A 144179-nucleotide genomic window follows, 5' to 3' on the forward strand; every position below is an offset into this window, starting at 1 on the left:
TCAATTAAAGCTTGTTAAAAGTGCGGATGCAAATCCAAGAAAATTATACTATTTTTGTGCTTTACAGGTCATGATACAGAACATATTGCCTGCTTTGGATTTTTTCAATACAGTCTTTTAAAATGGCCATCTGTCAACAGCAGCCATCCAGCCTTGCACAAGAGATGGGTGAGGGGAGAAATGAAAGGCCTAATTGTACAAGGGACACAGCAAAGGACACTGGAACTGTAGAGAGGCCTTTCCAATACCTCTGCAGTGACTTGGGATGATGGAGTGTAAGGCTCACCTTGGTATTGTTGTTTGGCTTAACTGTATACTTTGCAAGGTCTGGGATGCTTCATTCATCTAGTGCAACTTGACTACAAGCAGAAGAACTACACCTGAAGATGTCAAGTCACTGTGAAACAGTTTATGTGCTAGAAAATAAAACTTTTAGAGCTTATTGTTTTTTTTTTATGTTTTTTTAGGGTCTATATCACGAAATCGAATGTTGTGAACGCCAAATACCGGAAGGCCGAACTTGGTAGTTCGAAAGTTGAGAATGTCGAAGCCGCAGAAACCGAAATTATTTCCCAGGGAAAGAATTCAGTTGGCTGTTTCTACAGCTTCGGCATTTTCGGACAGGGTCAAGTTAAGTGTATGAATAGGTAGTGATGGACTTTAGGGCTAGGGCGCGGGTCTGGTAAGTGTGCAATAGTGACGGACTTTAGGGTAAGGGTGCGGGTGAGGTAAGTGTGCAGTAGTGATGGACTTTAGGGTTAGGGTGCGGGTCAGGTAAGTGTGCGGTAGTGACGGACTTTAGGGTTAGGGCTGGGTTAATGATAGTGCATAGATAGTGGTGTATGTTAGGTTTAGTGTAGGTTTGAAGGTGTTTGGTGTGATTGTGTTATGTGTGTGTTTTTCAGAACAGCAAATTTTTTCCCTGGGAAAAAATTCGCTGTTTTGAAGTGTCAATGTTATCCGAATTTGATCTTCCAAATTTAAACTTATGGTGTTCAACATTTTGGAAGTTCAATTTCGTGATATAGACCGTTACCTTTTTTATATATAGTAGAGTATCAATGGTGTAAAGATAATAATACTTTGTTTGCATGGAATGTTATAAAAGTCACAGACTTTTTAGTAGACAAACAGCTTGCCAATAGAATGTACATTGATTTGTTTAAAACATCTAAAGGCATATTTTCTTTAGAACTGCCACAACTGTATAAGGCAGATGTAGGTTTGTATTCATGCAAGGCAGTGACATTACAATATCAAGTTTTACAAGCTGAGTTTTGGGTTCAGGTTATATCTCCAGAGCATCAACGGTCAAAGAGGGAAGTGCTAAAATGGGAAGAATGGTATCCACCTTAGAATACGTTTACTAAGCTTCAGTTGACCTATGCACATGCTTTCAATTTATCCCAGTGTTGTATTTGTGTGCATGTGCCAGTGGTAGGGAAAGGTATCCCTCTAGTACCAGTTTCAATTACTCTTCAGGAAATAGCCATAATGCATGATAGGCTATATAATAAAGAAGGAAATGAACTGAAAGGTACAGTATTTGAGGAAATCAGTGTTAATAGTACCCAATATTTAACTCTGTGGCCAGCAGGAAAAAGGTTCAATTACTGTAAGAGAGAGAAATCATGGTACAATGATGTACCATCTCCTAAGGTAGAGGACATAGGCAACAGTCAGTGTAATTTTACTATTACAGCATTTAGAGATTGTGAAGAAAAATATGCAGAATTAACAGTTCATACTTTGTCCAACTTGACTGAAGACTCACAGAAACAAGTTGAAACAGTATATGGCATTTTTTCCATGCTACTTCTGGAACAACAGGGTTGGCATTCTAACTATGCATTAAGGCACATGTATTATGTGCGTGGGAACAGAGCTTATAAAAGGCTACCACCAAGTTGGTATAGCTCATGTTATATAGGTTATGTAATACCAGCCATAAGACATTTTAAAGACCTACCTGGTTCAATATGTTTCAGAAACCACAGAGTCAAAAGAGACCTGGAAACTGACTTTCATAATAAGGGGCAGGTTTTAGATACATCACATATTCATTAGAATGTGGATTTAAAGACTCTGAAAGCTATGGATCTAGGTGAAGGGGTAATAGCTGGAGGTGGTATATTTCCTGCGCATGGAGCTGTTAAAGCCATTTGGAAACTGCACAAGTTAGCCAAGTTACTGGGGGTTTTGGCCAATAGTACCTTTAAAAGCAGAACCGTATGGCCCTTGATTTCCTGCTGGTGTCGCATCATGGGACCTGTGGGTTAATCAGGAAGGAATGCTGCAGTTATATACCTGATAAATGTAAATCTATTCAGATGCATTCGCAGATTATGAGTGAGGTAATGACTAAGGTGCAAAGTATTGGTGACACCTCATGGACAGATTGGTTTGCAAGGCTATTCCAGGGTTGGGGTAGGACAGTTTTAAAATATCTTCTAGTAGTCATATTAATTTTAATAGCATTAAGCATTATAATATCACTCTGTAGATTTTGTCTTACCAAGTTTCGAGTGGAAGTTAGCATGAAGCTCATATGTTCAAACCAGATTATGGTGGTTGGTCATACAAACATGATACATTTGTGAGGTAACTACAGTAGTAGGTCCCTGTAGACTTTTGTCAGGGACCTCAGGGCCAACTGTTAGACCAGGGATTTCCATTTTAAAGTAGTTATTAGACATTAGACAGGCTAAAGAATAAAATAGGCCTAGAAATGATGGTTCATTTATGCATACATTTTAGAAAAGCCGAAAGGAAAACTTTTTATTGAATGTTGACCTTCCTGGCTAAGCATGAGATAACAGTTCTCAAAGGAAAGTTACAGATAGTTCTTGTTCTGTTCTTTTTCTCAAGGGAAGAATTAAGAGATAATAAAATGGACAGGCACCTGTGAGGCTACCAAACAAGATGTAGCCTGAAAACCAAGGTTAGAGGTGTGGATATAGTCCAAAGAGGAAAATTACTGGAAAAAAGGATATAATATGTGCTGTACAGGATAGCAGAGCAATCAAGTCTGATGCAAGACTTGTTCAGAAAAAGTTATTCTATTCATGCTTACATTTATGCTATATGCGTATTTCTAGTTATGTTGATTTAAATATGCTGCTATAACATTTATACTTGCTGCTCTTACTGAATGTTACACACTAAAATAAACTTTAGAAAAAAATGAAAACTCTGATTTTTTATAGTCAGCATAATGCTTAAGGTGTTTACCTAACAGAAACAAAGTACAGGCTTTGATTGTTACCTTTGAAGGGAAATTGGTTATGACCCACAAGGGAAGACAGACTAGTACTTACCTATTAACCCATGTGTGTTGCCCGTGCGCTGGCCCAGCAATCAAGGGGCCTCAATCCTCACCACAAACACCAGTGAGGGGGTCCATATAGGGAAATGATAATAAACACACACACAGTAAAGTACAATTTCCCTTAAGAGCACACAGAGATCACAGTCAGTCTGGGGCTGGTTTCTCCCTTTCTCTCCAGGTCCCCAGAAAGACTGGCACAGCTACAGGGTCCAGATCTCAGCCTAGTGGGCAAGCTAAAATCACCAGCATCCTGTATGTCCAATCAGTGCTTCATGTCCCTGCCCAAGTAGCTGACACACACACACACACACACACACACACACACACACACACACACACACACACACACACACACACACACACACACACACACACACACTTTGAGATGAGTTTATACAACCACACAGACACTCCTGGAGAAGGCTGGCATAAGTTCTCCAGCTGTACCCCATTTCCCAGACTATATGGTAGAAATCACTGCCACCACTCAGCTAATATTTATCAGCTTCTCAAAGGCCCTTATGAAAGGGTGTCCAGTTATACTGTGCAATATTATTATCCAAATGGTAAGTGCAACCAGTCAAGACTTATTTGGAGTGACTTGGTACAGTATCACTATATACATGCAATGTACTCTTAGAGCTTAAATTATCTCTTTTCAGATTACATCATTTCTCTTCGGTTCCCAGCCTAACAGATTCTCGGAGGTTAATAGCCCTTGATCTTCCAGCTGGTCAGGAAGCCAGAACAATAAAAGAAATTATACATGCAAATTCTAGCAGTTAACTCTGGCCTGAAAACAATAGGCAGAATGCCTTTACCTAGACATCCCAGCTCCAAGTTTTGAAATCAAAGAATTGACTTATCAGCTTTGTTACAGCAGAGTGCACTATTGTTACATTATTGCAGTTTCACATTTAACAACATCATTTTTTCCCATTTAAGAGAACACACCTGTGGCTTATATTAATATTTACAAATGACAAAATTATCTACAAACTTCTATCTGGCTAGGCTAGCAGCCTTCACCTATCTTCACACATCCACCCCCGGGAAATTCAAGCTAGTTTTTCAAGTGACCCTTGAGAAACATTGCTTGAGAGGGTTAGGTCTATCTGAGTATACCTTACCCCATTCCCTGTCTTGAGAGCCCACCTGCATTAGCATTGCTAATCCCACTGCGGTACTGCACTAACATATATGCTTGCAACCCTAGGCTTCATCTTAGCAACGTCGCATTTTGCTGGCTGGCTCTGAGTAACCATGTTAGGGGGTTGTGATCTGTCACTACAGTGAATTTTCTTCCATACAGATAAGGCTGAAGTTTCTGCAGTGCCTACATTATAACTAGATATTCATTTTCTACAGCTGCATAGCATTCCTCCCTGGGTTGCAAACTACAATTGAGATAAACCACTGGGTGTTCTTCTCCCTCTGAAGAAATCTGGCTAAGTACAGCCCCCACCCCATGGTTTGAAGCATCCATCTGCACAACAAGCTCTTGGCTCTAATCTGGACTGGCTAACACAGGGGGTCCTCCCAAAGCTTCTTTAAGCTCATGGAATGCCTGCTCACATGCTGGGGTCCACACTACCTTATCTGGCCTGTTCTTCCTTGTCAGGTCTGTGAGAGGAGCAGCTATGGTACTATAACTGGGGATGAACTTTCTGTAATACACTGCTGTTTCTAAGAATGCTCTCATCTGCTTTTTAGTCACAGGTGCAGGCCATGCCTGAATAGCTTCCACTTTGGCAGATTCTGGCCTGATCTTACCACACCCCACTCTATGTCCCAGATAAGAGACCTCTGCCATACCCACCTGACATTTGCTGCATTAATGGTCAACCATGCCCTCTGTAGTCTGCCCAGCACCTCTCTGACATGTTGGAGGTGCTCTTGCCTGGAGTGGCTGTAGATGGCAATATCATCTAGGTAAGCAAGGGCAAACCCTCCTGCTCCTGCTAGGATATGATCTACCAGCCTCTGGAAAGTCACCGGGGCATTTTTCATCCCAAAGGGCATCTTTGTGAACTCATACAAGCCAAAAAGTGTCACAAAGGCTGATTTCTCTTTAGCACTGGGAGTCAGGGGCACCTGCCAGTAACCCTTGGTAAGATCAATGGTTGTAAGATACTTAGCCCCACCCAGCTGCTCTAGGGCCTCATATGTAGTCCACACAGAACCTGGTGCTGCCATCCTTCTTTGGCACCAGCACCACTGGGGAGGCCCAAGAACTGTTGGACTCTTGAATCACCCCTATTTCCAACATCTTCTGTATCTCCTCCCTTGGAGTCTGTTTGACTCTCTCAGGCACCCTATAAGGGGCCTGTCTAATGGGCCTTTGGGGTTCTGTATCCATCTGGTGCTCCAGCAGGTGGGTGCACCCTGGTTCCCCACAGAACATGTCCCCAAACTCCTGCAACACTGCTCGGATTTCTCAAACGTGGGTAGGAGATAGCTGCTTGGACATTGCTACCCCTTCCACTGAGGTGTCTGCCCGAGCTTCACTGAGGAGATCAGTCACCAGATCTCCCTCAGACTCCTCCTGCAATCCACTGCAAATGCTCAGCACAAGGGCCTCCCTATCATGGCAAGGTTTCATCATGTTAACATGGTACAATTTGTGCCCCTGCCTTCTGCCAAGCAGTTCCACCATGTAGTTAACATCATTTACCTATCTTACTGCCTTGTAGGGTCCCTCCCAAGCTGCTTGCAGCTTGTTATGTCTGACAGGAATGAGAACTATTACCTGCTGCCCCACAGCATACTCTCTAGCTCGAGCATTCCTGTCATACCACACCTTTTTCTGTTTTTGGGCTATTGCCAGGTTCTCCTGGGCCAAACCATGAGTTCCCTGAGCCTTGTCCTGAGGTTTAGGACATATGCCACAACGGACTCATTGTGAGATTCACACTCACCTTCCCACTCATCTTGAATTAAATCTAGAGGTCCCCTTACCATATGCCCATACAGCATCTCAAAGGGCTGAAAACCTGTGGATTGCTGGGAAACCTCTCTTTAAGCAAATAACAGATGGTGCAGATATTTCTCCCACTCCCTCTTAAACTGGTCTGCAAATGCCCATAGCATGGACTTGATTGTAGAGTTTAACCTCTCAACCAGACCATTAGTCTGGGGATGGTAGGGGGTGGTCTTCATGTGCTTCACTCTACAGTACTTCCACAGACAAGCCAGCAGGTCTGACATGAAACTGGCACTTCTGTCAGTCAGTATTTCTTTTGGGAAACCTACCCTGCTGAAAATCTCATTTGCCACCTTTTCTGCCTCAGAGGAGGACAGAGCCACTGCCTCAGGGTATCTTGTAGCATAATCTACAACCACTAGGATATAGTTTTTCTCTGTGGAACTTGGGGTACTCAGAGACCCTACAATATCCACAGCTACCCTCTGCAATGGCTCTTCAATCACAGGCAAAGGCATCAAAGGAGCTCTCACCTTGTCTCCTGCCTTGCCTACATTTTGGCACTGCCCACAGGTCCTGCAGTACCCTGTGACTTTTCTGGAAATTCCAGGCCAATAGAAGTTCTGCATAATACATCTCTTTGTACATTTTATGCCCATATGACCTACAAAGGGAATATCATGGGCTATGACTAGAAGTGCCAGATGGTAGACTCTAAGCACTACCAACTGCTGCATTTTCTCACCTTCTAGCCCTCCCTCAGGGGTCCACTCTCTATACAGTAACTCTCTGTCCCAGTATACAGATTCCCCTTTCCCTTGAGATTCAGGTGCCTCACTAGCTACCTGCCTCAGGCCTTGCAATGTAGGGTCTGATAGCTGAGCCTGTCTCAACTCTCTCTTTGTAACCCTTCCCAGCTCCCCTTCCACAGGAAGTCTGGCATCCTCTGACAGTGGTGCCACACTGTCAGCCTGGGAACTACTCATCACCTCTACCTTTGCAGTCACTCTGTCCAAGGGAACATCAGTACCCATAAGCAGCTGTGGCTCACCATCAGACTCACTGCTACAGATTAGCTCCCTACCCGAAATAACCACCTCACTAGTTATCATTATAATAATCTAGAAATAATGATGATTCATCACAGATTTCCTTGTATCAAATGAATAGTTTACTGTTTTACATGGCATCTGTCTGGATAATTCATACTCAACAAATTCTCAGTCAAGAATGATAATGTGCCATTAAATAATCAACCGGCACTAAACTGTGCCTACATTCCTATCCTACTGGTATACAATAGGACATTACTTGTTTACTTGTTTTCATTTGTTAAGTGAGTGACTGCACTGACTGACAGACCACTGTCTGTCATGAACCCAACCATTAGGTGTACACATTTACAACAGTATACACAACAATATCTCAGAATGATAGAATAAAAAAATTCCACTGAAGAAATCATGAATGAAGAACCTGACCGGCAAAAACAATGTACGGGTTACATCAATTATATATGAATGAAGCCACTTTTTAACAGTAAAATACAAATTGCTAATAGCCACTCATTATTGGAAATATAATTAATTAAATAACATTAGTATAGTACCACAAGACAGCATGGAAATACATTGTTAGCACAACATAAGAAGACAGTCTCTACATTATATAGGGCCACATTCAATAACGCCTACACTAAGTGTACACTAAGGGTACACAATCCGTATTCAAGAACATCCCTACCACATGTTTTGTGCTTTCTAGTCTCTCTGAAAGATTTTTACTAAGTGCACATGTAGCAAAGAATTTGTGGTAAACTTCATGAATCCCCCTCCGTATTTATAGCTGCAAGAAAATCATCAGGAAAACTAAAATTAGAAGGAAGAAGATATGAATTATGTTTGCTTTGTCTGTTCACTGAGAACGGTGTACACTTAGTCTAGGCATTAACGAATAATAATCCCTTGAACCACCGGTATCAACTAATATAAGCTGTAAGAGGGATAAAGGTTATGTTGAAAACATTGCAGTTTAAACGTGTAATAATTGAGCATACTGTTTCTGTAGATATTTTTGAGATGTTTTCTGAATAATGAAAGTATGTTAATATTTCCTGTTTTGGGGAAATATTATCCACAAAGCAGTGGAATTCCTTAGAATGCTCCTTCACTAGTTTGATGGAAGTGGGAGTGCTGAGGGGTACGCTGTTGTAAATTATCCTTAATGAGTGTTGTTTCAGGGAGATGCAAAGTTGACTTCTGAAAGGAAAACAAAATTTGCCATATAATATTTTGTAGGTGAGTATGTGTAAAATGAATTGTGCCCTTGCTGTTACAGGCAACCTTTTAGGGTTTGATATGATAAATCAGTAGTGTTGATGTAGATTCGACAAGGTGATATATCTTAATATATTATTATTTTTTTGTAAGAACTCTTGAATTGTAATGGTAGTTAAGGGCAACTATTAGCAGTCCATTTTGAAATCTTGATACATTTACTGCTATGGCCCATCTTTAATCTAGATTCAAAAGGTTTGACTTCATGTTTATTTAAAGCCTTTTTTGCATTACTTTCAGTGCTGATCAAGAGAAAGTGTTTGATTTAAAACTGCGCCTATATATTTTTGATTTGTAACTGTAGGGAGAGGAGTACTGTTTCAATCTATTATTTTTAGTGTGTGTGTGTGTGTGTCTGTGTGTGTGTGTGTGTGTGTGTGGGGGGGTAATATATCATTTTGGTTGTTTCAAATAGCATAACTGTAATCTATTTGTATTTATAGTTAATATATCTGAAGACAGCCAGTTCCATAGTAACTCTGTTGAAGTACTTTTAAGTATAGCATGTTGTTTGTGGGTTCTAATTATTACTATATCCTGTGCATATAGATGTATATGTAAATTAGGCAAATCTGTGGGTAGACCATATATAAAGAGGGAGAAAAATGATGCAGTCTAATACAGGACCTTGGGGTAACATATTTAGTAAGTAATTTGGTTTCACACTGCAGTGCTTCACATAATGGAAAATGCTCCGCCACTTCACTACTTTCTGACCAACTGACAAAACTCATTTGAGAAACCACTAAGTTTAAGCTTTTAGGTAAGATGCTCAAGAGCTACATTTTCAAAGGCGTTTTGTAGGTCCAAAATGCAATTCTTATAAGTGATCCTTGTTTAGTGTTGGAGGATATCTGGTTTGCAACAGAATAAACCGCTGAAATTGTACTGCATTTTAGTTGAAATATGTACTAGTTTTCAGTAAAAATATTGTATGTTTGAATGTAGTCGAACATCTGATTATAGATTATCCTTCAGTAATTTGATGAATGGCACATGTTTGAGATTGGTTGATAGTCAATAGGATTTAATAGAATTTTTTTTACTTCAGATAGGAAGAGGATGAAAGCATGTCTGAAGTTATGTTGATTAGAATTTGTGGCTTTAAAAAGCTGAGTATGCATGCTAGAGATTTGTAGAAAATGTCATCACCTAACTGTGAATGTTTAGGATGACGTATGTCTTATGAGCTTTAAACCGATATGCAGAATCATTGTGATATTCTTTCAAAGCAGGAGGTGATATTTTTTGTTAAACAGAATGGTGGTCACTTAGTGACATGAGCATATATCTCACTATAGACATGAGAATATATTTCACTGTAAGTGACATATAGTGCTTTTGTAGGTTCACAGGTTTGTAGGTATGTACTAGGCTAGTTGCCCTTGCAGGGCATTTTAAGCCTAGCCAAGCTCCCTTTTTGTGCTTGGAATAACCTATCCCATTTGGTTACAGCTTGTCCTTACCCATCCCATGGTAAATAATTATATATTAGCCCTAATGAGAATAAGTGGGATTATACCATAGTTAATTTGTGGGTAGTCATGCCTGGGATAAGGTATTTAGGAACTGACTCTTTCCACTAGTAGTAAAGTGGGGAGTTGTGGGGTAAATGTTCTATTTCCCATCCATAGGTGTAAGCTGCACTTGAGAATGGAGAGGGATGAACTTTGTTTTATGTGGATGGGAAGATTGTTCCACAACAGCGGCCTCCTCTGCAAGATATGCCTATCTCTCCAAACTATTCTGCTGATGCTGCAGAAGAGGTTTACATCCATAGAATGAGTATTTCTGATGCCATTTGACTTGCAGGTGTGCAGTAAATCCATCAGTATGGGGTCATATACACCAGAAATATATCAAATATGAAATATGAAACTATCAGTATCTTCTTCTCATTGTTACAAGAAGAAGAGAATGCCATTTAGTATATAAACGCATGAAATGTAAAAAAATTGCATGTTGTAACACCCCCCAAATAACCAGAATTAATAAATGGACACAAAACATCTGTGCGTATTTATTACAACATGAAATCAACACAGCGTTGAACTTAACTGAAATAAGCAAGGTCAAGGAAAATTAGTGTCACTGGGAATGTTTTTTATATAGAACCTGAACTTGAGGTATTCAAGCCGGTTATTAACAGATGTATTGAACAGCTCTTATTCCATCATACTTAATATCAAGAAAGCAGTGGAAGCTTTGTAATTGATAAATATTTATGATCTAAAATATTGCTTTGCATATAGTTGATCAATAATCCATTTGCCATAATGATAGAACCAAGCAATCAAGCTGAGAAACAATAAAGAAAGACAAATCAAAGACAGGATCATCAAGCACATGGTTCAAATAAACACAAACACAATCTGTGAGTTAAAGATTTTAAACCATTAAATTAAAAGCGTATAGATGCTAAACCACAGTAAATAATGAAGAAGAATATTTGCGCATAGTGAATATGCACACTAGGCTGCTCTGCTACCTCTACATAAATATTAAATAAAGAATAAAAAACAAACAAACGAATAAAAAACTACTGTATTTGTGTGAAGGATGACAAAGCCAGTTCCCAGTTCTAAGTTGTGAATAAACATAAATACATACTGAAAAAAGATATAGAAGAATTGTCTCTAACCGCCACTGCAAGGTAGAAACATGTAAACCATTAAAATAGTTACTAAAACTGTAAAACCATGTATGAAGATTAACAAATCAAATACAGCTTTCATGTTTTAAAAGGAATATAATAAAGAACTATTTTGTTAGTAAATTTAGTATTTTTTTTCAGCATAAGTTATATATGTTATTTTGTTTCTTAGAAAAAAATAGATTTCCAGGAGTCTGTTACAGACTGCCTTTTTAATTATGTGTAAACCCTGCCGAGTGGGTCTAAATAAAGGATTATGTTATTATTTTTGATGCAAGATAAGTTATTATCCACTGTGTTAAACAGTCTTGTACTTTTATGTTTCTTTTTAAGACATTTTATTTAGAGATCAGTATTCTTTTCTTTAAGAGTGTTCATGCTATAATTACTGTCCTGTCTTATTATGCTGGAACCAATTTTAACTGAAGCATATCTCAAGAAATATAGTATTTTCTAAAAAAATACAAATGCCACAATGGGGCAATGAAATTAATAAAACAAAAAAAGTGTTTTTTTCCAATAGTCTTACAGCACTTCAAATAAATGTTCATATCTCAACAACAATAAGTGTCATTAGAAATCTGTAAATGGAAAACAATTCAGCACACAGCAGTCTTTACAGTGGGTATATATATTTGATTCTAGATCTTAAAATGGATATTAAAAGCTACAATAAATACAGTAAATATTATTTAATGCTATTTAAGCAGTTTATGATATATCAGTAAGTATTCAAGCAACACACATACTGCATTCTTCATACAGTTCTGAGCTGTGATCTTTCATCTGAGCAAAGCAGTTCTGTATGTGTCACTTGACTGTTGAGATATTTAGTGAAATATGCTAGTCATTACAGCACAGTTTAATAGCATACCAATAATATTCAATATTGCTTTAGCTGCACCAGACCAAGGTCAAATATCAATACAGTTGTGTTTATCATCATGTAAGCTTTATGATGTGGCATGTTTTGCAATTATTAATGAAAATATGAACAAGCAATAATTTGATGACTAGAGGCGTCAGTAGGATGTAGCTATAGAAATGCCTAGAGGCATCACTAGTTGGTTATGAGTTAAAATAGTGCACAGTTTCTGGTTGAAATCCTTGAAACAGGTACCCGTTATCTTCTATAGGTGCCAAATCATAAAGCACATTTGTCTCTTGTATTAGGCTCATATATTAGTGCTATAAAAAATACAAATACATTTTTTTTGCTATCACCTGGATGCCATGCAAGTTCCAAAATGGTACTCTTTATATATACATAATCTACTGATCTACTGAAATTATAGTTATTAAACTGAATGCAGTTAAACTACAAATAGTGAAAGTATACATGTCTTCTCTGTGGGGTGAAAGGAATGTGATAATTGAAAGAAGTGTAGGATCACAATATCTGTGTTGTATTAAAGGTATTCTATTGACTTTCCAGGTGAGCTGAAATCTGAAATTCTTCCCAGCAATGAGAGAAGCAAACCGATAATTGCTAATAAATGTATTCTACATCTAATCCTACAAACTCAGTACAGGTCCTCCTAAGATCAAAAAACTCAACTATAATAAAGCAAAAATATATTTATATATTTACTGGAGTACAATAATGTTGGGAAAGAGCTCAATTATGTCAACTGGCAGAGTAAAAGATGCAACTATGAGTCAAATTTTGGATTGGCATATTATAAAAAATACTGCAAAATAATGTGAAATTGACTTCCCTTGGTAAATCTATGCACAGAATAATCAACACACCACTCAGATGAGTATCTTATTATGAAATATCACTACTAGACAGGAATGCTGCTTAATGAGTTTAGACAAGATATTTATAAAACTCCTATTAAACTGTAATAATAATTCTGTTTATATACATCTGAACAACTAAATAAATTAGAAACTGTACAGAAAAAAAAAACTTACCAAAGGAATTTATTCTGTAAATAAATTGAACAACAATGCAAGATTGTTAATAGCTGAAACAATATTTCCTGCATTATAGATATTACAGAGGCAAATTTATATTGGCTTAGAAAGCACTGAAAAGTAAAGACCTTACAATAACACTCAAATTAGAAATTTATCAACCAGTCAAAATCCACCATCATAATAATTTAAAGATGTTTATAAACCGTATTTATAAATGACTTCTCATTAGTATTAAAAAACACGTATGCTGATTGGTTAGCTCAACCAGTGTGCCTCTTGTAAGTCAAGCACATACCAATAGAAAAAGGTTCGGCTGTTGAAGTACCATTGAGCAGTCAGACTTTTCTATTGATAATGCTTCTGAGGGCAGACAAGTTACAATAAAAATCAGGTATGCTCTTTAAAACTAAAGAAACCAAACCAAGAAGAAACTTCTCAGTGTGGAGGATGTGATTTTTACTTCCTAAATTATGTTATGCATTTAGTTCACTTAATAAAAATCGAACTGTAAAATATAACTGTAAAATATGTGCTACAAAATAATCAAATAGAAAATAGTAGGTAGTCCACAGTTAAGTTAAAAATAGAATATCGTTTATTGAAACACACAAACTTTGTTTGTGTGCTTCTGTGGGTTTGTGTGTTTCAGTAAAGGATATTCCATTTTTAACTTAACTGTGGACTACATACTATTTTCTGTTGGATTATTTTGTAGCACATTTTATAGTTATATTTTACAGTTCAGTTTCTATTAAGTGAACTAAGTGCTTATATAATTTAGGAAGCGGACATCACACCCTCCATACTGTGAAGTTTCTTCCCGGTTTGTTTTGGACCCAGTATAGGTTGCATACTGGGTTTTTCTGAGACTTTGAGAGATACCACAGATTTCTATTTTTACAACTAAAGAAGCACATTTGTACCTGATTTTCCCTGTATTTCTGCACTGTCTCTGTTGACTGTTGTACCTATGAACTGTATGAATTTTCAGAGAATGTTCACATTCTTGCTTCGTACTACAAAATAAAATGGAGATTTTTCTCTCCGTTGGTTCTACTGAACAACACTGATGTACTGTGGAAGCACGGTAACATAAGTCCTGAGTGCATGCACAGTACATCAGAAAATGTGGAAGAACAGGGAAACAATGTGAAGGAACACTACAGAACCATTATAAAAAAAACATTATTTAAGAAATGTGAGCATATTTTTCTTAAATAATGTCATTGTATAATAGCAATTCCCCATGACTGGGTGTGGGTAATGCTGGAGTTACCCATTGTTGCCTTTGTTTGATCACTTGGGCTTCTCCCTTGTGATTAAACCACACCAGCCTTGAGTAAATCTAGCATTATCCACACCCAGTCATGAGTTATTGTCTAAACAGCACTTAAGTCAGATAAGAGTATATAACACAACTTAGTCCAGTTATTTGGACTAGGCTATCATTATTTATTTGGTGTTCAAACAGCTTAGAGTTCTTTAAAAGAAATCTAGACTTATGGGTGGGAACAGATGTCTATAATTCCAAATTTAAGGATTCAGTGTTCCTAGAACATGTTTGGGCAGAACTCTATGGTACTAAACTTAAAAACCTATGAACTTGTAAACTCTCAATGAAACTAGATGAGAATGATGAAACAGTACACATCATAGAAATGAAATATTACCCTCCCTAAAGTAACATAAATGGATAGATAAGAATCCTAGATGAGTGGAGAATAAGCATTCTATTGCTAATGTTAAGGATTAAAGGGGATAGTCAAAACTGTGGGCAGTACAAGTGTATCAAGCTTGCATCACACAGCATGTAAGTGCTGAAAAAGTTGACTGATAAATTCATATGAAGAATTGCAAAAAATAAGATGGAAATGAGCGGTTCAGATTCAGATGCAGTACGACTAACCAAATGATTTCAGGTGACAAAGATAGTGGAGAAGAAGCTACAGATGAACAAATAGTCTAACTTGGCATTCCTAGAGTTGGAGAAAACATATGAGAAGGTTCCATGAAAGCTGATTTAGGCAGTCCTTTGATAGTTCAAAGTGTCAGTATAATTTGTAAAATTAGTACATGCTCTATATAATGACTCATCAATGCAAGTGTAAAGAGTATTTGAACTCAGAGAGGAGTTCCCAGTGGGACTGAATGTGGATCATGCTTATGATGGACTACATAAGCAAACAAGCTGGAGTGGTCAGATGAACAAAGCTGTTGTATGTAGATAATGCAGAATTACAAGCAAACTCAGAACAGGAACTTCAGCAAATGGCAGGGAACTGGAAATCAAAATTAATTCACATGGGTAGAAACTGAGAACAGACAAAACAAGGTTATGGCAGCAAAAGTAAGAAATCAAAAGAAGCTTAACATTATGGTATAAGGCAACTAGTGGAACAAATTAACAGCTTCTGGAATCTGTGGGGAGTGGATGAGGAGTCGCAAAGTCTGAAAGAGGAGACCAAAGCAAAAATCAAAGGTGCTACAGCAAGCTGGCATATTGTCAGTGGTAGTGCATGGCAGAAGAAAGCCAAAGTAGCTGAAAAGTAAGGTGCACAAACAGTGGTGTGTTCAGTGCTGCTATGTGAAAGGGAAACTTGAGCAGTGAAGGCAGATCAGCTGCAGAAGCATGAGGTGATGGAAATGAATTGCTTGGGAATCAGGATATACACTGTGAGACAGATGAAGAAAGTAAAAGGGGAAAAAGCATGTTGATGATGATGGTCAAAAAATGGATGCAAAAAGTGCTTAAATAGATGACTAGTATAAATTAGAACTATAATTCATTTATTTCCAGTGTAGGAAGAACACCATATCTATCAAATGTCCAGATTTTCACAGACCATCCAGATTTTTGCCTTATATATTTGGTCTGTTCCTCATAAAAGTTGTGGTTTTCTGGCAAATCACTGAGGATTGAAGGCACTAAATAATGACATACATTTGAGTTTCAGACTTCATATCTTTCAGAAAATTAATGATAATGCAAAACCTGATATTCTAGCAACGTTCTAAGTTTATTACAGCAATATTTAAATTATGTCCCTATGTTTGGGCTTTTGTCTCCCCATTATTTTAAGCTTTTCCAGATTTCTTGTGCTAAGAAGTTGAGAGGCATGAAGAACACTAATGTCATCTCTCTCTCCCTCTCATAAATAGAATATATGCACACAATTTAATAATATTTGACATCCGAAATAAAGATCATAATATTCTTAAGTTATCCTATGACATAGCCATGGTTCCCATAATAAACCCTATAAAGGAGATGGTTTTCTAAATGTAAAACCACCATCACATCATCATATATACATATCTGTGTGTGTGTGTGCGTGTGTGTGTGCGTGTATGTATATATATATATATATATATATATATATATATATATATATATATGTGTGTGTGTGTGTGTGTGTGTGTGTATCTATCTATATATATATATATATATATGTGTGTATATGGGTCTATTTCATTTGCTCTAACTTCCAATTGACTGACACTCATTTGCCCGACCCCATTTGACTGAAATTTCATTTGACCGACATTTCATTTGCCTGACACTTCATTTGACTGACAAGTATTATTGGCAAGTAAATGGAATATGTTCCATACCCCAGTGTAGTGCGACCCTGGAGTTAGAATATATAATTAGGGAGTGGGTGGGGGGCACAACCCCCCACAATGGGGGGTGTTGGGGTGAAGCCCCCCACTTACTTTTGTTTTACTAAGCAATATGAAAGCAAAACCAAACACACCACACACCACTAACTATATATTCTAACTACAGTGGGACATTCCATCCACGTACAACCAAATAATTGTTGTCAGTCAAAAGTCGTGTCGCAAAATGGTGCCGGTCAAATGAAATTTCAGGCATTTGGTCTCGGGTAAATGGGTGTCAGTCAACTGGAAGTTAGGGCAAATGAAGTAGACATATATATATATATATATATATATATATATATATACAAATATATTTATATATATATATATATATATATATATATATATATATACACAAATATATATATATATATATATATATATATATATATATGTGGTTCTCCTTCAAAACATCTAAAACCCATATCATCTAAAATTATAACATTGAAACCATAACATCTAAAACTCAAAACATCTAAAATCCATAACATTTAATTTCAAAACATCTAAAATGTGCATCATAACATCGAACACTAAAAATCACATGAAGATAACACCCCCTCCACATATAACAACACAAACTAACAAACACACTTTTTACTATGTTTCTGCAGGGGGGAAGCCCCCCTGCACCCCCATGTGGGGGGCTCTGCCTGCCCAAATCCTCCGTAAATTAAATATACCAATTCTGAGATCACACTACAGTGGGGAAGAGTTAATTTCCTAACCCCACTATATCATGATCACCATAAAGAATGTACAACAATGTCAATATCACTTACCTGTATGGCCAAAAAAACACATACAGAGTGGCAAAATAAACACTATATAAATAGTATATATTCCTACACTTTATAAATAATAACTATAGAAATAAAAACTACATCTCATAGTGATACCACAAGATTAACAGATTAAACTATAACATTTACACATTTGATTATAAATTCATAGGTAGGTACTAGGCTATTTGCCCGAGGGCATTTATAAGTCTAGCCAGAGTGTGTCGGCTTTTGCCGCCCCATTGATTAATTAACTGACCCTCTGTTAAGCAGAGCCAATGAAGTGATCCCAGAGGTATATTTTCTGTTACTGATGATAAAGTATTACATATTATACATTTTAGATGTTATGAAATTTGATGTTATGGATTTTAGATGTTATCGTCTCGATGTTTTGATTTTTAGATGTTTGACAGGCAATCATACAAAACTGAACACATATAAAACAATCTTGTCCAGGTTGCTGTGTATTTTACACTAGGTCTAGAAATATGACCTGATCATGTAACATAAAAATCAGACTTGGATCTAGCAACGGGGACTGTCTTCAAGGAATGTTCAACTTTGGTGACATTTGGGACATCATCAGGAATGGGAATAGGTAGTGAGACATATTCTTCAGTATGAACATTATCTGGGTTACTATGAGATCTAGAGTCTGTATCACAGGTTTGATGCTGCGATATTGATTCAGACACTGGAAGAAGATGCCTGTGGCATCTTCTGTATTCTATACCCTCAAATTCCACTAAGTAGGATCTCAGCTCTGCATATATATCTCTCACTTTACCAATTTGATCAAATCCTTTTGCCATTTGCAGCGTGACTGTCTCTACTTCTTTTAACAAACGAAGAAATCTGCTCATTTTATCATGACTGGACTTTTAAAAGGAATGCTTCTTAAAGAGTTGGGCTTTGATTCCTCTGGTGTTTTTAGCATTAGACACCAACAAACTAGAACTGATAGGCAAGGTTGTTCTGGTTTGCCTAGATAGAAGTCTCTGAGCAGGCGAGCCAAGTAGGTTGTTACGGGGTATATTTCTGAGATTAAGTTCAAGAAGATATCGGTATTGTCACACTTTGACCTCTCTAGTAATTGATTTTCAGTCTGTACTGCACGTTCAGCCAGGCTGTTTGACTGTGGGTATTCTGGACTACTAGTAATAAGGATAAAGTGCCACTCTTTTGCAAATTTCTGAAATAATTGACTGGTAAACTGGGTACCATTGTCAGAAATAACTTTGTGTGGACTACCATGGACTGAGAAATGATGTTCCAACTTAGTAAAAACAGCATTGGACATTAGGTTAGTTAGCAAACTGATCTCAAACCAGTTCAAATGAGTGTATCAACACTAAGTAATGCTGATTGTTCCACTCAAATATGTCAGTGGCTACTGTTGACCAAGGTAGTTCAGGAATCTGGCTTATCTCAAGTGGTTCATTTTGCAAATGCAGTTTAGTACTATTGCATACTGAACAAAATGAAAGCACTTTATCAATGTGTTTTGACAGAGAAGGCCAAAATATTAGTCATCATGCCCTTCTTTTGGTAGCTTCAGAATCTGGGTGGCCATGATGCAAAATCTGAATGTATTCATATTGTAAGGAAGTAGGAACAATAATTTTAGGCCCTTTGAAAATTATCCCATCTTCCATCAGCATCTCATCTCTGTGTTGAAAAAAAGGTTGTACTTCTGGTGTCACACAAGACTGCTTTGATGGCCATCCAGCATTGATAAAGTGGTTGAGCTTCTACAAAAGTGGATCAGTATTTGTATGATCTCTCAGTTCAAGTCTCATGATAGAGGAATTATGCACTTCTATGACATCAACGTCAAATTCTCTACATCAAGCAGTTCTGTGGTATTTCTGGATAAGGTATCAGCCAGATAATGAAGTTTGCCTTTTGTATAGACCATTTTGAAGATGTATTTTTGTAATCTGAGCATCATTCTTTGTAGTCTTGCTGGAGCTGTATGCTTAAGATTTTTTTAAAATAGTGACTAGAGGATGATGATCAGTTTCAGTTTGGATAGCTTGGCCATAAACATAATCACGGAACTTTGAACATGCAAACACAATTGCCAAAAGTTCCTTCTTAATTTGATCATACTGCACTTCAGTTTGGGTAAGAGTTCTAGATGCATAGGCAACTGGTTTGCCCTCTTGAAGAATAACTGCACTAAGACCAAACTTTGAAGTATCACAGGAAAGAATTACTGGTTTGTGGACATCATAGTATCTCAGTGTAGGTGGATTGGCAGTTTGCTGTTGGAGGTTATCAAATGATCTCTGGTGCTGCTCTAACCATGACCAGGCAAGATTTTTGCTTGTCAGCTCCCTTAAAGGTGCTGATAACTCACTAAAGTCAGGGATAACTTTGCCCAAATAGTTAACCATACCAAGGAAACGCTGTAGGACTTGGACATTGTCTGGAGCTGACATCTCAAGAATGGTTGCCTGTTTGGAAGGGTCTGATCATAAGCCTGTACTAGTAAATAAATGACTTAAAAAAGTAACTTCTGGTAGCTTAAATTTACATTTCAGAGAATTGAGTTTCACGTTCACTTCACGCACTCTGTCCAGAACTTTCCTGAGGTTTCTGTCATGCTCTGCTTCTCCATTACTTCCAACTAGTAAATCATCCACCATTATAGCACATGGATAACGCTGAAAGACTTCACTGGCACAATTTATTCCAAAAGGCATTCTGAGAAATCTATAACTACCAAATGGTGTGCTGAATGTAGTCAGTAGTGAAGATCTGTGATCAAGTATTACTTGCCAAAATGAACTCTTTGCATCCAAGACAGAAAAAACAGTGGCACTTGGCATGAGGGTGGCAACCTCCAGAACTGTACACATAGGATAATGAGGGTTCTTTAATGCCTTGTTCAAGTCTCTTGGGTCAGTGCATTTTCTGATTTCATCTGAGATTTTCTTATGAGCAACTACCATGGAAGACACCTACTCAGTTGGTTCTGTGATTGGACAAATCACACCTTGCTGCACCATTTTATCTAAATGGACCTTGACTTTGTCCTGCATAGCTATTAGAACTCTTCTTACTGGTCTGACCACTGGACTGACCTCTGGGGCTACTTCCATAGAGTACACAACTGGAAGTTTGATTAGCTTGTCATTGAAAACATCAGCATACTCTAAGGAAATGGCATTACTGAAGCTGGAATTGGGACATGTGTTTACATGATGGACTTTTTTGGAAAAAGAAAGTTTTAATCTCAAATTGTCTCTGAGTCCTAATAATGACTGCACTTGTCTTCTGACTACATAGAATTATGAGCTGTAACTGTTCCCAGGTGAATAGCATGAAAGCAGTATTGAGCCTTCGGTATGACTATCTTCACCTCCATAAGCAACAAGCTTTGCACAATTAGCCAAATTAAGTTGTTCACCATCTCTTACTCTAGCAAATGTTTTTGCTGACATAACATTACATTTTGAACCAGTGTCTACTTTGTGTTCTGTGGGTTTACCATTGATCAGGACAGTACAAAACATTTTGTACTTTGCCAACAAATCTACTGCATTAACCTTTTCACCGACCACTGATACCCCATCTACACAGAAAGTAGGGCTGCAGCTTTCTACATGATTAACTTGATTTTTTTGAGTGACCTTTCTTAACAATGGAATGAGGCGTGCTTGATTTACAAAACATTTGAAAGTGGTTCCATTTTTTTACACTTGTGTTATTGCTGACCAAATGATAAGCACTTCTCACTTTTAGACTCATGATTGGCTCCACAATTACAACAGTTAACAATAAGACATGACATGGGTTTTGCTGACTCACCCTTATACAGCACTGAGCATGTCTGTTTTGCTGAGCTAGTCTTAGAACTTGCTGGAAAGTTACAGGTCCTCCCTGGAAGACCTGCAGAAGCTGCAGCTGCTATGTGCTTAGTCCTGCTTCTGATAGCCACATGCTGCATGCTGTCTACACTTGCTCTAGAGGCTGCTGAAACTATGCTCTTATCACTTGCAAGCATACTTGTGTATCTTTCTGCGAGTTCATGGATTTGACAAATCTCTATAGCTTTGCTCAATGTTAAATCACTGTCATGAAGCAAAATCCTTCTCACTGCCGCATTACCAACACCACACACAAGCCTGTCGTTTATTAACTCATCTTTCAAATCACCAAATCTGCATGTTTTAGCTTTATTTCTCAAGTCAGTGATATAAGCTGCAAAAGTTTTTCCTTGCTTTTGGGCTTTTGTATAAAATAGGTGTCTCTCTAATGTAACATTTGTCTGTGGGTTGCACATTTCTCTAAATTTACATTTCAAGCAGTCAGAGGTCTCTCTTGATTCAGACGGTACAACAATATAGCAGTTCCCTCTCTCCTGCATATACTGCTGGTGCATACACAAATGAACGCTCTCTTTCAATGGCTTCAGACCCTGCTAAGTTAAGCAACATAAATGCCCCTGTACATGCATTTTTGTCAGAAAAAGCTGCTTATATGAAAACATCGTATTCCTGCTCAAATACTCTCCAATTGTCTTAGGTTCATAGGTTCATAGGTGTATACTAGGCTAATGACCCTGGAGCCTATATAAGCCTATCCCAAGAAGATTCCCTGGCATCATGCCGCCCAAAGTTAGTTCCCAGTGCCCCTGTCAAGCAAGGGCCACTGAAGTGATCCCCAAGGTGAACTTCCTACTGCCCAGCCACTCATCAAGATTTATCTTAAAGAGGGCCAGTGAAGTGCTCTGCTTGACATGAACGGGAATTTTGTTCCAGAGTATGGGAAGTCTCTGGGTTAGGAACCTGTCCTTCCAGCATGTTCTGTTTATTGTGGTAATGAGGTTAAGGTCCCTGGAGCATGTGACACAGAGGGATTGGGATTTCTTTAGGTGTAGCATATATACCAGCTCTGGGTCGGATATGGCTTTGTAAATCAAGCAGAGATCGCCGCTAAGTAGGTGATAAGAGATGGAGTATAGCTGGAATTTTTTGAGTCGGTCCATATAGGGTATGTGTCTAAGGCCTAAGATCCTCTTAGGGAGGTACTTTTGTGGCCTTTCCAGTTGTTGTAGGTGTCTAGTGAGGTACATACCAAATGGGGCATTGTATTCTATAATAGGTCTGATGAGGGATGAATAGAGAGGGATTATGGCCTCTTTCTTCCTGGATGAGAAACCTTTTGTAATGAGATGTGCCACATAGAAGGCCTTTTTGACTACAGTGGCAATGTGGTTATCAAAGGAGAGGTTGCTTTCAACCTGTGTCCCCAGGTCTCTTATCACACCTTTGGTGTTTAGTGGACTACCGCCTATGTGGTAGTTCATGGGCACTGAATTTTTCCCAAAGGGAATGTCAATGCACTTTTTGGCACTGAGCTTAAGGCCATGGTTCTGGCACCAGTCATTGGTGTCAGTGAGGCCTTTTTTCAGAATGTCTCCATCAGTTGAAGAATCAATAATGGCTCCCAGTTTGCAATAATCTGCAAACATGGCCAGCCAGAGTCCCTTTGTGTTGGCTTGAACTTCATAGAAGTGGATGCCAAACAGGAGAGGAGCTAGGACAGATCCCTGTGGGACACCACTTGTAACTGGTCGGTAGACAAATTTGGAATCCAATACTTTCACAGTGTGGTTTCTATCAATGAGCCAGCTGGCAACACATCTTATTACATAGGGGGTCTATGCCTAATTTAGTGAGCCTGTCTATGATTCCTGAGTGAGGGATGGTGTTGAAGGCCTTGGCAAGATCTAGGTAGGTTGTGTGAACCACCTTACCTTCATCCACAGCTCTGGTGACAGACTAGAAGAAGTCTATCAGGTTGAACAGGCATGATCTACCTTTCACAAACCCATACTCCATGGGGTCCAGAGTTTGGAGATTCCCTATGTCCTTATTTATAAGGTCCATGATGATGCGTTCCATAGCCTTACATATCAGACTCATCAGGCTAATGGGGCAGTAGTTCCCAGGGTCTGTAGTCGCTCCCCCTTTGTGGAGTGGGATGACCATAGCAGTGCACCATTCGATAGAAACAAAGCCTAAAATGAGGCTGTGATTGAACAGGGGATTCAGGTGTGGTGCTAGTTCACTTTGTAATTCATGTAGAACACAGCCAGGGATATTATCAGGTCCCATGGAAACTGTATTCTTGGCTTTGAACAGTGCATTTTTTACCTGTCTAGCCATGATAATAGGGACTTGGCATTCCTCAGGTATTGTGATAGGCCCTTTAGAGGGTGAAAGGAGGGTAAAGTTCACACTAAACCAATCAGCCAATATGTTGGCAATATCAGTTGGTTCTGTATATGTATTGCCATTGTGCTGTAACTCAGAGCAGATCTGAGTATTGCCATGCAGATTCTTGACATAACTATAGAATATCAACAGTCTCCAGGAAATAATGTAACTGCATTCCTTCTATCACCATGAGGAAACAGAAGCACTAATCTCAAGATGACTACTTAGATGCAGAATGTGGGCTCTCCAATAACTGGTGGTCTTGCAATAGATGCTTAAAAGTAAGATGAAAAAAATGGTTTATCCTAAACATTGCAGTGTGCACTAGATGTGTTAGATGTGAAAGTAGGTAACTGAAATTTTACCTGTCTAAAAAGGTAGGTTTTAGCAGAAAGTCACTATTTTTAAAACAGAAAGATAGATTGAAAGGGGGTGGTCACTTTTTTATTCTGGTACTATGGAATACAGCAAGATGGCCAATAAACTGAAATAGTTGAAGGGGAGTGATTTCACAAAATGATAATTTTGTGCTTATTCACACCAGCCAGTAAAAGCAGAGAGGAAATGAGATATATGGTCAAATTAACATAAGGGGCAGGCAACTAGAAAGACAGTGATAATTAAGCACACAACAGTAACCGGGTGGGAAATTTTTCTGTCTGACTCACAAGACACAGAACTGTAGTGTCTTTTCAAGTTTTAATATGCAGATAAAAGCAGAATACAAGTAAAACACAGTGTAAAGAAAACAAATCACACTGAACAAAATAGAAAAAGGTAATAAAGTAATACAGAATACAACGAATAAAAAACAAACTAATCTTTCCCTCACAGCAAACTGTAGCAGAGTCTGGGTGAGCCTTTCCAATAAAGTTGTCTGTAATATTATGATCAAACACAAATGGACTGGGTCTCTGAAATGCTTCTGCCATATCAACACACAGTAGTGAAGGTGCTTAAAATTATGTATGAACATACACACATACACACACACACACACACACACACATATATATATATATATATATATATATATATATATATATATATATATATCTATATCAGAACTTTATGCCAGAACCTGTAATTAAGCCCAATAGCACAACAGACTCTGAAATAACTGCGCTTTGCTAAATAAGTCTCTGTAGCATAAGAACACTTTATAATCACTGTACTTTGCTAAACCACGCTTTATCAGTGTAAGAAATGAATGAAAAGAATTAACTGTATGCAACACAAGAACTTTTCAAAATAGCTGTACTTTGCGAATTAACTCTGTACAGTATAAGAAACATTTTAAAATGGAGGCACTGTGTGAATAAATGTATACAGCACAAGAAACTTTTTTGAAATGGCTGTACTTTGCACACAGTAAACTCTTTTGAAATAATTGCACTGTAATAAAGCACACACTCTGCAAACACTTTGCACACTGAGATACTTCGAACAACTCTAGTTAAGCTTTGAATGGCTTTGGTCAATGTGAAATAGTAGCTCATGCCAAAACATGGCCGTTTACTAAAAAACATGCAGTTGCCTTGCTTTTCTAAGCTTATTTTGCCCTTTTATTGTACTCATTATGCCCATTTGACCTCTTATCATGCTTATTATACTTTTCTTGTGCTTGTTGTACTTTAAACATGCTTGTTATGCAAACCAGAGGTAATTCTGAACTCCATAAAGTATTTCTAATAGTTTTATCAAACATCATGATTTTGAACATTTTGTTTAATTAATAATGCATTTTGTGCCTTTTGTTTGATTAATAATATGTTTTGTGCTACTCATTTGATTAATAATGCGTTTTGTGCCTTACAAATGTTTCGTATAATTTCCTTTGTAAAATAAATCATTTGTGCAAATTTTGGTAACCTGAAGTTTGTTTCTGGCCCTTTTAATCATTTGAGCACTGTATCACTCAATCTGCTCAATATATCTTCACTGTCAACTCTGCACTTCATGGCTTGAAGAAGTTGCACTCGTATTCCCGGTTCTGACACCATGTCATTCATTCAGTCAGGAAAAAACAGACAAACAGTACTGGGTTTGGTTCAAGCAGCTATATTATATACAAACACATCAGGATTAGAGCTTAGTAACTTAAATAAACTTATAAACAGACTGACTACTACATTCATACATGTTCACACTCTGGCTGTTCTCTCAAAATGGCACTGCTGCCTGCATGTGCTCACTATTTATATGCATGTGCCTACACTTGGAAATCCTTCTTAAAGTTACAACACGTGCACTGTTCTACAGTTTATCTTCAAATAACCTACATCTTCATAGATGAAAATGGTGAGACCAAAATGTCTTATTTGCAGAATCACAAACTCCTGGAACATCGTCTTTCCTCTCTGGGAAAGTAACCACTTGGCCATCAACAAAAAAAACACAACGGGTAGGAAATCACACCTATTGAAGTGGGTGGCTTTGCCCCCCACACCCTCACACCCCATACTTAAATATACTAAACCTGAGATTGCATCACAGCGGAGAAAGGGAAAAGTTCACCATGGTGGCCAAGTGGTTACTTTCCCGGAGAGGAAAGACGATGTTCCATATATATAGTATATATGAGAGCACTTGTTATATTCACTTTGTGGTTCATGATTCCAATGATTTTTAGCTACTTCTGCATCATAGTGTTTGCACAATCCTCACTACAACAGTCTTACCACAATATTGTGCCTTCTGGTATATAGGCCTACTGCCATGAGTGTATCATATCCAGCAGCAAGATGTACAACTGTTTCCAATTATTTTTTACAGAACTTACATTTGTCTGTTTCTCCCATCTTTTCAATGGATATTTTGTAAACAAACATGAACATAGTTAATTATTCTGGGCTGCTATTACTAGTCTTACATATTATGGTTTCATTTCACTTTTCCTTGACCACTGCTGTGTCATCCACACAAAGATAATGAGAACTCTTCAAACAAGATTATTTTCTGGAAGCCATATTTGTAATCATAGCCTAATCTGCTAAATAGCTTAATGGGTTATGGGTAACATCCCTGAATTTGAATTTTTAACCCTGGAACAATAAGTTGCCCTTTGTCATGGTTTAACTGCAAAGTAGTTTGCAAATGTTTTATTGTTACTGTGATGTAATTAATGAATGAAGGGTCTGTCTTATCTATCTGTAAACATTCAGTTAGCAATGAATGTGGGATGTTGTCAAATGCATTTTTGTTCACTCTGCAGCAAACAGAAACTGGTGTGTGTGTGTGTGTGTGTGTGGGGGGGCTTTACCGTTCCCTAGCTAGGTTTTGCAGCTGTTTGTATTTAAGTAAAAATTCTGGCTGTTTATTTTGAAGGTAATCTTTCCAGGTTTTGCCTCTTTGTAGCATAATCTTTTTGGTGCCTTTGGTTAGCCATGGTGTGGTCTTTGCTTTAACTCTTTGTTCTTATTGGAGCTAGGGAGTAAAGGACAGTTAAGAATGTTGAATTGAAATACTCAACGGCTGAGTCTAGAGGTAGAGTTTTTAGTGGGTTCCTGTTAGTAAGCTTAAGGGAGTCAGAGAAAGTAGTAGGGTTGAAGTTAGTGAGGTTACGAGTATGGATGAGCTGGTGGGAGTGTGTGAAAGTGGGTGTAGCTCAATGGTTGAAGGCAGGGAGGTGGTCTCCTAATGGGTCAAGAATGACACCAGATTTTATGACTTTGTTAAGGTGAGATACCAGGATCCAGTCTAAAATGGAGCGTGAGGGTCTAGTAATGGAGTTGGTAAGTTGAGTGAAGTTGAAGAGATTGTTCGACATGGTGGGATTAGGGTTAATGATTTTTTGCCAGTCAATATTTACATCCCCTAAGATGTAGGTTTCAAGTTTAATATTAGAGAAGGTCCAGGAGAGGATGTCTTCCAGGGTATTGGTGCTGTTATCAGGAGGAATATAGAGGGAAATGATGCAGATACTTTTATGGTTGTTTATTTTTAGTAGGCCAGTTACAAGTTAAGCGTTATTAAAAGAAGGGATGGGATTAGGGTAAGGAGTAATAGATAAGTGGTTGGAGTAGATTAGAGCCACACCACCACCTCTTTTACTTAGGCAGTCAGATCGGAGAGATTGGAATCCAGGGGGAAGGAATTTGGAGTCAGTTATGTGTGGTTTTAGTCAGGTTTCAGAGATGGCTACAATGTCAGGTAAGCTGTGGTTGAGCCAGGCTTGAAAGAGGGTTAACTTATTTCTTAAGCTTTGGACGTTAATGGTGAGGAATTTGAGGTATTTATTGGTGGATTTGTTGTTGGTGCTGGGGTGGTTTGTTGGAGAGAAGTTTGGTCCTGGGTTGGGATGAATGTCACCGGCTAAACAAAGGTAAGAGAGAAGGGGAATAAGTTTGTTTGGTTTGTGCTTAGATAAGAGTGGTTGGTAGAGAGTGGGTTTAGGTTTGTAGAATTTGGTAGTGAATGGGAAAAGTTTTACTTTTAAGAGAAGGATGGGGTGGGAGGGTACTAAGGAGGCAGAGATATTGTGAAAGTGAGTTGAGAGGTGGGGGTGGGAAGGAAGAGGTGATGGGTGTAAATGGAGGTTGGTATAAGAGGTGGTGTGGTATATGGGGAAGTAGAATGAGGATGAGGATAGATGTAGGGGTAAGGATTTTAGGAGAAAAAGTGAGCTTGGTAGTTGTAGTCTGTTAGAACTGTTAGAGGGGGTGGTAAAGAGATTTAGGTGGGAGGGGGTATAGTAGAGAGAGTCAGATAGGGTAGGAGGGTGGGCTGGAGTAGTGGTGTGTGAGGATTGGTTGGTGGGGGAGGGAATTTAGAAGGAAGGGGTGGAGTAAAGGTGTGTGAGGATTGGTTGGTAAAAGGGGGAGGGATTTTTGGGATGAGACTAAATGTAAGAGTAGTGGGGGTTGGTGGGAATTGGTGGTAGTGTAGGGTAGCGGAGTGAGCCCACAGGGCAAACGGAGCGGGATGGAGCAGCAGGGCGAGAGAGACCAGCTGAAAAACTATCAGCCACTACAGTGCAGAGCAGAGGTAAGTAAGTAAAGTAATGTAAGACTGTATGGAAAATACACAGTTTGTGAGAACACTGGGGAAAAAGAACAGTATAGGGGGAGGTTTGTACCTTAGTATGTTAAGTAAGGAGGGGGAGGTTAACAGGTGTTAGAGAAAGTGGAGTGGGATTTGGGAAATGCTGTACCTTTAGAAGTAATTAGAGATAATGTTGGATTTACAGGGATTTTATATTAAACAAGCGTAATGCAGAAGGGTGCTGCCACCTAGTGGAGAAAGGAAAAATAGCAGGCAGAGAAAATAAGATAAATGGGCAAGCCTCTTATGGGTTACAGTAGATAGTGTCCTAAGACTAGATTTCAGCAAGGACTAGAGGGAGAGGGGCATTTTAGCGTTCAGCGGTAGGCTGCAGAGGCACACACACTGAAGGGCAGGCTAACAAAGTAGTCTTAGATAAATGAGTTTAGTGTAAGGCTACATACATTCACTGAGAAATAGTTAGGGAAGTCCACACTGAGGTTCTCTTCTTATAAGGCCCAGGCTAGTAGGCAGGAAATGTCCAGGTAGAAACCGACGGAGGTTTTGCAGGAGGAAGTCCTTATTTTCAGGAGGCAGGTAGGGACCTTCAGGTGTGGAGTACTGTGAAAAGAGAGGAAAATAATTTACATACAACTGTAAGTATTGAGAGGAAGGAGAATAGGAGAGGTAATTAAACAATAACAGGAAGAGAGGAAGGAGAATAGGAGAGGTAATTAAACAATAACAGGAAGAGAGGAAGGAGAATAGAGGAGGTAAAGAAGGAGCGGAAGTAGGGATAGCTCTAGAAGAAGGGTATATATTGAAGGAGAGTTGAGCTGAAGAGGAAAAAAATGGAGAAAATAGTGGGGTATAGTTGCAGGAGAATGCAGGAGTAGGCAGGGAGGGATGCAGCTTTCAAAGTCTTAAGTCCCTATTATCATATAATACAAGTCCAAGTCAAATGCAGTAACACAGTTCAAATGTTGGTGAGGGGAGAAGAAATTGCAAGTTGGACAACAACAAATCCAGGCAGACAAATACATGTAAAATTATGTAACATATATCTAAGAAATGAGTGAAAGATGTCTAGGCAAGTCTATTTATGAGGTATATCATGAACTGTGTATATTAACAGCATCAATTCAGGCAGAACAGAGATATATCATGCACTGTAAATATGAACAGCATCAATTTAGGCAGAACATATAACAAAAATACATAGCATATAACTATCAGCTGTATAAAAATGACTAAGCACTATGTAAAAGATATAGCAAACTCAGATATATCATGATCTAAAAATATGAACAGTATCAATTCAGGCAGAACATATGAAAGTAAATACATAGCATTAAACTGTCAGCTGTAAAACAAATGACTAGGCACGATATAAAAGATATATCAGTATGACCAAGTAGAGCCAGAGTAGCTGAATGCAGGCATATGATAAGTATCTGTTCACGCCTGTTTGGATGGCATTCTAGTTAAAGAAAAAAATGTAAGTATAGACTTTGGATTAGTTTCTATGAACGCCTGAGAAGGCATTCTAAGTAGAAAAGCAGGCTTTGGTTTAATTATAGACAATGCCTATTAGGGTGGCGTTCTTAATAGAAATAAAACAACAACAGGCTATGGATATGTTTCTATCAATGTCTGAGAAGGCGTTCTTAGTAGCTGAAGAATAAAGCAGGGTCCAGTGTAATTTACAGATAACGCCATTAGGAGGGCGTGATTTGGAAGGCGAGTGTTGAACCTGCTTTATGCGCAGAGATATAAGACTTGTACAACACTCACAAAGCAGAATGATCCCATAAGGCACTTAAGAAAAAAAAATACAGTCGCTGTTTAGGCGCTAAAGGACTGGTATGAGCCCAGAGCAATAGCAAGGTTATACAAGCCAAACGAAAAAAAAAAGAAGAACACCCTTTTGTTACAATGCTGAGCAATGCTGAGTATGGATGGCATATGATTACTATACACATCATGCAACAATAAGGGCTGCACATAGTCCATGGGAACAGAGCAGCACTTGAGCAGAAGGTAGTAGATGGAATGCCAGGACTCTGAATGTAATGTGTGCATGTCTGAGTATGCAGGTACTGATGAATATGTTTAAAAGGCATGAAAATGCTCTTCATGAGTGCAGGTGCATTTTGAAGGGTGATTTGTGTGTAGTGGATGTAGATTGTGGAGGAAAATGTGCCTGTAAAAGTTTGCAGATGGTGAATAAATAATGCGCATGGTGTAGTGAGAGATGCCATGTCCTCGCTTCCTTAATCTCATCAGTCATAGATTTAAAATAAGATTGTGTGGCAGAGGATATGTGAGGATTTTAAGGGCTTTTGCCCTCAACTTAAAGTAGTCTGATACTGTGGGCATTGGGTGATATGAATGTTAAGGGTTTATGGCCACAGTCCACACTTAAGGATGTGGGAAGGCTTTGTCTTCTACAGTTAGTGTGTGCATGTCTGTACATGGATATGCGTGGTTGAGTACCTATGTGTGCATATGTATATCTATGTGCTTGTTTGTATATAATACGTTTGTAAGTACATATGTATGTGTGTGTGTGTGTGTGTGTGTGTGTGTGTGTGTGTATGTGTGTGTGTATGTGTGCATGAGCACGTGCATGCACAAGCATGGGCATGTTGGACACGTGTACATGTACTATATGCTCTTTGGGTGATCATGAAAGAGCTTGCTTTGTGGTGTATATATAAACGTCTATGTATGTTTATGTGGTGTGTGGTATAAGCTGCAGTTGCATTCATACTCAGCTATAGATATTCTATACTTCATTAAGGCTGTCAGTTTTGAATGGAGTACATTCACAAACTTGAGATTTGAACTTTTCTTTCTTAAATAATAAAAAAACAGTTCCAAAAGACTCCATTATCAATAACTCATTGTTATATATCAACCACTGTTGATCAAATCTGGGGCTGGCTAGCTGAATTTTAGAGAACAGATGAAGAGATAGGCCTTCCCATCTCAGACACAACATAATGAATCTTTTTTTTTTTTTTTTGCCCAGCTCAAAAGAGAAATAAATGCAAACAACTAAACTTGATCACGGCATTAGAGTTAAGAAGTAAGCTGGATATTGGATATCGGTCGAGTGGAAAGTGTCACTGATACAGACTCCTACAAAAAGAAGAAGACAATCCTTTTGTCAGGTTTTATTTTGTGTTTCTGTTTTATACATTTCTGACATTTTGTCATGTACCCTAAGAAAATCACAGAAAATACTGAGTCAAGAACATTCTTAAATGCTATAGCCATTCACTTAGAAATGTTCTGCCTTCCCCAGCCCTGATCAACCACCTGAGTCAGTTCCTCCAAATGACACTTTAATTTCCTGCTCTCCTACTTCAGCTCCCCCACTTCCCTACATCCTCACATCACAGGAGTCCTCTTGTTCCTTGCAGATTTTCTTTATCAGATTTATTTTTTTTCTTATCACTAGTGGAGTATGACAAGTGGATATCTGGTGCGTTATCATACCCTGTTTTTTTCAGTTTTAATTTGATGGTCTGTCTCTGCTATTGTTAGCTGTCAAGGGTACTAGAACCTGGAGAATAAAACCAGAAATGAGGATAAGCATTATCTCTTGGTTTTAACCTAAATACATACACTTACTAACAGGTCATACTTCACTTGTTCCTCTACCTCAAGCTCAACCAAGTAACTGTCCTTCAAATGGAAGTCATGCAATGAGAACTTGACTGATCCCTACCTCCAGATTGAGCAAACTTTCTTCACTCAGTCACCTCCTTCCCTGTCTATATTATCCACGGGCCTAGGCTGGACTTGATTATCTTTTCTATAAGCATGGTCTGCTACTCCAACTCTGGTTTACCGGGATACAAATAAGGCTTGATCTCTCTTTTTCTGGATTCTGGTCTGTTTACTTGTTATATTAATTCATTAAGAGGAATTTGTTTTATTTTCAGTTATTTAAAAATGTGGAGTCATTAATTATGGAATCAAACATTATATAATGGATACAACTGCCGCTATTGCATCTAATAATCACTTATTAGTCACAGTTGAGAAATGCAAACTGGCAGCTTTTATTTGAACTCTAACCCCTACATATTACAATATGGCTTTGTAGTTTCCTTATGCAATAATCAATGGTAGAAGTGATCAGCATCTGCTTGCTCTACTACTTGGGAATTGTTACACTTTTTTTTTTTGTTAATACAATTTGATTTATATTTAGTTTTCATTGTTGTTACCATCCCCCCACATACATGCACTCCTGTCATATCTTTATTAGAAATGGGAATAGGAACAAAGACATAATATAAATCAACAGTAGCAGCAGAGCTGCAGCTCATGGATGAGTGTCAGCTTATGTATGTGAGACAGGTATACGGATGAATGGTTTTGTGCTCGCAACATTGGGAGTATATGAGTGACTGTTTTGTTTTAACATGATATTACTTATAAAAATAATTTCAGATATTATTTTCCAGCCTCACTACCAATGGTTTTATTGCCTAACTCCAAATTTCTTTCAGAAAAACTGCTGCTATGAATGAGAGTGTATGCGCAGAGAGGGAAGTACAGAAGTCACTATTTTTGAGGTATATGTTTTAACTATTAGTTTTTTCATTGCATTTTATGTTTGCGGGAGGTGAATTTAACACAATGGTTTAGGTTTATTTCCCACAAAGCACCAGATAGCTACAAGATTGAAGAAGCATTGTACCTAAAAGTTTGCTATGCATTTATTCAGCAGTCAGGCAAAGTCTAGAAGGGCTGCAGGATTACTTGATGCTGAGATATGATGTAATGAATAATGTAATTCACAATATAACTGTAAACATGATATAGTATTTGATTAAAGTATTACGTAGTTTAATTCTCAGTAGAATAGTTATACTGCTGTCATAGCCAAAATTATGTGTAATGAGTGACTAGTGAGTTATTTGTGGCTCGACGTTGTGACATATGCAAGTTTTACTTGAGGTTTGTCTAATATAACTAACAAGTGTTCCTTACCGAGGTTGTAATTATGAAAATGCTCAAGTGTAGACATTAACTTTCATTCTTTGTCAAGGAAAATATTCTCTTTTTATGCACATAAATGTCTCCCCTTGCGTAATGAGCCCTGAAATTCAGTTTGCTTCATAGAATTCTAGTTTACAGTGTATCAAAGTGCTAATAATGTATTCTGAAAAAAAAAAAACTTTAATGAAAGTGACCATTTATTGTATTGCTATATGAGTAACTTAGATCACTGGGTAAGACCTATGTCACAAAGGGTTAAGGTACATCACTGTACGCTGGTTTGTGTTGACTTTTGCAAGTTCTTTTCATGTTTGTCTGAGCTTTCTCCAGGCCCTCTTCCTTCCTTCTATCTTTGATTACTCTAAACTGCTAATTATATTGCATTTACCATTGTGGCCCGGGTCATGGCTGAAACAGACCAGCTTACTTACCTTGTTAAAAAATAAATAAATAAATAGACTAAAACTTCATTTCTCTATACCAGTCTAGTAAAATTGCCAAGAAAATTATATGATAGAGGTGATGAAAATTCATGCCAGGCTAATAGAATCTGCTAAATCTTACCATAAGCACTGAAAAGAGAAAAACAAACGTAGGAAAAAACTGAAGTCCTTTTTGGTGACTTTTTTTCTTCTTTATTACAGCTATGGATTCTTTTGACATTCCAGATAAATATGTGCAAGTTCCAGAAACGAATGCCCTGGCATCATCATTTCCTGTACTTATTCTGCTGGTCCCATAGGCTTCTGCTTATTTATGTCTACTGAATATCATTGGGGAGTAATTCAAAACTGCACTTAAAATATTTTATTTTTCCCACTACACACGTCAGTGATCAACCACCAGTCCAATAGGTCTCTGTTACATTCCTTTCTGCAGGGGCCCAAGCTGCACCCAAATGAGAGGTGACCAGAAAGGACATCATCCAGGAAGCTGCAAAGGACAGATCCTAAATGTCTCCAGGTCAGGGTTCTACACTGTACTCCTTTCCAGTCAACAGCAACAATATCATGTTGGTTAAAGGCTAGGGGCATTTACTTTAAGGCCTAGCCCCTCCACTAGGTGGCAAACATGAGCACTCTATGGCCATGGTGCAGTCACTCTCTTCTCCCTGACATGAAATGCTCAATGAAGGCTACCGTCAGTGAATGGGGATCTCCATGCTCATATTGACTGGTCAAAAATTAACAGCCATGACATGGGTACAGACTTTTTTTTTTCCTATTTTTGACTTATAATTATATTTTTTTAATACAGCCTCTACTTGTGTTATCAGCAACAGCTGACTGGAAACCACCATCCTCTTCTGAGCAAGGGCAAGCCAGCATAAACTGTTCACTTTCACCTTCACTTGCCCAGCTCTTCCAGCACCTAAGCCAGTAACTAAACTCTGGTCATCTGATACGCAGTCAAATCTTCATCTCTGGGTTTTACATTTGTTTCCTTTACATTTCTTTTTTCTTGTTCAGAGTAGTTTATAGTGTATATAAACCTGCAATAAAATGTTTACTTTACAAAGAAAAGAACAGTCCATATGTAGAGTATAATGTTCAATGTATGCATATGAATTTAAGTAGATAGTATCTATATAATTATTAGCATCACAGATCATTAGAGAAATATATGGGAAAAGTTGTTTTAGAAGAGGGAGGCACAGTTAAAAATTAGTCATAGTATGTAAACATGTTAGTTATAATTGTACTTTCTTTTTCCAGTATGCATAGTTAGTATCTACAGTACATGACCAGGCACAGAAATATATGGCAAGATGCAAAAAAGAAAGAGTAGGGACAACTAAAAAAGTGGAAAATCTCATTTTAATCAACACTGCTATGTTATGTCCTATCAGCTCAAGTTCGAATCTTGGTGACTTGATAGACTAAGGAATTAAAAAGGATTCAGTTTTGTGCTAGTCTGATGAGATCCTCCAACATCCGACCTGTCACCTTTGTGATCGTATCAGTCCATGCTCTGCACCTTGTACCCTAAATCTTTCCAAGCATGATGTGATTTTCCAGTGATCTTTCCCTTCGAACCATGTGACAAAAGAACGATAAACGCAGTTTCATCATTTGTGTTTCTAGTCGCATTTCCAGTTTAATTTCCTCTGTGATTGACTTGTTGACCCATCTCGCTGTCCATGCAACACACAGGATTTTTCTCCAGTATCACATTTTGAATGAGTCAACCCTCCTTCGGTCTTGTTTCTGGATTGTCCATCTTTCACAACCGTAGTTGACAACCGAGAATATGAGAGTCTGAACAATTTTTTGCTTGGTCTGCAGTCTGATGTTCTTACTTTTGAATATTTTATCTACAGACTTCATAGCTGTCCTGCCCAGCACCAAACAACATAATATTTCTTGAGTGCTTGTCAAACCAGTGGTCACAAGAGCACCCAAAAGGTTCATATTCAAAACGATCTCAAGTTCTTCTCCATTGACCTCAACAGTGTTATCAGTTGACATAATCTAGGTCTTCTTCATGTTCAGTTTTAGCCCCATCCTTCGACTTTCTTCTCTGACTTTCCTTAGCAGATGTTACATATCTTTCTTTGTTTCAGTCAGCAGTGTTGTGCCGTCGCCACACCTCAGATTGTTTATTAGTTTTCCACCTACATGTATTCTAATGTTAACCTCATCTAGAATAGCCTTTCAGAATATAGCTTCAGCATACAGATTGAACAAATATGGTGTTAAGATGCAGCCCTGTCATACACGTTTATAAACTGAAAACCAACTTATGTTTTCCGTATTCCATTTGAACTGTAGCTTCTTGACCATCATAAAGATCGTGTATTAACTGTTTTGGTATTCCCACTTGCAATAGAGTTGTCCATAGTTTTTTATGACTGACACAGTGAAGGCCTTGTTGCAGTCGATAATGCAAAAATCAATAGGTTTCTAATATTCCTTAGTCTTTTCTAGTATCCATCGAGCGTCAGCAATGATATCTCTTGTTCCACTTCCTTTCCTGAGTCCTGCTTGAGATTCTGGCAATTCCCTATCTACGTATAAATGCAAGCACCACTGGATTACTTTTAGCAAGATTTTGCTTGCTTGAGAAAGTAGAGTGATTGACTGTTAGTTGCTGCATTCCTTGGCATCTCCTTTCTTATAAATCAGTACAAAATAGATCTTTTCCAGTCTGTTGGCCACTTTATTTCTTTCTTTCCAAACTTTCTTTCTTTCTTTCCAAACTCATTGACACAATAAACCCTCTTAAAACATGGGTCATCATATGAAATGTCAGTTTACAAGACACTGAGGAGCCAACATGCCAAAAACAAATGCCTAAAATACAAAAAAAAAATCTCTTACTGTATGTGTTTTCTGCAGGGAGTAAGTCCCCCTGTTGTAATCATATGGAGGGCATGCCTCTCCCATCTTAGATATGTCAAGTCCACTGTCACATGAATATGAATTATAAAGAAATTCTCCAAAAGAAAGGAGTCACTGCCAGTGCATACTTAAAAACTGAAGTGGCAGTGGTCAGCACTATGGTATAGAAGGATAAAGCCCTAACTAGTGCCAAGGTGATCTGGATTCGATTAATGGCTCAGGCATCTTAGGTGCTGGCAGGATGGGATAGAAGTTCCCATCCAAGTGCGGATGGAAATTCATCTAGGTACTCTTTGCAGGGGAGGGATACCACTGCATAGACCATAAATGAAAAAAAAAATTCCCAGTGAAAGCAGTCACTGGCATGATCCCCAGGGCACATTTAGTTTTTGCATTGGCCCCTGCCTTAGAATGCAAATAATTCAGGGGCAGTAGCAGAGGCTGGTAAACCTAATGATGGATGGAGGCACAGGTATAACCAGAAAGAATGAAGAAGAAGGGAAACAAAATATACTGACACTGATTTCCTTTGAAAAATAGTGATCAGCCTTCTGTTCTTCAGTTTTGTGTGATTCTTGTACTTGATAGTCAGGTGACTTAATCTTGACCACATGTAAATAAACCTAAAACGTGTTACCTTGGAGATTTCTTCTCATCTTCAGTAATATAAAAGGACAGTTCGCAACTGCAGTGCTATCAACCAGTTATATCAAGTGTGCATCGAGCATCTGCTTTTGACAGACTCTTGTGTTCTTTTAAATTAACATTATTCTGTCCTCTTTCTATCAAAATCAACAGAGTTTTCAATAAAAAGTGAATAACTGAATGCATGAGGATTGCACTCTTTGTGTTTATTATTTTCATATTATATAACTACAGAATGATTTGTGTGGTTCTGTTTAACACCATAGCATGGTATATGCTTGACAAAATTATTAGGAGAATATAAAAGCATTTCTGTATGAAACAAAAATACAAAAATGTCAATATGCTATTTATTAGGAACAATGACAGGGTACAGAATTTATTTTCCATTTTTGACCTACAGTACTGATATTTTTGGATAAAAATTCCAGGGCTAGCATCTGTAATTAAAACATATTATAAGCACAACTAACTCTGCTTTTAATTAAAACAAATTCTGAAGAATAATAATAAGAAAAAAATAGTTTGCCTCAGCATGGGAATATTTAAAGTGAGCAGATCTAAAATAAAAGCCTGCAGTTTATATAATACTAACATTAATAAATGCAGAAAAGTCCAAACATATTAAGAACAATTAACATGATGAGACATATGGTAAAAATAAATGCAGATGGATTCAAGTACAAACTAAAGGAATATAGTTTTAAAGCTGTATCTCATTCTATTTCCATGTACATACTGCATTCATTTATCAGGCAAAATGATCATATCAATAGACTGATAAACCATATTCTGGTATAGTCCCTAATATGTAGATAGAAAACTGAAGATGAAAACTTATATGTAGCAAGCAGGAAAAATTACTGACATACAGTATCAAATAAACATGACTCAGAAATCTTAATGTTACAATAGCACTCCAACAGTCTAGTAAAACATGAAAAAGAAGAAAAATTATAAATAAGCACAAGGAAACTTTATTGCTGATTAGAAATCCATAAGTAATTAAATGTGACATTAATTCCCAAAGGGATGCAAACAGAAGGAGAGAAACAGAGCAGAAATAATGTGGACATGGGAACTGGTGGTTATACTAAAGTTGTTTGCAGAAAAAAGTGGTGCATAACTGAACTAAACGTATGTAGGCTAAAGAATGAAAAATGCTGCTGAAATATAATTGATTCAATTAATATCAACATACGAAATAAGAAGTTATGGTATCTGTGTGGGATATATTCTAGAAAGACGAAATTGCCATAAAATAATTTTTTCATGTTCTGGTCAGAAGCTGTAGGTCAGAAGGTCAAGATGAGTTTATTTGTTCACTGTAAACACCGAGTTCCGTTATGTATAGTCAGAATTTGCTCCATAACTAGTGAGTTTCACTGATAAGTTTCCATGGTACATGACATTGGAGGAACCTACTGTGAGTCTGCAGGGTTTGTTTATGATAGTCTACATTCAAGAAGTCTTTTGCAGCTCAAATTGTTTGAGTCCCTGGAGCTCATTCTACAACTGTTTGGGCACTACAACCTGAGATGTTCCTTGCTCATATTCTGCTGCTTGCATGGCAGTTGAGAAAAACTTTAAAACTATTAAGAGAATGTTTTATGTATATTCCAATCTCAAGGCTTCATTGAGAAAGAGACAGATGCATGTTTCTGTGTCTGTCACTGAGAACTCTCAGTATGAAGTACATTATCCTCAAAGTGAAAATTATAAAATAAGGGAGCGTGCAGACAAAGTTCCAAACATGGGGGTACAGAGAGTGCTTGACATCCTGAATGAAAGGCTTTTTTTCCATTTTGCTGTTAAGTTCATTTTTTTTTTTTTAATTTGGTATGCTTGAATATTATATTTTACCAGACTCTATATATTATCATTTACAAGCACATATTGATAAGGCATTGTGATACGAGTTCCGGTGCTTTAACGACTTGTAGTTAGTTTATCCACATTGTTTCTTAGTGATACTTAGGGTAACAAGCACACGATAATCAAAAACCGGTAACTGAGCACCCTTTCTATGTTGCTGCATGCCTTAACAAAGAGAAATACATGAAGCTGACATATAGTCCAAAATTAGATATGCTATTTTTTAAATAAATACTTTACTATACCGATATACATATACAGTCAGTGCAGTGGTATGCCAAAACTCACATCACTTTTTCACACTTTATACATATTAAGAAATACTTTGCTTCAAATACCTTTGAAAACTATGTAACATTCAATCACATGTAAACTAAAGTTATACATTGCCAAATATTTTTGCAAATACCTGAAAAAGGTTTTTGATATATAAATCTACATTATCTAAACCAACTGTATTTCTTACGTTGTAATGCATCCTTCTACAGACAATATCATGCATTTTCTGCAGGTAAGTATTGACCATTTTGTCTTTCTACTGACCACCAGTCCATAACTAGTAATGTTAGTTAAATTGTTCTGAACACTAATGACCAGATTCCATAACATTCTGATTAGCATTGTAGAAAGTCACTGCCATCATACAATACTACCTCAACCCTAATTTCCCACTCTATTACTCTATGATATTGTACTGGGGCCAGAGTATTCCACAGACTACTCAATCCTTTGCAAAGGCTACACATTTGTGAAATGCATAATACACTGGTAGTAGGTACTACAATTGTGGAACTTTTCATTTAAATGAATTTCATTAACTATTGTTTGCATAATTTATTATCCATACAACATTAATGCTGAGAATAACTAAAGACTAATATTTATATGTTACCTATAATAGAGCAAGCATGACAAGAAAACTATCATTCATTGACTGTTACAGCTACAGATATATTATTGCAAGCTGTGTGACTGTGCTACATGAACAGTGTGACTTTATTAAATTAATGTGTTTGAGTCATCCCTAGGTACAGAAGGGACAGATCACAAAAAACATTGCCTCAGATACTTGTAGTCTTTGCCATCCTACACATAATATTATGCTTATCTTGGCACAGCTCCATCTAAATGTCAGATTGGGTCCCTATTAAATGAACAAAAGTTACAAATCCCGAATACTCACATGAGCGAAAATGCTGCATCTTGGAAAGGTTATTGTGGGGGGGCTGTGCCCCCACCCCACCCCGCTAAATATATATTCCAACTATACTCATCCTAGGTCACCAGAAAGTGGAAATACCTGCCTATCCCACTAAAGCAGGACAGGTTTGCATGTAGCTTTAATCACAACCTAAAACAGCAAATGGACTACTCCTGGCTCTATTCTTGTTTACACCCTGACTGAGTGTCCCTCTCTTTCAGCTCTCTAGACTATCACCAACCCCTAGCACTCCAGCTCTCTTACTTTATCCTGCAAATGTAAATAAATCCTATCTATATTTATAACTCTCTACTGGTTTTCATTGCTCCTTTGTAAATTAAATTTCCATACTGCTGTCCATGTAAATAAGTTTATTATTGTATAACACTCCTACAGAACTCAAATTGTATTAACTTCTGTATTGATAGTTTCACACACTGAACAATTCTAAAACCCCATTTAAGAAACTGATTCATTTTTCTTTGTAGGTTCTTCGTAATTTTCCTATTTTTGTAACTTTAATAAAGCTTTTCTGTCATGGTCTCCAGTGAAAATGGGCCTGAGTGCCCAGTTGGACCATCCCATTAAACAAAAGGCAATGAATAATTAAAGACGATTGCAAGTTGGGTGCCATTATTAACTCCCCAAGTGATGTTGACATCCTACAGAAAGGCCTCACTGAGACCAACGACTGGTGTCAGAACCTAAGCTGAATGTCAAAAAGTGTGTCGTCATCCCCTTTGGGAAAAACCCATTTCCCATGAACTACCACACTGATGGTAGCCCACTGAACACAGAAGGTGTTATAAGAGATCTGGGAACACAGGTTGATAACAACCCCTCTTTTGACCACCACACTGCCACTGTGGTCAGAAAGTCCTTCTATGTGGCACATCTCACTACTAAGGGTTTTGCATCCAGGAATAAAGAGGTCATTGTCTCCTTCTACTATTCCCTCATTAAGTCAATCATTGAGTACAATGCCCCATTTGGCATGTACCTCACTAGCCACCTGCAACAACTGGAGAGGGTGCAAAAGTACCTCACAAAGATGATCCTAGGCCTTAAACACTTGTCTTATATGGACAGACTCAAAAATCTCCTAACTATTCTCTGTCTCATATTGCCTACTTTGAGGTGATCTCTGCTTGACTTATAAAGCCATGTTGGGACAGGTTCATAACCCAAAGACTGCCCATGCTGTGGAATAGACTTCACATACATGTCAAACAGAACACCTCACTGACCCTCTTCAAGAGAAATCCTGATGAGTGGATGGGAAATAGAAAATTCACCCTGGGGATCACTCCAGTGGCTCTACTCAACAGAGGAACTGGAAACTAAGGTCGAGTGGCGCGAAGGCAGGGTAATCCTATGGGCTAGGCTTTTAAAGGCTTCAGGGCCATTAGCCTAGTCCACACCTATGAACCTATAAAATTCTTTGTAGTACATGGAACTTCAGCTGCTGTAATGCACAGCTACTTAGAGAAAAATGAGTAGAAGAATGAAGTGTTACAAAGCTAAGAACGCCATAAAAGCACTTAACATGTCACACAAATAGCAGCCAAAAGCTAAGTCTATCAGTAATGGGCTAACAGCTTTAAAAGCTATCAACACTTCAGTCTGCTTCTTTGTGAGGCAGTCAGTATTGTTATGTTGCCTTCAACGCTGTTTGTCTTCTTACACATTTTCTGTGGTTGCCCACTTTGTATGCTTATGCACAAGAATACAACATAACAGATTTAAAAAACGAGCACAACAAAGCTTGCTATGCACCCTTCTGATATCGGAGAGATAGAGAGATAGATGATGATGATTTTGTCCTAATTTTGGAGCATAATCAGTGTGATCCTTGTATAACAAAGAGGATTATGATTGGGTCTTAGCATCCATGTTGAGAACCCATAATGGAAGGCTATGACCAGAAACCTGATCATAGTTCTTTGAAATGCATAGAGATTCATCTGCTCCATGTAGTACTAGTTACAGAAATAAAAAAGCTCAGAGTGTTTTGTCAGCTTTCAAAGCTATAAAGAACATAGAGAGTGCTGTCAAAAAGATGGCATTATTACAAAAAAAATGGAAATTGAACTCAGTTCCTATGTTCAAAGAATTTTTAAATTTAACAGCAATACTATGTGAAAATGAAAAAAAATAAGTGATTAGAATAAGATCTATAAATTGTACTAAGACTTTTAGTGGTTGGGATAACCTTGAAATGTTGCTATTGAAATAATAAGATTCTTAATGTGTTAATTGTATGACATTACCTTGATGATCCAATGTATTGCTGTCATTGTATAACAATATCTGAAGATGAATTTCTTCCTTTCTGTGTACATATTGTAAATATGTTAAATTAATAAAACATTTCTTAAACAAAAAGACAGCATGACACATGTTACATTAGGGAATGAAAGCCAGAGACACAATACTGGCACAGACATCAGGCAGAAAGAAAGCTGTTTTTAATTTTGCCACTGTCATTTGCTTGGCCGGTATTGGCAGGTTTTCCTGTCTGGCACAATACTTGATTTTAACAACTTTACCAAGGGTGCTTAACAATTAATATCAGATTTCATGCCAGAGAAGCACTAAGCTGGTTTGTCTTTTTCATAATATTGAACAATAATCTGTGTACTCCATGCGCTGCAAGTTTATTACCAAAGTTTATTGCCTGGTAAATAAAGAGAGAAAATAAAACTCATTTTTCTGACAAGTTTGCAGATTATAACAAATTAAATCAGCGTAATGTTTGAATAAGAGACTAATCTCTTCAATGTGTGGACTGAACTATTTGGAACTTTTATATTTTGGGGTTATTTTGCAATACTTTAAAACAACATGCAAATAGTTATATTAATAATACTAAAAGTCTCATTATATAGCCAGCATAAGTCTCTTCTTTACTGATTGTATTAATGCATTTATATTGTTAGCATTCTTAGTCCGTTAGTGACAAAACCTTTGGCTACTTTTGATGCTTCTTGAAGTGATAAAGAAAAGCAGTTTACATTTGCTTGTTAAATCATGTAAAAGAAGGCAAATGACAAATATGGACAGTCTGCTACACTGAAAAACAAATTTTATACTGACATTCAGAAACCTTTGTTTTGCTCATTAAAAGTAAAGATCACTAATAATTAAAAATTCACTTAAACTAGTAGATAATGTTGCCAATAAAAAGTGTATTGCGCATTTTATAAACCACTTAAGCAAATACATCTAAAAGTGTTTTCTTGTATGCATAATGGATTAGGCACATATGATGTGCTATAATTAGGGAATTTTCAAGTTGTTTGTGAGTGTAGCATGACTGGTGTAGGTCAGACAGCTATTCATGAAACCCAGTACACTTAGAGACAGACAATATTATTCAAGTGAAATACAAATCCAGAGCGTGACTGCATTTATGGAAGAAACAAGGCAGCAAGAATAAAAAGAATGCATACTGCAGTTCATTAGACTTTAACAGAGTAGCACATATTACTTAAAAAAAAAAAAAACATAAATAACAAAAAGTACTACTGCTACATTAAAAAACTGGATTATATATATTCATAAACTGAGAAGTTTAAAGGACAAGTTTAAAACCTAACTATAACTACTTGGGCACTTGTGCTTGTATGCTTTAAGCTTCATGTGATATGTATACAACCAAGGTCAAGATTCCAGCTATGCAACAGATGTTTAAAACTGAGTAAAAGAACAAAGGTAAAAAGCGGTAACTCTGTTGATTAGAATAAAGTTTATTGTAATAGTAACACAAAATGCAATAACACCACAAAATGTTTGGGTCAACAAGTCCTTCTTAAAACTAAACAACAGTGAATGAAAACAGTATTACATAGCATCTAAAAATATAGGAGTTAAGACATGGGGAGTAATTTAATAAAGCCTACATGCACTTTTTTCCATGTAGGCATCTTGGTACACTGCTTACAAGAAGGTAAGCTGATTTGCGATCCAGTAAACAGAGCTGGGTGATGCGCATGCACGCGCCAACATGTAAGTATCCGTGGCATGCAAATCATCTCATAAGCAGGTGAACTGCATGCACATGAGGAAGGTAGAGCGATCCAGCAAATGGATAGACAGACCTGTTGTTGTCTGTAGTGTACATGGAAAAATTCCATGTACAGGAATTTAAACAGAGAACAGGGGCTGCAAAAGTGTAGCTTGATGGACAGAAATAGGGTAGCAGACACAGATATATGCACAATTATCCAGTGTGTGCCCAAAACCATATGGGAAATACTTTAAAATAATAATTTTTTAATGATCTGTGTATGTTTGCATGGTGTGCCACACGGTGAGGTCAATGCTGCTGCTGTGGCTGACAACAGGCCTAGACTGAGAAGGAGAAGAGTGTTCAGGCCCAGAGTAACCTTCCAGGGGCTACATGAGCTGGAGATTGAAGAGCACTACAAGATGGACAGGGACATGCTACAAGAACTCACTGAGCTCTGCCGCTCTCAGCTCAGGGCCAGAGCCAACAGAGTGGAACCCATCCCAGTGGAAACAAAGGTATGTGTAGCTCTTAGGGTACTAGTTACAGGTACTTCCAAAGACCAACTGGGGACATGATGGAGGTCTTGCAGGCATCAGCATCCAGGGTACTCCACCAGTTCGAGGATACTGTGCTACCACATGCAAGTGAGCACATTTATTTTCCTCACACCCTTGTGGGAAGGGCTAGCAGTATGCAACACTTCTACCATGTAGCACACTACCCTGAGGTACTGGGTGCCATAGATTGCACTTATGTACATATCAAGGTACCACCCGGTGAGGAGGGTAGAATCTATGTCAACCGCAAGGGGTATCACTGCATCAACTGCCAGGTCATGTGCAATGCCCAGGGCATTATCATGAATGTGTGTGCTGGCAGTCATGGCAGTCATCATGACTCTCATATCTGGCACACATTACAGCTGTACCATATGTTTGTTAGGGGGCCATCCTGCACGGCCATTTACTGGGAGATGCTGGTTATGCAATGGAAATATGGATTATGACAACCATCAGAAGTGCACACACACACACACACACACACACTCACACACACAAAGAAGAATGCCATAATGAGTGTGTGTTTGGGCTGCTGAAGTCACAGTTCCAGTGCCTTGATATATCTGGTGGAGCCCTGCAGTACTCTCCAACCACATATGCACAGATGTTCACAGTAAGTGCCATGTTACACAATATGATCCTGAAGAAACAGCTGCATCAGGATCAGCAAAGAGAAGGGATATGCAGCCCACAACCAGTGCCTAGGTCCCCACAGCCACACCCACAGGGGGACTCAGAGGAGGAAACCTCTTGAGGATGTGCCAGTAGGCAGATGTAGGCATGCCCAGTATGACCTGGCATTGGCCAAGAGACATTGCATAGCACATGCACTGACATCCTCGGGCCCTAGGAGCTGACACCTTACTCTGACTCGCATATATGTAGTAAAAATTATGCCAGTCAACCCACACAACCTGTACCTAACCATGTATTGGCTGTGTACTTCATGCATCAGACAAAGACAGCCCTGAAATACAGTTCTGTCAACTGCTACATTTGCAAGGTAAGTTACTCACCTACACACCACTTGTAAGGAGTACTGTAATATGCTATTGTATGTATGGACCTGCAGCATGTATGCAAGGGAATATAGTGGTCTATTGGAGAGATGTAACATCCTGGGACTATAGATACAATAATATGTGTTCCATAATATGCACTAGGCCTCATGGTTGGAATATTCACTACAGCAGTCAAGGGAGATGTTAAACAGTCAGATCACATGATATGTGCACTACTGTTTATGCCAGCAGATCATGTGCTGTTCTTCTCCCACCCCCAACACATCAGTGTACCCATACAACTGCTGTAACAGTACATCTGCAATGATATATCAGCAGACCAGCCAATTCCATGACTGTGACATAGAACCTGGCCACACATTGTATCACCTATATAATGCAGGGGTGATGATGTATGTCTGTATACTGTTGATTGTGTGAGGAATTACACCTCTGTCTAGTGGCTGGTGTGGCTCACTGGGCTACGGACGTTAGTATGAGGGATGGTGTTGATGGTTTGAATCTGGCAGCATCCACATCTTTTGCATGTGAGGTACCCATATGGTGGTATTCCCACAGACTGCCATACCCCTCAATCTGCTACTGCAAGAAAGCTGGACAAAGTCAGAGAGAATGGGAGGGCAAAGGGCCAAAACTGCAGACAGACATTACAAATGCTCTGATGAACCTAAAAGGTGACTAGAATAACAGCAGGTTGCAACAGAGCAGAATAGCTGCAGGATCTAAAGACCATCTCTTAAATGTGTCAGTAGTTAGTACTATTTAGTGACTGCATTATATAATATTATACCGGAACACCACAAATGTATGAGGAACAAATCAGACATACGGGGCGAAATGCTGGGCATTTTGTAAAAACATGTACAGTAAGAGGTATGCAGACTGTCACTCTGTGTGTGGTGGTATATTATGTACCCCAGTCACATATTAAGTACAGAATACAGCCATGGAATGCCTTGGACAATTTCAGGGAAGTGCAGTGCTGTGGAAACGGGTACAGCACCAATGTCTGCAGCACACAAAATCCCAGACCAGAGTACAGGTAACTCTGGCCTGGAGTCACATTGTAAGTATTGACAATCCCACTGGGCAAGCTGCTACACTTAGCTAACTTGAGTGCAAGTCTGTTGCCACTTCCTCAGAAAGACAGGCTATGTGGGAATACGGCTGTATATACAGATAGTTATGTATACATATCTGTCCCTATCCCCTCACACATGATTAGTCTATCTATCAGTATGTATCCCATACATACATGATACCAATATATATATATATATATATATATATATATATATATATATATATATATATATATATATGATAGCTATATAAATTACAGTGATACATATACTCTCCACATATATCTACCTAACACGTGCAAAACATACACACACAGCAACATTTACAGAGACATCCCTGTTATACACATTTATATATATATATATATATATATATATATATATATATATATATATATATATATATATATATATATATATATATAGATATAGATATAGATATAGATATATCTGTGCGCATGTGGGGATGTAAGAATGTCCGCACATACCCTTGGAATGTTGAGGTTGTCTACACTTACACATTGCAACAGTTGTCCGAAGGAACCAGACTAAGGCTGCAGCAGTACATAATCCACTCACCCACAGACCCCGTGCCGGTGGAATGTCACCTTGTAGACAGACACAGGTGGGCAGGTGCTGTAATGTACAATGGTATCAATGCATGCCTTGGACAGGCCATATTGTCCCTGGCCACACTGTTGCCTATCTAACTGCAACTGGCCCCACATGGGCATACTGGTAACAGTACACACATAGCAGGGTTATTAACAGGTATCCCATTCCTAGGACATTAGGTACAATCACTCTGCAGGCCAGACATGCTGCCTAACACAAGGCTACTTTGCGTACTCTACAAGTACTGTGCCTGCATTCCCATATACAACAGACTTAACCTGTGGCACATGCAATAAGTCTGCAAGCTATAGTGTAGAATAACGTGTGTTGTACATTTAAGAAACATTTCTAAGACCTGAACGTGCATATAAGTAGCAAGCATGTGCTAGCTTCAGTGCCATTTTGATAGTACAGCCAGAGTGTAAACACCTATGTATGAGACAGCTAGTCTGTATATAAGTTAAAGTTATTTAGCTTAATTTCTAATGTGCTTGTACATAATAAAGCAGCTTGACCAGAACCCACAATGTTCGTCTACTTCATCATGACTATACGAATCACATAGTGTCAAAACTGGGATTCCAGAGATGGCTTTTCAGAGCCATGAGCTATAGAGTTAATGATGAAGGCAATCTAAGTGAACCAAGAGCAAACAAAGGGCCAGAAACAAGCTAAAGGTAATGAAAACTTGCACAATTATTTATTTATTAAAAAAGATAAAACAGGGCATTACAAGAGTACAAAATGCATTACTAAGCAAATGAATAGCACAAAAATATTTATTAAACAAACGAGAAACATAAAAAGCTTATTAATCAGACAAAATGTTTGAAATTAAGATATTTGATAAAACGAGCACCAGAAAAGGGGGTTAGAATTACCTCAAAATTGCAAAACGAGCATGTTAAAAGTAAAACGAGCACAAGGAAATATAATGGGCATGAAAAGAGATTAAATGAGCAAAACAAATATAACAAAGAGCAAAAAGGGTACATTAAGTATAAGTAAAGCAAGACAACTGCATTGCTTTTTGGTGAATTACTGTGTTTTGGCACAATCTACTACATCATATTGATTGGAGCTCTGAATGGTATAGCTAGAGTTATTCAAAGTATCTCAAAGTGTGTAAAAGTGCTTACAGTGTGTGTTTATTACTGTGCATTTATTCCAGAGACCTTGTTGTCTGCAAAGTGCCACTATTTTCTAAAGTGCAGTCAAATACAACCATTTCAAAAATGTTCTTGTGCTGGGCATGTCTATTCCCAGACTGCCACCATTACAGAGTGTTTCTTGCACTATACAGAGTTGTTTGTGCAGCAATTTTGGGGAAATTTCAATGTGCTGTGTACTGTTTATTCACAAAGTGCAGTTACTTTGAAATGTTTCTTGCTCTCAGCTTCTTTCACCCAGTTTATTCGTACAGTGCAGTTATTTGAAATGTTTCTTACACTGATAAGGGATGATTTCAAGAGTATTACAGTGCCTGGCCACTTATTTTACAAAGTTCAGTTATACAGAGGCTTTTTGTGCTATTGAGCATAGTTATAAGTACTGAAGTAAATTTCTGCCATATGTATATGTGTGTGTGTTCATTCATGCATACTAGCAAAAGTCTTCACTGAGATGTATTAAATGGCAGACAGCTTTCGAAAACCACAACCACTTCTATTTGATAAGGATTTTGCAGAGAATTTGAGAATATTTGAGCAAGAGTATGATATATTCATACAAGCAGCTTAATCTGATAAAGATGCATGCACCAGGGCATTCATTTTGCTAAACCTAGCAGTGTCAGAGGCCATTGAAAGGGAGTGTTCATTTGTATATGCACCAGCAGTGTATGAAGGTGAAGGGGAAAATTGTCATATTATTGCACAGGCTGAATCAAGGGAAGACCCTGAGTGTTTGAAGCGCAAATTCAAAGAGATGTGTAACCCCCAGACCAATGTTACATTACAGAGGCATTTGTTTTACATAGGAGATCAAAAGCAAGGAGAAACTTTTGCAGCTTATATTACTGACCTGAGAAACAAAGCTAAAATGCATAAGTTTGGTGTTTTAAAAGATGAGTTAATAAAGGACAGGCTCCTGTGTGGTATTAATAGTGCTGCTGTGAGAAAGATTTTGCTTTGTGACAGTGATTAAATGCTGGGCAAAGCTATTGAAAATTGTCAAATCAATGAAGTTACAGAAAGGCACACGAATATGGTTTCAGCAGGCTCCCGAGCAAATGTAACAGCATGGAACATGTGGCTGGCAGAAACCGGCCTAAGCGCGTGGCAGCTGTAGTCACTATGGGTGTGGTAAGGAAAACCCGCAATTTCTAAGACTTGTTCAGTTAAAGAAGCAGGTTCAGTACAGTACAAGGGTGAATCAGCAAAACCCAAGTCAAGCTTTATTAACTGTCACAGTTGTGGTGCCAACCATGAATATAAAAGAGAAAAGTGCTTAGCATTTGGTTAGCAATGCCATAAATGTAAGTAATGGAACCATCTCCATAAATTTTGTAAATCAAGTAAGCCTCATACTGTTATAAAGAAGGGTCATTTGAAAAAGCAAATTGATCAAGTAGAACTTCAACAGTCAGCTTTCTATGTAGATGGTGTGTCAGTAGTTGGCGAAAGAATTGATGCAGTAGATTTACTGGCAAAGAACGAAGTATTTTGTACTGTCTGAATCAATGGTAAACCCAGTGAGCTCAAAGTAGACACTGGTTCAAAGTGTAATATTATGTCTGCAGGTACCTTTGCTGAAGTGAGAGCTACTGAACAACTAAATGTGGCCAGTTGTGTGAAACTTGTTGCTTATGGAGGTGAAGAAATTCAAACCGAAGGCTCAGTAGTGCTTTCATGTTATGTGTCCAATAACTGTTATAGCTGATTATTTTATGTAGTCTGAAGACCAGTGCAGTCATTATTAGGTCTCAGAGACATTTTGAGAATGAATTTGCTTTATTTTACCAAAGACGTTCATCAAATAAGCACGTTCCAGTTCCCGCTTCAATAACACTATTTTTTTCAGAGTATGCTGATGTTTTCGATGACAAGTTGGGCAAACTTCCACTTGTGTATTCTATGAAGTTAGAGCCAGAGATCAGTCCAGTGGCCAGACCAGTAATAAAAGTTCTGATAGCTATGCAGCATAAAGTCAAAGCCCAGTTAGATGTAATGGTGCAGCAAGGTGTAATTTGTCCAGTTACAGAATCTGCCGAATCAGTGTCATCCATGGTAGCAGCTCACAAAAAAGGCTCAGAATATGCATTGACCCAAGAGATTTGAATAAGGCATTAAAAAGACCTCATCATCCTATGCGTACAGTCAAGGAAGTCACAGTTCTAATACCAAATGCCACTGTTTTTTCTGTCTTAAATGCAAAAAGTTAATTTTAGCAAGTGATGCTTGATCACAGCTCTGTCTCTTGTGAGTCAGACAGAAATTTTTCCACCCTCCCACCCTGTTGTTGTGTTCTTAAACACCACTGTCTTTCTAGTTGCCTGTCCCTTATGTTAATTTGACCATATATCTCATTTCTCTCTGCTTTTACTGGCTGGTGTGAGTTAGTACAAAATTATAATTTTGTGAAATCACTCCCCTTCAACTATTTAAAGTTATTGGCCATCTTAATGTATTCCATAGTAACAGAATACAAAAGTGCCCACCCCTTTCAATCTATCTTGTGCTTTTAAAAATAGTGGCTCTCCATTAAAACGTAACTTTTTAGACCGGTAAAACTTAAGTTACCCACTTTCATATCTAACTGCTTAGTGCACACTGCAGTGTTTAGGATAAAACATTTTTCATCTTAGCTTTAAGTATCTATTGCAAGACCACCAGTTATTGGAGAGCCCACATTCTACCTCTCAATAGCCATCTTGATATTAGTGCTTCTGTTTTCTCCTGGTGAGAGAAGGAGTATAGTGACATTATTTCCTAGAGACTACTGATTACCAGAAAGCTTAATAACTGCTTTATAGGTGACAACTTGGAATCTGTGCTTATGTTCTAATCTTGGTGAGAGCAGGAGCAGAGTACATTGATTCCTGACTCCTGGTAGGAGAGTGAGTGTCTGTGCTTAACATACCTTGTTGGTCTGTTTGCTATTCATGGCATCTACCAGAAAAAGGTTACAAGCCTACAGACCCTTGCATCATCTGGGACAGGACTGTGGATCACCAAACAGGCTGTGGCCTGCTTTTCTTCTTGTGATTGGTGCTAACATTTTGCTTCTAGTGAGAGAAGAAGCAAAAGAGTATTGTAGCCCAACAGAGTGAAGCTGTGGTGAGACCAGCATTAGTAGTAGCCAGGCAGTAACCATTTATGCAACTTCCTTCTTTTCATAATTCTTGGCAAGCTAATTCTTTGTTTTCAGTAAATACTGCTTGATTTATTTATTTATTTATTTAAGTTTGATGACCGGTGAAGTCCACTGGGCCAAGAAGAGCCCATTTTCAGTAGAGGTCCGGAGAGAAAAGCTCCACAATAATTGGAAGTTACATTTCACATGTTACAAAAGGACATAGTTCATACAGCTAATTAAACATTTACAGATAAGCTCCATGACATTTGTAATGTTACAAAAATGAAAAGACATAATTCAATACAGAACTTTCAGCATTTACATAAAGTGAATATTTTTGTTATAAACTCAATTGTAGGTTTAACATTTCAAAATATATAGCTACTAGCCATTAGTAGGTTAGGAAAATATTATGCATGGAGAGGGTAATAGTATATTTGAGATTGGAGAGTATAATACAACAGATATTAGAGAGAAAATAAGTTTTTAGTAGGGGAGTGATTGTTTTGGGTGGGATGAAGTAATAGTAGAAGTAGTTGGATGAGTCAGTGCAAGGTGGAATGGGGGGGTTAAGTTGGAGCATGGCAAGAGCATTCCCATTTGGAAGACAGATGAGAGAGTAGCTGAGCTGTCAACTTTGTATGGTTAGGTAGGTTACGTAGGTGTGTGGGGAGAGTGTTCCACTGTTTAACTAAGGAGTGGGACAGCAGTAGATGGCCAGGAGGTCATGCAGGTTTGTGGACTTGAAGGACATTTTGTTTTTTGGATCTGAGTGAGCGGTTGGGAATGTAAGGTTTTAAGGAAGTAGTGAGAGCTGGGCAGTTGGCAGGTTTAAAGATGAGTTTGTGGGCAATGGTGAGTTTTAGTTAACTGAGGTAGTTGGGTAGTTCAAGCCAGTTGAGGGTGAGGAGGGAGTGGCAGTGGTGGGATGAGTTTTTTGAACTGGTTGCAAATTTGGGAGATCTTGTGGTAGCAGGATTCAAGTTTAGACCAAAGGCCAAGATGGAGATTGGTGAAAAGAGGGGCACCATATGTAAGGGAGGGGAGTAGGAAGGTGGATGCAAGAGTATGATGGGTAGAGGGGCTTAGGAAGTGGTTGTGCCTGTAGAGGAGACCTAACTTTTGGTGGATTTTCTTGATTGTGGAGTGGATGTGGGTGTCAAATTTTAGTTCTTCATCAATAATGATGCCAAAAAGCTTGGTGTTGAGAACAATTTCAAGGAGGGTGTTATTTTGGCTCTGTATGGTGAATGTGTATTTGTCAATGGAGTTTTTGGTATGGGAAAAAACTATTAGTTTAGTTTTATTTGCATTTAGTGCCAGATGGTTAAACTGCATCCAGGTTTCTGTTTTGGAGAAGGCTAGTTGGGTTTTTGCTAGGAGCTTGAAGGGGGAGAAGGCTGGGTAGATGATTGTTGAGTCATCTGCATATTGGATGATAGGTGAGTCTGGAATGGATTGGTGAAAGTTGTTAATGAATAGGTTGAAGAGAAGAGGTCCAAGAGCAGAACCTTGTGGGAGATCTGTGGGTGTGGGAAGGAACGGGGAGGTTGAAGTTTTCCATTGGACAGCTTGTTGGCAGTTGGACAGGTAGCTGGAAAACCAGGTGATGGTGGTGGGAGAGAGATGTAGGGTGGAGAGTTGGGATATAAGTAGGGTGTGTGAGATGGTGTCAAAGGCCTTTGACAGATCTAGGAATAGTGTGGATTTGAACTCGCCTGAGTCACGTTTGAGGTTTATGGTTTCAAGAAAGGAAAGAAGGGCAGCCATGGTGCTGTGGCCAAGGTGGAAGCCGTGTTGGGTAAGGGAGAGGAAATAGTTTAGTGTTAGGTGTTCCATGAGTTGTGCTTGGATTGTTTTCTCTAGTATTTTGGAAAGAGGGGAAAGGATGGCAATAGGCCTGAAGTTCATGGTATCAGTATTTTTGCCATCTTTGTGGAGGGGGATGATGTAAGCATGGCACCAGATATAAGGGATGTATGATTCTTGTATGTCATTATTTATAAGAATAGAGATGGGATAGGCAATGCTGTCTGCAGATTGTTTGAGGAAGGTGGGTGGAAGGTTGTTGGGTGCATTGTGACAGGGTTTGAATTGGAGGAGAAGTCTTTTTATAGAGACTGTGGGGATGGGCTTGAGGCAGAAGGATGTGGAGGAAGGTTTATGTTCGAGGTGGTGGTGGAGGAGGGGGTGGGAAGGAGGCTGATAGTTTAGCTATGCAGTCTATGAAGAATAAGTTGAACTGGCTGGCTGTTTCAAGGTTGGAGAGGTTGGGGTTTGGGCAGGGGTTTTTCTTTGCTGCCAGGATGCATCATGGATGAGATGCAGTCACAGAATATTTTTCGGATTTGTTGAGTGCAAGGACTGGAGTTTGGAGTAGTGGGCTTTGCTGTCTTTAATTATTAGTTTTTTTGTGGAGTTTTGTAGTCACTTATACTCTAGGAGGGTGTTAAGTTTTTTATGTTTTTGATATTGTTTCCATTTTTTGTCCATTTGGTGCAAGCCTAGTTTAGTATCTTTTGATAAAAATGGGCAGGGATTGGTTTTGATGGGTTTGGCTTGAAGGGGTGCTTGCTAATTTAGAAGGGTTAGGAATGAGTGGTTAAAGTAGGGAAAAGCATCATCTAGAGGAAGGGATTTTAGAGGGGACCAGTCAGTATGCTTTAACATTCAGAGAAAGTTAGAGTGTTGAAAGAGGAGAGGTTGCGGGTTTGGATGTAGTGGTGTTGTTTATGCAGTGGAGATGGGATACAGTCGGTGAAGGCTGGTAGGTGATCACTGAGAGCTGTTCCAGCTTTGGTGATAAGGTTTGGGTGAGTTGTTAGGATCCAGTCAATGATGGTAACATCTTTATTTGGTCTAGTTGGAGATTGTATTAGTTGGGAGAAGTTGTACAGATTGATTGTGTGGGATGAGACTTCAGAATTAACAGTATTCCAGTTGATGTAGGTATCACTGAGTATGCAGATTTCATTTTTTATATTGGAGGAGAACCAGGACAGGATGTTTTCACCAGGGGGAATATAGAGGGCAGCGATACATATGGACTTGTGGTTGTTTATTTTTAGTAAACTTATTATAATTTCAGCATTGGCAAAGGTTGGTATTTTATTGTAGTAGGGAGTTATGGTATGGGAGGTGGGGTAGATTAGTTGTACTCCCCCTCCTTTTTTGTGGGTGATGTCATTGTGAATGATTTGGAAACCTGGTGGTAGGATTTCACTATCTTTTATATAGGTTTTTAGCCAGGTTTCAGAAACGGCAGTAATGTCGGGGTTGTTATGGGAGAGCCAGGCATGGAGGTTAGGGATTTTGTTTTTTAGGCTTTGTGCATTAAGTGTTGTAAGGTGAATGGACTTTGAGTTTGTGGGTTGAGTGGACAGTTTGGTGAGATCGATGTTAGAGATGGGTCCGAGGTTGGGGTGGATGTCACCGGCTAGTGAGAGAGAGATGTGGTGGAGTAGAAGAGTGAGGCAGTGTGTTGGGCAAGGGTAGCATGGGTTGTGCGAGAGTAGTGATTTTCTGGTACCACTTTTAAGGTGGGAGTACAGGAGGGGGTTGGGTTGGGAGCAGTTTTGGTTTGAAGAAATAGATTGGGTTAGAGGTAAAGCGTTCATGTGAGACGATGAGTAGTATGGGAAGTGAGGTTGATGGCAAGATGTAGTGGAGTGTGTGTGAGAGTTATCACAAGGATTGGGAAATAGTGTGAGATAGGTAAGAGAAGACAGAGAGATTAGTAGGGCAAATGGGGTTATAGGGAGTGATGTTATGTAGAGTATTGTAGGAGGGGTGGATGTTTGGAGTGATGTAGATCTACAGGTGGGTGGGGTTTGACTTAGGTGTGTTGTGACTGGAGAGGTGTTGGGTGGGGAGGAGTCAGGGGATGTATAAAAGTACTGGTAGTGGGGGCCGGTGGAATTTGGGGCAGAGTAGGGGAGCAGAGTGAGCCCGAAGGATAAACAAAGCAGGTTACACCTTCTGGGAGGAGCAGCAGTCACCAAACAGAAAACAATCAGTGAGAAGGTTAGCAACTACAGAAATAGGGCAGCTATCATTTTGATTTGAATGTTACCTTTTTTTTTTTTTTTATTATTTATGCACCAATGGGGAGCTGCAGTTCACTGAAAAGTAGGAAAATAATGTAGTTATGCCAGGGGTTTTAGAAAGAGGCATGCAGTAAGTGCACACTATTGAGGGATGCCCATGGGACAGACAGAAGCAGAATGTAGTCAGGCAGAGGTTTTTAGTATTTAAAGATGGTGCCGCAGCTCAGGGGCTAGGATCCACCACATTATGCATGCACTCTTTCTAAATTTACAATATCTGCCTAAATACTTCATCCTTAAATTGTTAGGGTCTACATATTAGTTTCCCCTCAAGTATTTGGCAGTGCTCTGTACAGACTCAGACACCTTGAGTAACATTTTTCCTGTAAAAGCATAACTGAAATTTCTCCAATATCATGTTGCACACAGGACATCTAGTTTGCAATGACAAGCACTGTCTACATAGTTGCAAACATGGAAACTCCTGACAGTGACTAATATTTTCACTCCAATTCTGTAATCAATAAGAAAGGGTCTGCTGCCATGGATATGAACTTTCCTACTGTCTCTGTTATCGGCTTGGTGGATATAGGCATCCTGAGGCAATGTAGAAATTGCCTCATGTTTACTGACAGCCAGTTAATTCTCAAACTGACATGGTATGTGAGAGATGTATTTACATAATGTCATTCGAGGCAACGCTCTCACATAAAAGTACTCCTAATGTCAATAAGGTTGTCAGTAGTAGACATGCTGCAACCATCGCGTACAATTCAAAGCAGACATATAGACCCACATATACTGAGGCACTTACATGTAACCTTCCTAAACCACAAAGACCTCCTAAACAAAGTACACATAAGAGATACCCTCACCAGCCCCAAAAGCACTCTTTCAAAACAACACCCACATCAATACATAAAGCTACATCTCATGGAGCCTCTACCTCTAAGCCCATAAGGCAAGTCACCACACAATCCAACAGTCTAGTTATTGGAGACTCCATTGTGAGACACACTGATGTCCCTCTCACTAGGCTGAGTAAGGAGAAAGTTAAGGTCAGTTGCTTATCAGGGGATAGCATCTGCCACATTATGCATGCACTCAGGTCATTGGATCACAATTATCAATATGACTTAGTCATAGTCCATGTGGGAGTAAATTACCTGAGATGTACCTCCCTAGACTATATGAAGAGAGACATCATAGAGCTCTTGGAATATGTGTCTCTGGCTGGTATGAGCCTAGCACTGAGCAGCATTTTACCTTCTCCATGGATGATGCCACAATACGAACAAAAGCTGATTGACTTTAATAATTGGCTTAGTTTCTGGTGTCATTTTAAGGGGGTGCAATATTTGTCAGCATCGAAGGATATGGTCAACGGACCATGTTGCTTTGCCAGGGATGGTCTACACCTCTCCCCTCTAGGCTTTTGAATATTAGCTAAAACATTGTCTTCCCCATAGTGCCTTTATTAGGCGATGCCAAACTGAAAGTACTTCCTACATAGCAAATCAAAACCAAGAAAATCTAAAGGTATTACTGTTCAATGCTAGGAGCCTAAACAAAAAGCTCCACTCTCTGGAAACTCTCTTTACCCTACAGAATGCTGATGTCTGTGCAGTCTCTGAGATGTGATTTAAAACCACGGACAGCACACCAACAGTGCAGGGTTATAATGCCTTCTACACATTTAGACCAGCTACTTCATAGGCAGGGACTAAAGGTGGAGGTGTCTATATTTACATCAAAAATAAATATACTTCAAGGCTGGTCAAACAGGACAATGCACTTGAGCTGTTCCATGTTCAAATCAGCATAGGAAAAATCCAATACCACTTCCTTGCAAGCTATTGGTCCCCCTCTATGACCCAGGAAACACATACCATGTATTTAAACTTATTAGAAACACTAACCATCCAACTCAATACCATATTCATGTGTGACTTCAATTACCCACTATTAACTGGGAATTCTATATAACATCAAATATACATGCACAGAGATTCCTGGATTTTGTAAACACAAACTCCCTGGACCAAACAGTCAATACACTAAACAGGGGTGCAACCATACTGGATCTGGTCCTCACTAATATGGGAGAGTGCTGCACACCCCCTACTGTAATACCTTCCCTGGTAAGGTTGGACCACAAAATGGTCTCCTGTGAAGTAAAAATAAATCCTGGACCCCAGCTAAACTGGGAATATTCAGTGGTTATTCTAAGGCTAACCTCCTGCCATTAAGTGAGAACCTGGCAAAATTTCAAGCACCTATAAACCCTGAGAAAACTTCTGCCTATACAGAACTGTTCACAGAAACCCTGTACAAGCATGTTAATAACTGCATAGAGGCAGCTGTACCAACCAGGAAGAAGTACAAAACTAACTCAAAAAACAAGCCACCCTGGTGGGATCACAAAATCAATTGGATGTGTAACAGGAGGAAGAAAATCATGGCAAAAATTAGGAGGTGCAGCACCCAGAAGGATAAAAGCACACTTATTAAACTAAACAAACAACTCAGAGGACAAATACAGTATACCAAAGCCAAATTTGAGGTAAGTCTGGCCTCCCAGGCTAAGGAAAACCACAATGCATTCTTTAGCTATGTCCGCAGCCTCAAAGGCAATACACAATTGCGTGCACAGCTCATTGTAAATGGAGCAACCTATACTGAGCCAGAAGATATAGCAAACCTCCTGGCTGATAAATTCAGCTCCAACTTTACTCCTCTCTTCCCCTCAACCTTCCCTCAGGCAATATCATCACATATAACTCCCACTACTATCGCTAGGGAACAGGTCCTTAATGCATCTCTAAGACCAACAACACTGCATCAATGGACCCAGACAATATTCTAGGATGCCTTCTAAATAGCTTGAAACATGACCTATCAGAGCCTCTGGAATTACTTTTTAACTGTAGCCTCCAAACAGGCTTCATGCCTCATGAATGGAGAAAGGCAACAGTCATCCCTCTGCACAAAGGTGGGCCATCTACAGACCCTGGAAACTACAGATCCATAAGTCTCACTAGTCTTATATGTGAAGCCATGGAAAGAATTATCATTGAGATGATCAATAGAGATATAGTAAACCTCCAGACACTGGACCCAACCCAGTTTTGTTTCATCAAGGGCAGATCATGCCTATTCAACCTGGTGGACTTCTTTGAGAAGGTCATCAACGCAATGGAGGAGAGTAAAATCATTCACACTGCTTACCTTTACTTGGCCAAGGCATTTGACACAATATCCCACTCAGCCATTTTTAATAAACTCAGGAGGTAAGGTACAAACCCGTATGTCACCCGGTGAATAGCCAACTAGCTCACAGACAGGACCCAGGAAGTTAGAAATGGGAAGTCCACCTCTACAAAGAGACCAGTCACAAGTGGAGTCCCTCAGGGATCAGTCCTTGGACTGCTACTTTTTGGTGTTTACTTCTCAGAAGTCAAGGCTAATGTCAGTGGTCTCTGGCTGACTAAATTTGCAGATGGCTGTAAATTAGGAGCTGTCACTGAATCTCAGACTGACACAAATGTTCTCCAGGAGGGGCTGACACAGACAAACACCTGGTGGCAGAGTCATGGACTAAAACTAAATGCCAAGAAATTCATACCAGTATCTTTTGGGAAGTCATCCATCCCTGGTAACTATCATATTAAAAACACACTCCTTAGAGTTGACCCAGTAGTCAGGGACTTAGGGACACACATAGATAGTAATCTAGCCTTTGATCATCATGTGTCTACAGTGGTGAGGAAATCATTATATGTTGCGCAACTTATAGACAAAGGTATGGGATCTAAGTCCAAGGAAGGCATTGTTCCACTGTAGTCGGCATTCATCAGACCTGTCATTTGAGTATAATGCCCCCATTGGTATGTACCTAATCAGGCATATCCAACAACTGGAATGTCCACAGAGATTCCTCACTAAAAGAATGCAGAGCCTAAGTAATATGTCCTATGAAGACCGACATAAGGCCCTACCCCTATATAATGTCTCCTACAGGCTTTTGAGGGGAGAACTATGCCTGGCATAATGGGCATTGTCAGATCCCATGCTGATGGATCTCCTGCATATCCACAAAACAGACAGTACCAGAATAACCCATTATAAAGACTTAAACCTTTCCTGTGATATAAATAGGACCTGCTGGAGACAGAGGTATGTATCCCAGAAGCTACTCCATCTATGGAACAGGCTCCCTATCCATGAGAAGCAGAGTTCCTCCCTAATCCAATTCAAGTGCAACTTTGACAATTGGATGGGAAACCAGAAATTCACCTCTGGTTTCACATCTATGTATGTAAACAGGTAACCTGTAAATGTCTCATTTCCCAGGCCCATGCTTACACTTATCAAGGGTATCAGAACTTTTCAGAGATTTGGGATGCATGGCTAGGCTTAAAAAGTCCCTTGTGGTTATTAGCCTAGTAAACACCTATGAACAAATCTTCATTACTGACTACATTCAATACCTCATTTGAATGATACAGATTTATCAGAATGCCATTTGGAATAAGTTCTGCAAGTGAAGTCTTTTAGCATGCAATCTAGGATTTTTTCAGGTTACCCTTGTGGCATAATAGTAGATGGTTTGCTAGTTGGAGGCAATGGTGAAGCAGAGCATGACAGAAATCTTAAGAGAGTTCTAGATAGAGCATGTGAAGTTAACTTGAAGCTCAACCCTCTAAAGTGTAAGTTCAGACTACCATAAGCTGCATATATAGGTCATTTATTTACTAGCATTGGCTTGAGACCAGACCCATTCAAGCAACCAGCCTTTCTTGAGATGTCAGTGCCAGATAATGTACAAGATCTACAATGTTTTCTTGGTATGGTCAACTATTTAGGCAAATTTATACCAGTCTTCAGTGAGTTCATAGGTTCATAGGGTCATAGTGTCATAGGTGTGTACTAGGCTAATGGCCCTGGAGCCTTTACAAGCCTAGCCCCAAAAAACTGCCCAGGCACTGTGCCACCAGATGTTAGTTCACAGTGCCCATATCCAGTGGGGCAACTGGAATGACCCCTGTAGTGAACTTTCTGTTACCCATCTACTTGCCAAGATTTCTCTTGAAGTGGGCTAGTCAGGTGCTCTGCTTGACATGAATGGGAAGCTTATTTCACAGTATGGGCAGTCTTTGGGAGATGAACCTGTCCCTCCAGCATGTTCTGTTCATTGTGGTAATGAATTTGCAATCTCTGGAGTGTGTGGTGTGGGGGATTGGGATTTATTTAGGTGTAGCATTTCAAGTAGGGCTGGTTCAGACATGGCTTTGCAAGTCAAGCAGAGATCACCTCTAAGTAGACAATAAGAGATTGAGAACAGCTGACGTTTTTTGAGTATGTCCATGTACGACATGTGTTTAAGGCCTAGGATCCTTTTTGTGAGGTACTTTTGTGGACTCTCCAGCTGTTGTAGGTGTCTAGTCAGGTACATGCCAAATGGGGAGTTATGTTTGATGATTGGTCTAATGAGGGATGAATAGTGAGGAATGATGACCTTTTTTTTCCTGGATGTGAAACATTTGGTTGTAACATGTGCCACATAGAAGGACTTTCTGACCACAGTTGCAATGTGGTGGTCGAAGGTGAGGTGGCTCTTGAACTGGGTGCCCAGATCTCTTATGGCCCCTTCAGTGTTCAGCTGACAGCGCCTTTGAGAGAGCTAACATGTAAGAATGTTACATGGGCATGAAAGCATTTGAATACCTTATGCAGAAAATTGCTCCTCCACCTGCATTAAGATACTATGATGTCAACAAACCAGTAACTCTTTCCTGTGATCCTTCAAGATTTGTTCTATGTGCAGTCATTCTTCAAGAGGGTAGACCAGTAGCCTATGCATCTAGTGCACTTACCCAAACTGAGATGCACTATGCTCAGATTGAAACAGAACTTTTGGCTATAGCAGTTGCATGTTCCAAATTTCATGATTAAATCTATGGTCGAGATATTCAGAATGAAATTGATCATCAACCTCTGGTTACTATTAGAAGCATATGCATTCAGCTGCTAGATTACAGAGAATGATGCTTAAATTGAAAAACTACAACTTCAAAATGGTCTATACAAAAGGCAAACCTCTTTATCTGGCTAACATATCCAGATCACTTAGAGATACAACGGAACAGCTTGACACAGAGAATTTTGACTTTGATGTCATGGAAGTGTGTAATTTTTCTTCCACAAGACTTGATGAGCTAAGTGATCACACAAAGATTGATCTAGTTTTGCAAAAGCTCAATCACTACATCAATGATGGATGGCAGTCAAAGCAATCTAGTGTACCACCAGAAGTACAACTCTACTTTCCTTACAGAGATGAAATGTGGAAGGAAGATGGCATTATTTTCAAAGGTCTTAAAATTGTTTTTCTTGCTTGCTTACAACACGAATACATCCAGATTTTGCATCATGGTCTCCCAGGTTCCAAAGCTACCAAAAGAAGGGTGAGAAGACTAGTATTTTGGACTTCTCTAGCAAAAAACACTGATAAAGTACTTTCTTCTTCTTCAGTATGCAATAGTACTAAACCGTATTTGCAAAAAGAACCACTTCACCTAAGTCAAGTTCCTGAACTACCTTGGTCAACAGTAGCCACTGACATATTTGAGTGGAACAATCAACATTACTTAGTACTGGTAGATTCTTATTCAAACTGGTTTGAGATCGATCTACTACCTAACCTAACTTCCACTGCTGCAATTTCCAGTTTGCAAGAGAATGGGACTTTGTACATGTTACTAGTATTCCAGAAAACCCACAGTCAAATGGAATAGCTGAACATGCAGTACAGTGTGCAAACCAATTACTTGAGAAGTCAAAGTTTGATAATACTGATGTCTTTTTGAATTTACTCAATCTCATAAACATACTCCATGACGATATACTTGGCTCACCTGCTCAGAGACTTCTACCCAGGCAAACCAGAATAACATTGCCTACTTGTTCCAGTTTGTTGAGGCCTTAAGCTAAAAACAACAACGCAATCAAAGTCCAATTATTTAAAAAGTGTTCTTTCCAGAAGTCCAGCTACCACAAATCAAGCAGATTTCTTCCTCCGTTGAAAGAAGAAGAGACAGTGAGGATACAAACAGCAAAAGGTTTTGACCGGATTGCTCAAATAACAAGTATATGTACAGAGCTGAGATCCTATTTTGTGAAATCTGGGAGTGTGGAGTACAGGAGAAATCATTGGCATCTTCTTCCTGTATCAGAAATTATATCACAGCATTGTTCCTGTGATACAGACTCTAATTCTCCGAGCAATTCAGACAATGTTCATGTTCCAGAACGTGTCTTGATTCCCACTACCATTTCTGATGGTGTTCCTGATGTCCCTAATGTTGAACATTCAGAGGAGAAAATCTCAGTTGCTAAACCTAATCTGAATTTCTATATCACATGATTTGGTTGTATTTCCAGACCCAGTGTGAAATGCACAGCAACCTGGACAAAGTTGTATGCTTGTATCTAGTTCTGTATAATTGCATGCTGAAAACTATTTTGTATCAATTGCATGTCAGTCAGTGTCGGCAATATTGCATTACTCATTTCTCAAAGAGGGAGGATGTAGAATAACATGTGTTGTACCTTTAAAAAGCATTTTTTAAGACCTGGACATGCATATAAATAGCAAGCACGTACTAGCTTTAGTGCCATTTTGTGAGCACAGCCAGAGTGTGAACATCTATGTATGAGACAGCTAATTTGTATATAAGTTAAAGTTATTTAGCTTCATTTCTAATGTGTATGTACATAATAAAGCTGCTTGATCAGAGCCCACAATGTTCATCTACTTCATACTGACTAGACGAGCAACATATATTGTGAAATAGTAGATAGGTAGGAGTTCTAATCTCACATCAGCCAACTCTGTGTCTGTATATGTGTGTGTGTGTGTGCGCGCGCACGTGTGTGTGTGTGTGTGTGTGTGTGTGTGTGTCTGTATGTGTGTATAAATATATCCCCTTTCAACACTACAGACATAACCATATGGGCCATCTCTGTACAAAGGTTATGCATTTTGTGGCCTTGTGACTAGCTGCTGGCCTCTACATTGCCCTACTCTAGAAGGCCTGCAGATGTCATCCATCTTAAGAGTGCTGGCAGACAGCCTAATATCAGATAAACTCTGTGACGCATGCGAAAAGTACTCCGAGCTATAGTGTGTAATATTAGACAGGTAGAGGTTCTAATCTCACACCAAGCCAACTGTGTGTGTGTGTGTGTGTGTGTGTGTGTGTGTGTGTGTGTGTGTTTGTGTGTGTGTAAATATTTCCCCTTGCAGCACTACGGACATACCCATATGGGCCATCTCTGTACAATGGTTATACATTTTACAGCCCTGTAACTAGCTGCTGGCCTCTACATTACTTCCCTCTACAAGGCCTGCTGATGTCATCCACTTTAAGAGTGTTGACAGACAGTCTAATATCAGATAAACTCCTTGGCGCATGCGATAAGTACTGTGAGCTATAGTGTGTAATAGTAGACAGCCAGGGGTTCTAATCTGACATCAGCCAAGTGTGTGTGTGTGTGTGTGTGTGTGTGTGTGTGTGTGTGTGTGTGTGTGTATATATGTGTGTGTGTGTAAATATATCCCCTTGCAGCAATACAGACATGCCCATATGGGTCATCTCCATGCAATGGTTATGCATTTTATGGCCCTGTGAATAGCTGCTGGCCTCTACATTGCCCTCCTCTACATAATCATAACTGATGTCCACCACCTGGTTGACCTGGACACAGGATATTTGTAGACATGACAACTCCATCACTACATCTTCTAGATTTGTAAGTTCAGAAAACCCCAGTGACACATAAAAAGGGTAGCAGACATTATCACAAAATATGAATGCATGATTACAATGACTGTCCCCATTGTCCCTATAGACTGTTCTACACATATGCACCTTGGGAGCCATGCATGTATACTTCCATACCTTGCCGGTGTCATATGTCTGTTGTGCTGCCATGCTATCCTGTGCCGATGCATTGCTGCCATGTGTCCATAGTTTCAGACTCCTTGAACAGAAACATAGACAGGTCCGTGGCACACCAGTCGTTCTGCAACACTACTGCCAGTCCAACATCATGCAACAGAGATACACAAAGTGTGATGTGCAGTCATGACACATGCAAGCATGCAGTACCTGTTGTGGTCCACAACAAGTGGCATGGCAAAACAATACTGCACAGCATAAGTACATGTCAAGCAATATATATATATATATATATATATATATATATACCCTGTGCATCAGACTCATAGTAGCATTTCCCTGCATCAATGGCATGGATGTGGTACAGATATCACATGCACAGTGTGTGGTGTGCGGGTGCCAGAGGCCTAGGCTGTGCCAAACAGTTGACAGCTCATATGTGAGTCAGGAAGGGGTGCAGGTTAAATGGGCCATGGATAGGTGCTGTATGTGTTTGTTGGTGACCTGCATGTGACAGTGGTGTTTGAGTTTGTGCATATACACAGTCAAGCCCAGTGCTAGCCCTACACATGTGTATGTTGGACAGCTGTGGACCGTACATGGTAGAGTGGACAGTACACCACCTCCAGCCATGAATACAGGAACTGGTTCAGTGAGGGGTAGCACTGACTCCACCATGTCCAAGGTCAGATGTGATGCTAGTACCTGACAGTGATTGCTGTCTGCTAGGGCTGTGTCCCCATGGGACCACCCAGGGCCACATGCCCCATGGCCTGCCATGTCATGGTGTGGACAGCACACCTCCCTATGTAGCGCAGGAGGTATTGCCACTATGGGATCATGTCTGTGCATGGCCACATGGACACTCAGCAGATGGTGCTGCTGATCTACGTCCATGTGTCCGACAATCAACTCCAATGAGATGTTCCAGCAATCTAAGGCAGACACTGTCTCAGCCCACCATCTCTCCACTGCATCAGTGAACTGATTTAGGGTGTCCCCAGTGCAGTGAACACAGTCATGGATGTCAGACTGCTCTGTGTCCAGAATCCTAACCATCAATCTGGTGTTGCGTTCAGAATGTGTCTGTGCCTGTGCCTCTATGATGGGTAGAAACATTTGCTGAGTGATCTGTGATGTGAAACCTGCAACAGGTGGTGGATGGACAGCAGTCCTTCTACAAGCATCCTTGTCAATCTGCCTGTGTGAAGCCTTGCCAGATCTCTGGCTGTGGACAGTGTCTATGCTCAGTGATGCCATAGTTGCCACACTGCCCTGTTCAATGTCACCACCCTCTGACTGTCCAGTATCTATGGCCTCTGGGAATTGGGTATGTGTGGGCATACTGACTGTGTGCAGTGACAATGGGGGCAAAAGATGGATGTCAACCTCTGGGACAGATTCAGCCCCTGACAACCCCACCTGTGCCTCACTATGGTCACCATCATCAGAGTCTGATGAGACACTGACATTAAGTTGTGAGGGGGACAGGCTCCAACCCACCCAGTCACCTGAGGAAACCAAGACATACTTTACTAGCTGCACTTTTATGTATGGTAAACCATACAGACTCATACAAATGAGGATGCACAACTACATTACCAGTCTTGCATCTTATCTCCGCTCCCATGCACAACAGACAACCTCACACCAACATACACAGACAAGTCAAGCACTTTATAACATGTAATTCAGCCACACCCAGTTAAAGTTGCCAGTACAAACTGCCTGTAAGGTATGCAATATGACATGATACATGATAGAACTACAGATAAAGCCCAGTACACCTATTTTGAAAATGATATACCAGTACTAGTGTCACTGCCTCAGGTATATACCATCTCCCTTTTGTGTTTGACCAGGCATCTGGGAGTAATTGCCTTATGTATACTAGGCTGTGTAGCTGCTCGTAACTATAAGTGCAAACATGTGAATGGTCATTCAAATACACATCTGTGATTACCCAGTCTATGAATCGTAATTAACTGTTTCAGAATGGAACATGCAAATGTTCTACTCTGGTTAAACACCAGATTTGTACACAAGGCAATATGGCAGCCCTTAACTTTCATAGGGTAAATATGATCTGTAAAAAACAGTATCACACTTACCAGGTACAGGACCACAGACTTGGGCCACACCTGATGGACCTATGAAAAGGTGAGGAAGAGTTATTGTCAGCACCACCAAATGTTGCAGCACTACAAGGTAAAATGTGCATATATCCACATGTACAGTAGCTACTGTGATACTGGATGTCTTGTTGATAGTCTGAGTATGTGTGCACAACTGAGTGTAAACCCCAACCCCCCCGCCCCAATGCAGACAGATCTGACACCCTTGTACAGGTATGTACAGCCTGCCACAATGCCTGATACAGCATTACACTGGTGAACACAGTATGCTTACCTGGATGCTCCTCTGTTGTGGACACTGTGACACCCACATCTCTGATGTATGGTGTGATGGATGCCTGGGAGCCATTGCATGCTCCTAGGTTCACCAGGAATTCCTCTGTGGTCGAGAGTAGTTGTTGCATTGCAGGTCGACCACTGGTGGTGGTACGATCCCTAGCAACATCAGCTGCCCTTTGTCATGCAGCACTCAACATGTCTGTGGCCTGGTGTTGTACCTGCTCATAGGTCCTGTCCTTTTGGCCAATCTGATTGACATCCTGCACAAGGTCTGCCCACAATGCTGTCCACTGGTCCCAATTATGCCTCCTCCTGGACAACAAGAACTGATGGTGCTTTCTCAGTCCATCCACTTTTATGTCATTCTCCGCATCTGGGAAGGGGGCATGTCTTCTGCAGTACATGGTTCCTGAAAGACAACAAAAGGGGAACACATTACAGGACCAGGTACATGGAGGTCCACTATGTACAAATCCAGCACACCCATAATTGTCTTCAATATCCACTGCTCCCTCACATGCCATATCCCACAGTCTGGCAACACACTGCATGTGTGGATACCACCAAGGTAATGGCAATACTGGGGTGTGTCCCTGCATTCCATGACAGATTTTGATGTATGTTTCTACACTCAGCACTGCAGTCTACTGTGGTGTGTCCCCTATGGGCAAACTCCCACTAATATGTCATATGGTCACTGCCAGACAAATACCAGTGTGCTATTACAACCACTATATGGAGACAGTCCAGCAACACCAGTGTGCCACAATGACATAAAACATGCAAACCTGCTGTAGTATATGTTTCCTATAGGCATCATACCTCTCAACTATACAGATGTCTGCAGAATGTCAAGAAGTTTCCCACATAGTTTTGGTCATTTCCACACATTATAGATTTCTGACAAAAAGGTTGGCCAATCATTGATGACTGATATCAGAAAATAAAGACAGACGTCTGGGTGTAAGATATCATACTCTTCAAAACACAGTTATGCTACTGCAATATATGTTACTCTATTCACTTTCTTACTTTGTATGAGCAATAGTTACAGTGTCCCTAATTTTGGACCTTTGTCCCTCCATTCATTATGGCTTTGTTCAGATATCTTCATGTAACAGGTTGACAGCAATGTTAGGTATAGGTCTCAACCAGACAGGGAACAATGTAGAAAGGATAATGGACTTAGCCAGAGTACATCAGGGGCAATCAGGGATACTTTTAAAATGTTAGATGTATTTATGTGAGACAATGACAGACTGAGAGGAGGTGAATTAGTGGACATCATCTGACATTATAGGTGTATGCACCCTTTCCTCTTGTCACTATGCTTTATGTGTCATTCACTAGCTCCCCTACAACAGCCAACCATTGCAGGTGGGAATAAGAGGGACAGAGCTAAGATGTTAGTGGAAATCAGGGACATTTGAGAGGCATGGCTGTCGGTGTAGGATAGCTGAGTATCAATGATATGTCATTACCATAGATCTAAGACAAGCTTACTGCTGTAATCCCTTTTCCCCATACCTCCATCCTCCTATCTGCATCCTGTTATATGGAGAAAACAATGACATACCTGGTTGAGTGCAGTACTCCTTTGTTGAACTTTGCTTCTGGCAATCTTTTCAAAATATGCTCTCTGTGTGGGGTAAGTCTCATACAGACTTCTTCCCCATAACCAGCTGCTTGCCTTTTTAAGGTACTGTTCATAAGCTGGTAATTGCCTCTGCACCAATCTGTGGCTCTGTTATGGTAATTGCAGCCAAAACAGCCGAATTGCACCATCATTATCCAATGACATGCCACCACAGTGCAATATATAAGGGTTTTATGCAGACCTGGGCCCCTTTCCTAGCTGTTAAGATGGATATTACTGAGGTGTGGAGACTACAGCATTGCAGAGGGTAGGTACCATAGCTGTCAACTGTAGACATTTATGGAGTATGTCCACAGCGTCGCCTCATATGTGTGGTCAGTCTCCCATGGCATTATGGTCATCTGGCAATTCAGTGGCAAACATTGTGGACTGAGGTTAGTAATGGAAGATACACATTTGAGTGTCAGACTTCAGATGTTACTGTGGCAACCTACTATCAATGTAGGGGCAAACTGTAAAACATGTCCCAATCTCTGGACCTTTGTCCCTCCCTTTAAGTTTGGCCGTCTCCCAATTCCTTGTGCAAGGGGGTTGGGAGGTATGGTGGGTCGGTACTAGCTATCTTTACATAAAGGTGTGTGTGCTTCAGGCTGCAGCTACTGCTGCAGCCTATAAAACCTATGGGGGAGTGTGAACAATTCGGAGGATGACAAGCTGTACATGTAACTGTGGCAGCTGTGGCAGCTTTGTCATTACAGCAGAACCAGGGTAAGGGTACCCTTTACAGTTCAATCAAGGCATGTGATTAAGGTACATCTGTTATGCAACAGTGCCAATAACAGAATAGTAGGCAACACATGCTATACAGATATGTGCAGTGTGTCCCCACCTGCAGGCATTTGACTTGAGAAACTGGATAGTAGTTCATTAATTATGATCACCTGTGCAGATAAAGACTGCAACACAAGACTGGATTTGAACCCTAGACTGTGTGCAACAAAGTGTACTGCATACAATGCATTTAACACACTGAGCACTGAGTCACTGCTATAGCAAGTTTATTTACAAGATATATGTGCACCCAAACAGGCTGTGACAAACATTTTCTACATCCATCAATATGTGGATGGCTTCATATGGATGTATTTCTGCACCAGAGTCTCAGTTGAAGATGTATGTTGCCATGAATTTATTAGCAGGTGTCTTTCTACATGTTGCTGATACAAGGGTACATTACCTGCTATCACAGGTCTCACATCCATTATGTCTTTGGCTGTCTAGTTATTAATGCACCAGAGTCCAAGGTACACTCCAATTTGTTCCATAAATGTTTAATTTTAGTTTGCGAGGTGAGGAACGGCAAGCAGTTTCGCTGAGACACGCCTAATAACTGTAAGGGGCAATCACTATGTCTTGATGAAAACACCTGTTTTAATTATGATATGCATGGCATGGTGGGCTACTGCAATGTGCTGAAGGGGTGATGGGCTTGGGTTCGAAACATGGCAGAGGTATTTGTTTTGTACATGTGACTTACAATGCTATAAACACATACACTCATTACAGCTCTATTTAGCTGAGCTAAGCAAAGCTGCACACCATGGCACACAATGCAGCTCTGCACTAAAAAAATTTAAAGAAAAGTAAAAAGGGGAAAACATAGTGAAAGGCATGTATGAATGTGCAGGAAGGGTGCAGGAAAGAACCATAGCTATCCATTTATTCTACAGCAACAGTTGTGCACTTTGATAGATTTTGTAGATGAATTTGAACTCTAAAACACCTGAGAGAGGGGCGAGGGCAATATAACTGTGTTGTTAAGCCAATTACACAAATAATTTGTGTCCAATGGACATGTATGTGAAATGGAGAGCTAGGTATGGGGCGATATTTTTTTTGGGACACATGGCCTTTTTTAATTAAGGTGAGAGTGGAATGTTGGGGAAGGGACTAAGGTACATGTGGGGAGGTAAGATGGGTAGGAGAGGATGCATTTGCAGACAGACAAGACAGCAGACAAGGGCAGTGTGTGACACATGAGGTGGGTGAACACCTTGGATGGGGAGGGTGTTGTGGAATCCAAGTCACATGTGCCTCCAGACAGTAGCAGCATGACTCATGTCCCCCCACATGGGAGTGCCAAACTGCTCCTTCACTGCCCCAAGTGTGGCTGGGCACCAGGGTGTGGCCGTCCCACCGGGTTGGCCAGCATGCCCTTAAACCAGCACAGGCAGCATTCATAAATTTGATTAACAATCCTGCACTCCATAACCTGCAGTTCAGACTGAGAGACAATGCCCTGACTGCCACTGCTCCCACCTGGAGGCCGAGCTCCATCCCCTGAGGCAGTCTGACGGAATGCCACAGGTGGTGCAGGGGCAGCATAGGGGGCACCACCGGTCTGGGTCCCAGATGTGGTAGGACCCGATGCCATGGCTGGTTGAGGCAAGGTAGGCAGATCATCTGGAATCCACCTACCCTGACATGCTGTAGTAATGGAGGCATAGCAATAAGTATAGGTTAATTGTGAACAAATCATTGCTAGTAATAACAGGATGGCAGAACATTTTAAATAGCCCGATTACATATCAATGCATATTATGTGAAACACAACAATAAATAACAGAACAGTCAGTATGTTAACAGCATGCCAGTAACAGTCACAGCATAACACCAACTAAATAAGTAATGTAACAAGATATGTTAATATGCAACCATTATAAAACAAAACAATAATAAAACATGTCCCAAAATACAGTTATTGTAACAACATATGTTAATAGTAAACCATAATCAATGAATAACAATAAAAAATAAATGAAGATTAGGGCTGGGAAGAGAGAGAAAAAATGTCCATTAGTAGCATTTCTGGTTAGTTCTTTGACAACAGTACTACTATCTACTCTACGGGTTTGCATCTTGTTTTTGGGTTCAGTGATTACAAGTCTCCTAAAGCTGATGTAGCATGCACTTACCTCTCAAGCTATTTGCATGGGACACTATGGGCCAAGCAGTAACAAATGAAGGTACACAGCTACACAGAACACTTGCACATCAGGTGGACCTACATAACTACCAATGTGTTCTGTGGGCTGATTTGGTGATACTTTGCAATCTAGGTAATCATTTCCATGGTAATTCTGTGAGAGATGGATTACACACTATTAATTATATAACATGAAATCATGACACTTGAGAGACATATGTGTACAGTAGAGACACTAAACATCTGTTATTCCTTGGTTGGCAGGCATGGGAATAGAACCCAATAGTAGTGACTGCCGGGGACATCTGCATAGGATGTATTAATTGACTGCAGCAACTTCTAACAGACACTCCAGGCATACAACCAAACTGGGATTACACATTTTATTTCTGACTGAACATTGCTGATAAACACATTCTTGCTAACGATTTTAAACATTTGTGACATCTAAATGCACAATTATCTACTCATAATATGAGCTACCTCACCTATTTACATGTAGTTCCTGTGGAGAGATAATTTGTAAGCATTATGTGACTACTACTGTAATATTTAGTGCAACATAGCACTGGTTTCGAACCCTGGTCTGTGTGTAGCAAAATGTACTATATAAAGAACATTTAACAAACTAAGCTACTCAGTCACTGCTAATTACTGACTGACTGATGTTTGCCTAGAGTTCACCTGGAACCAAAATATGACCTGGTAGTACTACTACAGTGTTATACTAGACTGCAGTCACAGTAAAAGAAACATGCATGAAATACAAGCATAATGCAGATAGTAGGTAAGCTGTATATCAGTACAAACAATGCTGGTATACACTATTTACTATTGGTCTGAAATATCTGTAAAGTCAACAAACAATATCAGCTCATGGAGTGGGCTACCTCACCCAAATACTTTTGTTACCTGCTATCTGTGGATGACAGAGCATTATGTGAACAATATTGGCCTAGAGACAGCCTTGAGCAGTACTATACGAGTTAACCAATACAATTTGCATCCACTGGATTTGCATTCGACAGTGTTATACTTGACTGCAGCACCTTACCTTACAGCCTGAATGCATACAGCTGTAATGCAGTGGTTACAGCAAGACAATTCTGATGTATACCATTTTCCTTGGTGTTATTGGTATTGTTTCTTGTTTCTTTGCACTACATTTGGCATTATTCATTTCTTGCAATACAGCTCTAATTCCACCTTTACTGCACTACAGACTTTATTGCATATACTTTAATACAGTTACTGGTATTGCTTCATGTTTTTATTGCACTACAGTTGGCATTATTAATTTCTTGCAAGGAAGCTCTACTTCCACATTTATTGTACTACAGCCTTTATTGTATATACTTTAATGCAGTTACTGGTATTGTTTCATGTTTTTATTGCACTACAGTTGGCATTATTCATTTCTTGCAATACAGCTGTAATTCCACATTTATGGAACTACAAACTTTATTGTATATACTTTAATGCAGTTAATACTTCACTGTTTCTTGCTTATTTCACTACAATTAAAATAATACATCCGTGCCTGGCATGTGACTCAACACTGCTAGCCCTGTCAGCTGCAGCTGTTGGGAGAGAAGCACACCATTATGCATACCATCTTTGTAGACATTCAGATTACATATTGTTAAAACAGAAGGAAAATTACTTACATACTTGTGGGCATTCCCTGCCCAAGTTTCTTGGACCCAGGTGTCCAAGAGTACCCTCTTTCATCATTTCAGGTCATCATGGTAGTGAAGACACTGCTCACCTGTGCAGGGGATACCAGTAACACTGGTGAGCTCTTTGGCCAGATGGTTCCAGGTTTCTGCCTTACACTGCAAGCCCTGGAAACCTCCCTGAAGCAGGTGGTCATCATGGTTTTTAACTAGGAGTCCAACCATGACCCTGGATTCCAGAATGCCCCAACACTGCACTTGAAAGTGTGCAACTTCAACAACTCCAGCCATAGTAACTGTCAGAGAAAGAACCCAATAGTTTGTGCTGTATTTACACCTACTGGGTTTAATATAGGCTGTTTTCCTGCCCTTATACTTCATTGGGCAACATTCAAAAAAGTGCCGCGTCACTTAGCACCATGCAAACTAGTAGAGCTGAGCTAAGAAGTGCAAAAACTTGCAGAACCGTCATCTCCACAGAGCTTAGCAGCACACAAACCAGCTAAGCTGGGCATAAACATTGGCAGCTGTTACCATGTTTATGCAGTGCTTAGCAAGTTTCAGCATAGTGGAGCAGAGCTTGGCAGAACACAGCGAGGCCATCTGTTATTTAACAAATGCATAATATGTATATCAAAATTAAATACATATTTTCCCCTCCAGGTATTCAAACCCTGGTCCTACTGCACATGAAGCCATAACTTTACCCATTTAGCTATGATGATATTAAGAAAATTGTTATACTCTTACATATACCACTGAGCTACCTATAAGCATTGCTGAGCACAGCGCCATGCAAACATGCTTAGACACATGTAGACACACGTTTTTAATAATAATTACATCTGGTTTCTATTTTTAGATGTCTGACAGGTGTCTGCTATGTTATATGTGAGCGCTGCTTGGCATTGCTTTACTCCGCGCAATGGAAACATGCTTTAAAAAAAAAAAAAAGAATGAAAATAAAACTAAGGAAAAACATGAGAATGAAACAAAGGACATTGCAGGGAGTCTCATACTCACCTGCAGCCATGGTTAGCACAATGCCTCTCCCTACACTAATCAATAACTGTGTTCCTTGGCTCTCGATCAACACCGTGCCATCATTAATATGCATGGCATGCTGCTGAGGGAGAACCATGTACATGGACAGAGTAACTGTTCTTGCAGGCTCTACATGGTGCCTAGATGGATTTTATTAAATCCTGGGGATAATTTTTAAATATGGAAAAAGACATAACCTTTTTCTCATAATAGTTAGTGGTCAGGGATTTGTGAAATCATACAGACAGTAAACTGGCCTGTGATCATCATGTACCTGTAATATTAAAGAAATCATTCCATGCTATGCAACTTATATGCAATGATATGACATCTAGGTCCAAAGATGTCACTGTTCTGCTCTACTTAGCCATCATCAGACCAATCACTGACTACACACTGCTCCCTTTGTGATATACCTAACTATACATATGCAACAACTGGAGCATCCATAAAGGACTCTCACAAAATGAATAACATGAATACAGGGCATAAACACATTATGCAATGCAGTCTGCCTCAAAGTCCTATTCCTGTACTGTGACTCCTTGGTGAGAAGCAATCTAAAAAGAACTTAAAAGGACTGAAGTGGCTTTTTATACTGACATTTTGGTAGAGAGAAAAGATACAGATACTCTTGGCTGTGCGCCTTAACAATTGGCCCCAGAACCTCACCCTTGCTATGCTACTGATTTAATGGGCATATAGTCATCCCTGCATAAGCTCACTGCAATATACAATAAATGTATTTCATTTACAGAAAAATTGATCAAAATACATTTTTAGTTATGGTTGGCTGAGAAAAACAGTCTGCTTACTGAATAATCTTGCACTGGTCAAAATGACTGAAGCCGCTGGTACTGACCTGACACTGCTGCATGACTATCATCATGACCTCAAATGTGACATTCTGCTAGGTGTAGATGAACATAGACCTGGCCTGTGTGAAATGTGTTGTGCTTGTTTACATTCACTGCTGGCATTACTGTCCTGAGAAGTAATGGTAGTATCATGCGATCTCCCTCCACATGTCTGGACAGTACCCCTTTCTTCCACCCCTTTGAAGACCAACTCCAGCTTGAATCTGGTATGTCCTAACTAGTGTATGAATGTAGGTGGCCACTGGTGCTTGGTGTGTCATAATTAGTGTATGAGTGGAGGTGGCCATTGATGCTTGGTGTGCTACCATACTGTGCATCAGTGTGATGATGGCATTATCCCTACCTTCTGCCATTTTGAAGTAGTGATGTAAATCATCACTTATACCCCGGAGGACTGTGACCATTTCCAGCTGACTCTCAGTGGCAGTGCTCTGAGACCTAGCAATGTCACAGCACATTTCCAGTTGAGCACCTAATGCTTTATTTGTTGCCTGGGGTAGCTGTAAGGAATGTTTACATCTGGCTCCTCTTTGTAAAAGTGTAGCTGTGGACACTGTTTCCTCTGAGTGCCTGCCATCATCCTGAAAGTGTTCCTTTGGGTTTGGAAATGCTGCTGTAAAGGTGCAAATGTGTTACTCTTGTACAATCATGAATGGCGTGTCAATTTTTGCTAAACCTTGTGATGCACTGTCACTTTCTACAGAGTTGCTAATATTTTGTGGGGTGAGAGAACCTGCAATTAAAGTTGGGGACTGCCTGTCACTTCCCTTAGGTTGCCTGATAAATATAACTATGATAGCTTCATCATCATCAGTAGCAGCAGCAACTCCCATTCTGCTGCTATAATCCAAATTTATTGGTATAGTTTAACTGATTGCTTATGATGCTGACCCTGTAAAAGTAAATCATTTGGAAACAATAATAATAATGCAACAGCAACAGTAAAGAATGTTTACAAAGCGATGAGTGGGACACTTGCCAAGCACACTGCCTTCATTGCAGTTCTTTGCTGATGTACAAGGTTCACCTAATAATAATAAATTGTAATGTGTGTAATTATATTTTCCCTTGTCAGCATTCAGTTCTCTCTACATAAATGTTCTCTACTGATTTTAAACCAGCCTTCATGAGCACATGAGTGCTGCTGCTGCAGACACTGATAAGATGAACCAGTGTCCACACCACCTCTAATTATTCCTGTTACACCATTTTCTGTGCCAATGTCATCCCCATGAATGGACAGAAGGTGTTCCACATCTGGATTTAACTGAATACATTTCAACCCCCACCAAAAAAATGGTACTATAAATTGCATTCTGCCTAGCCTTGTTTAAAGCACTTGCTGCTATACCATTTGCCCTTTTCTTACACTGTGTCAATGCTCAGTTTCTGCTTCAAAGAGCATTGCTTTCAACAACTACTTGATTCCAGGCAGTGTGCCTCTCAGCTTGCCTGAGTCTCCTTTTATCATAAAAAAGTTTCCCATATGTCCTATGTGGTTCATAGGTTCATAGGTAGGTACGAGGCTATTGGCCCTAGGGCCTATATAAGCCTAGCCAAAATGGTACCCAGGCTTTTGCCACCCAAGAAAATGATTTTCCTGTGCCCCTGTCGAGCAGAGCCACAGAGGTGATCCCCAGGGTGAATTTGCTATTTCCCATCCAATCATCAAGATTTTTTTGAAGAGTACTAATGAGGTGCTTTGTTTGATATAGATAGGTAGTTTGTTCCAGAGTATGGGAAGTTTCTGTGACAGGAATCTATCTCTCCAGCATGTTCCGTTTATTTGGTGACAAGGTTTAGGTCCCTAGAGCATGTAGCTCATTGGGATTGGGATTTCTTTAAGTGGAGCATGTCCAACAGCTCTGGGTTTGACATAGCTTGGTATGTTGGGCAGACATCACCTCTGAGTAGGCAATATGTGAAGGAGTAAAGCTGGAGTTTTTTGAGATGGTCTGGGTAGGGCACCTGTTTGAGGCCAGTAATCCTCTTTGTGAGGTATTACTGCACAGCCTTTCCAGTTGTTGTAGATGTCTTGTGAGGTACATACCAAAAGGGGCATTGTACTCTATAATGGGTCTAATGAGTGATGAGTAGAGGGGAACAATGACCTCTTTTTTTTCCTGGATGAGAAATCTTTTGTGATGAGGTGTGCCATGTAGAAGTATTTCCTGACTACTGTGGCAATGTGATTATCAAAGGAGAGACTACTGTCCACCTGTGTACCAAGGTCTCTTGTCACACTTTCAGTGTTAAGTAGACTACCTCCTATGTGGTAGTTCATGGTTACAGAGATTTTACCAAAGGTAATGACAATGCACTTTTTGGCATTGAGGTTGAGGCCATGGCTTGACACCAGGCATCTGTCTCTGTTAGGCCCTTTTGTAGGATGTCCACATCATTAGGAGTTTCGATTATTGCTCTTAGTTTGCAGTCATCTGTGAACTTCATTAGCCAAAGACCTCCTGTGTTAGCCTGTACTTCAGAAAAGTAGATACCAAACAGGAGAGAACCCAGGACTGAAACCTGTGATACTCTACTTGTCAATGGTCTGAAGTTGGATTTGGAGTCTGCTACTTTCATAGTGTTGGTTTTGTCAGTGAGCCAGTTGGAAACCAATCTTGTGACATAGGGATTTATACCTAGTTTAGTGAGTTTATCTATAATTCCAGAGTGGGGGATGATGTCAAAAGCCTTGGCGAGATCTAGATAGGCTGTGTGAACCACCTTACCCTCATCTATGGCTTTGGTGACTGCTTCAAAGATGTCTATCAGGTTTAGGAGACATGATTTGCCTTTTACAAATCTGAACTGGGTGGGGTCCAGAATTTGGAGATTACCAATGTTTATAAGTTCCATGATGATATGTTCCATGGCCTTGCAGACCAAGCTCATTAGGCTAATAGGGCGGTAGTTCCTGGGGTCCGTAGTGGCTCACCCATTGTGGAGTGGGATAACTGTCACTGTGCACCATTCAGTGGGCATAAAGTCTGAGGTGAGGCTATGATTGAACATGGTGCTTAGGTGGGGTGCCAGTTCATTCTGCAGTTTGTGTAGAACGCATCCTGGGATGTTGTCAGGACCCATGGATGCTGTGTTCTTGGCTTTGGAGAGTGAGGGTTTTACCTGTGCAGCCATGATTACAGGAACTTTACATTCTTCCAGTATAGAGATGGGCTCTTTAGGGGGTGAGAGGGGGGTAAAGTTAGCACTGAACCTATCTGCTAGGATGTTGGCAATATCAGTTGGTTCTGTATATTTAGTGCCATTGTGTTGTAACTCAGAGCAGATCTGAGTGTTGCCATTGAGATTTTTGACATAGCTATAGAATGCTTTGTGGTTTTCTTTGGAATCAGTAGTGATTTTGTTTTCATAACTAGCTTTGGAGGATTGTATGAGGGATCTCAGCTTCTTACTGAAGCTGATCAGGGAGTTCCTCCAATCATGGGATTTTACTTTTTTTTGCAACAGTTTCTTTCTTCTGTTGTTGAGTTTGTTTATGGCAGGGACCACCAAATTGGCTTCCTTTTTTGGAAGATAGCATCTTGGTTCTGTTAGGGATAGCACAATCCATGCACTTGTGTAAGTGCTTATAAAGTGCATTTGTATAGGATTCAGCAGTTGTGCCTCTATTGTCTGCCTGCATGGGTGTTGTGAAGTTTGCCACTTCTGTCTTAAGAAGCGTGAAGTTGGCTTTGGAGACATTTTTTACAGTGGTTTCCCTAATGGGGGTGGAGGGTGGTGGGGTGGGGCGGGATGTGGATGTCTATGGTGATTAGTTTGTGGTCGGATCTGACCAATGAGGAATTGACCTCTGGTGTGGAATACCGGTCACCCATATTGATAATGACAGGTCTAGGATATTGCTGCCCCTAGTTGGGGTATGGATAATTTGATCCAAGGCATTGGAATTTATGAATTCCAGAAAATGTTGAGCAAAAGAGTTGGAACATGAGTAGTTTTCCCAGTTAATGGTGGGGTAGTTGAAATCACCCATTATTAGGGTGTTGGGTTGTACCCTAATAATTTCCAGTGTATCAAGAAATGAGGAGTGGGAATCCTGAGGCATGGTGGGGGATCTGTAGCAAGTTACAATTTGGATTGCGGTCTTGCCCAGATAGGTGCACTTGGATCATCTCGGATGCATTACGCTGAGCAACTAGCCTGGAGGTGTGGATATCCTTAATGAATATGGACACACTTTCACTTTTAGGTCCAGGTTAGGTGGCCGAAAGGTATGGTATGAATAATAGCCTGGTAATGCAGGGGTGCTCTTTGGAGCCTTGAACCAGGTCTCTGTCACTGCACAGATGTCGATGTTCTCCATTTTAAGGAGTGCCTCGAGGGAATGCATTTTGAGGTTTAGACTTCTAGCATTGAGTAGCATTACCCTCAGATTTTGCTTGCTTGTACCTGTTAAAGTGGTGAATTTGTCATTTGAACCTTGCCTAAAAAAAGTACTATAGGGGTGACAAGAGCCTTAGCCAGTATCTGGAATCCCAGGGGCGACAGGTGCTGGTCATCTCTGGCAAAGCATCATGGTCTGTCAGTTATGTCATCCCAGGCACATGGATATTGGATCCCCTTAGAATTACACCAGAAGCTTAGCCAATTGTTGAAGTTGAAGTTAGTGCCATGAGAACACACTTTTCCACATGGCTGACATTATCCTTTCTTTAGTACTACATGTAAAAACAAAAACAAAAAAAAAAAAATGCCACAATCAGAATGTATGACAGTAATATTTGGATATAGTCAGTTTCACAGTACAAAACACTAGCCATATTTTCCTGTCCACCCACATTAAATAAAACTGTTGCTTAACACAAACAAATATACTTACATAGTAATAATTGTCAATACAACCATGTAAAACTGCAATATGTTACCTACAGTTCATTCAGGTCATTAATGCAATCACTTTTGTCACATAAAAGCATCCTGGTCCTACACTCTGCCATTGCCATACTTATAATACTACCATTTTTTATTCCTTACTGTCATGCCAAAAAATCAGATTCATCACAAATGTTGGTTGCTATCCTTAGCACAGCAAAACCTCTGGAGTAAATTACTGTATTTATATCCATGTATGCTCAATCAGTAGATTATATCTGAGTAATGATAATTTTCTGTCGTCGGTAATCATTTCCACTGCTTGTTCTTCTTTTGGCTTTTCCTGGTTAGGGGTTGCCACAGCGGAACTCCGGTCCACTAATGATTGGCAGTAGATTATTTTTATGGGTGCCGAGGTGCCAGCTCGACGCTCAACCTTCAATGAAGGCACGCCCATTCTACGCATGTCTTTTGAATGCCACTCGACCACGGGGAGGACATGTAGACTCCACACAGAAGGTGCTCCAGCTGAGATTCGAATGGGAGAACCTCTTGCTGTGAGGCAACAAGGCTACTGTTGCACCATTGTGGCTTACAGTAATCCTTTCCACTGCTGCTGTCATGAAATTCAACTTCAAAATGGCAAAAAGCTACCAATAAATCAATATCGTCATAACATGCACATCATACATGTAAGTTCATTGCAAATGACCCTTAATTCAATAATGAAGTAATTTTTTCAGTGTTTCTTATTAAATAATAATATTTAAAAAAAAACGTCCTTATTGTAATAACGTCTGCGGTATCCTATTGTATTTGCTGCCTATTTCGGCTATTGGTGAATTAATATGGTGATACACAACTTATTGTTGATAATTCAGGGCCATTTACATGTGTTATATACAAATTAGGCCAATTTACATTCATCTCTATGAATCATGGTAGTATGCAAATATGTCCCTAGGTATATCTGTGAATTTTTGCATTTCGAACATTATGAACAAGTGTCCAAAATAATATGAATGAATTTCAGAGTGACATGGATGTGCTTCAAACAGTTCTAAAGTCTGCAGTACTCTACAGCTATCCCAAGCTGTCTGCAGGAGCAGCTGTATGGCATTAGACTAGCCAAATCAGAATCTAGTTAAAAAACAAAAAAAAAATGGAGTCATCTGAATGTCAGGTTTGCAGCAATCTGAACTCTAATCTGTGCCCACCCAACATCATCTGTCACTCCCTAGCACCTCAAGAAAATTATAACTTCCTAAAAGTTAAAAGTAATACACCTAGTGACAGTTACTTATCCCTCAAAAAAAATCCTGCTCTACCACCTGAGAATGATAGGGAATATTAGCACAGTATTTTGCTTAATTCATACAACAATGTATAGGTAAACAAGAAACTTCCCAAACACTGTCTTCCAAGACCACGTGAAAAATCCACTACGAAACCTGCGTTTGAAATATTTATTTAAGCTTCTCTTTAAACATGCACTTTTCGTCAGATTTAAGTATCCAACTTCATCAGAAACAAAACTTTAAGTTAATAATCTGCTAGAGCATTTTATAGCACCCAAATAGGTTCATAGGTTCATAGGTTCATACTAGGCTATCTGCCCTAGGGCATTTATAAGCCTAGCCAGAGTGTGTGTGGCTTTCACCACCCCTTAGGATGAGAATACTATACCCATTAGTTTGCTGTGCCTCTGTCCAGCAGTGACACAGAGATGATTCCCGGGGTAAACCTACGATCTCCCATCCACTCGTCAAGATTTCTCTTGAACAGAGTCAGTGAGGGGCTCTGCCTCACATGGCCTGGGATTCTGTTCCATAGTGTAGGGAGTCTCTGGGTGATGAATCTGTCCCTCCAGCACATCCTATTTATATCCGTGTTGAGGTTTAATTCTCTTGCTCTCGTGGCTCTGGTGGATTTGGATTTTTTGAGGTGGAGCATGTCCATTAATTCCGGGTTGGACATGGCCTTGTATGTCAGGCACAGATCACCTCTGAGCAGACGGTATGCGACTGAATAGAGTTGGAGTTTCTTCAGTCGGGCAGCGTATGACATATGTTTGAGGCCCTTTATCCTTTTGGTGAGGAACTTTTGGGGTCTTTCCAACTGCTGCAGGTGTCGGGTAAGGTACATTCCGAATGGGGCGTTGTACTCAATCATTGGTCTGATAAGTGAAGAATACAGGGGTACAATGACCTCTCCTGATCTGGATGTGAATCCCTTCATGATCAGGTGGGCAATGTAGAAGGTCTTCCTAACCACTTTGGCAATGTGAGTGTCAAAAGAGAGGTTACTGTCAACTTGGGTCCCCAGGTCCCTGATAACTTCTTCCGTGTTTAATGGATTACCACCTATGTGGTAATTAGGGGTTACCTTGTTTTTCCCATTTAGCTTAAGGCCATGGCTCTGGCACCAGTTATCCATTTCTATGAGATCTCTCTGGAGGATGTCTGTGTCTGATGGAGTGCCAATTATGGTACCCAGTTTGCAGTCATCTGCAAATTTTGTCAGCCACAATCCCCCTATGTTTGCCTGCACTTCAGAAAAATAAATGCCGAACAAGAGGGGGCCCAGGACTGAGCCATGTGGGACACTGCTCATGACCGGCTTAGAGTCTGACATGGCACCAGCAACTCTAACCCTGTGGGTTCTGTCCTTGAGCCAGTTTGCAACCCATCTTGTGACATATGGGTTTACATCTAAGCTGGTGAGCTTTTCTATGATGCCCGAGTGGGGTATTGTGTCGAATGCTTTTGCTAGGTCAAGGTAGGCTGTGTGAACTGCCTTACCCTCATCAATGGCCTTAGTGACTGTTTCAAAAAAGTCGACCAAGTTCAAGAGGCAGGATCTGCCCTTGACAAAGCCAAATTGGGTAGGATCCAGTGTCTGTAGGTCCCCAATGTCTTTATTTATGAGTTCCATTATGATCCTCTCCATAGCTTTGCAGACAAGGCTCGTCAAGCTTATGTGCCGGTAATTTCCAGGGTCCGTAGAAGCACCACCTTTGTGGAGTGGGACCACAGTTGCCGTACACCATTCTTTGGGTACGTATCCTGTAGTAAGGCTAAGATTAAACAGCAGCCTTATGTGTGGGTTTAGTTCCTCATTGAGTTTGTGTAGCACACAGCCAGGGACACCGTCCAGTCCCATTGATGCTGTGTTTTTTGCTTTAGAGAGAGCAGCTCTCACCTGGGCATCTGAGATGTTTGGGAGGCTAGACTGTGGTGTGATAGATATTTCTCCTTTTGGGGGGGAGGGAGGGGAGAAATTTGCACTGAACCTGTCTGCCAGTATGTTGGAAATGTCTGTGGGTTCAGTGATTTTTGTATCATTTTGGACTAATTCTGAGCATATCTGGGAGTTTCCACCCAGGTTTCTAACATAGCTAAAGAAGGCCTTATGATTGTCTTTTGTGTCTTTAGCGATTTTTCTCTCAAAGTTGGCCTTGGATGATTTTATGAGTGATCGTAGTTTTTGCTAGTATTGATCAGAGATGCCTTCCCTTTTAGGGATTTTGCTCTGTCATGTAGTAGCTTTCTCCTCTTGTTGTAGAGTTTGTTTATGGCTGGGGTCCACCAGACCGGGCGCCTGCCTTTGGTGGAAAGGGTCTTGATTTTATTAGGGATTGCTTGATCCATACATTCCTGGAGGTGCTTGTAGAAGGCATTTGTAAGGGTTTCAGCAGCATGGGTTGTGGTTTCCACTGGCTCGGGGGCCTTGAAGGATACCACTCCAGTCTTAAGAAGTGTGAAGTTTGCTTTTGAGAAGTTCTTCACTGTGGTCTTTTTTGCTGGGGTTGGGGGCAGGATGTGGATCTCCAGTGAGATTAATTTATGGTCTGATCTCACCAATGAGGGATATACTTCCGGTGTGGAGCATTTTGTCCCCATGTTTGTGATGATCAGGTCTAGTATATTTTCTCCTCTTGTGGGAATGGTGACTAGTTGTTCCATAGCATTTGAGTTTATGAACTCCAGGAACCTTTGGGCTAGGGTGTTGGGGCTTGAGTAATGTTCCCAGTCTATGTTTGGGTAGTTGAAGTCACCCAATATGATGGTGTTTGGAGAGACATTCATACTCTCCAGTGTCTTCAAGAAGGCTGTGTGGGTTTCCTGAGTTTGAGAGGGTGGTCTGTAGCATGCTACAAACTGTAGGGCAGTTTTACCTATGCTTAATTGCACCTGGATGGTCTCCGATGCTTCGTGCGTTGCCACTAACCTGGAGGTGTGGGTATCCTTTTTGAATATGGATACTCCCCCTCCTTTTGTGGTTCAGTCCGGATTTTGGGGCGGGCATGATATGAGGTATAACCTGATAGTGCTGGGGTGCTCTCAGGAGCCTTGAACCAGGTTTCAGTCACAGCACAGACATCGATGTTCTCCATACTGAGGAGGGCTTCGAGGGCATGCATCTTGAGGTTTAGACTTCTGGCATTGAGCAGTATTACACTAGATAAAGTCCCCCTGCACAAGAGCTATTGCACGGCTCAAAAAACTGGAAATATGCAAAAAACAACAAGAGCCAGCATTTAGTGACTTAAAAAATTTGTATTCAAAGATACATAACAGCAAAAAAGACAAACCGGTTTCGGCTGGAAAAATAACACAGCCTTCCTCAGTGTATAAATTTCATTCAAAATACATGCTGTTTAAATACTGAAAGAACAAGAACCATTGGTTGAATACTCATAAATATTCTTTTAATCCTGGGGAAAATAAACTACCAAGCTTTATAATCCACTTTTTTTCTTTACAATTCAATATATTATGCCACCCAGTTTTATTAATACAATTGCCATGTACAATATCTATAATAATGAACATAAATTGGGCTGAGGGATGAACTAGCTGATGTTTGTATAAAGCATTGGTCAACTTTTTATGTTTAATGTTGCTGATATGTTCAGAAATCCGTGATCTAATAGGACGAGAGGTCTGCCCTACATAGAATGCTCCACAGTTACATGTAGCCAAGTAAATCACCCAATCGCTGCTGCAATTGGCGAAAAAACTAAGTTCAAAGACCTGGGAGCAGTTTCTACTGGAAAAATCTTTGGATGTAGTGATGTATTTACAATTGGTACAGTGGCCACAAGGAAAGCATCCACGCAAAATATCCCCTGATATAGTGGTCTGTTTTAATACAGGGTTTTTATTGTCACTGTGTTTGTAATGATTAAAATATGATTTAAGATTTTTTCCATTCCTATATGAAAAAATACATCTGTCTGGGATGATATTGGCAACTTCCTGGTCACACTGTAAAATGTTCCAGTGTCTACGGACACTCTCCAGAAGACAATTGGTATTACGACCATAGATAGTAGTGAATCTAAGTGGTTGAGGTAATGTGTCTGAATGGTCCTTATATTTAAGTAAATCAAATCTCTGCATACCATTGACCTGATATTTGGCAACTGATATGTTGCCAGTATTGTAACCCCTTTGTTTAAATCTGTTTGTTAGATCACATTGATTGAGACAAAATGTAGAATGTTTTGAACAAATCCGCTTGGCTCTAATGAACTGGGATTTCGGAATGTGGAGGATGGTAACTGGAAGCATGTAATAAAGTGTTGTACTGTGGAAACTTTCTGTACATTTCCGTTTCCAAAGTACCATTCGGAAGTTTGTGCAATAGAACATCCAGAAATGTTATACTGTTGATATCATGATGTTCCGTAAAGACTAACCCCCATTCATTATTGTTAAGATAGGAAACAAATTCTGCAAGCCCAGATTCAGTGCCCCCTCATACAAGCCATACGTCATCCAAGTAACGTCTCCATATATCCATATCAGACAGATGTATATTTCTGGTAGAATCATAGATGATCTGTGTTTCAACATAGGCCATAAAGAGGTCAGCATATATGGGGGCAAAGGATGCCCCCATAGCAGTCCCCTTGGTCTGCCAAAAACACAGATCCTTATAATAGAAGACGTTACATGTGAGGACATACCTAGCCATATCTACCAAAAAAGAATTGAATTCTGGACTATACAGATTTGTTATATCTAACCAATAGGCCAAAGCTTTAAGTCCTGCCTGGTGTGGTATGTTAGTGTATAGTGCACTAACATCAAGTGTGCACAAAAACCAATCAGCTTCAAGTTGTGAATCAGATATTATTTGTAAAAAATTAGTTGTATCTTGTAACCTGGAACGAATAAACGGTAACAAAGGTTTCAAATATTTAGTCAAAAACAGTGACAAAGGCTCAGTGATGTAACCTTTCCCAGATACTATAGGTCTTCCCGGAGGGTGAATAGCATCCTTATGAATTTTTGGTAAAAAATATATGTACTGGGCACTAAAATCTTTAATAATTAATTGATGTAATATATCATTTGAAATAATGGCCCGATCTTTAGCATCCATAAGAAAGCGTTCTATGCATTTCATGAGTCTAGATGTAGGATCAACAGACATATAAGAATAGTATCTTGCATCAAAAAGCTGTCTACGAGCCTCATCATCATAATCCCTCCAGTTCTGGATGACCACAGCACCACCCTTATCTGCAGATGTAATTACAATCTGTTTTTTTTTTTTTGTAGTTCCAAAATAGCCTGTTTCTCAGTAGATGTGATATTATTATGTTTAAAGGCAACATCAGAACTGAAGAAATGTAGATCTTTGAGAACTCTATTTTGGAACTGATGAACTATCGCATGCATAGGCGGGGAGAAACTGGATTTATGATATATAAATTTGCCACTATCAAAGTTACTTCCAGAATCACCAAAAAATAGTCTTAGATTTAATAATCTACAAAAGCTCATAAGGTCTTGTGCAAATACATCTTCAGATATCATAAAACCAGGTATAAAACTTAAGCCTTTATTCAAGACATGAATTTGTGTAGAAGATAGACCAAAGTTAGACAAGTTCAAAACATTGTTGTTAACTTCACCATTCAATTCTTCAATGCCATTTCCAATAAACCCTGGATGTTGTGAACCTTTCCTATGTTTGTGCCCCCCCCCCATCTACATTTAGTCCTAAAGGGACAATCCCAGGAGTTCTTTTGGGGGATGGAGACCCTGATGCTGCCAGGGATTCATTGTCAGTACCAGAAGATGTGTCCTCAATAGATGAGGTAGTATCAATGTTATGTTTCCGCAAAATAGACCTAGGTCTCTTCCTTTTCATAGTGGAAGAAGGGGGATTATTAAACCTCACATGTTTGGTCTGGTATGTAAAAGGATTCCCACGGGAATAGTCCTCCTGGTCCCTGGAGAACTTTTTCATTTTCCTTGACCTTAGCTCAGCATCAAATTTTTTGAGGTCCAAAGCTACTTTGTTGAGCCTACCCTCAAATGAAGGTTCATGTTCAAAACATTTCAATTTGTCTGCTAAAGCAGTGATTCCTGCCAACCCACTATCAATCGCACGATTGTGGAACTTATATAATTCCACAACAAAGGCCATTGTGACATCTTGTTGTATTTTTAACCATTGTCTGTTCAACTCCTCATCCGCATTATTTACATGGGGAATAGTGCGTATACGTTACCCCCTAGGGGTTATATTTGTGGCCTGATAGGCCTTAAAGAGTTTACTATGCCATACATTTGCTCGCAATGATCTGAGCTGCCTGTTTAGATCATCAATTAGACTTTGGCATAATGCCTCTGGACTGATTAAATCTACAGGCTCAGTACTCCCATTGTTGGAAGAACCCAGACCAAAGACACCCAGATCGTCTCTATCCACAACCAAACCGGAAATGAGATTAGATAAATCCATTGTATATAGCAGCAATCTGTAATGGTAATACCAGAAATCCTGTTTTGAAAAGCTGTCAATAATGGTTACTGATACAAAAACCACGGCAGCTAGAGGTAATAGGAGTAATGGACAATCAGAGCAAAAAACATATCCCACCTAATAGATGAAGAAAGGCTGCGTCCAAGCCTAAAAGACCAAATAAAAAATGTCCACAAAAGATGTTTTGCATAAAATAATACAAATTGGAACTGAGGAGCATAAAAGTGTGTTTGAGGGGGCTAGGCAAGAAATCACAACCAAGGCAGAAATCAAAAAGAAAAAAATATATATATGCTGCTGAGCCAAGTTCAAGAATAACAAAAAATCCAATACACAAGTAACACTAGTCCCCAGGGGTCAGGAGATCCATAATCCTAATGCCAGACCACCAGATAGACCAGGTATTACTACCAATATATATAGACAAACAGGAAAAATCTTTCTGTAAAGTTCAGAAAACCTAATCCCCAGGAGTCAGGAAAAGAACCAAATCCTATTACCAAACCACTAGATAGACTAGATATTACTACCAATATCCATGGACAAAGATAAAAAAAAATCTTTCTATAAAACACAAAAGCTTAGTATCCCATTTCCAAATATACTGAAATATTATTATAGACAAGATATCAAATGTACACATAAACTAAAGTTTGGTGTATATATCCAAGGGCAGAAAATACCTAGCTTAGATAATAATGGTAAATATTAAAGAGTAACAATTGAATTATAATCTAATGCAGACACATGTTAAACAACATTTGAAAAATGCAAAAGATGTTAAAACATGCATTAAGAAATAGTTGAAATCCTAAGCAACCATCAAATATACCCTAGATAAACTATAATTCAAGAAATATAATAATCTAAGATAGATACATGTCCTTGCAAAAAAGTTTTTTGGCTGTTAGACAATGATAGTACTTATTAGAAAATATAAATGATATCTAACACCAAAATTCAATGGTATAACATACAATGCAGACCAGATATGTAAAAGATATGTAATCCAAACATGAAAGGCATACAAATGAATATATAGTCTATAATAATCAATTAACAAAAAACATCACAACTAAAGTGATGTAGTTTGGAACCAACCTACACTGACCCCAAAGTTGTAAAATGTAATCACGCTCAGTTAGAAGACTGAAAGTCACAGTATATAATCATAAATATATAGTTAAACATAAAAAACACAAATTGCTAGATGGTCTATAGCAATCTGTGCCCCAGAAATGTCACAGACTGTAATGGCATAATTTAGGACCAACCTCCACTAAAGCCCAAAGATATATAACACAATATCGCTCCGTGAAGGGCTAATAGTCCAATGGTAATTACAATCCAAGCTATATATATATATATATATATATATATATATATATATATATATATACTCAAAGAATGTCACAAACTGTGATGGCGTAGTTCAGGGCCGACCTCCACAAAGGCCCAAACTTGTATGTTGTTCCATGAAGGGCTAATAGTCCAACAAAATGGTGGTTACAATCCAGAAAGACGTTAGAAAAGCATACTCCAAAATAGAACAGACCAGATACCAAAGTTCCTCAAAGTGGCGTCGCACTTAAAGTATCCATAAAGACTTTGAATAAAAGTACAAAAACTAGGATGTTAGATGTAATCACGTACTTTTGCATGGATTAACGACATAAAGATAGAGAAAAAAATTTATACACTGAAGAAGGCTGTGTTATTTTTCCAGCCGAAACCGGTTTGTCTTTTTTGCTGTTATGTATCTTTGAATACAATTTTTTAAGTCACTAAATGTTGGCTCTTGTTGTTTTTTGCATATTGAGCAGTATTACCCTTAGTTTTTTTTCCATTTTTGTTTTCTAGGGCAGTAGGTTTATCATTTGAGCCTTGCCTAAAAAAGGCACTATGGGGGTGGCAAGAGCTTTTGCCAATATCTGGAAGTCCAGGGGTGACAGGTGCACGCCGTCCCTTGTGAAGCAGCGTGGCTTGTCAAGCGTGTCATCCCAGGCAGACAGACATTGGATCCCCTTAGAATGACACCAGTAATTAAGCCAATTATTAAAGCTGTTCATTTTGTCTCTGTATTGTGGCATCATTCTTGGTGAGGGTAGGATACTGCTCAGGGTCAGGGTCATACCGGCCTGGGCTACATAATCTGAGAGCTCCTCTATGTCTCTTTTCATGTAGTCCAGGGAGGTACGTCTCAGGTCGTTCACACTGGCATGGACAATGACTGAGTCATACTTGTACTTGCTGTGGAGTGACCTGAGTGCTTGTGTTATGTGGCGGATTCTAGCACCCGACAGGCAGCTTACTGTGATCTTTTCCTTGTTCAGTCTGGTGAGTGGGACGTCAGTGTGTCTGACTATGGAGTCACCTACAACAAGTGTGTCTGGCATTGTGTTTGACCTTAAGGGCTGTGACTGTTTAGCACACTGACTTTGAGAACTATGTGTTGCATGTCTTATGTCTTGAGGTGGCAGTTGCTTGGGTGTCTGCTTTGGAGGCCTCTGTAGTTTTGGTAGATTTTTGATCAGTGCCTCCGAGTACGTCTTTGTGTGTTTATGTGTTTGTTTTGCAGTTGTGATAGTTCTATGTGAAACTGGGTTTGTGGTGTGCATGGTTTCCTTCTCCTCCTGTCTGGTCTTGCCAGTCCTGAGTTGAGAGAGCGCAGCCTCCAGTTTGGCTATATAGTTGCATCTCTCACATGTATTTGTGTTTTGTGGGAGAAGGAGTGGGTTGTCTGTGTACATGAGGCAATTGTAACATTGCCTCAAGATGCCCAGATTCACCAGCTGAACAGGAGAGGACGCTAGCAACTGGCCCTTCGACATGCTAGAAAAAGTTTGCTGTGTAACTGAGTCAGAAGGGACCTATAGGGAAATGGGTACTCAAGGGGATTCTAGGCTAAAGTAGTACTTTGTTTAGTATATAAGTACTTTACCTATATAAAAATGCTTTAGGAGCAAGTGCTGAGCTTTTGAGATAGAGAATAAACTGTTTAGATAGCAAGTAGAGAAGTTCTAAGGGAAAAATTGAAGAGCAGACTTTACGGGGCCAGAAATAGTTTAACCTTGTTTAACCGGCACTGCCCGATGGTGCTCTATGGGCAACTCTGCGCTAAATCGTGCTAAAGCGGGCTTTATAGCAGGGGGTTGAAAAGAGCTAGGAATTGACCCAAAATGGCCAATAGACTACAAGTTTCTGGCTGGAACCACTGCTCTAGGGACAAATAGGCTGCTCAGTGCTCCCCACTCCCACTGGTGAACAAAGAAGCTTCCCTTTATCCAAATAAGGATATGGAATAGCACAGGAACCAAGCCAAAGCCCAGAGATTAGCAAACTCTGAAGACTGGACTATTCTAGTTCAGTAAGGTGGGAAAACAAGATATATATTTTTTTTTTTTTGCAGAAAACAGAGGAAAAACAGACAGTAAATGCTATAAATGCTTTTAAACGGCTAGCACACTTGAGTGTGTTAGCCTACAGGTAAAATTAAGCAACAAATAACTTTTTTAAAAGTACAAAACAGTTAATCAACACAAAAACAGTTTAAATAGAATGCAGAGCTGTATAAACAGGGGAAAATGCAGTTGCTAAGCAGTAAATAATCAAAAGGCCAGAAAAAAAAATACTTAAATCAGGAAAAAGTCACTGTTTTGCTCTCTGCTGCTTGTAGAACTCTGCAGGGCACCACGAGGAGCGGTGCTGAGTTGAATACAAGCGAAAAAGCACGCTAAAGCGGGCTTTATTACAGGGGACTGAAAAGAGCTAGGAATTGACCCAAAATGGCCAATAGACTACAAGTTTCTGGCTGGAACCACTCCTCTAGGGACAAATAGGCTGCTCAGTGCTCCCCACTCCCACTGGTGAACAAAGACGCTTCCTTTTATCCAGATAAGGATATGGAATAGCACAGGAACCAAGACAAAGCCCAGAGATCAGCAAACTCTGAAGACTGGACTATTCTAGTTCAGTAAGGCGGGAAAACAAGATTTTTTTTTTGTTTTTTTCATTTTTGCAGAAAACAGAGGAAAAACAGACAGTAAATGCTATAAATGCTTTTAAATGGCTAGCGCACTTGTGTTTGTTACCCTACAGGTAAAATTAAGCAACAAATAACTTTTTAAAAGTGCAAAACAGTTAATCAACACAAAAACAGTTTAAATAGAATGCAGAGCTGTATAAACAGGCGAAAATGCAGTCGCTAAGCAGTAAATAATCAAAAAGCCAGAAAAAAATACTTAAATCAATTATAGCAAATACAGTTATAACAAATGCTCTGAAATATACTGTATATTTCCAAAATGTTTGAGAAGGACAGTCAGAACACAAGAAAGTTCAGACGAAAGAGAAAAAAAAAAAGTTTTGTTTTACTTTTTGAAAGGGAAAAAGGAGGAACAGAAGGCCTTATCAAAAGTTCTCTCTGTATTAGGCAGAATGAGCTAATGACACTAGACTGGGAGGTGTGTCACAGTAGGGGCGGGCAACTGCAAAGCCACCAAATAGCCTACAGACAGCAAGCACTAGAGAGACAAATGAGACAGCAAGCACTAGAGAGACAAATGAAAGTTTTTAAAAAGATAAGGATTTGTGAAGATACTGAATAGACAAAGTGCTTTATATATATTAAATTTTAAAAACAGTAATCTGTAAAAATAATCAAAAAAATCAAGATACTTATATTTTGAGCTCAGTTGCAATCAACAACTTCTCCAGTCTGCACTGTGTGTAAAGAAAGAAACCCTATCAAAGTTAGGGCTTAAAAACCAGAACAGCTTCTTTTTTTTTTTTTTTTTTTTTACAAGAACACAAAAGAACCAGCCCCCACTAGCCAAAAGATAATTACACAGAGGAAATGTTTCAGTTTACACAATAGCCTACAGACAGCAAGCACTAGAGAGACAAATGAGACAGCAAGCACTAGAGAGACAAATGAAAGTTTTTAAACAGATAAGGATTTGTGAAGATACTGAATAGACAAAGTGCTTTATATATATTAAATTTTAAAAACAGTAATCTGTAAAAATAATCAAAAAAATCAAGATACTTATATTTTGAGCTCAGTTGCGGTCAACAACTTCTCCTGTATCTCATTGAAATCACATTGAAGTCACGCAGCACTACACATGTACTACGCAGAGTGCACACCCTACTGGTGAGACTTGCAACTACTAGTTAATTCTTTATTTTTTAATGTTTGTTTTTTATATTGTTTAATTTCTACCTAGGGGGCCTGGCGATTATGAATGTAGCAGACTATAACCAAAGAATGTTATCGATTTTAAACACTGAGACATACAGTGAAGTGTCAAGGAATGAGTTAAATATAGCTATGAATAGAGTGAATTCCTTGTTGTATGATTTATATATTGAAGGGCGTATTGACAAGAATGTGTTTGAATTCTTGAAGATGCCAGCACCTAGACTACCTATTATTTTTGGAATTCCGAAAATTCATAAAAGTGTAGCAGACCCACCAATGAGGCCATTAGTAGATGCAAGGGGAAGTATGACATATGCTTGCGCTAAAGCTGTTGACAACATCCTTAAAAAATATGTTGCTCAAGAGACCCAAATTTCAAAAGATTCCTGGTCCTTTTTGCAACATATTAATCAAATTCCATTTTTTGAAAATGCCTTATTTCTGACAATAGATGTCAAGGATTTGTATTCTTCGATTCCCCACCAGGAAGCCATTGAAAGGTCAGCACTTTTTATGCAAACCCATAATGCCCCTAGAGATGAAGTGAACTTGGTGACAGAATTAATAGACATAGTACTGTCTTATAACTATGTCACCTTTAATGGTAAATTTTACCATCAAAGAGTAGGAGTTGCGATGGGGTCCCCATGTGGGGCCAGTGTGGCTAATATGGTCATGGCACACTGGGAGAGACAACACGTCTTACAAAATCCTTGGTGCCAACAACACATAAAATTTTACACGCAATTCTTGGACGACATTTTTGTGATGTTTGTCGGCCAGGAATCAGAGGCACTGAGAATGATAGACATGTTTAATAACAACACGGAGTTCTTGGAATTCACTTATTCTGTACACAAGGACAAGATTTCATATCTTGACATTGAATTAAGGAAAGATTATAGAGAATTAGTTTATTTAGCAAAAATTTTCCGTAAGAGTACTTACTCAAATTCCTTCCTTCATTTTTCCAGCTGCCACCCTTTTTCACAGAAGAAATCTGTGATTAAGGGGCAGTTAGTTAGGGCAGCTAGGATGTCCACAAAAGATGAGGACTTTATAGCCGAATGTGATACACTCAAGAGCTTTTTCTTACAGAGAGGTTACCCTCTCGATTTGTTCATGACCCTCTTTGAGGAAGTGAAAGCTAAGAGACATGGATGAGTGTTCCCACCAATTTTGTGTAATAAAAATATGACTTTGGTCTGTAGTGATAAACAGGGGCCTGACAAGTTGTTCAGCCCTTATTGCTTTATTTCCACTTTTGCCATGGAATCCTTTGAAATAGTTAACATCATTTGTAAGAATTGGGGGTTACTGCTGAACCATAATGAGACACGCACAACTTTCCCCGAATGCCCGAAAATAGTTTTTAGACGTGGTGCCAATTTGAAACAAATCATAGAAAACAGAGCCACTGTGATGAAAAAGAAACTGGGTACATTTAAATGCTATATGTGTAACCAATGCAAATATATCCATGAGGGTAACAGTTGTTGTATTAGGGATGTTAAGATCAAAGCCAAGGACAAATATGATTGCAACAGTAAGCAAGTAGTGTATTTGGCAAGCTGCACCCACTGTCCCGCGTTCTATGTCGGCAAAACTGACAGAAGACTAAGGGACAGGATATATGAACACATATATAGTATTAACAATAGTAAATCCACAAATGCATTGGCAAGACACATTTTAGAACAGCCCACACATAATTTCAAATTTAGCGTCATCCAACAACTATACAATGACGGAAGAGGTGGTCCGGAGTCACTTAGATTGGAAAGGTTAGAGCTTTGTTGGCAATTGAGGCTGAATGCCTGCCAGTTTCCTGGCCTGAATGAGTGTAATTCGATTATGTGTGTCCTACGCTTGAAAAATTTGTTAAGGTGAATTCTCACTTGTATTTTTAGATTTGAGACTTTGCTGCTTTTATGAGCAAATACATGTGCAGTTCTTTGAGATCGAAACTACAAGTCAAAACTCTATTTTTATCTATTTTTTACTATTTTAACATTGTTAGTTATATAAAGCTTAACATAATTCTTGACTTGGAGACTTTGTATATATTTTTATATTTACATTTACTAGTATATTATTTTTATATTTTTTATCATTGTTCATTATAGCATTGTATTTTCTGAGTTGCGACCTGCATGTATATGAGATTTTATATAGGTAGAAATTAAACAATATAAAAAACAAACAATAAAAAATAAAAAATAAAGAATTAACTAGTAGTTGCAAGTCTCACCAGTAGGGTGAGCTCTCTGCATAGTACATGTGTAGTGCTGTGTGACTTCAATGTGATTTCAATGAGATTTGGGTGCTATAAAATGCTCTAGCAGATTATTAACTTAAAGTTTTGTTTCTGTTGAAGTTGGATACTTAAATCTGATGAAAAGTGCATGTTTAAAGAGAAGCTTAAATAAATATTTCAAATGCAGGTTTCACATAAAGACACACACACACACACACACACACACATATATATATATATATATATATATATATATATATATATATATATATATATATATATATATATATATATATATATATATATATATATATATATATCTAGGTTTACTACCACATTCCTGAAAAATTACTCGGTCGAGTGATGACTTAATAAAAAAAAATACTGAAAATAAAAACATCATCCAGGCAATATGATGAAAACAATAATGTCCACACATCCATATTTGATATTGTCGACATTACCCAATGTACCTTGTAGCCCAGTGATTTCCAACCATTTTACAGGAGGGCAAGTCCCCCCTGCACCCACCACACCCTTTGCTACTTATATATACAAACTCCGAAATTACACAACAGTGATGAAAAGCAAAACCAAAATGTGAGGTGTGAGTACCAATCCAAGACACACCGAAAGATTCCACAAAAATACTCCAAAGATCTTGAACGCCAATTTATTTTAAAATAAAATGCATTTTCGCCGCTACAAACAAGAAGCAGTTTCCTCAGAACAACATCACTGAAAGGCGCCAAAAAGCATTTTAAATATGTACAGGAAGTTCTTTAAACGACATCATTTCCTGTCTTGGCGCTCCTATTATGGAACAGACAAATAATAAGTATTATACATTAAATGCAATAAAATAAGAAATATATATGCAAGAAAAGCATTTAAAATATATTAAATTCATTTGTTATTATTATATACTTTAACCTTATAGTCAATAAATTCCTGAAGATACCTAATTACTACTTATACCTTTAAAAATGTATTTATTATACAAAATTAAAAAAATTAAAAACAATGAAAACATCCACACATTTATCTACACTATATGTCTGCATGACAATTAATTCACAGGGATAAAAACTTTTAAATTTTTATATTTTTTATATATATCTTTTTATGTCAGAGGGAAATCCTATCAATTAGTATATTATATATTATAATATATTCATATTTTCACCTCAAACATCAGGCCTATCTCATATAACTTTTTAATCTAAGAACTGCTGAGATATTACAGTTCTCATTTAAACCAGGGGAATTAAAAGCATCCAATTTAATTTGCCATTCCAATTCACGTAGCTCTAACATAAGAGAAAGGGGGTCACCTCTCACACTAGGAAGCATTTGGTCAACACCCATAAAGACAAACTTGTGGTCAGGGTAATTAGAAATGTGCTTAGCAAGGGCATTGTCAACCTTGTTATTTCTAATGGCATATATATGCTGGTAGACACGCTCGTAACTTCGTCGGTCTTACCAACATAAAATGCTGGACAGCATTGGCAAAAAGCCACATAAACAACAGATTTGCTCTCACAGTTAATTTTCTGATGGATATAGTATATTTTCCCTTTTATAGAAAAGGATTCCCCTGGTCTAAAAAATTTGCACCAATTACAAGCTCCACATATTAATGACCCCTTACTTCTGTTAAATTGGTTGGTATGTGGTTTTCTTTGTAGCAATTCTTTCAAATTTTTTCCTCTCCTATACACCACTTTTGGCAATAATCCTAACTTTTCTGAAAGGAAGGTATCATTACTAATAAAGTGCCAATTTTTTAAAATTATATCACAAATTGATTTAGAATCAATACTAAAAGTGGTAATAAAACAAGTTGAAAAGTCAACTTTCTTATTTACTGTAATATCAATCTGAGTTGGCCTTGATGTCATAATCTCTTGTGATACATTTAATGAACTAACACTTTGGATTTCATGACTTTTATTTTCTTCTAATAAAGGTTTGTAAAAAACAGTTGATCGTTTGAATTCTATCTCCTCAATAATCCCATCAATGAGGATATCAGGATAGCCTCTATTAAGGAAAAGATTCTTGAGAAAATTACATTCCTGTTTGAAGGAATGGACCGTGTTGCACATGCGTACGGCCCTCACTACCTGTCCCTTCACTATAGATCGTTTCTGCCTTAGTGGATGTAAACTAGTAAAATGAAGTAGGGAATTGCAGTAAGTAGGTTTTCGATAGACCGCAGACAAGTATCTGTTATTTATTATGTCTTTGGTCAACCTCACATCTAAGTAATCAATTTCATTTATAGAAAACTGATGTGTGAATTTGAGGAAACTTGCTGTACTATTCATATAATGTAATAAAATTTCCACATCTGATGCATCACCATAAAATAATATAAAAATATCATCCAAAAAACACGTGTACAAACAAATTTTTCCTTTCAAATCAGCATTTTTTAGTAAATACTTGTTTTCCCAAAAAGTCATAAAGAAGTTTGCCACGCTTGCCCCGCAAGGGGAACCCATGGCTACTCCTTGTTTTTGGAGGTAATATTTATTATCAAAAATGAAAAAATTAGACCCAAGGACTATATCTAAGAGTTCTGTGATATCTATTTCATTTTGAATAACCTCCAATTCTTGTAGCATTAAAGCTATCCACTCTATGGCTTCCTGATGGGGAATAGATGTGTACAAATCGACCACATCGATAGTAAGAAAGTTATCACCTTCATCATATGTGATGTTATTAATATTACTGAGAAAGGACCACGAGTCTTTACAGACAACCGGAATATTCTTAATGTATTTACCCAAAATATGATCTATTAGCCTAGCACATGGGTAAGTCATTGATAGTCTTCCATCCACCAATGCTCTCATAGGGGGATTCCCAAGATCCTTATGGATCTTGGGAATTCCAAACATAACCGGAGCCTTAGGAAAAGAGATATCCAGAAAATTATATAAATCAATATTAATCTTCCCACTTAGAAACATATCTCTCAAATATCCTCTGATCCTATTATAGGTGACATTCATTTCGTTAAGGGAAGAAGGCCTGTAAGCTGGTGAATCCAGGACTAATAACATTTTTTCAGTATACATATCATTATCAAAAATGACCAACCCTCCCCCCTTGTCCAGTTTAATGGCTCGGACTGGGAGTAGGTTGAAATTATTCAAGGCTGTTCTCTGTTTCTTACTTATGTTAGAACTGGTAGGTGGTTTTACAGTCCCAAGACCATCCTTAATGTGTCTAATGTCCACCTCGCAGACTTTTTCAAAAACACGTAACCCTATGTGCAAAGGGGGATTGAAAACACTAGGTAATTTTAAGCATGGCGTTGCATCACTGATTTCATTATTGAATAGTAAATTCAAATTTAGTTTCCTCACAAAACTCTTCAAATCAATAATAGTTTTTGTAAGATCGAAATGTGCACTAGGAATAAAGGTATTACCATGTGCCAACAACTCAATAAGTTCGGGCTGTAAACTAACACTTGAAAAGTTATACACTTTAAAATCACCCTTAAGGTTAGTTTGTATGATGGGACATTCTTGAACCGCAATCTGTATGTCATTAACAGTTTCAAAATTTTCTGTCTCAACAAAAGATGAATCAGAACTCAGTTGTTCCGAGCTCTGTTCCTGGTGTAATAGGTCCGTTGGGGCTGTGGACCTAAAAAATTACTTCGGTTACTATTATTTTTCTGGTAATTTTGATTATTATTACCATTCCTGCCTTTATAAGAGTTGTTAGCTTTAATCCTATTACTCAATCTCGTTCCATTATTCTGTGCAATTTCCTCATCATTATTTTCAATAGGCACAGAAGGTGGATCAAGATCACCCATCTCAAAAGTATCCAGACTATTAACCCCTGTAGGTACTTCTCATAAAGGAGGTATCTTTAATTTCGGATATGCTTGTTGATTTTGGTAAGCCGTCCTGTCCCTACACAATTTTTTAGATTTATTTTGTTTCAGCTTTACCATCAGTGCATCTATGCTATTAAATATTCTATTATAATCAAACTTGTATCTTAAAAAATCAGAATCAAGTTTGATGATATCATCAAGTTCACTGATTTCTTCTGTAAGTTTAGTAATATTAGAATTGTAATGCTTAATTAACACTTCAAGCAACTGTGCTCCTTGCCGTTCAAACAGCGCCATTAAGTCTGTATAAAACAGAGGGTCTTGTATAAGACCCAATGGAGAAAAAACACTCCGCAACCCCTTAGGGATGATGTTTGCACTTAGACATTGTTTGAAGTATGAGACTTCAAGTTGCAGTTTTTTTAATTTAAGCAATTTCATGTCCAATTTCTTTAAATTGTCAATAATAGTGTCTATACAGACAGGCTGAACCTGCATGATCGTAGCCGGTCGCTCCTCCGTTGACACTGGTGTAAATGCAAAAGGTTGCAAATTGTTGATCCAGTCTGAGATCATGGGAACGCCAATAAGCCGCGGACCAGTATTAATATTATTGTAGGTATCCTTAGTATTGGAATCTGGTGATTGTATGCGCTGAGCATTTGGTATAGGGACATCACTCCCCGATGTAGAAGGTAAAATTGCATGTAAGTCAACATTGATGCGATCACCACGCATTACCGGTAAGCCATTTCCCTCTGCTCCATTATTGATTCTATTTTTGAAAGAATCAATCCGTGAATGTAATGAGTCCATCCACTGTGAAATGGAAAGGAGTAAAGCTCCTATATCAGTATCAGACGAACCTTGTCTCAAATTGTTACTTCCAAAAATGTTAGGTGTACTTGGGCTTCCCGCACCATCAGTAGCCATGATGAAACCACAAACCAAGTGCAAAAGAACAAACAAGCAAAACCAAAACGTGAGGTGCGAGTACCAATCCAAGACACACCGAAAGTTTCCACAAAAATACTCCAAAGATTTTGAACGCCAATTTATTTTAAAATAAAATGCGTTTTCACCACTACAAACAAGAAGCAGCTTCCTCAGAACAACATCACTAAAAGGCACCAAAAAGCATTTTAAATATGTACAGGAAGTTCTTTAAATGACATCATTTCCTGTCTTGGCGTTCCTATTATGGAACAGGCAAATAATAAGTATTATACATTAAATGTATGTATATTAAATGGGTTCCCCTTGCGGGGCAAGCGTGGCAAACTTCTTTATGGCTTTTTGGGAAAACAAGTATTTAATAAAAAATGTTGATTTGAAAGGAAAAATTTGCTTGTACACGCGTTTTTTGGATGATATTTTTATATTATTTCATGGTGATGCATCAGATGTGGAAATTTTATTACATTATATGAATAGTACAACAAGTTTCCTCAAATTCACATCAGTTTTCTATAAATGAAATTGATTACTTAGATGTGAGGTTGACCAAAGACACAATAAATAACAGATACTTGTCTACGGTCTATCGAAAACCTACTTACTGCAATTCCCTACTTCATTTTACTAGAATTCAAACGATCAACTGGTTTTTACAAACCTTTATTAGAAGAAAATAAAAGTCATGAAATCCAAAGTGTTAGTTCATTAAATGTATCACAAGAGATTATGACATCAAGGCCAACTCAGATTGATATTACAGTAAATAAGAAAGTTGACTTTTCAACTTGTTTTATTACCACTTTTAGTATTGATTCTAAATCAATTTGTGATATAATTTTTAAAAATTGGCACTTTATTAGTAATGATACCTTCCTTTCAGAAAAGTTAGGATTATTGCCAAAAGTGGTGTATAGGAGAGGAAAAAATTTGAAAGAATTGCTACAAAGAAAACCACATACCAACCAATTTAACAGAAGTAAGGGGTCATTAATATGTGGAGCTTGTAATTGGTGCAATTTTTTTAGACCAGGGGAATCCTTTTCTATAAAAGGGAAAATATACTATATCCATCAGAAAATTAACTGTGAGAGCAAATCTGTTGTTTATGTGGCTTTTTGCCAATGCTGTCCAGCATTTTATGTTGGTAAGACCGACCGAAAGTTACGAGAACGTGTCTACCAGCATATATATGCCATTAGAAATAGCAAGGTTGACAATGCCCTTGCTAAGCACATTTCTAATTACCCTGACCACAAGTTTGTCTTTATGGGTGTTGACCAAATGCTTCCTAGTGTGAGAGGTGGCCCCCTTTCTCTTATGTTAGAGCTACGTGAATTGGAATGGCAAATTAAATTGGATGCTTTTAATTCCCCTGGTTTAAATGAGAACTGTAATATCTCAGCAGTTCTTAGATTAAAAAGTTATATGAGATAGGCCTGATGTTTGAGGTGAAAATATGAATATATTATAATATATAATATACTAATTGATAGGATTTCCCTCTGACATAAAAAGATATATATAAAAATTTAAAAGTTTTTATCCCTGTGAATTAATTGTCATGCAGACATATAGTGTAGATAAATGTTTGGACGTTTTCATTGTTTTTAATTTTTAAATTTTGTATAATAAATAGATTTTTAAAGGTATAAGTAGTAATTAGGTATCTTCAGGAATTTATTGACTATAAGGTTAAAGTATATAATAATAACAAATGAATTTAATATATTTTAAATGCTTTTCTTGCATATATATTTCTTATTTTATTGCATTTAATGTATAATACTTATTATTTGTCTGTTCCATAATAGGAGCGCCAAGACAGGAAATGATGTTGTTTAAAGAACTTCCTGTACATATTTAAAATGCTTTTTGGCGCCTTTCAGTGATGTTGTTCTGAGAAAGCTGCTTCTTGTTTGAAGCGAAGCATTTTATTTTAAAATAAATTGGCGTTCAAGATCTTTGGAGTATTTTTGTGGAATCTTTCGGTGTGTCTTGGATTGGTACTCGCACCTCACGTTTTGGTTTTGCTTGTTTGTTCTTTTGCACAGTGATGAAAAGGGTACATTTACTGATCCCCACAGTAGTGTGCTCTCCAAGCTGAATGTCGACCTGACAACAGGAACTGCACACTAGCATTCACTGTTATAGACTCAACCATTTTCGGTTCATTACGAGAACTAGAAAACAGCCTTTCGTCCATCCCAGTTCGAGTGACTGCTGTTTGAAAATGTGACTGTAAGCCATACATAATATATATATATATATATATATATACATACATATATATATATATATATATATATATATATATATATATATAGGTTTACTATCATAAATTCGACACTCAGAAAAAAATGTGTCTGCATTTTCAAATTTATACATCGGAAATGAACATTTCTGAATTAACCTAAAGTCGAAATCAGCCGTGTATTGTCAAAAATGTCGCTTGCGACATTTACAGCAATACACAGCACTCCCACCCGTCCCGTAACTACCTACCTAGCCTAAACTCACAGTTATGCAGGGGGGCAAGCCCCCCTGCACCCCCCACACCCCCCTACCTTAATATTCCAACTCCAAGATCGCACTACAGTGAGGAAAGGGATATATTTCCCTAACCGCACTGTACCGCAATCCCCTCACATGAGCGAACGTTAGAATTGAGAATGCACAGTCCATTCGCAATGGTAACATTCGCTCACATCACCTGCCGAAATATTTATATTCGAACATCTGTTGTTCAAATACTTCATAGCCGTGCAAGTGCACGTCTGCATTGTGATAGTAAACCATATATATATATATATATATATATAAATATATATATATATATATATATATATTGATATGTATAAGAAGTGCAAATACAAAATATAACTAGAGACTGGGAGGAAATGAAAGTGCAGTTTAAAAGATGGTAGAAATAAAAGAAAAAGTGATATGGCTAAGAAGTAACAATAATTATTTAGAGGGACTGTCAAAGGTTAAAGTATTGCAGAATCGGATGAATTTCACAGAACAAGAGGAGGTGCAACTCTAGAGTGCTATGAAAAAATAAGGGACTAGCTTGATAATATACATATTTTGAAAGATTGCTATTAAGTAAATGATTTTTGATAACTCCAGAGAAGAAAAATTTTAGCACAAGATTGCAGGCAACAGAAAGTAGAAAGGGTTGTTAGGGAGCCTATAACAAAGAACATAATCAGACATCCTGCAGACATATTAGAAATATCTGTGAAATTTTATGAAAATCTGTATAAAGTAGAGAAATGTGGAAATCAAGAAAAAGTACAACTGTAAATGTTTATGGAAGAATTAAATATGTGAAGATCATGTGTTGATGAGGCTCAATTACTAACAGGATAGGAAGAGATGAGATTAAAAATGGTGATGCATAACCTATCTGCATCAAAGTCTCCAGCCAGAGATGGCATTCCTGTGAAAGTTTGGAAGTTTGGAGGGAAGAAAGTGACAATGATCTAGAAGGTTTTGTTTAACAGTATTTTAAAAGGAGAAGAAGCACCAACATCCTGGAAGAAAGCTGTGGTGGCTGTGATACCCCAAATTGTAAATATCCATCACATACAGCTCCATATAGGCCCATTTTGATTCTAAACCATGATTATAAAGTGATTAATGGCTAAAAGAATAGCAAAGGGGATGCAAAAATTGATACATATTCATCAATGTGGTTTTGTGGAGGGGAAGCAAACATTGACAACATTAATAGAACAATGATGAAGGAAAGAAGAACACAAGAAAATACCACTGCTGTTGGTGGGGTCTTTATACAGAGAAAGCACTGAACAGAGTAATGTGGGATTTTATGAGTAGGACAATGAAAGCATTTGCATTACCTGGCACAATAATAAGGTTATTTAGGATGATCTCTGAGGGATCAAAGGTGGAGATTAAAGTGTGTGTGTGGGGGTCCACTCTGATAAGTTCTATTTGAACAGAGAAACCAGGCAGGATTGTCCTCTTTCCCCTTTATTTGCTTTATAATTAGAACCATTGGCAAAGAAAATAAGGGACTTACAAATTCAAGGATATAATTGGTATGGTAATCAAGAAAAGTTGGCTTTATTTGCAGATGATATTATTTTATACCTGATAAAACCAGAAAAGTATATTTCTTTGTTGAAGAACATTATGAGACAGTTTCAAGTATTTTCAGGATAAAAAATGCATGAGGATAAAACAAAGACATAGCGGTAAACTATCTACCCACACATTAATTAGTTCATCAATACCCATATTTATAGGGACATGATAAAGTGAAGTATTTAAGAGTATTGGAATAACAATTATTCTGTTATGGTAGCTAAGGATATGTGGGAAGAGACTAAACAAAGGATAATATGAAAACTTAGAAAATGGAAGCTGTTTTATGATTATGGAAAGCAAGATAGAAGCAGTGAAAATGTTTTTAGTCCATTTATTTTATGCACAGGTCAGGCATATTTTTATCAACCAGAGGAGAAGATGTGGACAGCAATTAAGAAAGAGATGAACACATTTATCTGGGAGGGGAAGAGGGCAAGAGTGAAATGCAATATATCGATCCTTCCAATAGAACAAGGTGGTTTGGGATTGCCAGATTTAAAGGGCATTTCAGAGCTATATTTTTAAGGCTCCTATACATAGCATAAGCATAAAGCTATAATTCAAAGTGGAAATGGATGATGATGAAACAGGGAGGAAGCTCAGAAAATAAGGAGAGACTGGGATATTAGCTGGACATCTTCAAGGAGAATAAAAGTAACTATACAGAATATTATATTCATAATGCAGCAGAAATTATTCTAAGAACTAAGCTAATAGAGAAAAGAGATTCTGCTGATAGGGCTGACTGCATTTATGGGTACATAGAATAGGCAAGAGGGGCTGGAATTTACTGCAGTGAACTGGCAGGGGAACCAAGGTACTGGGAACAAATAATTAGAAAGGGAAATGTATCAGAATGGGAAGAGACCAGGAATACATTTAGACTGCGGGCTACAAATTGGCTTCCCTATCAAGGATTGCCATCAGAGTATAGGCAAAGAGAAAGGATTATGGAGATCCTAAGTGAATGACCAGAACTGGTAGAGTTTTAATGGAATCTAGAACATAAGCTGTTGCTAAAAAAGGATAATTAGTAGGGCAAATAAAATATTGCATAACTACAGGAATTAATCAGAGGCTGTTAGGATTGTGAAGAGAGATTGAATAAGTTATTCACAAAGAAACAATTGGAGGATACATGTATGGCTCCCAAATATGCAACAAAGTCTAAGAGATTTAGCATCTTTGCTTGGAAGTGTATGCATAGGTAGTTTTATACCCCAAGCAGAATCCTAAGAATTTTTCCTTAGGTCGATTGCAAATGTTGGAGGAGTGATAGGGAAGAAAGAGATAATTAGGAATATCTTTTTGGGACTGTAATGACTTGGCTGACTTTACAAATCCCTGGCAGACTACTCTGTCAGAAATATTGAGTGAGCAAAGTGGAGTAAATACGGAAATTATTTTTTGAGCTGTGATACAGAATCTGAATTACCTAGACAAAGTAAAGCATTGCTGAGTTCAATTCTGATGGCTGCCCAAAGTGCAAGATTTGTAACTGCTATAGAATAGGTGTTATGTAGGATTCAGAAGTGTTGCACATCAATAATAAGTAGATCTAAAGCTCTTTTACATTTTTTTTATTTATTTTGTTCAGTGGGATAGAATGACAGGACAAGAGTCATTGTTAATGGATGCCCGGGGGAAAACTAACCATACTAGAGGTAGTGAATATAATAACAGAGATGAAACAATTGGAAGACAGATCTTTAGACAAGGATAGGAACAAATTATATAGAAAAAGTGGGAATTGTGGCTTTACTAGAAAAGTTCACCCAAACTCTGCTACAACTTGCTATGAGGGAAAGGTCAGTTTGCTTTTGCTTTCTTGTATTTTGTATGACTTTATTGCCTTCTATTTTGTATGTTGTGATTTGTTTTCTTTACATTGTGTTTTACTTGTATTCTGCTTTTAACTGCATATTAAAACTAGGAAACAGACCACAGCTGTGTCTCTCGTGAGTCACACAAAATTTTTTCCCACCTTCCTACCCTGGTGTTGTTGTGTTCTTAAACCCAACTGTCTTTCGAGTTGCCTGTCCCTTACATTAATTTTACCACATATCTCCTTCCCTCACCCTTTCATTGACTGTTGTTAGTAAGCACAAAATTATCATTTTGTGAAATCACTCCACTTCAACTATTTAAAATTATTGGCCATCCCACTGTATTCCATAGAACCAGAAAACAGAGTGCCTACCCCCTTTCAATGTATATTTCTCTTTTAAAATTAGTGGCTCCCCACTTAGATAGCTAAAGCTTAAGCTGACCCCTCTTTCATATCTAACTGCTTAGTGCACAGTACAGTGCTTAGGATATTAACCATTTGTTCAATCTTATCTGTAAAATCCGCAACATGTATTGCAAAACCATGAACCATGAATTATTGGAGAGCCCACATACTGCCTCTCAGTAGTCATCTTGGGATTAGTGAGTCTGTTTTTTCCTAGTGAGAGAAAGAACACAGTGACATTATTTCCTGTAGACTGCTGATCACCAGAAAGCCTAATAACTGCATCATAGGTGACAGCTTGGAATTTGTGCTTATATTCTGCTTCTGGTGAGACAATGAGCAGAGTGCATTGATTCCTGATGGTTTCTGCTTGGGCAGTGAGTCTCTGTGCTTGATGTTCCTGATTGGTCTGGTTGCTATTCAAGGCATCTACCAGGAAAAGGCTACAACAAGCCTATAGACCCTTACATACTCTGGGTCAAGTCTGTGGATCACCAAACAGGCTGTGGCCTACTTCTCATCTTGGGATTGCTGATAATGTTTTGCTTCTGGTGGGAAAACAAGCAAAGGAGCATTGTATCCAAGCAGGGTAAAGCTGTGGTGAGACCAGTACTAGTAGTAGCCATTCACATGACTCTCCCATTTTCATCATTCTTGACAAGCTAAATCTTTGCTTTTAATATGTACTGCTTGATTTGTTTCTAACTTAATAATATATGCCTAAATACTTCATCCTTAAATTCTCAGAATCTACTTATTAGTGTTCCCTCAAGTGTTTGGCTGTGCTCTGTATAGACAATGACACCTTGAGTGAAATTTTCCAGTAAAAGCATGATTGAAATTTCACCAGTACCTAGTTTCACACAGGACAACTAGTTTGCAGTGACATGCACTGTCCCCAGAGTTGCAAACCGGATACTCCTGACATTGCTTTATATTCTCACTCTACCTGACTAATCAATAAAAGTGTCTCTTGCCATGGATATGAACTTTCCCACTATCTCCGTTACCAGCTTGGCAGATATGGGCATCCTGAGGCAATGTATAAATTGCCTCATGTTTAATGGCAACCAGTTAATTCTCAAACAAACTGATAAGGTAAGTGAGGGATGTTTTACACAATGTCACAGGAGGCAAAGCTCTCACATAAAAGTACTCCTAATGTCAATAAGGTTGTCAGCAGTACATGCACTGCACCCATCACACACAATTCAAAGCAGACATATAGACCAACATATGCTAAAGTATTTAAATGCAACTTTCCTAAACCCCAAAGACCTCCTAGTTAAAGGACACATAAAAAATAACCACAACAGCCCTGAATGTACTCTTTCAAAACAACATCCACATCAATACGGACAATCATATCTTTACTAGAAAGGCTCACCCAGACTGTGATAAACATTGCTGTAAAGGAAATGTTAGTTTGCTTTTCATTTGTTATATTTTGTATTACTTTATTGCCTTTTTATATTTTGAATACTGTGATTTGTTTTCGTTACCTTGTGCTTTACTTGTATTCTGTTTTAACTGCATATTAAAACATCAAAAGAGACCACAGCTCTGTCTCTTGTGAGTCAGTCAGAAATTAGAACTGATCAAGTAAGGACTCATACATAAGATAGAAGAGGTCACTTAAGGATAATCATTTGAGAACTGAGGGGGTGGAGCTAGGAACTAAACCTTCTATTTAAGGGATAAAATAAAAAATTTCAGACCTTTACTAGAAAGGCTCACCCAGACTCTGCTACACTTTGCTGTGAAGGAAAGGTTAGTTTGCTTTTTATTTGTTGTATTTTATATTACTTTATTGCCTTTTTATATTTTGAATACTGTGATTTGTTTTCTTTACCATGTGTTTTACTTGTATTCTGCTTTTAACTGCATATTAAAACTTCAAAAGAGACCACAGCGCTGTCTCTTGTGAGTCAGGCAGAAATTAGAACTGATCAATTAAGGACTCATACATAAGACAGAAGAGGTCACTTAAGGTTAATCATTTGTGAACTGAGGGGTGGAGCTAGGAACTAAACCTTCTATGTAAGGAGTAAAATAAAACATTTCAGAGCTTTACTAGAAAGGCTCACCCAGACTCTGCTACACTTTGCTGTGAAGGAAAGGTTAGTTTGCTTTTTATTTGTTGTATTTTGCATTAATTTATTGCCTTTTTATATTTTGAAAACTGTGATTTGTTTTCTTTACCTTGTGTTTTACTTGTATTCTGCTTTAACTGCATATTAAAACTTCAAAAGAGACCACAGCTGTTGTGTTCGTAAATACTGCTGTCTTTCGAGTTGCCTGCCTATTATGTTAATTTGACCATATATCTCATTTCCTCTCTGCTTTCGCTGGCTTGTGTGAGTAAGCACAAAATTATCATTTTGTGAAATCTCTCCCCTTTAACTATAAAATTTATTGGCCATCCTACTGTATTCCATAAGTACCAGAATACAAAAGTGACCACTCCCTTTCAAACTTTCTTGCTGTTTTAAAAATAATGAGACTCCACTAAAACATATATTTTTAGACAGGTAAAATGTAAAGTTACCTACTTTCACATCTAACTTCTCTAGTGCACACTGCAGTGTTTAGGACCAAACATTTTTTTCATCTTACCTTTAAGCATCCCTTTGACCAGCACTTGCTCTAATACCTGCTGGAAAACACTAGGAGGCCTTAATTTGATACAAGCACTCAACTATCCTTGTTAATAAGGAGAAATTAATCATAGGCATTAAGCCTATAATTGCAAAGTACCAAGGTAAGGGAAAACAGCTCATGTACTTTACAAAAAAAGCACCAAATCAGGCATGTCCAAGGGTCAGCTTCCTGTGATTTTTCCTGTCCACCTGCTGAATCTGGGCATACTGAGGCAATGCAGCAATTGTCTCATGTACACAGACAACCCTCTTCTCCTACCACCCAACACTACAACCTAAAAGAGATGCACTTGCATAGCCTAACTTGAATTAAAGCTCTCTCCACCCAAGATTGTGCTAGACAGTCAAGAGGAGAAGGTTAACACCTGCACTACACCTCAAGCAACACATAGCCCTTCTAAACCCACACCACCAAAGCCCACTCATAGCAACACTAAATCCACATATGTGGAGGCTCTTAACTGTAACATGCCCAAGCAACAAGGACCTCTGAAGCTGAAACGCAAACAAACACCAATCACAATGAAAGTGTCACATAGCTCACAACATCAGTGTGCCATGCAGCAACAGCCCCTAAAGCAAGACAATGTACCTAACACTTTAGTCATAGGTGACTCTATAGTCAGGCACATTGATGTCCCACTCACAAGGCTGAACAAAGAGAAAATGACAGTCAGCTGCCTGTCGGGTGCCAGGATCTGCCACATAACACATGCACTCAAGTCATTCCACAACAAATACAAATATGACTCTGTCATTGTCCATGTTGGAGTGAATGACTTGAGATGTACCTCCCTGGTCTACATGAAAAGAAACATGGAAGAGCTCTCAGATCATGTGGCCCAGGCAGGTATGACCCTAGCCCTGAGTAGCATCCTGCCTTCACCCGGAATTATACCACAATATAAGGACAAAATGATTGACTTCAACAATTGGCTAAGCTTCTGGTGTCATTCAAAGGGGATCCAGTATCTGTCTGCCTTGGATGGCATGATCGACAGTTCACAATGCTTTGCCAGAGATAGTCTGTACCTGTTGCCCCTGAGATTCAGGTTACTGGCTAAGGCTCTTGCTACACCTATAGTGCCTTTTTTTAGGCAAAGTTCAAAGGACAAAACCACCACCGTAACAGGTACAAGCATGCAAAATCTGAAGGTAATGCTACTCAATGCTAGAAGTCTAAACCTCAAAATGCACACTCTGAAGGCACTCCTAAAAATGGAGAACATTGATATCTGTGCAGTAACTGAGACCTGTTTCAAGGGTCCAGAGAGCACCCCTGCAATACCAGGCTACAACTCTTACCACACTTTTCAGCCACCAAACCAGGATCGAAACACTAAAGGTGGAGGAGTGTCCATATTCACCAAGGATATTCACACCACCAGGCTAGTTGCCCAGCACAATGCGTATGAAATTCTATAGGTGCAAATAACACTATGTAAGACTGCATTCCAAACTGTAGCTTGCTACAGATCCCCCACCATGCCCCAAGATTTTCACTACACCTTTCTAAACATACTGGAAAATATTAAGATACAAACACTCGAATACTGGGTGATTTCAGCTACCCTGCCATTAACTGGGAAAACTACTTGTATACCAACACCTTCGACCAACGGTTCTTGGAATTCATAAATTCCAATGCCCTGGATCAACTAATCCATAGTCCCACCAGGGGCTCCAATATCCTAGACCTGGTCATTACAAACATGGGAAATCGATGCTCCACACCTATGGTCACCCCCCGTTGGTCAGGTCAGACCATAAGCTAATCACCCTTAACATCCACATCCCACCCCCACGCTCCAGTAAAGAAACCTCCATAAAAATACTTCTCCAAAGCCAACTTCATGCTACTCAAGTCAGAAGTGACAAACTTCATGACACCCATGCAGACGGGAACTGAAAGTTCGACTGCTAATTCCTACACTAAGGCACTGTACGTGCACATCCACTCCTGCAGGAATCATGCCATCCCATATAGAACCAAGATGCTCTCCTCCAAAAAAAGGAATCCAATCTGGTGGTCCCCTGACATAAACAAACTTTACAACAAAAGGAAGAAACTGTTGCAGAAAAGAAGAAAATCCCAGGATACAAAAAAACTCCCTTACCAGCCTCAGTAAGAAGCTGAGATTCCTCATAAAATACTCCAAAGCTAGTTACGAAAATAAAATTGCCAAAGTTTCCAAAGACAACCACAAGGCATTCTATAACTATGTCTAGAATCTAAATGGCAGTTCTCATATCTGCTCTGAGCTACAACAGAATGACACCCAAGGATATTGCCAATATCCTGGCAGATTGATTCAGTGCCAACCTCACCCCTAAATGGCCCATCTCAATACTGGAAGATTGCCAAATTCTGGTAATAATGGCCACACAAGTAAAAAATGCACTCTCCAAAGTTAAGAATACAGCATCCATGGGACCAGATGTCATCCTGGGCTGTGTACTACATGAACTACAAAATGAACTGGCACTTCACCTAAGTGTCATGTTTAATCATACCCTCACCTCAGGCTTTGTGCCCAATGAGTGGTGCACAGCTATAGTTATCCCACTCCAGAAGGGGGGATCCACCTTGGATCCCGGGAACTATTGCCCCATCAGTCTGATGAGCCTGCTCTGCAAGGCCATGGAATGTATTATCATGGAACTTATAAACAAAGACATTGTCAACCTTCAAACACTGGACCCCACCCAGTTTAGGTTCATGAAGGGACGATCTTGTCTCCTGAACCCGACTGACTTCTTTGAATCAGTCTCCAGAGCCATGGATGAGGGTAAGGCAGTTCACACAGCCTATGTGGACCTTGCCAAGGCCTTTGACACCATCTCCCACTCTGGAATCATAGATAAACTTACTAAGCTGGGAATTAATCCCTACATCACCTGATGGGTTGCCAACTGGCTTACTGACAGAACCCACACTGTAAAAATAGCTGACTCCAAATCCAGCTCCAGACAAGTGACAAGTGGAGTACCTCAGGGTTCAGTCCTGGGACCGCTCTTGTTTAGCATCTACTTCTCTGAAGTACAGACTAACATTAAGGGACTCTGGCTAACAAAGTTTGCAGATGACTGCAAACTGGGAGCCATTATTGAATCCCCAAATTATGTGGATACTCTACAAAAGGGCGTTACAGAAACAGATGCTTGGTGCCAGAGTGATGGGCTCATGCTCAATGCCAAGAAATGTATAGTTATCCCCGTTTGGGAAAAAAACATGTATCCATAAATTACCACATAGGTGGCAGTACACTAAACATTGAAAATGTGATAAGAGACAGTCAGGAAATCATTCTGTGTGGCACACCTCATCACTAAGAGCTTTTCATCCAGATAAAAGGAGGTCATTGTCCCACTGTACTTATCCCTTATTAGATCCATTATAGAATACAACACCCCATTTGGTTTGCACCACTCAAGACATCTTTAACAACTGGAAAGGCCGCAGAAATACCTCACTAAAAGAATCACAGGCCTAAAGCAGATGCCCTATGCTGACTGCCTTAAAAAACTCCAGCTATACTCTGTCGCATATCATCTACTCAGAGGTGATCTCTGCTTAACATACAAGGCCATGTTAAACCCAGAGCTGTTGGACATGCTACACTTAAAGAAATGTCAATCCCTCAGAGCCACACGCTCCAGGGATCTAAACCTTGTCATCACAATAAACAAAACATGCTGGAGGGATAGATTCCTGACCCAGAGACTCCCCAGACTCTGGAATAGACTGCCCATACATGTCAAGCAGAGCACCTCTTTGGCCCTCTTCAAAAGAAACCTTGACAATTGGATGGGAGAAAGGAAATTCACCCCAGGGATCACATCAGTCACCCTGCTAGACAGGGGTCCAGGGAAGTAATTTGCATGGGAAGAAATAGCCAGGGAATTGTTATGGCTAGGCTTGTATAGGCCCTATGGCCGATAGCCTAGTACCAACCTATGAACCTATGGAGCCTCTACTTCTAAGCTCATAATGCAAGACACCACACAATCCAATATTCTCGTCATTAGATACTCCATTGTGAGGTACACTGATGTCCTTCTCAACAGGCTCAGTAAGGGGAAAGTCATGGTAAGTTGCTTATCAGGGGCCAGGATCCACCACATTAATGCATGCACTCAGGTCATTGGACCACAAGTACCAGTATGACTCAGTCATAGTCCATGTGGGTGTAAATGACCTGAGACATACCTCCCTACACTATATGAAGAGAGACATCGTGGAGCTCTTGGAATATGTGTCTCAGTCTGGTGAGAGTCTAGCATTTTTTAAAACACCTTTATTGAATTATCACTTGTGACACTGACAAATTTACATTTATACAAAAGTAATCAAATTGTATTAAATTAGCAATAACAAACATTATACTTCACATAGATTGCAATATATTATATAATCTAAGCAGCATTAAATACATTGTTCAATTTCTGCCCCTTTTTTAACAAAGAAACATTTTATTAAACCATCACTTACTACATAAGCAATCATACATTTATATAAATGAAAACGAACCACACCAACACAATCCTAGTTGCAAGGATTTTACATCACAAACCATAATGACACACTCTCAGTTGCAAACGTTATACATCACTTATAATCTACCCAATCATTTTCAGTCAAACATTACATAACTCATTTAAATCCTGCCTTCTTTTAAACCTAATTCCACCCCTGTATGCATTGTTCCCACAATTCCCATTTTTCCTTTGTAGTTTTCACCTACTCTTTTCTAAAGATCTCAGTTGCAGTTGTTTTGTCTCTGTTACTGTATTCACTACTTCTAATATAGATGGTTTAGATTCTGATTTCCATTTTCTAGTAGTTACTTTTTTATCAGTCTCCATAATTTGACACAGCAAGTCCTTACCATGTCTAGGCAATTCCAATTCTGTATCATAGCTCAGAAGAATCATCTCCCTAATCACACCAATGCACCCAACCAGCATTTCTGACAGTGTATCCCGTGGGGAATCCTTAAAGTCTGCAAACCCACTCCACTCCCAGAAAATATGTTCCCAAGTGCATCTTTCTTCCCTGTCACACGTCTGACATTTGCTATCTGAGAAAAAAAATTCTCTGGAGTCTACATTGGGTATAAAAATAGCTATGTAAACATTTCCAAGCAAAAATCCTAAAGGTATGAGTTTAGCATTGAGTAGCATTTTACTTTCTCCAGGGATGATGCCACAGTATGAAGAAAAGATGAATGACTAATAATTGGCTTAGTTCTGGTGTTATTCTAAGGGGGTGTAATATTTGTCAGCATGGAAGGAGATGGTCAACAGACCATGCTGCTTTGCCAGGGATGGTCTGCACCACTCCTCTTTAGGTTTTTGAATATTAGCTAAAACACTGTCTTCCCTCATAGTACCATTTTTAAGCAATGCCAAAGTGAAAGTACTTCTGACATAGCAAATCAAAAGCAAGAAAATCTAAAGGTATTACTGCTCAATGCTAGGAGTCTAAACAAAAAACTCCACTTCCTAGAATCTCTCCTCACCCTAGAGAATGCTGATGCCTGTGCAGTCACTGAGGCATGGCTTAAAGTTTCAGAGCGCACACTGACAGTGCAAAGTTATAATGCCTTCCACACATTTAGACCAGTTACTACACAGACAGGGACTAAATGTGGAGGTGTCTTGATTTACATCAAAAAATGCAAAAAGCAGGATTGTTAAGCTTCATTAATTTCCTGACTCTAGCCTTTTCTTTCTTAAATCTACCTCTGAGTCCTAACTGTAGAACAATCATTCTACTGTGAGCACAAGTTTCCTCTACGGATATTTAGACACTTTTTTCACTCTGAGTGTATAATGATCAAGAAAACCTTACAATGAGTTTGAACTTTTAGCCTTCATCATAATGAATCTCAAACTCTCTACCCTGTAAATATGTATCTAATAGTAGTGTACTTTTTTCTAACTTGTAGTCATGTTATTTATGCTAATTATCCATGTATTTTGTATTAGCTTAATGGAGCTTTTCTCCCAGGGCTTCTGTTGAAAATGGACATGTATCCAGTTGGACTAGCTCAGTCAACAAATGTAAAATAAAATAAAATAATGAAATAAAATATACCTAAAGACTGGTTAAACAGGACAATGCAATTGAGCTACTCCATGTTCAAATTACCATAGATAAAATCCAATACCACTTCCTTGCAAGCTATAGGTCCCCCTCTATAACCCAGGAAACCCATACATTGTACTTAAACTTACTGGAAACACTCACCATCCAACCCAATACCATATTCATGGGTGACTTTACTTACCCCAGTATTAACTGTGAATCCTATATGACAACAAATGTACAGGCACAGAGATTCCTGGATTTTGTAAACACAAATTACCTGGAACAGATTGTCAATACACCAAGCAGGGGTGCAACCATGCTGGATCTGGTCCTCTCTAATATGGGAGAGTACTGCACACCCCTTAGTGTAATGGCTCCTCTGGTAAGGTCAGACCACAAAATGGTCTCCTTTGAAATAAAAATAAAACCTGGACCCCCAGCTAACCCTGGAATATTCAGTAACTACACTAATGCTAACTTCCTGCTATGGCAAAATGGCAAAATCTGAAGCCCCAATAAACCCTGAGAACACTGCTGTCTATGCGGAACTGTTCAGAGAAACCCTATACAAGCATGTTAATAGCTGCACAGAGACAGCTGTACCTATCAGGAAGAAGTACAGACCTAACTCAAAATACAAGTCACCCTGGTGCAATCCTAAAATCAATAGGCTGTATAACAGAAGAAAGAAAATCATGGCAAAAATTAGGTGGTGCAGCACCCAGCAGGATAAAAGTACTCTCATCAAACTAAACAAATTCCTCTGAGGACAAATAAAATCTATCAAAGACAAATTTGAGGTAAACTTGGCCTCCCAGGCCAAGGACAACCACAAGGCATTCTTTAGCTATCCAAAACAACGATAAAAAAGAAGGCTACAGCCTAAGAAACAACAGCCAGTTCACAGACAAAATTTAATACAGCTTCATTAATTAATCAATCAAAACTAGATAACATTTAAAGAAAAAACATTCAATAAAAAACTAACAATATTATAATATAAAATTTATAATAAACTTTTCCAATTTACTTCTAAATTCAAACCATTAGGTGACATGGTATTATATTTCAAAATATAAATAGTTTCTTTAAATAACAAAATATTTTTAGCTATGTCTGCAACCTCAAAGCCAAGACAGTTGTGTGCAGAGCTCATTGTAAATGGAGCCACCTATATTGACCCAGAAGATAGCAAATCTACTGGCCAACAAATTCAGCTCCAACTTTACCCCTCTCTTCCTCTCAACCTTCCCTCAGAAAATACCATCAAATATCACTAGGGAACAGGTCCTTAATGCTCTCTCTAAGGCCAAGAACACTGCATCAGTGGGCCTAGACAATATCCCAGGATGCCTTCTAAATAGCATGAAGCATGACTTATCAGGCCCTCTGGAATTGCTATTTAACTGTAGCCTCCAAACAGGCTTCATGCCTCATGAATAATGAACAGCAACGGCCATCCCTCTGCACAAAGTTGGGCCATCTACAGAACCTGGAAACTCCAGACCCATAAGTCTCACTAGTCTTATATGCAATGTCATGGAAGTAATTATCATGGAAATGATCAATAATGATATAATAAACCTCCAGACACTGGACGCAAACCAGTTTGGTTTCATCAAGGGCAGGTCATACCTACTCATCCTGGTGGATATCTTTCAGAAGGTCACCAACACAATGGATGAGGGCAAAGTGGTCCACACTGCCTACCTAGACCTGGTCAAGGCATTTGACACAATGAACTCAGGCATTGTTGACCAACTCAAGAGGTTACGTAAAAATCCATATGTCACTCGGTGGAAAGCCAAATGGCTCACAGGCAGGACCCTGGATGTTAAAACTGGGGAGCCCCCCTCTACAAAGAGGACAGTCACAAGTGGAATCCCTCAGGGCCACTCCTTTTTGGCATTTACTTCTCTGAAGTCAAGGCCAATGTCAATGGTCTCTGACTGACTAAATTTGCAGATGAATGCAAATTAGGAGCTGTCATTCAATTCCACACTGAAACAAATGTTCTCCAGGAAGGGCTGACATAGACAAACAACTGGTGTCAGAGCCATGGACTAACGCTAAATGCCAAGAAATGCATAATAGTATTCTTTGGGAAGTCATCCATCACTGGTAACTATCATATTGGCAACAAGCTCCTTAGCATTGACCCAGTAGTCAGGGTCCTAGGGACACACACAGAGAATAATCTAGCCTTTGACCATCATGTATTTACAGCAGTGAGGATATCATTCTGTGTTCCCCAACTTATAAACAAAGGTATGGCATCTAGATCCTAGGAAGTCATTGTTCCACTGTAGTCAGCATTCATCAGACATATCATGGAGTACAATGCACCCTTTGGTATGTACCTAACTAGGCATATCCAACAAATGGAATGTCCACAGATGTTCCTCACTAAAAGAATACAGGGTGTTAAGTAAAATGTTCTATGCAAACTATCTCAATGCCCTATCCCCTGTATTGTTTCTCCTGCAGGCTTTTGAGGGGGAATCTATGCTTGGCATACAGGGCATTGTCAGAACCCACTCTGATGGACCTCCTGCATATAAACAGAACAAACAGCACCAGGATTACCCATTTTAAAGACTTAAACCTTGCCTGTGATATAAATAGGACCTGCTGGAAAGACAGATATGTATCCCAGAGACTACTCCATATCTAGAACAGGATCCACATCCATGTGAAGCAGAGTTTTTCCGTAATCCAATTCAAGTGTAACTTGGATAATGTGACAGAGAATAGGAAATTCATCCCTATCTTGGCACCTATGCCTCTAATGGACACAGGCCATCTGTAAATGGATCATCTCCCAGGCCCCTGCTTGTAAATATTTCATCTCTCAAGTCCCTGCTTATACTTTTCAAGGGTACCAGAACTTGTAAGAGATATGGGATGGATGTCAAGGCTTAAAAAGGCCCTTGTGGTCATTAGCCTAGTAAACACATATGAACCTATGAACAATACAAGCAGAATATTTTTTGTAAGAGGAGGAATGAGATTTAAGGAAAGGATGGAATAGAATGAGATACTTAATGTTTGATAAACAATGACTGCATAGAAGATTACATATGATATATAATGTTGGAAACTGAAAATATGTCAATATGGTTTATTTTCATTTATATAAATTTATGATTGCCTATGTCATATGTTTTAATTCAATAAAGATGTTTCTTGTTAAAAAAAAAGAAGTGCAAATACAGGTAAACAATTGCCTTTTATCTTTTAATTACAGCTGAGGAAGAAGTGAACTACAACCACCACTAACAACAACAGCATAGAGTAGAAAGGCTGGTTGAATCTTCTAGTAAGTTTAACTGACATCCAAGAGAATTATGTCCTAGTAGTCTGTAATATATATATATATATAGATATAGATATATATATATATATATAGATATAGATATATATATATGAAACACAATCAAATGATTTAAATGATAGTAAGAACATTATTTTTATAGATTTGGAGATGAAAGAAACACAAGTGAAACCATTAAAGTGCAAGCTAATGTTACCTGATTACATAGAATAATTAGAAATGGTATTTTAGTATTGTATCAACTGCACTGCATGTACATAACTTTTGAAATACACCCCCTTCAAGACTCACTGTCCATTTGAATTCAGCTAATGTATGCCTAAGCACTACTCCTGCCGTTCTTTCCACATACAAAAGGACATCTGAAATCACTGCTCCCACTGCATCCATAAGTACTTCATATACACAAGTTTTACTTCAACAAAGACTAGTATTCCAATATTGTATGAAATGGCATGCAAAATTATTGTGTGGATGTATTGTGCTTTTTTCTGTTTTGCCTCTTCCAAGCTATTTTTATCTCTGATTTTCTTTGATTATGCATTTTTTCTCCTCTATTGTTTTGTTTCTCTCCCATTTATTTTCCTCTTTTACAGCTTCAAAATGCTCAGGAGCAGCTAGGGCACTTACCTCCCTGGCTAGGGATAGATCGCCTTCTGCTCATCCAGGAATGTCCTCGCAGGATTTGAGTGGAGACCCTGGTTGTTTGACACTCCAGCATGTGGCAGCCTGTTTAGAAGACATATTGGTGGAGGTAATGACCACCACACCAACACAGACACCTACCTCCTCAACATTGGGGGTCCTCCACTGCAAAAGCAATTGGCAGTGGATATGTTTGAGGCTCTGTGGACTGGGACTTCAGATGGTGCTTCTTCAGCACATTTTCATTTATCCTATTTCTCACCCACTTTACCCTCTCATGCAGAAAACTATTTTTAAAACTAGGGAGGTCTATACCCTGGCAAAGACATTGTGCCTATCCTTTCCCACCTCCATCACAAATCTTCTTGATGTTTCCCTTGTGTTGTTTGTTCCCTCTTTGTTTTGTCTCCCATTTTTCATTCTTTCCTATCTTCCCCTTTATATTCTTTAATAAAACCATCAGGGTCTGCACAAAGGGATACCCTTATTTAAAACATTATAAATCCCTTTACTTTTTAAAAAATCCATTTGAAGTGCTGCACAGTTTGCAGTTTTCCTTAAATGTTTAAGTGTGACTCACTCAGCCACACTTGCCCATGATATGCAGAGGAAAAAGTTTTATAAACTCTCATGCTTTTGCAAAGTAGTTTGCAACTTTGTAATGCATAACTTTATAAAACTTACTCTTCTGTGAGAAGTCAATTTGTTTGTGTGTTTCGGCTTTTCCCGGTTAGGGATCGCCACAGCAGAACTCCAGTCCACTAATGATTGGCAGTAGATTTTTATGTGCTGGCTTGCCGGGCCTAACGCACAACCTTCAATGAAGGAAGGCCCATTCATGCATGTCACCACACAGAAGACGCTCTAACTGAGAATCGAACTGGCAATGTCTAACTGTGAGGCAACAATGCTACCGCGGCACCAGGTTTTTAAAAAATACTTCACTTTTCTGTATTCATCGCAAATGACTTTCACTGTCCTTATTTGCATATTCATGCAGTGCAGTGCCACTATTCACAGGTAACTGCAAGTCAGTTGTGAAGCCACACACCGTGACTGCCAGCCTAATTTTCATTTAGTGCGCTTTTGCACATTCCTATGTGCACAAATACAAATAATATTTCTAAGAAATCTGCTGTTAGTGCTATTACTTGAAAGGAGGTGACTGCCATTTTTTTATTATTTGAAATAAAATAATTTTATATTGAAAATACTTTTTTGCAGATAAAACGTACTAGGAAAATAAAGACTGAGTCAGTGAATTATTTTAATTTATTTTTGACTTATGTGCTGTCTGAATGTGGAAGTCTACTGTCAACTGTATTTTCACAAACTTTCTGCTGTTGTCATAATGGTAGCAAGTTCAAATTGTTCTTGTTGTAAGATAACCAGTTTGTTTCGTAATGATAATTGCAATTTTCACCAATAAAATATCTACTAAATTCATTGCAGTAACAAAAAACAAAATACTAATAAGTGAAGAAATAAATTCCGAATGCAGATCTAAATATAAAACACCTCTCCTCAAAGGAACAAAAATTGCACTACAAGTAACACTATAATTATTTTTTTAGAAAGATTAGCTAACGTGTCTGTCCATGAGCAACTTCCAGTGACTTAACAGTTTTTTATCCAACTTATCTCCTTTTATATGGTTTGGTGAACTATTACTGTCACAATATGTCATTCCTGAGGTCCCCCAGGACTTTGCACTATGGCTGTATTTATTCACAGTCTTGGTGAACAGTATGGCTGTAGTAGCCATCACACACTATGATCATGAAAGTGCATTCTGTTATTCTTCTAGACCATTAGCCATACTCACTAGCACCATACAAAAGTCATTCACCAACACTGAAGTTGAATATCTGAGTCCCACTTGAAACAAAGTAACAAAAAGCAGAATGCATGTTATTTTACCCAAACATTTATTAGAAGCTAGATCTCAATGGATTCACAATATATGACACAAACAAAATTCATCTAGAATCTATTTCGTCCTTCAGTTTACTAGGAATTACCTTTGATCCTCCACTAAAGTTTGAGCAATTTATTAACATCATCTCAAAACAATACAACCACAAACTAGCTATAATGCACAGACTTATCCCTTTAGGATGTCACTTGCTGCTATAAGCACAATGTACACCTTCCTCTTACTGAAAGTATTACAAGTTTTGTTTTTCTGTCAAATCCAGAATCAGTCAGGCATACAGTAGAACCTCTAACTTACTTTTGTCATTCTGCAAAAACACATCACTGGCCTTCACTTACATAGAGTAACTGGCTAGCATTTGACAACAAAGTTACCACTAATTATCTACAGTTTGCTCAAAAAATTCTATTCCAACAAAAAATGTGCCCATCTGTAATTCCACTATCTCTTTGTGTTCTACCAACTATAATGTATATTACTGCAATCAGTTCCTATGCAAGCCAGTAGTAATTCTTAAACATCATGGAGATTCATACTTCTTTTAAACCTTTGTAAAAACCTGAGATGCTTACGTTAACTTTGCCATCTCTCTCTAAATGTTATCCTTCAAACACCAGAACATTTGCTATATATATTTGTATAGAGTCTTTCTTCTGTAACATGTATCATATAAGGGTTTATATTATAGTATCGAAGTTTCAAAATTTCGAATGCTGTAATATTGACCCGTTTTTGTCGAAAACTCAAATTAGCAAAACCACAGAACTTCAAAATCTTACCTAGGGTAAGATTTTGGTTGTCTGTTCCATGGCTTCACTATTTACTCTACTGTGGTGGGAAGGTTACGGACCAGGTTAAGGTAATTATGTGAACGGAGGTTAAGGACTGGGTTAAGGTAATTGTGGGAATGGATCGGGGTAAGGTGAGTGTGCGATAGTTAGGGACATTAGGATTAGGGAGCGGGTAAGGTGAGTGGGTGATAGGGACTTTAGGGTTAAGGAGTGGGTAAGGTGCATGTGCGGTAGTTAGGGGCTTTAGGGTTAGGGAGCGGGTAAGGTGAGTGTGCGGTAGTTAGGGACTTTAGGGTGAGGGAGCGGATAAGGTGTGTGTGTGTGCGATAGTTAGGGACATTAGGGTTAGGGAGTGGGTAAGGTGAATGTGCGGTAGTTAGGGGCTTAGGGTTAGGGAGCGGGTAAGGTGAGTGTGCGGTAGTTAGGGACTTTAAGGTGTGGGAGCGGATAAGGTGTGTGTGTGTGCGGTAGTTAGGGACTTTAGGGTTAGGAAGCGGGTTAGGTGATTGTGCAGTAGTTAGGGGCTTTAGGGTTAGGGTTGGGTTAAGGTAAGTGGATAGGTAGTAGTGTAGGGTTAGAATTGTGGTTTTATTAAGTGTATATGTGTGGTTTATTTATTTTGGTGTGCTTGTGTTGTATGTGTTTTGGAACAGCAAATTTTTTTTCCCTGGGAAATACTTTGCTGTTCTGTATGTTCGATATTTTGTGGTTTAGATATTTTAGGTATGATGAAATAGCATTCACTATTTAAATCATACAATTGGGTAATATAAACGCTCATATAAGTGCAGTTTATTGTCTCTTCAAAAGTATTGCAAATCTCTTAGGCTCACATATATTTATAGAGCTACAGGTGGACAATACATGACATTTATGATAATACATTTGACATATTACTTCTGCTTTATTCTGTGAAAGCAATAGTTAACCAGTATCTGCTTATTTTAATGCATTACTTTCTTTCTCATTATTTTACTTTTGTGTACATTTTTGTCCTATTTGTTGCTACAGTAATCCTTAGTCAAACCATAAAAAAAAAATAAAATAAAAAAAATCCACTTTATCAATGTTCCGCAGCAGTTAATATATCAATAAATAATGTCTTTAGTACCCAATAATATCTCTTTCACTGTATTAATGAAAGTAACACATTAATATTTTATATAATGCATTCATGTGCTGCTTTTCTTCCAGGCATCCACTAACAATGAGTCTTGTCCAGTCATTCTATTCCACTGAACAAAATAAATAAAAAAACAAAATAAATATAAAAGAGCTTCAGATCTATTTATTATTGATGTACAATACTTCTAAATCCTACAGAACACCCATTATACAGCAGTTACAATTCTGTTTTTCAAAACTGTCTTTCATTGTCAATAAAATTATAACATAAACATTAAAATAACCAGATTATTTTTATATTTCAATGGATATTTACTCTCACGAAGAACTTTTCCATACAACTTGCAATAAACACGGAAAAACAATCAACTATTTATTTTATTTTATTTTATTTACATTTGTTGACCGGGCTAGTCTAACTGGATATATGTCCATTTTCAGTAGAGGCCCGGGGAGAAAAGCTCCACATTAAAACAGATAAACACACAGAGTATTAAGAATTCAGTTACAGAGCATTAAACTTCAGATACAGATAAGTTGCTAGATAAAAACAGGTGTTTAAGGTAATTTACAAACATTGACGTAACAGAAGAATAGAACAAAAATAAGATAAGATAATTCTTTGTTTTTTTTTTTTTGTGAAGAAAGTCTTCAGATGGATATGGGAGATTCCCATCTCAAAGTTATAAGTAAGGAACAGAAAAACAGGGTAGTTAAAAAACAGGATTGGGAGAGTAAGTGGAGGGGGAGAAACTCATCAAAAGACAGAAAGAGGTAAATTACATCTTTTTTAGGTGCAATAAGATCATCTAGAGTAACAAGAAGATAGAGGCCTTAAAGTGGCAATAAAGTGAGTAAGAAACCTGGGAAGACTGATTATGATGAAAATAGACAGAGATAGTCTTAGTCAGGGTTTGAACAGGGACATAGCCAATGGTTTGTAAGGTATTGTTTTAGTTTCTTTTTGAAGAGTGTAGTTGAAGACAGAGATGTAAGTTCACTGGGAAGTAGGTTCCAACGTTTCCCCACAGTATTAGAGAAAAGGGAATCTCCTGCTTTGTTATTGGGTTTATGTATGGATACCAAAAGTTTATTGGCTGAGCGTAGGTTTGTAAGATTTTTATATGGGCAGATTAGACTAGTGAGAATTGGTATGCTTTCTGGGTGATAAAGGGTTTTATGGGCAATATTCAGTTGATGAAATAAAATTTGATTGTGCAATTCAAGCCAACCAAGCTGCTTCAGATTTAGGCAGTGGTGGGTTCTAAAAGGGGAGCTGGTAGCAAATCTGGCAATATTATTGTAGGAGACTGCCAGCTTATGGAGGCTGCATTTGGATAGATTTGTATATATAGGAGAGGCATAAAAGAGAGTAGAGATAAGGTGGATTTGGGCAATAGTAGTTCTAGCTATGGGAGTAAAGAAGGACTTTATTTTGTAGAGGGAGCCTAGTTTTCGGTTTACTGATTTGATTGTGATGTTGATGTGAGTGTCATAGTTAAGGCTGTGGTCAATAGTTACTCCTAAGAGTTTGGTAGTAGTGTCAGGAGATATGACTGTACCAGTTTTAGATTTGACAGAGAAGTTAAGTGGGGTGACCTTTTGTGTTGGAGTAAACAGCAAGAGTCTAGTCTTTTTGGGGTTAAGGAGGAGACACCACTGTAGAAACCATTCTTCTACAAGCTCAAACGTATTCTGGGTGAGGGACTGCAGTTCAGATGGCCCTGTGGCTGAGGATATTAATGTGGAGTCGTCTGTATATTGTATAGTTACAGCTAGGGGGATACTAATAGATAGATCATTTATAAAGATAGAGAACAGAAGAGGACCCAACTATTTATATGATACATATTTTGTTGTACTTATTTCTGAACTTTTGTTTAAATGCAAACTAAACTTCAAGAGAAAGAATACAGAGAATCAAACAACAAATTCATTTAATACTTTGAAAAAACTCAATTTTGGAGTTTCAGGTATTTATCAGTTAATGAACTTTGGCTCAAGGATTGAAAATTATAGTCCAAGATGTTGTTTTTTTTACTTTTTTATGTCAAACTTGCTCAATATAATTTCTTTCAGAAGTAAAAAAAAAAAGTTGACTTGTGGAGGATCAACACTTTTCCATTTTCTAGTAATAGCCTTTCTAGCTGTTATAAAATTAGTCCATAAAATGTCATTTTTTTCAGGATATAAGAAACACAAACATTATTTAACATTATGTTTTCTGAGAGCAAATATTTGTCTGTACATAAAGCCTGTAGGAAAAATAAAACTATCTTCTCACAATAGTCTTTTAGCAACATATACTCATACAAGGTATATTTCCATTTGACTATAAGATTTCACTTATATGCCCAACAACTCATACTATTATCCTTGTACATTTTTAGCATTACATGTGAAGTATAAAATGCTCTGTGCAAGCATTTTCAACTATATGTTTTTTCAAAAGTCTACATATGATGCACCTGCAAATGATTTTAACATGAGCAGTTTATGGTTATCTGTTATACTTTTCTTTTCACTGTGTAAAAAAAGCTACTCAGTTTTTCACTTATTTCTTCTCTGCATTTTAATAAAATTTTATGCAAGTCTGAAAAAAAAATTGAATACAATTGTATGCTATATACTATATGACATAAGTAATATAACAATTTGGGATCATCTCTGTAATTCCTTGAACAACTCTACTGAAAGACTTTGTGCATATATTTTAATTGTCCGAATCAACAGCCAATCATTTAAATCCAGAAAACATCCACAGACAAGCACATTCATTGTTTTTAAATACCACCTTAGAAAAAGCTATACTAGCTTACAAAATATTTTCTCTTTTCATTGGTTCATTTTTTTTCCCCAAAACAACCCTTTGGATGTAATGAAAGAAAGAAACATGTTTAATCAGATTTTGTCATCAATATGCACCATGGTAGTACTGTTATTTTTTTAAATACTGCTTACATACATTGATATTCTTGATGAATATATTGTTTTATTGTTTATAATTATATACAACTAACAATAAGTTGTTTTCCAAAATTACATTTGTAAATAAGGAAGTTCTCAGTTTGTTTATATTAAATAAGGATTGATGACATTCCTTCCACTTTACTTTATAATCCTTATTTATCCAATGTACTATTCCCTTCATGGAAGCTGCTTTTGCATATTTTTGCAAATAAGGCAATTTGAACCTCCCCTTTCACAATCCCTTATGTGGTGTTTATATGTAATTCTGGGCTTCCTAGGATACCACAGAAATTACAAAACCAAAAATCATTATTAAAACTAATTGTGATTTAGAGGAAATGAGACCTGCAATTCAGATTATATACAAGATATTAGATAAAACACATTTTTATTAGTTGTAGCCTTTCCTCAAAGAAGTAAATTTGCTTATTGTGTTAACTCTTTTATATCATTTTAGTTTTTATCTTTAATTCTGTCATATGACTTATTTAAAATTCCCAGATAATACAGTTCTTGAGATTCTTTTCCAAAACTATTTTCTATAATCAAATTACTCTTTTGACTGTTGTGTAAAAACATGTATTCTACTTTGTTGCTGCTAAAGTGAAGTACTGAAATATTATCAATGTTCTGAATTACTCTCAGTATATATTGTAATGTTGTATTAACATCAGAGGTTGTTAACATCTTATGATTAGCATAAAACATTATCTTTGATAGATATTAATCACCAAAGCTTATTCGATGATAGTTTGAATTTGGTTTGATCACTAATGCTAATATTTCTATTTTCAGAGCCAATGATATTTGCAAGAGTGGGCATCCTTGTTTAGTTTTTCTATTGACCTCAATTGAGTCTGACAAAACATTTACTTATTTTATCATGTGCTTCAATGTCAAAATAAATGTTTCTAATTAGTAGAATACAATTTTGTGGGGAACTATAAAAATTTAATGGTTAAAATAATTGTGTCAAATGATTTTTCAATGTCTAAGCTTAGTTGTAGTATTTGTTCATTTGTTTTTGTTCATTGCATCTAATATAGTAACATTCTTTTGATATTATGTTGTGTTTATATTTTATGTATAAATCATATTTGATTTCCATTAATTAGCTTATGTATAACATGGTTCTTTCCATCTGCCAATACAGACACAAATATTTTGTAGTCTATGTTTAGTAATGGTATTGTTCTATATCTAAAAATGGGATCATGAGTCCAGGAAGGACAACCGCGGACATAACATTAAAAGATAAGTGCTTTATTTCCTTTATTTCAAACAGTGAAACTTTCTCAGATTTGAAATAAAGGAACGAAAGTGTTTATCTTACACTATTATGTACATGGTTGTCCATTCTGGATTTGTGATCCCGTTTTTGATTTTTATTTCTTAGTAATTTAATTGTATTATATTGGTCTATATCCTGAGCAGTCTGTAGACTCTATGTTTATTTATTTTGAAACTTGGGGTAACTAATGAATATTTACAATAGAGGGGTATGTTAGAGCTTTAGTTAAACCTTCATGAAAGAAAATACTTCTGGAGCTTGTATTTTGTATAATGTAGCTATTATTCTATCAATGTCTGGAGCTTTGTTATTTTTGAATAGTTTTTGTGTTTTCGGATGACTTAATTTACAATTAGTTTTTTCTCTTAACAAACGGACTCAGATGCAATGATAAAAACAAACCAAGTTTTACTATGTAAGCACTTTCACGAACTAGTCACTTCATCAGACATTAGCACTTTCAATCAACCTTTAATTTATATTCATATAGATTTCAAACTGCCCTACCACACAAATAACTTAAAGTGTCACCATGGTGACAATGTAAACAATAAATATTTGTTAAGTAAAACATATCTAATAGCTAGAATTCTTATGAAAATACAATATGTAACATCAATCCCTTTAAACAAAAATCCAACACATATTTTATCTCTCAGTTCTCCCTTTTTGATGCTTCAATCTCCACTTTTTAAAATGGGTTTTAAAGATAAATAGTCATTCATACCACTCCCTGAATGAGCTCTAAGTACTAGTATCCACTTCAATTCATGTTCTTCTGTCATATTAGTTATATCTCCCTTACTCACTCTCATAAACAACCTCTATCACCATAAATTTAAACAGGTGCTCTTTCTCCTCTTTCAGTATATGCTTTGCTGTAGCACTAAATTGTTGTTAAAGGCTGATTGGAAGTGTTAATGTCTGAAGAAGCAATTAGCTCGTGAAAGAGCTTACATATTAAAACTTTGTTTGTTTTTATCATTGCATCTGAGTCCATTTGTTAATTCTACTGCTGTGTTTTGGTGACTTTTTTTGTGTTGATTATACATTATTCCTACACCAGTTATTACAACGAAGAGTGTTTTTCATTTGTGTTACAGTTATTTTTTAGTTAAGTTGTCGTCTTCTATTTCTGAAACAGTCAACATTGCGATATTACTAAACAGATTTTTCCAAGAGAGATTCATTATTTATGTCATTGTTATTGGGTAAGTCCAGATTTCTATAATATTGTTTAACTCATAAAATCCCTAATATGATTTGATCTTGATACTACTTTGGAATGTTTTATAGGATTATGCATATCTGTAGGAGTTATTACATAAGTTCAACATTTTAGTTTTTCCTAAAGTCTTATGTGATAAATTACCTTTTTTAGATTTATTTATGAATTTATTTGTTTTGGTTGACCGGGAAAGTCCACTGGGCTGAAGAGAGACCATTTTCAGTGGAGGCCCAGGGAGAAAAGCTCCACAAATAGAATACAGATAAGAGAAATAAGTTAAACAAGAGTTTTAAAAATATACTAAGTTACAGAAATTGTAACAAACAGGAGAATAACTAGGAACACTGTACAATTAGATGGCTAGTAGTTAGTAAGTCAATTATGGTTAATAGCAGGGTATCATGTGTGCAGAGATTAACAGAGAATACAGATAAGTCATACACATTTGGAATGATATATTACATTTTAAACAGAAGGACTATTCTGAGTACTTTATGCAGTATACATATACAAGTGTAGGTAATTATAATAATTATCATATGCCATATGGGGTAAAATTGGATATAGATAGATTTCCAAGGGTGACACATTAAGAAGAGAGAAAATTTGAATATTGGGTAGAAAGGATATAACAGGAAATTAGGATATGGAGGAGTTGGGGATAGTACCTGGGCAGAGCCATTGAGAAGAGTGATATTGATGTAAAGACTTTTCAAATAAGGGGGCACTATTAATGGTTCAGAGATGAGATGGGAGAGCATTCCACAGTTTGGCTACAGCGAAAGAGTAAATATACTGACCTGGAGGTAGTTTTGGTTTACTTACTTGGATAAGAGATTGATTTTCAGATCTGAGATGCCAGTTTGGTAGATAGAGAGTTAGAAGGGAGGTGAGTGCTGGGCATTCCAGGGGTTTGTATGCACACTTGTGGGCTGTAGATAGTTGTGTAGATGTGAGGTATTGTGGGAGTTCAACCCAGTTTAGGGATTGAAGAGAGTGTCAGTGGTGGGAGGAATATTTAGCACAGGTCACAAACTTAGCAATTTTGTTGTAGCATGTGTCCCTCTTATTTTTTAAGGAGGATAGGATGTTTTTAAGAATGGAGGCACCATAAAGGAGAGATGGGAGGAGAAAGGTTCTTGCAAGTGTTTTTCAAGTGGAGTAGTTTAAAAAGTGTTTATGTCTATAAAGGGTACTGAGTTTTTTATGTGTTTTTTTAATATTATTATGGATGTGTTGGTCAAAAGTTAAGTTATCATCTATAGTAACACCAAGTAACTTGGTATAGGGACAACCTCTATGGCAGTTTTGTTAAATGAGTAGATGACAAAATTTGATTAAGGTTTTTTTTACGGGGAGTAAAGATGAGGAGCTTACTTTTGTTGGGGTTAAGAGCAAGGTGGTTATTGATCATCCAAATTTCTGTGGTGGAAAAAGCATTTTGGGTCATGGTCAGAAGTTCTATCTTGGAGGTACAGTGCAGATGATAGTGGAATCATCTGCATATTGTAATATGGATCAATGAGTGATGGCAGAATGAAAGTCATTAATGAAGAGACTGAAGATGAGGGGACCCAGGATAGAGCCTTGGGGGACTCCAGTGACAGCAGTGAGAAATGGTGAGAAGGAGTGTAGCCATTTGGAAGATTGTTGTCTGTTTGTTCATAGGTTCATACTAAGCTAACTGCCCTTGTGAGTCATTTTAAGCCTAGCCAATTATCCCTTATGAGACTCAAACCCCACACCTTGTGTTTGTAAAGCAAACGTCTTATTCATTAGGCCACCCTCCCAACCTGCATAAGAGAGTTTGTAAACCAGTCAAGAGTGGAAGTGGACATGCCTAGGTGTGAAAGCTTAGAAAGAAGGAGAGAATGGGAGATAATGTCAAAGGCCTTTGAGATATCTAGGAATAGCGCTGAGATGAGTTTACCGTCATTGTGATTGAGGTTGACAGTATTCAAAAAGGATAGGAAAGCAGTTATGGTGCTATGGCCAGGTCAAAAGCCATGCTGAGTAGTGGAAAATAGTTGGTGTTGGAGTAGAAAGTTCATAAGTTGAGTTTGAATGCATTTTTCCATTATTTTATAGATGGGGAAGAGTATGGCAATAGGGCAGAAATTTGAGATTTCAGTGTTGTTGCCTCCTTCATGTAAGGGTCTGCTGCAGGCTTTTTTTCAGCTGGAAGGTACATAGGATTTTTGGATAGATCTGTTTATAAGAATACTAATGGGGTAGCTGATGGATTTGGCTGACAATTGTAGGTATTTAACGGGTAAGTTATCGTGGGTGGTACTACCGGATTTGAGTTTTAGATTTAAACCTTATTTGATTTAATTTTTTTACCAGTTTGGAACTGTCTTTTAGATCTATGCAGTTTGTGTGTACCAACATACCACTCTGCAATAAATGTACAAATTTAATGGAATTTCATATAATTTATATATATGGATCTACTTCTAATACATGAATGGCCATATCATCGAATTTCATTTTCATGAGAAGAAAATTGCGAAAACGAAATATCTGAATAGTGAATTCTTCCCAGGGCAAGTAAACACTTGCCCAAACTTCAATTAAACAAACACTGGAGTGAACAACCCCCCCCCCAGGTGGGGTGCTACACCCCCACACCCCACATTGTGGAGTGAAGAATAGGGAATGTTAGGCAGGTGTTTACTTGTCCTGGGAAAAATTTGCCATTCGGGTATTTCGTTTTTGCGATTTTTGTCTTGCAAAAATGAAATTCGATGATATGGGCATGCAAGTGTTAGAAGGGAAACTTCACTGTTTTTATTATTTTCCAAAAATGTCTATGTCTTTAATTTTTAAAGTCTTCAAATGTGGGCAAATAAGCTAGAATATTAGTTAGTAAAGCTAGTTCTTTAGAATTTGTAGATACTTTAAGTAGTAAGGCATTGTGATCAGATATAAGACAAGGAATTATTTTACATTTTTGAATTGCCAGCTTAAAGTTTTGCATGATAGTAAGTTTCTTAATTACTGATTGTGTACCAAAACAACAGAGTAATGGGTATGTACTAGACAGTCTGATTCTCTTATTGAAAAAAAATATGTTAGATATAGCATTTCATCCTATTTTCGAGAGCTTTTGTGGTAGCAAATGTTCAAGCATCCCTCACTAAACTAGTTTTAGACATCCCAAATAAGTAGTCAAAGTCTCCTACTATAATTAAACTGCCTTTCACATTACAAAACTATACAACTGTAATGCTGTATTGCTGTTTTAACAACCTTGCTTGGGATCCAGTATAGTCTGACTAATGTCTACATGTTATTATTATATTGTATAATAATTGCAAACAAGCCATCTTGTTCTTCTTTTATAAAGATCTTGGGCACTGTAGCAATCCTCTTCCATAAGAACAATGCCCCTGTTATTTTGCTCTTATATGAGATGTTCTGAATTTCTCTATATCAGTTTTATTGAAATGTGCTTCTTGCAGATATATTACTTGTGCTTTGTTAATGTTAATATATTTAAGTAGAGTATCTTTTTTTGACTTTTATTCATTTAATGATAAAATATTTAGAGCCATGTGATATAACATTCTTTTTGTAAACTAAATTTATTTAATAGCAGATAACTCAATTATTTCATTTGAAACAAAACAGTACCCCTCCTTATAATTCAGCTGAACCATTCCAGTTTTTTGAAAGATTATCTGGAAATATTTGCCTGCATTTTTAAATCACTACACATCCAATAAAATGCATAATATTAAATAATTTACAAAAAAACTATAAAATAATTTGCAGAGAATCTTACATGATTCCTAGCTTAGTCAGAAAAACCCAATCAAGTGGCCATCTTCTCTCCACCCAGTCAAGAAAAAAAATCACCTATTTCAATGAGAAGCTTGAATCTACAACCATATAATTAATGGAATTAACAGCAATCAGCTACAGATGAATTACTTTAGTAGTGATAAACTGCATTTCCTTTTTACTTCCAGTTTGTAAATTTAAATATTAAGAATTATCAAATTAAAAATATTTTATTTTATATTCAAACTACCCCTTCTTTAATTCTTCTTAATTTTAGCTTTCTTTAATCTGCTTATCATTTGTCTGGGTATCCACTACATGAATATTCCCCCTGCCAGTAACAAATATAAGGAAATGTGGTCACTCTTCTTTTAACTCATTACATCCGAGTGACGCATGCAGGTGCATCTGCAGTTAACACCTACTGACGCCTCTAGGCGTCAAATATTGCTTGTTCATATTTTTATCAATAATTTCAAAACCATGCTATGTACAAGGTTTTAAAATATTTCATATTACACAATGACAAACATAACTACATTAATATTTGACCTCTATCTAGTGCAGGTAAACAGATATTAACTGTTGTTTCTTTCTGATATTAATTTATATAGATATAATTTTCACATTTTTCTAAATATCTCAATAACCAAGTAACACAGACAGAACTCTTTAGCCTCTTGTGAATGTTCTCAGCTAGATGAATAAAATGCTGCTGACAATATGTGTGTAACTTGATTGGTTGTTGAGATACTGTAATATTACAAATGCAATCATAACTGTGACTTATAAAATGTGGTTTAAGTCCTAGAATCTAAAGAATACAATCACTATAAAAAATAGTTTATGCTGAAGAGTTTGCCATTTATACTTCTTTCATAGCTACTATGATTCCAAAGATATGGACATTTATTTGAAACGTGAGGACATAATTTGATTCTGTTAAATTGCAAGTTACGGTGCAAACTTCCTGAGCTCCATTGAAGTGAATGGGTTAAGTGTTTATACTCTTTTGCTTATTTGACTCACCTTTTACCAACTCATAATTAGATCTTACTAATATCTTTTAAAATTCTTTCTATACTACATAATTGTGACAGTTACAGCTTATTTTCTCTTATTTTTTCATTGTCTTTTATTACTTTAGCCTTTTCTCATTCTAAATATTATTTCTACATTTGTACCATCATATACACTTCCTTATTTTCAAATTTTTACTTATTATTTTTATAGCTATCTATAATACATGATTCCTTGTCATTTGTTAGGTTATTCATTTCTTTTGTCATAACTGAGTAATATTATATGTTACCACAAGAAGAATTGAATCAACTTATATTTCCACAGTAATTCTTTAACAGCAAATATTATTAAATGAAAATTAATTTATTAAGTGGTAAAGTATAATCATCATCACAAAAACAAAGCAAAAAAGATAGGCATGCACTATTCTTTCTAATCTATTATAAATGTTAGAGTATCTCTCATATTTGTTGTTTCAAAAGAAACATAAAATTAGTCTCTTAAATAACTAATAGCCACTACTGAAATTTTGTGTAACATCTTATATGAAGTAACGTATTACAATGTCACATAGTAATCGCTGTATCAAAGGACCATTATAAAATAAATTAAAAGATATTCTTAAGTAGTCTTACTAAGATACTCTTAAATAAAGCAGATGCTAGAGAACATCACAGCAAGATGTTCATTTCAGAATCCCTGTCATGATGTTTAACTTCATGTCACTGTGTATATCTTGTGTTATTTTTTTCTTTTTCTCTCTGATTTCATTTTTCCATTCCTCTTCTTCTTCCTAGATTTTTTCTTTTTTAAATCACTATAACTTTATTAATACCACAGCAAATGACAAATAATAGAAAATCTTCCAGCAAAGATAACAATTCCGTGCCTTAACCTCTCCAGCTAAGAAATACAATCTTCAAGGAAGAGTTTTATGGATGGCTGAACAAGGATTTGATAAAAATAAAATTTCATATGCACAGATACATATAGATGTTGTAAACTGCTTGCAATATAAACACAGTCCTCTTTTAAATGAATGTGTAATTCATTTTCCATGCATCAGGATGTTCTTGGCATAACTCTTACAATGGGATACATTGCAGTAGATGTCTATTTGCAAATGTAAGATTCATTTTTATATTTTGAATTTATTCAGACAGAAATGAATATGATATACAAGAAATACAGTTAACACAGTAGCAGAGCAGTTAGCACTGTTGCCTCAGAGCAAAGGTTCTCCAGTTCAGTTCTTGGCTAGGATGCCTTCTGTGCAGAACATGCATGATTTCTCTGTATTGCAGACATTATACAGTAGCAGCACCTACATATCAGAAGTAATGTTCATCTACATATTAAAGTGTATAGGGTTTTGGTGGAAAGAAAAGAATCACATTCTTGGCTGAAAAACAAGCACACACCATATATTTAATGAGGAAACTCACTCCCTGATTTAAGTTGCCTTCAACAAAATATGGTTGCATTATCTTTTCTAAAGAATTAGTTGAATGCCACACAAAATATTTGGCACCCTAATTACAGCCCCATTCTGTCAAATATCATATCCAGTTCAGTAAACGGATGCTCACATAATCCTGCTCTGTTTTCTACACTCTCACATCTTTTGTTGAAAGAGTATAAACAAAATAACCAAAATGTACATTAATACAACCCAGCAGAAGTTATAGCAAACTGCCACTCTGTTAAGCATCAAACTGTATGACAGTGTTTCTTTAATAAAATTAATAAATGTTGTACCTGAATTAATCAAGGGGGGTGGGGGGCTAAAACTACTGAGCAGCAGCAGATTTTAAAAATGGAGCAGTCCCAGCTCTCACCCCCCCCCACCCCCAAACACAAAAAAGTCTGCCCTGAGCTTGGCAAAAGGTGTAGTTAAAATCCTGCTTACTCTAATTTCTAGATATAGAATATCTCTAAATATGAGACATTAAAAACAATGGGCAGCAGTTATTTCCAATCAAAAAGCAGCCTGTATGCAGGAATCTGCTTTCTGTTGCCAGACCAGTCAAAATAGTTGTGAGGTCTATTTTGGCAGGTTAAAGTGTACAGCACATGGTTTAGTACTCACTAAAAACTGTCATGTTCAAAAGCACAAGGAAAGGAGAATTTCCATGATATGTTTGCCTTGGACCTTAGACCTTGGCTCTGCAGACAGAAAATATGAATTTAGAGCTAGCCACATGTCCAGGGTTCTGTTAATTACCTTACCAAGACTGAGCCATCTGGTAGGTGCATTTCTAATGATCTTGAGGGGGTCAGTATCTGTGAACAAAGCAAATTCTTGCAGTTTTTGTTGTCTTTGTGCACTGGAACTGAAATGGAAGTACACATCTGATATAAGTTCTTCAACTGGTGAATGTAGTGCTTTTACAGGGGTCTATATTAGAAGCTCAAAGGTCCTGTTCAGTGAATGCAAAAAGAACAACATGTATTGCATGAACCCCGAAAAAAGTGAATGTTCAAAACCGGGAAATTCAAAATCTTGATTCATCATAGTTGGCCCATCTGCGGTATAGCTCATTAAGGTAAGTGTGCGATAGTTATGGACCTTAGGGTAGGGTGTGGGTTAAGGTAAGTGCATAGATAGGTAATGTATGTAAGGTTTAGTGTAAGGTTAGAAGTAAGGTTTTGTTAAGTGTATGTGTGCGAATTATTTATTTTGTTTGGGTATATCTCTGTAGGGTAAGTATGCAATAGTAATGGACCTTAGGGTTAGGGTGTGGGTTAAGGTAAGTGCATAGATAGTAATGTATATAAGGTTTAGTGTAGGGTTAGAAGTAGGGTTTTGGTTAGTGTATGTATGTGGTTTATTTATTTTGTTTGGGTAGGTAGCATGTCGCGGGTGGTGGGGTTGGCCTAAAAAAGGTACTTAAAACCAGGGCTCTCTGTACTTTTACAAGAATGTGCCATATAAGACATCATGCCTTGAAACATTTTAAGACCAAAGAATGTAAGATCTGACATCTTTAACCATGAAAAATAAAACACATTAAGCAGAAGCATACATACATATCCCATCATTAGTAAATCCTAATACCCTACCTTGAAATCCAAATAGCACACTAATGGCAAAAAAAATCTATTCCAAAGTATACAAAGGCTGTAGTGATTCTGGCATGAATGTGCTTAGTTTCCAGTTGTAGAAACACTACTGGAAAAATGCCACTGAGTAAAGAAACCAGAGCAGAATGAGGGGCAAAACCAGATCTGACACAATATTGCTATAAACCTGAGGCATTAACGAGAATGTGAATTAAAATATTTTCTGAACTTTACAACTTTGTAGTCAAGTGAGATGCATGACATTTCAGACACCAGCACAGCTCAATGAATCTGGGACATACCTAGAAATAATTAGGTGCAAGCAGAGACAAATTACTGAAAACTGAAACAAGAATAGAGAAGGTGTACTAATAAATGCTTTGAAACAAGGGTATAATTTTAATTCCTGTTTAGTGCCCAACTCAACAAATCCCAAAATAATCAGGGATAGACATTTAAATACATACAGCTATTTCAAGTATGGGCAACAGCCTAGCTCAAATTCCCAGTTTCTACCATGTTATACCACCTCTTTCAGAAAAAGAAGAAAACTTTATAATGGACAAATTACTGTCAACACATCATGATTAAGTTAACAGAAATCATTGCAGGACTTAAAATTACAGAAATTGCCATTTTCCAAAATGTTGTCAATCAGCAGTGCAATACGGTCGCTTACGCATTTTCCTTGTGCAGTTCAGTGTCTTGCCATTATGAAAACACAATAAAGTGACACTCTAAAGTTCTACCAGGAAACAAAACCGGATACTTTAAATCACCTCATTACTGTAAATAACTCACTTTTGACATCCATTCTGACATACCTCTCAACTTCTTAGTGCAAGAAATCTGGACAAAGGCCAACTTAATAGAGGGGCGAGCAGCACAAAAATAGAGACGCTTTAATATTGTACTAATAAATTTAGAAAGTTGCTTGAACAGGACGTATTAGCATACAGTTTCTCCCAAAAAAAAAAAAGGGCAATTACTTTCAGACATACAAGGGGGACAAGCAGCAGAAACAGACACTTTAAATATTGCTGTTTTAAACTTAGAAAGTTGCTAGAATAACAGGATCTGTGCTAGCATACCAGTTCTCAAGGGAAATACTTTCAGCTATTGCGGCTAAAATACTTACCTCTGTCTATATACACAACAACAGCTCAATACAATCCAATGACTCCAGCACAAATAATCCACCATGGCACAAACTGATTATGATGATCCTCCCGATTGTCCAGCAGCAGACAGCAAAATAAAACCTCAGCCTTCTGACACAGCAAACTGACTCCTCTCCTGGCTGGCAGGCTAGCTTCTAACTTCCAAGTCCCATCTCCCCCAATGTCTTTGATCTGCAGCCACTCCTTCATTCTTCCAGGTGTAAAATTCCCAGTTGATAAGAACCTAAAAAGTAAAATCCCTGATTCCTGGAAGCCTTTTTCAAGCCATTATTTTTGCGCAAAAAGGCTTCCCAGAACATGACTGACCTGTATTTGGGAGCTCTTATTGTTCCCCATCCTTCTGAGACTCTCTACTTGATTGGCTCATAGACCGAGTTCGCGATTAGCTGTAAATGCGGTCTACGAGCCAATCAAAAATTGCGGAGTACAGCCAACGCTGTGGAATGCAGAAGGGCAGCAGAGCTATGCATTGGTTTGTATACTGCAATGCCGATTGGCAGTAATTACTGTAAACACAAACCAATTAGAATCCTTGTAGCAGAGCCACAACTGTTGAATGCAGAACAGCGGAATAGTGGCTTTGCTCGTCATTAAATACGGAGCGTTCTGCATAATCTGGAGCACTTGGATGCTCAGGCATGCATGGCCATAAAAATGTGTAAGGAACCTATGTTTTGAAAACAACCCAGAGGTAAGCTTAGTCCTCCACTGGCCAGATGCAAAATGAATGTGGGTTTTCATGCCCTTTCAATGAATGTGAGTTTCAAGGGCAGAGAAGTTTACTGTTCATGCTTAATCCATTTTCATTTCGAGACTGCATTGTTTGTTTAGCAAATTGATTAGTGCTTGTGCTATTTTATTTCAATTTCTGTAATCATTGTAGAAGTAAATAAAAAAACAGTATGCACGCTGACTGGTTTGAACAGTGATTATGGTAACCGAGGAGAAAAAGCCAAGTAATGGAACACTGGAGTGGCTGGGGAAGAGGCTGCTGCTGGAGCGTCAGGGGGTTACAAACTATCCATTCAAGTAAAACAAAGCCCATCCCTATCCATATTCAAATGCAACTTGGATCTAAGGATGGGTAATAGAAAATGTACTCCAGGACTGCCCCTGATGCCACTAATGGATTGAGGCAGTTCCTAAATGATGCATCCCTTACATGGGTCCCCTGAAATTATCTATGGTATGATCACAGTTATTCTCACTAGGGCTAATGTACAATTATCAGCCATGGGACAGGTAATACCAATCAGAAAATGTTAATTCAAGCACCAAAAGGGAAATTGGCTAAGCTTAAAATGTCCTCAAAGTTAACCTATGTTGTGGTAGTAAATAGTTTTTAGAAATTGCCCTTTTTAGATAACTAAGTGCCCCTTTTACCCTCCACCCCCAGTTTTCAACAGCTTCCGGTGCCTATGACACCTTAACCCTTATGCCAAAGACCCCTCATTGAAGGGGGGCAGCTTCATCTTCCCTATACAGGTGACATAAGAGTGGTGCACCTCCATAGACCTGTTAAATACTTACACTTACTGCAGAGCACTGTAGACTGCAACAGGTGGCATATTCTGAGATACTGCAACACTGGCATTAATGTATTCATTCAATTATTTTCTAAAGAGAAATCTCAGAATCTGAAGACTGCAACTGAATTTCTTAGAATTATGATAGGTACCTATGTCAGTCTTCTCTGCCTGTTCTCTTTACTTTTTCTGGTCTGGTTACCATTTTTAACTTTTGACTTTTGCCCTGAAACATGGTACACTTTTATATCTGTTCCCATGCAGTGTCAATAGTTGTGGCTTCAGTCTATTGTTGTCTTTCTTTCATAATAGGAGTCCGCATTCATTCTGCTCTTCTTTTACCCTTCTATCAATCTTATCCATACTCACTCCTACCACAGTTTATTGACACTGAAAAACTGGTATATCATCACGTTCCTGATTTCAGAAAGGCTTTGCCACCAAGACAGAAGTCTAACAGTAGCAAGATGTTCTCCCTTTGTTTTTCTCCTACATTCAGTTATTAGTCGATCTTCTTGCTTGTCAGCTTGCTTTCTAAACCAGATATAATAGTATCACATCTTTTTCTTCCTTAGTGATGTCACATGTCACTAAAAGATGCTACATGAAGCCCACCACACAGTTCAACTCTCTGCAGGTTTTAGCTACTTTATGTGCCCTTGTCTGTGCCTCCTTTTTTTTTTCTACCTGTCTGGTTATTAGTGCCTAGATGTAATGTAATGTGTGTTCTTCCTATCATCCATGGGGTGTTTCTTGACTTCTTGGTTTGCCCTATCTAATTCTAATTGTAGGAGAGTACTCTGTGTCATTCATTCACACAATTTCAACTTGCCTTTCCATCTGAAACTTCTTGTTGTCAGGTATGTGATTACTAGAATGTCTCTTTTCCTGTCTTGGCATCCTTTTCATCTTTGGTCTTTCTTAGAATACCTATGTGAAGATGTTCTACTGTCTGATCCAGTCATGGAGCCCTTTTCTAACTTTTACTTACCCCTTCTACGTTGATTTAGCTAAATCAAGAGGGTGAATCGCCTCTAAATAAACTGCCAAAAATACAGTTAAATATCTGTAGCAGCCTCAACATATAAGCCTAGTGTGCTAAGCAGACCGATTTAGAATTATCTAGAGGGTATTATTTACAGGTGCTCATAGCCTTTGATCTTGGCAGTGAAAGACATCACAGTAATACTAACCTTGTATCAATCATGCTAAATAAGAAATAAATGTAAAGGCAACAGCCACAAATTATTTGCAGATACAACTTGAAATCAGTGGCAGAAGCATTCTTTAAAATTAAGAAATTACAAAACCAAAAGACCAGAAAATATGATCAAGACATTGTTTATAATGCTAGAAAAAGAAACAGCAAAACTGTGAATGTAAAGCTACAACTAGTAGAAAGAGTAAGGCTCAAATCAGTCTTTATGTAGCATGATACAGGGTGGTATTCAGAGTCGTCACATGAATGTGCTGTCCATTAATGAAAGCAGCAAAGCCATGATTCACAGAGCTCTCTTATGCTAATGTGTGATGGCCATGGATAAGTATAAGCAAATGAAGACACAATGAGATGCAAACGAGAAATTATGTAACCCTGCATATACTAATGAAGCTGTCTGCCACCTGCTTGCAATCCATAGGCCATGTTTCTTACTTTCCATGCTGTCCACAGATTCATTAGAAAAGACGGGCTCTTGCCTATTATATATATTTTGCAATCCTCAACAATGTTGTCACTTGCTAGCCTTGTTATTTCTTGCTGTGAGCTGCTTGTCCTGGACATGCCAAAACCACTTGTGACCAGCAGCACTCATCTTCCAGGAAGGTGGAGACACAGGCAGAAAATGACTCAAAATAGTTTTGGCAATCATGAGATATTTCATAGATTTAGAGTGGACAGGGATATTGTAAGGGTCTTAGTGAGTATATATGTCCCCTCAGGGGCACTGGAGGATGAACGGCTTCCTATCCCTGTGGATACTAAGGAATCTACAGCTCTCACTATACTTGCCATGGGGACCTTCCAGAGACATACTGGGAGCAAGTTGGGTATCCGACAGGCTTCTGCTGCCAAGGATACTATGACATTCCCTAGAAGTACGTTTGGCACATGTGGCTCAACACATCTATTTACTTGTGTCACTTTAGGACCAAGGCCATAACATGCATGCTTTTTATAGGATGACACAAAGGTTCTCCATGTGATACATTATCTCCATGTTGCAATTTGGACCCCATCTGCTCCACTGGGGGAGTGAAACTGCAACAAGAACAGCTACCATTTCATCTGCTGCCAGGTGGTGTGTGAAGCATGGGGGTGCATCATTAATGCTGACTACATATACTAGCAGTGCACAAGATTCACATATCTGGCACACTAACTCACTCTACCACCTCTTCCCGCATGGTAGGATGTCCAGTGGTCACCTTCTTGGTATGTGGAAAAACATTTTTTTCATTTAATTAGTAATTAATGGTAAAATGTATTGTGGAAGACAAAACCACTTCCTTTTGTTTTCTCTCTCCCTTTCTGTTTATTTCTTTCTTTCAGGTGATACTGGATATCCATTGGAGCCATGGCTCATAACACCAGAGAGAAATCCAAGGGGAGCTACAGAAGAGAACTGCAACTTAACCCTGTCCCACCCATATTTCCATTGAGACGATCTTTGGCCTTGTGAAGAGTCATTTTATATGCCCTTCAATATGATCTAGCTACTGCATCCAAGATATTTACTGCATGTTGTATTCATCACAAGATGATCATATGCCAGTTTGGTGGTGCTGTAACCAGTGTGGTCACTGCTGCTCCCAGTTGCAGATTCGAACATGGCATTGTACTCAATCATCATCATAATAATTGAGTACAGAGTACAGGACGACTCCTCCTCTTGATCTAGATGTGAATCTGGATGAGGTGGTGAGGTTGATAGAAGGTTTTTCCCTAACTACTTTCATAAGTGTCAAAGCGAAGGCTACTGTCTGTCAACCTCCCCAGATCTCTGATGACTTTCTTTTTTTCAGTGCTTGCCACCTATATGGTAGCCTAGGGGCTAGGGGTTTTTTTTTTTAAGGGTATGATGCATTTATTTTTTTGCGTGGCTTACTCAGGCCATGGCTCTGGCACCAGTTATCCATTTCTGTGAGGCCTCTATCATATCTGTGTCAGAGATGTCTTGTTTTGGGTTGCAGTCATCAGTTGCAGTTCTTGTTCAACCTCCTGTGTCCCTCCTGTGCTTCAGTGTTAGACGAAGAAGAAGTGCCGAACAAGTGGGGACCAGGACTGGAGACCTGTGACTGTGGGACACCACTTGTGACAGGTCTTTGACATGGCTCCAGCTCCGTTGACCCTGTGTTCTGTGTTTTAGCCAGTTAGCAAGTCCATCCATCTGTTGATGTTTTCAACTACATTCAAGTGATTTTTTTTTTTGATACCTGGGGGGGGTATTGTGTGAAGGCCTTGCCAGGTCGGAAGGTAGCTGTATGGACTGCCCTTTCTCATCAATGGCCTTGGTGACTGTGTCAAAAAGTCAACCAAGTTTAAGAGGCAGTTCCTATGTCTTATTATTAGGAGTTTCCAGTTCCTCCATCCATGGCCTTTTGCATATAAGGTCGGTCAGCTAATCGGGGTAATTCAGGGGGTCTGTGGAGGCACAGAGTGGCTATGAAGTGGGACCAGCCATGCGCCCTTGCTTGGGCACGTGATCCTGAGAGAGGCTAAGTGTAGCCACTGTAGCATTTCCCATAGAATGCAATTCAGAATCTGCAGAATCTGGAGTTGCAGTCCTACTATGACTAATGGAGACCAGCTGGCAGCAGTAGTGAGGAACTCCATGTCATAAGCTTGTGCATGTCATACAGCTGCAGATGTAAACAAGTGGTGCCTAATGCAGAATTATGTGCCCTGACATTCAGATTTGTATCTCCTTTCTTGCGATAAATATATAGAGTATAATTAATGCATGCAGTGATAGCTGTGGGCTATGCTGTGTGGTGCATGGTCTACTGTCACTATTCATCAGACATTGCTTCTCATCTTTAAATAATTATTTTTTTATTTAACAACAAATACTTAAATTACTGTTTGTAAAAGTCATAGCTCAGTACTCAATTACTCCAGTTCAATGATACCATAAGGCATCATATAAGGAATAATCACATTTTAACTGTTTTGC

This window comes from Protopterus annectens, chromosome 14.part0 (assembly GCF_019279795.1).
Source record: "Protopterus annectens isolate FY-2018-M chromosome 14.part0, PAN1.0, whole genome shotgun sequence".
NCBI classification, from domain to species: Eukaryota; Metazoa; Chordata; order Ceratodontiformes; family Protopteridae; genus Protopterus; species Protopterus annectens.